The sequence below is a fragment of the Oncorhynchus tshawytscha genome, linkage group LG19 (assembly GCF_018296145.1).
Source record: "Oncorhynchus tshawytscha isolate Ot180627B linkage group LG19, Otsh_v2.0, whole genome shotgun sequence".
NCBI classification, from domain to species: Eukaryota; Metazoa; Chordata; class Actinopteri; order Salmoniformes; family Salmonidae; genus Oncorhynchus; species Oncorhynchus tshawytscha.
Window position 1 is genome coordinate 50,792,542 of NC_056447.1, and position 144,179 is coordinate 50,936,720.

At 44.4% G+C, this 144,179-nt stretch overlaps 4 protein-coding genes, 2 long non-coding RNA genes, 1 other non-coding gene and 1 pseudogene across 18 annotated transcripts in view; 5 read left to right on the plus strand and 3 right to left on the minus strand.

The window, feature by feature from the left end:
- The window catches only part of LOC112219047 (FYVE, RhoGEF and PH domain-containing protein 6-like), a 31,263-nt gene extending 11,143 nt beyond the window's left edge, over positions 1-20,120 (plus strand). The window contains exons 8-21 of one of the 3 annotated variants that reach the window (XR_006079401.1): positions 1,958-2,008; positions 2,232-2,290; positions 2,386-2,457; positions 2,944-3,012; positions 7,235-7,318; positions 7,553-7,632; positions 9,939-10,041; positions 10,248-10,394; positions 10,712-10,814; positions 11,132-11,226; positions 11,443-11,571; positions 12,587-12,744; positions 13,609-13,703; positions 18,527-20,120. Coding sequence is in view for 1 of the 3 variants with exons in the window: in XM_042301832.1 (XP_042157766.1) it covers positions 1,958-2,008; positions 2,232-2,290; positions 2,386-2,457; positions 2,944-3,012; positions 7,235-7,318; positions 7,553-7,632; positions 9,939-10,041; positions 10,248-10,394; positions 10,712-10,814; positions 11,132-11,226; positions 11,443-11,571; positions 12,587-12,744; positions 13,609-13,645 (1,187 nt within the window). In the remaining 2 variants the exon portion in view is untranslated. Of the gene's footprint in view, positions 1-1,957; positions 2,009-2,231; positions 2,291-2,385; positions 2,458-2,943; positions 3,013-7,234; positions 7,319-7,552; positions 7,633-9,938; positions 10,042-10,247; positions 10,395-10,711; positions 10,815-11,131; positions 11,227-11,442; positions 11,572-12,586; positions 12,745-13,608; positions 14,817-15,333; positions 15,563-18,526 lie in introns of those variants that run through there. The other 2 variants (XR_006079402.1, XM_042301832.1) reach the window with 2 other exon arrangements.
- A 4,571-nt stretch (positions 20,121-24,691) lies between these two features.
- LOC112219048 (nuclear receptor subfamily 2 group C member 1-A-like) lies at positions 24,692-51,396 on the plus strand. 6 transcript variants are annotated; one of them, XM_042301833.1, is made up of 14 exons: positions 24,692-24,848; positions 26,172-26,297; positions 27,443-27,679; positions 30,854-30,932; positions 31,029-31,208; positions 31,551-31,719; positions 34,775-34,871; positions 38,005-38,198; positions 39,075-39,228; positions 45,146-45,267; positions 45,764-45,921; positions 46,168-46,305; positions 48,508-48,613; positions 50,163-51,396. In XM_042301833.1, exons 2-14 carry the CDS (start codon positions 26,229-26,231, stop codon positions 50,332-50,334), a joined length of 1,875 nt encoding a protein of 624 aa, XP_042157767.1. In that variant the 5' UTR covers positions 24,692-24,848; positions 26,172-26,228; the 3' UTR covers positions 50,335-51,396. The 6 variants fall into 6 exon arrangements, with proteins under 6 accessions (XP_042157767.1, XP_042157771.1, XP_042157772.1 ...); XM_042301837.1 differs by having other exon boundaries at positions 45,764-45,915; XM_042301838.1 differs by having other exon boundaries at positions 31,551-31,698.
- On the plus strand, positions 46,666-46,799 carry LOC112219282. Its single transcript, XR_002948736.1, has one exon. It is a non-coding gene; the product is annotated as a small nucleolar RNA SNORA70 (small nucleolar RNA).
- Positions 51,397-56,760: 5,364 nt separating the features above from the next.
- Positions 56,761-99,619, plus strand: LOC112218929 (transmembrane and coiled-coil domain protein 3). Its single transcript, XM_042301839.1, has 8 exons — positions 56,761-57,029; positions 93,199-93,399; positions 93,554-93,643; positions 93,852-93,904; positions 94,367-94,612; positions 95,066-95,515; positions 97,467-97,602; positions 99,110-99,619. The coding sequence occupies exons 1-8, from the start codon at positions 56,883-56,885 to the stop codon at positions 99,410-99,412; spliced, it is 1,626 nt and encodes a 541-aa protein (XP_042157773.1). The 5' UTR covers positions 56,761-56,882; the 3' UTR covers positions 99,413-99,619.
- A 3,058-nt stretch (positions 99,620-102,677) lies between these two features.
- On the plus strand, positions 102,678-103,805 carry LOC121840094. Its single transcript, XR_006079403.1, has 2 exons — positions 102,678-103,123; positions 103,156-103,805. It is a non-coding gene; the product is annotated as an uncharacterized LOC121840094 (long non-coding RNA).
- Positions 103,806-103,965: 160 nt separating this feature from the next.
- LOC121840095 lies at positions 103,966-106,819 on the minus strand. Of its 4 annotated transcripts, none has more exons than XR_006079407.1 (3): positions 105,309-106,819; positions 104,569-105,134; positions 103,966-104,360 (listed from the first exon to the last, which is right to left on the minus strand). It is a non-coding gene; the product is annotated as an uncharacterized LOC121840095 (long non-coding RNA). The 4 variants fall into 4 exon arrangements; XR_006079406.1 differs by having other exon boundaries at positions 104,569-105,221; XR_006079405.1 differs by having other exon boundaries at positions 104,569-105,250.
- Positions 106,820-110,894: 4,075 nt separating this feature from the next.
- On the minus strand, positions 110,895-111,072 carry LOC112219248 (annotated as a pseudogene).
- Positions 111,031-116,861, minus strand: LOC112218930. 2 transcript variants are annotated; one of them, XM_024380173.2, is made up of 2 exons: positions 114,624-115,103; positions 111,031-112,057 (listed from the first exon to the last, which is right to left on the minus strand). In XM_024380173.2, exons 1-2 carry the CDS (start codon positions 114,927-114,929, stop codon positions 111,515-111,517), a joined length of 849 nt encoding a protein of 282 aa, XP_024235941.2. In that variant the 5' UTR covers positions 114,930-115,103; the 3' UTR covers positions 111,031-111,514. The 2 variants fall into 2 exon arrangements, with proteins under 2 accessions (XP_024235941.2, XP_024235942.2); XM_024380174.2 differs by lacking the exon at positions 114,624-115,103 and adding an exon at positions 116,492-116,861 and having other exon boundaries at positions 111,032-112,057.
- Between the last annotated feature and the right edge of the window lie 27,318 nt (positions 116,862-144,179).

A 144,179-nucleotide genomic window follows, 5' to 3' on the forward strand; every position in this document is an offset into this window, starting at 1 on the left:
TAAAACTAAAAAGCATTGTATTTCGGACAAATCATTCACTAAACCGTTAAACCTCAACTAAATCTTGTAATGAATAATGTGAAAATTGAGCAAGTTGAGGTGACTAATCTGCTTTGAGTAACACTAGATTGTAAACTGTCATGGCGAAAACATGTTGATGTAACAGTAGCTAAGATGGGGAGAAGTCTGTCCATAATAAAGCGCTGCTCTGCCTTAACAACACTATCAACAAAGGCAGGTCCTACAGGCCCTAGTTTTGTTGCACCTAAACTACTGTCCAGTCCCCAATATAGAGGGACTTAGGAACATTTATAATTGGCTCAGAACAGGGCAGCAAGGCTGGCCCTTCAATGTACACAGAGAGTTAACATTAATAATATGAATGTAAATCTCTCATGGCTCAAAGTGGAGGAGAGATTGACTTCATCACTACTTGTTTTTGTAAGAAGTGTTGACATGCTGAATGCACCGAAATGTCCGTTTTTAAACGACTTGCGTACAGCTTGGACACTTATGCATACCCCACGAGACATGCCACCAGAGGTCTCTTCACAGTCCCCAAGTCCAGAACAGACTATGGGAGGCGCACTGTACTACATAGAGCCATGACTACATGGAACTCTATTCTACAGTACTACATAGAGCCATGACTACATGGAACTCTATTCCACAGTACTACATAGAGCCATGACTACATGGAACTCTATTCCACAGTACTACATAGAGCCATGACTACATGGAACTCTATTCATACTACATAGAGCCAACTACATGGAACTTCCACAGTACTACATAGAGCCATGACTACATGGAACTCTATTCCACAGTACTACATAGAGCCATGACTACATGGAACTCTATTCCACAGTACTACATAGAGCCATGACTACATGGAACTCTATTCCACAGTACTACATGGAACTCTATTCCACAGTACTACATAGAGCCATGACTACATGGAACTCTATTCCACAGTACTACATAGAGCCATGACTACATGGAACTCTATTCCACAGTACTACATAGAGCCATGACTACATGGAACTCTATTCCACAGTACTACATAGAGCCATGACTACATGGAACTCTATTCCACAGTACTACATAGAGCCATGACTACATGGAACTTTATTCCACAGTACTACATAGAGCCATGACTACATGGAACTCTATTCCACATCAGGTAACTGATGCCATCAGTACAATCAGATTTTAAAAACAGATAAAAATACACGTTATGGAACAACGGGGGACTGTGAAGAGACACACACACACACAGGTACAGACACGCATACACATAATAAGACACACACACACATACATATTGATTTTGTGTTGTAGATGTGGTGGAGTAGTGGCCTGAGGGAACACACTTAATATGTTGTAAAAGGTGTTATGAAATCGAATGTCATGTAATATTTTAAATTGTATATAACTGCCTTAGTGGTGCTGGACCCCAGGAAGAGTAGCTGCTGGGATCCTTAATAAATACAAATTATTTGAGGGAACTGTGCGAATTTGTGAAGTAAAGCTAAATGGTGTCACGTCGCCCTCTACTGGTCAGAGACGTTCAAAACATGTCGAGAATTTTCCAGCTACTCCTCAAGCCACTCGTACTCGGATTTTGAAGCGCGGTCCAAATCTGATTCGATGACATAACGAGCTTTAACGTGCCAGAGGGCTTAGCATCGCACGAGACTAATGTGAAAAAATGCCTTTCACCACGTCACTCTTGTATAATTCCATTTCACAAAGCACCTTTTTTGGTTGTTGTATATCAGGATTTTCACAGTCCCAATTACATTACAGGAATTTCCTATACAATTCAAGGCACTTGTCCTGCGTAGTAACAAAGGCACCTGTATTGACCTAATTGAACTGCCGATTGGCCGTTCCTAGTGTAGCATCATTGGATAGCGTATGTTTTTATGTTCTCTAAAGTGGTGTGTCATTTCAGACTACCTGAAGAACCTGTCTCCAGACTCGGCAGATTACAAAGACACACAAGGTAAAGCAAAACACTTGGTATCATGGTCAAGGATGTCCTCTGCATAAAATCATTCTGAGACTCATTCCCCTCACAAGCACAGGGTCTCCACATTTACTGTAGAACAGGACAAACGTAGTAGCTGTAATAAGACGCAAGTGAACCAGGAAGTCTGGGGGGTTAAATGTGTTTATATTAGTATATAATAGTAGCCTAATCCCTGTATCTCCATATCCACCCACAGCTGCTCTGGGCATCGTGAAGGAGGTGGCCAACCATGCCAATGACATCATGAAACAGGGGGTGAGATGGAAGAACATCGTTTTAATTCACTGCCTTTATGACCGTACCTGTGGTGGAATATTCACTTTTATTTATTTATCCCTCTTTTCTCTCAGGATAACTTCCAGAAGCTGATTCAGGTTCAGTGCCGTCTGAACGGACACCATGAGATCGTCCTGCCTGGGAGGGTGGGTATCAGCAGGGACCTCCCTGGCTCACTGATAGGAATTTGGGTTTTTCATTGATTATGGATTGGCTTCTAAAGAGTTAAATCACTGGTGTCTGGTGTGTTAGTGAAAGAGTTAAATCACTGGTGTCTGATGTATGGTGTGTTAGTGAAAGAGTTAAATCACTGGTGTCTGATGTGTGGTGTGTTAGTGAAAGAGTTAAATCACCGGTGTCTGATGTGTGGTGTGTTAGTGAAAGAGTTAAATCACTGGTGTCTGATGTGTGGTGTGTTAGTGAAAGAGTTAAATCACTGGTGTCTGATGTGTGGTGTGTTAGTGAAAGAGTTAAATCACTGGTGTCTGATGTGTGGTGTGTTAGTGAAAGTGTTAAATCACTGGTGTCTGATGTGTGGTGTGTTAGTGAAAGAGTTAAATCACTGGTGTCTGATGTGTGGTGTGTTAGTGAAAGAGTTAAATCACTGGTGTCTGATGTATGGTGTGTTCCAGGTGTTCCTGAAAGAGGGTGTTCTGATGAAGCTCTCCAGGAAGGTCATGCAGCCCAGGATGTTCTTTCTGGTGAGTAGGGGGAAAAAATGAGCCTTTCTTAATTTGACTCGTTCTGATAGTGGCTTCTGATTCATCCCTACTGAACACTACCCAGCTGTGTGTCCTTCCTTTCTCCCACCACATGTATCGGATCATGGGATCTGATCATAGCCCCCCCCCACCACATGTATCGGATCATGAGATCTGATCATAGCCCCCCCCCACCACATGTATCGGATCATGGGATCTGATCATAGCCCCCCCCCTTCCCACCACATGTATCGGATCATGAGATCTGATCATAGCCCCCCTCCCACCACATGTATCGGATCATGAGATCTGATCATAGCCATGGGAAATACCCCCCCCACACACACACACACAAAAACGACTCCTGTATGAGCGGACTAAAATAGTCGTCAGCAGTGTGGGAAGAAAAGATTCTCTTCGCACCTCCACCCCATCTTCCCTCGGCCATAAGTCTGATACCAACAGGCTCAGAGACAGTTTCTTTCTACAAGCCATCAGACTACTGAACACTTGAACTGCACTGACCACCTGCTCTGACTCTCCACACCTTAGCACGCATGCACTCACTAACACACACACCACACTACACCACACACACACTGAGTATACCAAACATTAGGAACACCTCCCCTTTTGCCATCAGAACAGCCTCAATTCACCAGGACACGCACTCTACAAGGTGTTGAAAGCGTTCCACAGGAATGCTGGCCCATGTTGACCCCAATGCTTCCTACAGTTGTTTCAAGTTGGCTGGATGTTCATTGGGTGGTGGACCATTCTTGATACACACAGGAAACTGTTGTGTGACAAAGCCAGCGGTTTTGCAGTTCTTAACACAAACCGGTGGGCCTGGCATCTCCTACCGGGGGCCTGGCATCTCCTATCTCCTACCGGTGGGACCGGCATCTCCTACCGGTGGGACCGGCATCTCCTGGGACCGGTGGGACCGGCATCTCCTACCATACTGTACCCCATTCAAAGGCACCTCACTTTTGTCTTGCCCGTTCCCCCTTTGAATGGCACACATACACAATCCATGTCTCAAGACTTACAAATCCTTCTTTAACTCGTTTCCTCCCCATCTACACTGATTTGAAGTTGGTTTTTACAAGTGACATCAATAAGGGATCATAGCTTTCACCTGGATTCACCTGGTCAGTCTACAGTACCGTTGGAAAGTATTCAGACCCCTTGACATTTTCCACATTTTGTTACATTACAGCCTTATTCTAAAATTGATTAAATAGATTTTTTTCAGCAATCTACACACAATACCCCATAATGACATCACAATATCCCATAATGATATCACAATACCACATAGGCAGGGTAGCTTAGTGGTTAGAGTGTTGAACTAGTAACCGGAAGGTTGCAAGTTCAAACTGAAATACAAATCTGTCGTTCTGCCCCTGAACAGGCAGTTAACCCACTGTTCCTAGGCTGTCATTGAAAATAAGAATTTGTTCTTAACTGACCCGAGCTGACAAGGTACAAATCTGTCGTTCTGCCCCTGAACAGGCAGTTAACCCACTGTTCCTAGGCTGTCATTGAAAATAAGAATTTGTTCTTAACTGACTTGCCTGGTTAAATAAAGGTTAAAAAAATAATAATAATAATGACAAAGCGAAAACAGGTTTTTAGAAATGTGTGCGAATTTATATTTGCAAATTTATATAAGTATTGAGACCCTTTGCTATGAGACTCGAAATTGAGCTCAGGTGCATCCTGTTTCCATGGATCATCCTTGATGTTTTTACAACTTGATTGGAATCCACCTGTGGTAATTTCAATTGAGTGGACATGATTTGGAAAGGCACACACCTGTCTATATAACATCCCATAGTTGACAGTGCATGTCAGAGCAAAAACCAAGCCATGAGGTCGAAGGAATTGTCCGTAGAGCTCCGAGACAGGATTGTGTCGAGGCACAGATCTGGGAAAGGGTACCAAAAAATGTCTTCAGCATTGAAGGTCCCCAAGAACACAGTGGCCTCCATCATTCTTAAATGGAAGAAGTTTGGAACCACCAAGACACATCAGAGCTGGCTGACCGGCCAAACTGAGCAATCGGGGGAGATGGGCCTTGGTCAGTGACCAAGAAGCCGATGGTCACTCTGACAGAGCTCTTCAGTGCTAAGCTGAAAGGAGCCTTGTACAGAGAGATCCTTGATGAAAGCCTGCCCCAGAGTGCTCAGGACCTCACACTGGGGCGACAGTTCACCTTCCAACAGGACAACGACCCTAAGCACACAGCCAAGACAACGCAGGAGTGGCTTCAGGACAAGTCTCTGAATGTCCTTGAGTGGCCCAGCCAGAGCCCAGATTTGAACCCGATCTAACATCTCTGGAGAGACCTGAAAATAGCTGTGCAGCGACGCTCCCCATCCAACCTGACAGAGCTTGAGAGGATCTGCAGAGAAGAATGGGAGAAACTCCCCAAATACAGGTGTGCCAAGCTTGTAGTGTCATACCCAAGAAGACTTCGAGTCTGTAATCGCTGCCAAAGGTGCTTCAACAAAGTACTGAGTAAAGGGTCTGAATACTTATGCAAATGTGATATTTCAGTTTTTATTTTATTTTAATAAATTAGCAAAAACGTATTGATGAGGAACATAAAGGCTGTAAAAAACACTCGGTGAAATTCAAGCTACACATCACAACTGCTGCTTCCAGACTCTTATTATTGTTATTATTATTGCTAAATACTACACAATTTAAACACTACCCCCCCCACCCCCCTAGGGCAATACCCCCTTCTCCAAAGGACCGTAAATATTGGACTATAAACTGTGCTTTCCTGTTTTATAATTATGCAAAAATATATATATTTTACTGAGACATTTAATTTACATTCTTATATTTTATTGGTTCTTATTGTTGTTGCATTGTTGAGAAAGAACCTGCATGTGAGCATGGAAGCCTAGGGCATGTAAGGAACCTGCATGTGAGCATGGAAGCCTAGGGCATGTATGGGACCTGCATGTGAGCATGGAAGCCTAGGGCATGTAAGGGACCTGCATGTGAGCATGGAAGCCTAGGGCATGTAAGGAACCTGCATGTGAGCATGGAAGCCTAGGGCATGTATGGGACCTGCATGTGAGCATGGAAGCCTAGGGCATGTAAGGAACCTGCATGTGAGCATGGAAGCCTAGGGCATGTAAGGGACCTGCATGTGAGCACGGAAGCCTAGGGCATGTAAGGAACCTGCATGTGAGCATGGAAGCCTAGGGCATGTAAGGGACCTGCATGTGAGCACGGAAGCCTAGGGCATGTATGGGACCTGCATGTGAGCACGGAAGCCTAGGGCATGTAAGGAACCTGCATGTGAGCACGGAAGCCTAGGGCATGTAAGGGACCTGCATGTGAGCACGGAAGCCTAGGGCATGTATGGGACCTGCATGTGAGCACGGAAGCCTAGGGCATGTAAGGAACCTGCATGTGAGCATGGAAGCCTAGGGCATGTAAGGAACCTGCATGTGAGCACGGGAAGCCTAGGGCATGTATGGGACCTGCATGTGAGCATGGAAGCCTAGGGCATGTAAGGAACCTGCATGTGAGCATGGAAGCCTAGGGCATGTAAGGAACCTGCATGTGAGCATGGAAGCCTAGGGCATGTAAGGAACCTGCATGTGAGCATGGAAGCCTAGGGCATGTAAGGAACCTGCATGTGAGCATGGAAGCCTAGGGCATGTAAGGAACCTGCATGTGAGCATGGAAGCCTAGGGCATGTAAGGAACCTGCATGTGAGCATGGAAGCCTAGGGCATGTAAGGAACCTGCATGTGAGCATGGAAGCCTAGGGCATGTAAGGGACCTGCATGTGAGCATGGAAGCCTAGGGCATGTAAGGGACCTGCATGTGAGCATGGAAGCCTAGGGCATGTAAGGAACCTGCATGTGAGCATGGAAGCCTAGGGCATGTAAGGGACCTGCATGTGAGCATGGAAGCCTAGGGCATGTAAGGGACCTGCATGTAAGGGACCTGCATGTGAGCATGGAAGCCTAGGGCATGTAAGGGACCTGCATGTGAGCATGGAAGCCTAGGGCATGTAAGGAACCTGCATGTGAGCATGGAAGCCTAGGGCATGTAAGGGACCTGCATGGTGGACGCCGTATACCATGTTTATCCTGACCAGACGACTAATAAAACTTTAAACTCTTGAGTGTTGGTGTCTCGATGAGCGATTCCAGTGAATACATGTGTGTTGTTTTTTTTTTTACCAGTTCAACGACACGTTGCTGTACACCACACCAGTTCAATCTGGCCAGTTCAAACTCAACAACATGCTGTCTCTGACTGGGATGAAGGTGAGAGCTCATCAACTGTGTCTGAAATTGCACCCTATTCCCTATATAGTGCACTAATTCTGGCCAGAGGCACCCTATTCCCTATATAGTGAACTAATTCTGGCCAGAGCCATATAAAGCAGTATAGATACATTTCAGATGAGTTTATAGTTTTAAATGTTCCACAAAAAAACTATGTTATTTCTCTGATAAGAGAGCTTGTAATAGTTATGTTAAAAATGAATGTAATTGCAGGTCAGCAAGCCCAGCCAAGAGGCCTTTCAGAATGAGCTGACCATTGAGAGTGTGGAACGCTCCTTCATACTCTCTGGCAGGTGAGAACCGGTCACAATATAGAGCAAGTTGTAATGCTTCATATTTAAGCAATCAGGCCTGAGGGAGCGTGGTTTATACCACGGCTAAGGGCTGTTCTTAAGCACGACGCAACGCGGAGTGCCTGGACACAGCCCTTAGGCGTGGTATATTGGCCATATATCACAAAACCCCCGAGGTGCCTTATTGCTATTATAAACTGGTTATCAACGTAATTAGAGCAGTAAAAATAAATGTTTTGTCATACACTCCCTGTCAGCCAATCAGAATTCAGGGCTCGAGCCACCCAGGTTATAATACTGATTATAAGCATGTATGAAGCTATATAATCTCTTATAAAAGGGATTATTGAACATGGCTGGTGGCATTTAGTCAGGATCGGTATGAGATTATTATAAGACATTATAACAGGGTTCATACATTCTTATGACTAGGGCACATGACCCTTTAGTCTCTAAGCTTTGATGCTGCTGGTCATTAGTCGTCTACCAAACTTGCTAACTGCCTGATACTCAGCACTCTATTGTCCTCCTAATCACAATGACATCAATGCAAATGTTTTCGAAAATCTAATTAAACACTTCATGAGTGCCCATGAGCTCATGTTGCGCAACATTTCTATAGGCTATGCAATTGCGTGAGAAAACAGAGTGATGGCCTCTATTAAAAAGAGGAGGATCCCATCAGCTTTCTATAGGGTAGGTCTACTACATTTATTTCTCAGCTTTCCTAATATTTACCGCCATGCTTATATTTACAACAGGAGTATAGCCTACCTGGCTGGCATGAAAATAAACCACGGGAAAAGCATCCTCCATTCGTTATTTAAGTGCAGAGATGACAGGTATTTTTTCCTGCTGCCCCTGTTTCAATACAGGTGCATGATAATGGTCCATTCTAATTCAAAACAAATGTCACACATATATTATTTTGTATATTTGAAGACAAGATTAAATTAAGAATAGTCTGATGGGTGACAACATTAGCCTATCACGTGTGAATGATATATTATCAGTTGTGAATGATGCCCATCATAAGAAACAATACCTTCAAAATACAGTCGTACACCTCAGGTAGCCCATATTTTAACAAGGTTTGTAATCACAACTAAAGTGGCCAAATAACTTCTTAAAATTAAGCACATTAATCCGCTTTACAAGGGGTGTAGAGCCTAACTTGTATTTATAAGCAGTGGGTGAGTTTCAAGTTTAGGGAAAATAATTTTCACCATAAAAATGCACCTTTTATAATAAAAGCATTACATGCATAATTGCATTTGCGGTCACTTTTGATAACGATGTTTTCCCCGCTAAACTTATAGCACAACCATGTGCGCATTGCTGCCCGTATAATGTGAAATAATAGCCTAATAGTTTATCAACATGTTATTCTAAACGTTCTAATCTGTTGAGTCAGCCACATTGCATAAAACAGACCCGATCACGTGACGGAGAGCGGTGTGAGTGAGAGACGTTTCAGATTGCGCAGCACACACGGGGAGAAGGGCACATTATTAAGTACTTGTCAAATTGTGAATGATAGACTATTGGCGTGTGTAAACTAAGCAGAGCTCATGATTTCCAAGCGACTTTTTTCCAAATCATCAGTCTCATCACGCAGCCTTACAACGTATTAAAAATCAAAACATATAGCCCAACGTTTGTAGAGCAACTAAACTAACCGCTCAACACAGAATAGCATCATGTGCGCACTCCCTCATCGTTTGGAGAAAATATGCTTTCTATTTTATTCAGCTTTATTCAGTTGTATTCTTCATACTATAAAATATTATAAATTATAAGCAAGTCTTGTCTGCTAAATGAACTAGTGTAGCCCACAGCCATTTGGCATAGCCACATCGGGACCTAACATTAGGACAACCCAGAGTATGCTATTATTTTTTTGCTGAAATAGACTACATTTTCTTCATATCATGCTTCTTTAGACTTGCCTAAAATAATGGATTTATTGTGAAGGTGTAGGCTATATTACATGGATTTATTAGCCTATAATCCTTTAAAAAAGGTATATGTGCGGAAGCCAGGAGTTGCTAAATGTGTTTATGTTAATTAAAGGTAAATTACCGTGACACCGAGAGTTATTTGCTTGACAATCACTGGCTGACGAAATTTCGTGACCACCACAGCCCTAATTACAACAATTTATTTTAAATAATTGTAACTACATAATAATACCTTAAACCTGCTGGCCTAGTAAAGTGTTACCCATCTATTTAAACTTGCATTAAACAATAATTTCATGTCGAGTTCAGCAGTAGTCTGACACTTCCTGTCTTCTTCTACTGTAGTTCTGCAGTTGAGAGAGATGATTGGCTGGAGGCCATCTCCACAGCGATCAATGACTACACCAGGAAGAAGATTTCCTTCATCTCCAGCAAGACTCTGGAGGAGGTAGTGATGACATAATTATAGCACGTTATAAAGGGATCGTACATGGCAAGCGTTACAATGCATTATAACTGCGTCATAGTGCATTATACCTGCAGGTTTGAATAAGATATTACATAGGGTTGAGATGGGGAGAAGACAGAGTTCTATTTCTCATAAATTGGGCAATAAAGTCTATTCTGTTCTATACTATTCTATTCTTTGTGCAGACTGGGTCTGAGGACAGTGGCAGTGGGGCCCCTTTGGGTTCTAAGGCCCCTATCTGGATCCCAGACCCAAGGGCCACCATGTGTATGGTCTGTACCTGTGAGTTCACCCTCACCTGGAGACGACACCACTGCCGAGCCTGTGGAAAGGTGATGGGTACAATTTAAATAGAGCATTAAACACATTTGAATTAAAACATTATTATACTGTATCGCTATGGATGAGGGGCATCTTCCACTGGGACCACAGAACGTACAGTATGCCTCAGTGGGTTTAAGAATCTCACACACAATCATTTAAGAAAACCTGTTTGAACCTTCCAACCTTTTGGTTTATGTTTCTGGGTATGCAGTAGATATGTCATTGCAAATATCGGACACTCTAGAATGCCCTTCAAGCCAATCAGAAACGAGTATTCAACAATCCCATCGTGGTATAGTAATTCATGTTTGTATACCATCTATAGGTGGTGTGCCAGTCCTGCTCCTCCAACAAACACTGTCTGGAGTATCTGAAGAACCAGCTGGCCAGAGTGTGTGATCAGTGCTTTATTGTACTACAGCAGAGAAGTAAGATATGTGTGTGTGTGTGTGTGTCTGTGTGTTAAAGAACCAGCTGGCCATAGTGTGCGATCATAGCCAGCAGAGGCGTAAGGCCTGTCTCCATGTAACACACTGGTACACAGTAGAGGGCCCACTGCCCTAGCCTCTATCTTGTTGTGTTCACGCCATATGAGATGAGGCTACCACTGGCCAGTCTGACAGTGATTAGCTTCTTTGTTCACTTTGGATCACCGTGATCATCTGTTAATTGTCAGGGCTCCCACCACAGTATACTATGACAATAAATCCGATCAATTATCAATTATCCGATCCCCTGTTTCCAGGTGAAAAGGACCTGTCTGCAACTCTCTCCCCTGGTGGAAAATCCTCCTTTGCTTTCGCCAGGAAAACGAAGAAGATCCCTGCTGCTCTCAAGGAGGTGACTCGTCTACCCACTCTAAAGTCTAAAGTTCAATCAGAGTCGTTCGTTAGGGACATCGTAGGAAAACGTTTCATCATGGAAAATGAGCATTTCACATTCAGATATCTCCCCGGTTCAGACTGTTTTCATTTAATTCGGTGCCCATTTGAACACGACCGATGTGTTACTGATGATTAGTCAGTGACGTTATCCAATGATCTTTGCTGTTTTCAGGTGACAGCGAACACAGACAACTCGTCTATGAGTGGTTACCTGCAGAGGTCAAAGGGCAATAAGAAGCAGGGGAAGAGGCTTTGGTTCGTCATCAAGAACAAAGTTCTGTATACGTACGCTGCCAGTGAGGTAGGTGCTGCCGTAGAATGTATTGTAAATACATCTGATCAAGATGTTGTGACAAAGACTTTCTCCATGTTTTCTATACCTGTTACTCACATAACACTCATGCCTCTGCTATTCTATATTTTGAGACAGTATTTCAGTTCTGTTCTGCTATAGGTTTTTAAAAAAATATGAAAAAGACAACTGTGTGAGTTTAATTCGCCAAAATCCAACTTCCGTCTCTCTCTCTCTCTCTCTCTCCTGTCTGTCTCTCTCTCTCTCCTGTCTCTCTCTCTCTCCTGTCTCTCTCTTTCTCTCCTGTCTCTCTCTTTCTCTCCTGTCTCTCTCTCTCTTCTCTCTCCTGTCTCTCTCTTTCTCTCCTGTCTCTCTCTGTCTCTCTCTCTCTCTCCTGTCTCTCTCTCTCTCTCTCTGTCTCTCTCTCTTCTCTCTCTCTCTGTCTCTCTCTCTCTCTCTCTCTCTCTCTCTCTCTGTCTCTCTCTCTCTCTCTCTCTCTCTCTCTCTCTCTCTCTCTCTCTCTCTCTCTCTCTCTCTCTCTCTGTCTCTCTCTCTCTCTCTGTCTCTCTCTCTCTCTCCTGTCTCTCTCTCTCTCCTGTCTCTCTCTCCTCTCTCTCTCTCTCTCTCTCTCTCTCTCTCCTGTCTCTCTCTCTCTCTGTCTCTCTCTCTCTCTCTCCTGTCTCTCTCTCTCTCTGCCTCTCTCTCTCCTGTCTCTCTCTCTCTGCCTCTCTCTCTCTCTCTCTCTCTCCTGTCTCTCTCTCTCTCCTGTCTCTCTCTCTGTCTCTCTCTCTGTCTCTCTCTCTCCTGTCTCTCTCTCTCTCTCTCTCTCCTGTCTCTCTCTCTCTGTCTCTCTCTCTCTCTCTCTCTCTGTCTCTCTCTCTCTCTCTCTCTCTCCTCCTCTCTCTCTCTCTCTCTCTCCTGTCTCTCTCTCTCCTCTCTCTCTGTCTCTCTCTCTCTCTCTCTCTCTCTCTCTCTCTCTCTCTCTCCTGTCTCTCTCTCTCTCTCGCTCTCCTGTCTATCATAGGACGTGGCAGCGTTAGAGAGCCAGCCATTGCTGGGCTTCATGTTGAAAGAGGAGGAAGAAGGGGCAGAACCGCCAGTTCAGAAGCAACAGTTCAAGCTCTATCACAAAAACACGCTGCATTACATTTTCAAGGCAGACGACAGCCAAACTGCCCAAAGGTAGAGTCCAGAAGGATTTGAACGCCAATCATATGACGCTGATTCATTGAATATATTAGACTTTTTATTTATTTTTTGTGACGCCTCCAAATACAATTGAAGAAAATCATCAAGGAAAAAGCTTATTTCCATTGTGGTCCTTTTGAAGAGTGAAGGGAGGGGGGGGGACGCAACAAGGTTATTGATTCCAGAGTTATGGATTTAAGGGCTGGGGAGATGAGCTATAAGGGGTAGTACTTCACTTTACCTCTAAGAGTTATTTATTTACCCCTTATTGTACCAGGTAAGTTGACTGAGAACACATTCTCATTTACAGCAACGACCTGGGGAATAGTTACAGGGGAGAGAGTTTACCTGAACCTAATATTGCAGCTTCTCTATAGGATACATATTGGTTCCCGCTTGAAGACATACAGATACTTCCCAGCCGAAACAGTCCGCTAGAGTTTGTGCATATATTATGATGACATTTTGTGACGTTTTTGGACTTCGGTGAGGTGTTTTTTTTGGCTGTTCGGGCATTCTTCAATAATGTATTTGTCCTTGAATAAGAGACGAGTCGTTTTCCTGCATATTTTTTAATTGAAAAATACTGCACCAAACATTTTAGTTAGATGTAAAATTGCGCAAAAATGTCAATTAATGACAGATATATTAAGTTATCTTCGATAAATTCTGATTATTTTTGAGGAAGTGTAACTGGCTACGACATCTCAAAATAGACAAACAGTACTATTGCGCCCCCCCCCTCCCCTTGTTTTTCAAGCGAAGGTCTTTTAAGAACTGAAGCATGCTGATACCATACTATCAACTGTGATACACATACGTGATAGCCTACTAACTGTGTTATTTTGTCTTTGACAGGTGGATAGATGCGTTCAAGGAAGCTATGGTGCTCTAACCATCATTCTCTGTACCTGCAGTCGATGAACTGCACCTAAAGCAGTGACGTTACGAAGGTGTGGCCGTGTCACTGTATGATGATGTGAATATTGTAATTGTATTGTAATACAATTAATTATGTCTCTACTGAAAACCAATAAGAGCACAGTGGAGGCATTAATTGCTGATGCAAGCATAATACCTATATCCCCAAATGACGGATTTCTAAGCAAAAATGAAATACACATTTTTATTGTTGATATGAAGCAGATTTTTGGGTAGGATTATGGCTCATAGAACACAGGTGGGTCGTTCCATCATTTAGGTGCCTTTTTGAGCAGTCTAACGGGGTGAAACAAAACATTTGATTTCACCTCATTTTAACATTTTATCATGAAGAGCACATGTTCAACTTCATTAAAAAAAAAAAAAAAAACATTTTCCATCTCGAGGTTGAATAAAAAAATATACTATAGTATAAGTGCAAAATAAAGTAACAGGGTTGGCGATTTCATCTTTAAACAGTCATAAATCCCCTTGTGACAGGAGGAATGGAAGTTTGTTGTGTGCCACAGGGATGAGCAATGGAAAGTAAACTTCAGATTTTTGTTTTATTTTGTTACAACATTTCTGTCCATCTATGTGTAACAGGGTTGACATGTTATGTTCGACCCATTCACTTTTCCACTTAAAACCCCCAGAAAATGGCCAAGATTAGTAGAACCAGTTTACCTGCTTATACACTATAGTTTGAATATTAGATATTTATTTTGCAGAACATTTTTTTATTTTTTTTAAGGAATAGTTTCACCATATTAAAATGAGAGTTCAGCTCACATAACAGGGTTGACAAAATGAGGGACAGATGTAAATTAATCACTAATCACATTCAAATAAATACATTTTCAGAAATTACTTTGTCAAAGTAACAAAATAACTAGAGCTTGACAATGATGGTGAAATCTTGGATAAATTTGGGATTAAAGTATGTTAAAATCTTCATAGTTGGTCCACGGAGGGATGTCAAAATTCTGCATTTTTGCACTTTAGCAAGTGTTTTATTCAATTATGCATGTGCTATTAAAGGGCACTTCAATTTTTATTTAACTAAGCAAGGCACTTAAGAACAAATTCTTATTTACAATGACGGCCTACCCCGGCCAAACCCTAGCCGGGACAATGCTGGGCCAATTGTGTGCCGCCCTATGGGACTCCCAATCACTTCTGGTTGTGCTACAGCTTGGAATCGAACCAGGATCTGTCGTGACGCCTCTAGCACTGAGATGCAGTGCCTTAGACCGCTGCGCCACTTGGGAGCCCAAATTAACATAACAGGCTTTTAAAATGCAATATTTGGCCGCAATTTCTACTTAAAATGTCAGAGACGCAAAAGGCACTTATTTCGTGGAACAACCCAGGTGCTAAAGTCATACACGGTTGAAGACCATATTTGGCCTTATTTTACCAATTCAAATGCCGTCAGCCCTGGAGGCTTGCACATAAGAGCTTGTAGAGTTTTGTTACCGACGTGTCATTGTCTCATTACTGGTGACATCTGCATTTTTTAGTATTTACCGTTAAGGTTGATTGAATATCTTATTTTAATGCATTATGCAGAACAGTCAAATAAATGTGTGGTTTTATCACAGGACTTGTTCTATGGAATGTTGTTGATTCATAAGACCTCTTTTCATCACGCCATTGCAGTTATGTCATCAAGGGGGGACACACACTCACACAACGTGAGCATAATTCACACCATTACAGCTTTATCTCAGACACTGCATTGCCACTGCACATGGGACACTGCATTGCCACTGCACATGGGACACTGCATTGCCACTGCACATGGGACACTGCATTGCCACTGCACATGGGACACTGCATTGCCACTGCACATGGGACACTGCATTGACTAGTACAGACGTCTGTTTATTTACGGGACACTGCATTGCCACTGCACATGGGACACTGCATTGCCACTGCACATGGGACACTGCATTGCCATGTCTGTTTATTTACACCTGAAAAACATTCATGCATTTGGACACTGAACATGGGCCACTGCACATGGGACACTGCATTGAGTAGTACAGACATGTCTGTTTATTTACGGCACCTGAAAAACATTCATGCATTTGTGTGTGTGGGGTGGGGGAGGGGGGAATTCACTGAACACATGGGCCACTGCATTGCCACTGCACATGGGACACTGCATTGAGTAGTACAGACATGTCTGTTTATTTACGGCACCTGAAAAACATTCATGCATTTGTGTGTGTGGGGTGGGGGAGGGGGGAATTCACTCATGAACACATGGGCCACTGCATTGCCACTGCACATGGGACACTGCATTGAGTAGTACAGACATGTCGTCTGTTTATTTACGGCACCTGAAAAACATTCATGCATTTGTGTGTGTGGGGTGGGGGAGGGGGGAAATTCACTCATGAACACATGGGCCACTGCATTGCCACTGCACATGGGACACTGCATTGAGTAGTACAGACATGTCTGTTTATTTACTGCACCTGAAAAACATTCATGCATTTGTGTGTGTGGGGTGGGGGGGAGGGGGGAATTCACTCATGAACACATGGGCCACTGCATTGCCACTGCACATGGGACACTGCATTGAGTAGTACAGACATGTCTGTTTATTTACGGCACCTGAAAAACATTCATGCATTTGTGTGTGTGGGGTGGGGGAGGGGGAAATTCACTCATGAACACATGGGCCACTGCATTGCCACTGCACATGGGACACTGCATTGAGTAGTACAGACATGTCTGTTTATTTACGGCACCTGAAAAACATTCATGCATTTGTGTGTGGGGGGGGGAGGGGGAAATTCACTCATGAACACATGGGCCACTGCATTGCCACTGCACATGGGACACTGCATTGAGTAGTACAGACATGTCTGTTTATTTACGGCACCTGAAAAACATTAATGCATTTGTGTGTGTGGGGCGGGGGGAGGGGGGAAATTCACTCATGAACACATGGGCCTATGCACTTGTTCTGTGGGAATGAATAAATCAAATCCCAACAGTTTACCTCTCAATATTCCTTTTATTAGGCACTAGAGCACTCAATCCTAGTTATTAAACTCTAAAATGTTGCTATCATGGATACTGATTTTAAATAGAATATTAAATAAATCAGGTTTACATGTATTTTATATTTACTGGTCTGATTACCCTTTTCTGCACTATGTGCCTATTTTAATAAACACTTGTCTCATCTCTTATGCCATCAACAGTAGGCTAACGGGACAGAATTGTGGGCCTGGGACAGAATTCCTGTCTTGTTTTTTCTGACGGTGCAAACTAGGCTATTGGTTTAAAGAAAATCTCAGAGATCTCAAATTGTGGGAAGGATACTGTAGTTTGGTGGCCTAAGTGATTAGTATCAAGTTCTGAATAATCTCTCTGATTACCTGTTACTTTGAACAGTTCTCCTCCTCTCACCTTTTTCCTTCGTTTGTGGACTTCAGTGCACAACACAACAGCTGTCGGTGACCAGGCGAAAAAACTTTTCCAAGCTAAAACTTCATACCATAACTGCTAACCGCTACACACAGGCTACATCGTTGTCACCATAGTTAGCTAACATCATTGTCAACATAGCTACTAAAAACGAATGCGTTAGTAAACCCGCTACAATCATGCAGTACAGTGTACAGCAAGCAGTTTAGCCGTTAAACCGGAGGGCCCCGGTGGCAATAAATTAATACAACTAAAAGCTTACCTTGACTTGGAAGAGTTCCTGTGTTGGATAGCCTTAGCCAGCTAGCTATCATATAATCCCTCTCTGTTGGATAGCCTTAGCCAGCTAGCTATCATATAATCCCTCTCTGTTGGATAGCCTTAGCCAGCTAGCTATCATATAATCCCTCTCTGTTGGATAGCCTTAGCCAGCTAGCTATCATATAATCCCTCTCTGTTGGATAGCCTTAGCCAGCTAGCTATCATATAATCCCTCTCTGTTGGATAGCCTTAGCCAGCTAGCTATCATATAATCCCTATCTGTTGGATAGCCTTAGCCAGCTAGCTATCATATAATCCCTCTCTGTTGGATAGCCTTAGCCAGCTAGCTATCATATAATCCCTCTCTGTTGGATAGCCTTAGCCAGCTAGCTATCATATAATCCCTCTGTTGGATAGCCTTAGCCAGCTAGCTATCATATAATCCCTCTCTGTTGGATAGCCTTAGCCAGCTAGCTATCATATAATCCCTCTCTGTTGGATAGCCTTAGCCAGCTAGCTATCATATAATCCCTCTCTGTTGGATAGCCTTAGCCAGCTAGCTATCATATAATCCCTCTCTGTTGGATAGCCTTAGCCAGCTAGCTATCATATAATCCCTCTCTGTTGGATAGCCTTAGCCAGCTAGCTATCATATAATCCCTCTCTGTTGGATAGCCTTAGCCAGCTAGCTATCATATAATCCCTCTCTGTTTGAGTAGGCTAAACTAGCTAGCTGCATTCACTAGTTTAGTAAGTGAAAGTGAAAAATACAACAAAATATAGCTAGCTAGCTAGCTCTCTCACTCTCGCTTGCGTCTCCTTTATTTTTTAAGAAATTAATTTGAGTCAACTACTCACTACATTTTATGCACTGCGGTGCTAGCTAGCTGTAGTTCATGCTTTCAGTACTAGATTAATTCTCTGATCCTGTGATTGGGTGAACAACATGTCAGTTCATACTGCAAGAGTTCTGATAGGTTAGAGGACGTCCTTTGGAAGTCATCATAATTACTGTGTAAGTCTATTGAAGGGGGTGAGAAGAAGAACTATAGGTCTTTACCACGTTTTGGACCCGTTCCTAAATGGACCTGGGGCTTTCCCAACTGGACCCTTCGTGGATATATACCTTCTTTTTTTTTTTACATAGAGACCCGTTCTAAATGGACCCGAGGACAACTAGATCCCTTCTCAACGGACCCGAGGACAACTAGATCCCTTCTGAACAGACCCGAGGACAACTAGATCCCTTCTGAACGGAACCGAGGACAACCTAGATCCCTTCTGAACGGACCCGTGGACAGCTAGACCCATTCCGTATAGATCTGGTCAGATCCAGACCCGATCAGAGTGAGGGCTAACTGAGGCTGCAATGCAATGCATGTGCTTTGTCATACTACAGTTACAAATAACAACTCCATTCAGAATATTAAGTAGCAGCCTGTCTACCTGTTGGCTCTTGGTCATTGTAGCCTATCCTTATAGCCTATCCTGCCTACCTGTTGGCTCTTGGTCGTTGTAGCCTATCCTTCTCCAACTTTTAATTAAGTCAATTTAATTCCATCTTCCATCGATTAGATATCCTAACTTTTAACACACAGAGGCTCTATGACTGCAACCTAATACCGCTTTGATGACTTATGATTGGCCAACGACAAGCTATTGGCCAACGACAAGCTATTGGCCAACGACAAGCTATTGGCCAACCACAAGCTATTTGCCAACAACAAGCTATTGGCCAACAACTTGCTGGATCCACAGGCTTCACGCTTGTGAAAAGCAGCAGCATAAATTATAAAATGTCTCTCTCTACTTCAGCAGTTGCATTCTGGTCTGTACGGGCCAGTTACATTTTCACATACCCAAGACAATTCTATCAGATCCGACCAAGACCTGTGACACGCATTTAGAATTCTGGATCTGGACTCACTCGGGTCCCGGATCGGGTCTCGGGTTTTCGGGTACAGGTGGATCCATGAAGACCTCTAGTGAGAACCACGAGCCTCCTAGGTTTTTATATTGAAGGCAATATACCCAGAGGACGGAAACAAGATGTCCTCCGGCTACACCATGGTGCTACCCCAGAGAGTGCTGTTGAGGCTATTGTAGACCATTGCACAACAGTGTGTTGTAATCAATTATTTGCTGACATTAATATATTTAGTATAGTTTTATGATTTTTTTTAAATGTTTCACTATTTCAATTTTTATGAAATTCACTTAGGATGGTCCTCCTCTGAGGAGCCTCCACTGAACGAAATATCAAATCTGATGTGAATTTGACAACAGCTGGATCCCTTCTAGCCATGGCCATGGGGTAGGGACATCCCAAGGATTCCTTCTAGCCCAATGATTCGTGATAATGTAACAGCTGTCCAGCGAAGACAATAAGACTGGTCTCGGCACCAGTGTAACATCTGTGATCTTACTTCGTAAATCTCTTGCCTTGTGTTTTTAAAGAAAGGACTGTCCAGCCAGCGAGGCCAGTTGATTGGTGTTTATTCTGACGATAGACACAAGGAAGCACATTACATGTGCAGGACAACAGTATAACGATGGCTGTAGATTTGTGATTCGTCACTTTCTTTATTTGCATCTTTCCGTTAGGGATGCCCTACTCTGTGAAGTATGTGTGCAAAAGGTAAAGTTTACAAAACGCAGTCTTGCTCCAGGGACGTTGAGACTGGTGTTTTGCAGGTACTCTTTAATGAAGCTGCCAGTTGAGGACTTGTGAGGCGTCTGTTTCTCAAACTAGACACTCTAATGTACTTATCCTCTTGCTCAGTTGTGCACCGTGGCCTCTTTCTATTCTGGTTAGAGCTAGTTTGTGCTTTTATGTGAATGGAGTAGTACACAGCATTGTATGGGATCTTCAGTTTCTTGGCAATTTCTTGCATGGAATAGCCTTCATTTCTCAGAACAAGAATAGACTGACGAGTTTCAGAAGAAAGGTCTTTGTTTCTGGTCGTTTTGAGCCTGTAATCGAACCCACAAATGCTGATGCTCCAGATACTCAACTAGTTTAAAGAAGGCCAGTTTTAATTGCTTTTTTAATCAGAACAACAGTTTTCAGCTGTGCTAACAATTGCAAAAGGGTTTTCTAGCTAACACAACGTGCCAATGGAACACAAGAGTGATGGTTGCTGATAATGGGCCTCTGTACACATATGTAGATATTCCATAAAAAATCTGGCGTTTCCAACTACAATAGTCATTTACAACATTGACAATGTCTACACTGTTTCTGATCAATTTTATGTTATTCTAATGGACAAATGTGCTTTTAAATTATATTTTTAAAAAATTTAAAAAACATTTCTAAGTGACCTCACTTTTGAACGGTAGTGTATATGTACAGTGCCAGTCAAATTTGGACACACCTACACATTCAAGGGTTTCTTTATATTTATTATTTTCTATAGAATAATAGTGAAGACATCAAAACAAACTATGAAATTACACATGGAATCATGTAGTAACCAAAAAAAAAGTGTTAAAGAAATCAAAATATATTTTTTGATTTTTCAAAGTAGATGCTCTTTGCCTTGATGACAGCTATGCACAGTCTTCGCATTCCTCTCAACCAGCTTCATAAAGAATGCTTTTCCAATAGTCTTGAAGAAGTTCCCACGTATGCTGAGCACTTCTTGGCTGCTTTTTCTTCACTCTGCGGTCCAACTCATCCCAAACCCTTTCAATTGTGTGATTGTGGAGGCCAGGTCATCTGATGCAGCACTCCATCACTCTCCTTGGTCAAATCGCCCATACAAAGCCTGGAAGTGTGTTGGGTCATTGTCCTGTTGAAAAACAAATAATAGTCGCACTAAGTGCAAACCAGATGGGATGGCGTATCGCTGCAGAATGCTATGGTAGCCATGCTGGTTAAGTCCGCCTTGAATTCTAAATAAATCACAGTGTCACCATCACTCCCCCATGCTTCACGGTGGGAACGACACATGCAGAGATCATCCGTTCATCTACTCTGTGTCTCACAAAGACACGGCGGTTGGAACCAAAAATCTCATATTTGGACTCCACCGGTCTAATGTACATTGCTTGTCTTTCTTGACCCCAAGCAAGTCTCTTCTTATTGGTGTCCTTTAGTAGTGGTTTCTTTGCAGCAAATCGACCATGAAGGCCTGATTCACGCAGTCTCCCCTGAACAGTTCATGTTGAGATGTGTGTTACTTGAACTCTGAAGCATTTATTTGGGCTGCAATTTCTGAGGCTGGTACCTCTAATTGGATAAGTTCCCAATGCAGCAGAGGTAACTCTGGGTCTTCCTTTCCTGTGGTATTCCTCATGAGAGACAGTTTCATCATCGCGCTTGATGGTTTTTGCGACTGAACTTGAAGACAAGTTATTTAAATGTTCTGTATTCACTGACCTTCATGTCTTAAGGTAATGACGGACTGTTGTTTCTCTGTGCTTATTTGAGCTGTTCTTGCCATAATATGGACTTCTTATTTTACCAAATAAGGCTATCTTCTGTATACCACCCCTAACTTTTACAACACAACTGATTGGCTCAAAAGCATTAATAAGGAAAGAAATTCCACAAATTAACTTTTAATAAAGGAACACCTGTTAATTGAAATGCATTCCAGGTGACTACCTCATGAAACTGGTTGAGAAGAATGCCAAGCTATCCAAAGCAAAGGGTGGCTACTTTGAAGAATCTAAAATATATTTTGATTTGTTTAACACTTTTTTGGTTACTACATGATTCCATGTGTTATTTGATAGTTTTGATGTCTTCACAATTATTCTACAATGTAGAAAATAGTTAAAAAAAAAAAAAATCTGGAATGAGTAGGTGTCCAAACTTTTGACTGGTACTGTATATACAGTGCATTGGGAAAGTATTCAGACCCCTTCCCTTTTTAACATTTTAGAATAAGGCTGTAATGTATTACATTTTAAAAGGTCATCAATCTACACACATTACCCCATAATGCCGTGATTGGGAGTCCCATAGGGCGGCGCACAATTGGCCCAGCGTCATCCGGGTTAGGTCGTCATTGTATATTAGAATTTGTTCTTAACTGATTCGCCTAGTCAATTAAAGGTTTAATAAATAAAGCGAAAATATGTTTTTAGAAATGTTTGTAAATTTATTTTAAAAAATAAACAAACTCAGCAAAAAAATAAACATCCCTTTTTCAGGACCCTGTCTTTCAAAGATAATTTGTAAAAATCCAAATAACTTCACAGATCTTCATTGTAAAGGGTTTAAACACTGTTTCCCATGCTTGTTCAATGAACCATAAACAATTAATGAACATGCACCTGTGGAACGGTCGTTTAGACTAACAGCTGACAGACGGTAGGCAATTAAGGTCACAGTTATGAAAACTTAAGACACTAAAGAGGCCTTTCTACTGACTCTGAAAAACACCAAAAGAAAGATGCCCAGGGTCCCTGCTCATCTGCGTGAACGTGCCTTAGGCATGCTGCAAGGAGGCATGAGGACTGCAGATGTGGCCAGGGCAATAAATTACAATGTCCATACTGTGAGACGCCTAAGACAGCGCTACAGGGAGACAGGGCGGACAGCTGATCATTTTCGCAGTGGCAGACCACGTGTAACACCTGCACAGGATCGGTACATCTGAACATCACACCTGAGGGACAGGTACAGGATGGCAACAACAACTGCCCGAGTTACACTAGGAACGCACAATCCCTCCATCAGTGCTCAGACTGTCCACAATAGGCTGAGAGAGGCTGGACTGTGGGCTTGTAGGCCTGTTGTAAGGCAGGTCCTCACCAGACATCACCGGCAACAACGTTGCCTATAGGCACAAACCCACTGTTGCTGGACCAGACAGGACTGGCAAAAAGTGCTCTTCATGGACAAGTCGCGGTTTTTTCCCTCCAGGGGTGATGGTCAGATTCGCGTTCATCATCGAAGGAATGAAGGAATGATCGAAGGAATGAGCGTTACACTGAGGCCTGTACTCTGGAGTGGGATTGAGGTGGAGGGTCCATCATGGTCTGGGGCGGTGTGTCACAGCATCATAGGACTGAGCGTGTCATTGCAGGCAATCTCAACGCTGTGCGTTACAGGGAAGACATCTTCCTCCCTCATGTGTTACCCTTCCTGCAGGCTCATCCTGACATGACCCTCCACCATGTCAATGCCACCAGCCATACTGCACGTTCTGTGCGTGATTTCCTGCAAGACAGGAATGTCAGTGTTCTGCCATGGCCAGCGAAGAGCCCGGATCTCAATCCCATAGAGCACGTCTGGGACCTGTTGGATCGGAGGGCTAGGGCCATTCCCCCCAGAAATGTCTGGGAACTTGCAGGTGCCTTTGTGGAAGAGTGGGGTAACATCTCACAGCAAGAACTGGTCAATCTGGTGCAGTCCATGAGGAGGAGATGCACTGCAGTACTTAATGCAGCTGGTGGCCACACCAGATACTGACTGTTACTTTTGATTTTGAACCCCCCTTTGTTCAGGGACACATTATTCTATTTCTGTTCGTCACATGTCTGTGTGACTTGTTCAGTTTATATCTTATTTGTTGAATCTTATTTACACATGTTAAGTTTGCTGAAAATAAATGCAGTTGACAGTGAGAGGATGTTTCTTTTTTGGCTGAGTTTATTATTACAATCCCATAACAAGACTAGAGTTGTGTTTCCTTACTTGCCTCCTCTGAGAACTTTGTAATTTTTTAAATAGCCATGCAGTAGTCGGTCTCTGAACAACTGTTTTTCCATCTATTTTCCTTAAATTGGATACAGAACCTCACGCCGTTCCGCAATTTCCTCCTGGAACTGGTCATTCATGCCAATGTTCCCTTTTACACAGGCTTTTAACCATTATTTTATCTTTAAAGAAAGTAAATTTGATAACAATTTGGCGTTCATACCTTAGTTGTAGTGGGGAAAGTAACATCAGTTCTAAAAATATATATATTTAGGGAAAATGTTACTTGCTTATGTTTGTTTAGCTTACATAACACAATTTAGAACTATGCATTAAGGGAAACGGAAATACCTAGTCAGTTGTGTAACTGAATGCATTCAACTGAAATGTGTCTTCCGCATTTAACCCCTCTGAATCAGAGAGGAGCGGGGCGGGGGGGGGGGGCTGCCTTAATCGACATCCATGTCTAAAGGGGTTTGTAATAGAAAATGAATGCGTCAAAACGAATGTAGACGTCAATAAATGCATTTTCTATAGCTCCCAAAATATTTTACAATTGAGGAGTACCAAGATGCCTTCGATACAGCGCCCCCTGTCAGTCATCCATGGTATAAACACATCATTGGATAGCACGGACCTTCCGTCTAGCCATGCCGGTGTGTCCAAGCTACTGCGCGTGAGCACCACAACGTGTTTTGAGAAAAAAAAAAAGGTCACGAACTCTGACCCTCCCTGAAGCAGCAGCAGACAGAAACAAAAGCATTAAATTGATTATACATCGACACACAATACGAGAGAAACCACACAATAACAGGTAAGACAACTGGATTGTGCGCGTAAAAGCTCATATCAAAAACGACACGTTGGTCAGCTCCGTCATGTAACACAAGGAGGAAGAATACATTTCCAAGCCAGCAGCCATTAGCTAACGGTTCCGGACCAAGACAGTGCACCAAAACCGGCAAGTAAGGATATAAAATCAAAACCACACGGAAAAAGTCGGTGTTATGACACTAAACATAATTAAAATCTGACCTTAAATCAAACTAATCGCTATTCGTGTGCCAGGTATTGGCTAAAACGTGTTGGCTGGGGTAGCGAGTGTTCAGTGTGAATCCTCAGATGCTAAGTAACGTTAGCTATATTCAGACTAGCGCGAATAAGGCGTCCCGATTTTACAAAAACTAATGTTTCTAAGTATGAACACAAACCAGCTAGCTAAATGTTGAATTGTAACGGACTAACAATAACGCTAAATCGTTGCAAATGTGTGCGATCTGAGCCTTGGTTTGCCAAACGCGATAGTCCCGCCGTTCGCTGCGTTGTCCTTATGGGGCCTTGAACCCTATAGCGTTCTTTAACCCTTCAATGTTGACCTTTCACCGACAGGAAAAGAAATACCTTTTATCTTCCGCATCGATTTTAAATATCTACTAGACCGGAGCTTATTTGTTGTGCTTACACCCATGGCTTTTTATGGTTAACGAGCTACATTTTTGTGTGATATTTATCAAACTTGGCGTAGAAGGCCAACAAATGCAGAAGCTGGCTAACGTTAGCTTAGCACGCTAGGCCGTGCGACATTACACTTCACGGTGTGCGACACAGTTAACTAACGTTAGCCAGCTAACGTGTCAATAGTATACCAAGTTGCTCAAATAACCCTGCATCTCCCAAAAGTTAACTAGCTACTCAACATTTACTTTAACTCAAACCCTCTTTGCTCACGTAAGAAGCCATGCACTTCCTAGGTAGCTTCCCGGATTTGACTCTTTCTAGCTAAGTTAGCTAGATAGCTAGCTGAAGTTAGGACATGGGCACCTCAACATGTTTCACCGTCACATTTTAAAGTCACGTGCACAAAGTACAGTGAGATGTACAAATGTTGCTAGAACTGGCCCATGTTCAAACACATGTAAGGATCCCCGTATGAGTCCCACTCATTGTATGCATATACATACTGTTTCCTGATGTTGTCTTCCTTATGCAATGCACAACAAAAAGCTTTCAATGCAGATTTTATCACCCTTGACTCTACTGAAACCTTGCTCTGATCACAACATATTTATTTTTGATTATGAATACATACCCTTAAGTAACTACTAACTGTGTGAAACATTCCTTCCCTCTACTGCAGTTTGATGTGCCTCATGGGGCTTTGATGTGAGCAGCAGAAGGAAACAGAATCGGCGTCATGGACGGACACACTCAGAGGATTCAGCTGGTCTCAGCTGACGGTGGCATGATGGGACATCGTATCCAGGTAATATAATGGACCAGGACCCTGAGACATGGCTGTAGACTCCTATGGCTTGACATCTATGTGTCAGGTCATCTCTTCTCCCCAGGTCAAGGCTTTTATGAGTCAACATATGCATGGCTAGTAGCTTCGTATGACTTCAAGGTTAGCAAGTAGCAGAACTAATAGCTTCAGGGTTGGAATCCATTGGAAAGGTATGGGACACTATAAACAGAATACTGTTTATCATCAGCATTCAACAACCCTTAATGGAGCATATTAGCTTCAGGCAGTATCCTAACCAGGGGTTGGAACCGGTTTAGGGAACAGATCGGAAAACAGAAAACTAATGCACATTTTCAAGGAACAGAAACGGAACCTGGAACAAAAGTGATCCATACTGTTCTGGAAAAGAACCGTAATTTAAAAAATAACGGGAACTGGTTAATAACGTTCTTTTACGTTAGAGGCATTTTTCTAATCCAATGTAAAAACGCAACAAAGCACCTATGCAAAGCCCTCACTTTGTCACTCAAAAATGTATTCGAGTATCTGTCTGCAAGCTGAAAATCTTTGCCGGTGTGTGTGTGTTTAGGCTACCTGCCCCTCCCCCATCCGAAGCATAGGCTACTGTACTGACATTGCTAACGTGATTCATAAGATGGGGAGAGAATTTAGCTACAGAAAAATGTATTAACTTAGCATTGACAAATTTAAGGATACTGTAGCCCATGTTGTCACGTTTCACGTTGGTTTTATTAACTACAAAAAGGTAAAACTTGTTTTTAATTCTGGTGCCGCTCTTCACCCACAAGTTAACACGATGCCCAGTGTTTCAAGCCTCCTCAACCCTCTCTTGCTCTTTCCCCACCCACAAAATGTCAGTCACATCTTGCGCCATAGTTTACACTTGTCTGTCCATCGCGCATGTAAACAACTAGCGTGCCTGCTCTATCTGTACTGATTGAAGTAATTGATTTTGGTTTCAAACTGGTTCAGAACTTTATTTTGCTGGTCAGAACAGTGGAACGGACCCCAAAAATAGTGGTTCTGTTCAGAATGAAACAATAAAAAAAATAAACGGAACATATTAGCTTCAGATCCAAACCAACCTTGTTGGTTTCTGTAATTCTCATTCGACTTGACTTTCTCCTCCCCTTCCCCTCCAGATCGTGACGGACCAGTCGACGGGCCAGAAGATCCAGATCGTGACGGCGTTGGAGCAGGGTTCTGGTGGCAAGCAGCAGTTTATCCTGGCTAATGCAGACTACTCTACGCCAGGCAAGGTAATCTTAGCCAAGCAAGAGGCCTCGTCCCCGGGAAAGGTGATCCTGGCGGCCCAAGACGGTTCAGGGGTCAACCAGCTGCTGTTTGCCTCACCTGACCTGTCCGGCCAGCAGATCCAGGTAGAGGCCTTGACCTGCACCACCAATGATGATCTAGTCAGCAAACGTCAAAGTCCCTTGTACTTGATTTATCAATTAATGTCACTGACTAGTTTGGAACGCACCTGGTTGTTTAAGTCATAGCCCGTTACACTCGTACCCGTAAACGGGTTGAAAATGTCAGATTTGGGCACTGATAAGCGCCTATATTGGAACGTAGTGACTGTACAGTAAATGACGTCAGACCTCTGGCTCTGTGCTTCACAGCTCTATATGGGTTTTGATTGACCGCCATTCTGAACTTGAGCACCGTGCGACAAGAAGTTGCCCACATCCGTCCTGCTAATTGGACTTCTTTTGCACCTTTTTCTTGTTGTCTGAGTGAGGGGGAAATGCTGTAAATTTAGAGGACTCTGTGTATGTTGAAAGATGAGACAAGGATTATAATAAATACCGCTTTGCTGTCATCCAAGCAAGCCAAACACCCGTAAGCCCAAATGTGCACTTTACATTTCCATGTCATAAAACTCATGTCATACACAGTGTCAACGTTTATGATCACTATGTTTGATGTACAGTTAGTTACAAGATGACATGGTGTCATAGAGCTCCACAGTGGAGATGTCATAATACCCATAAAGCCTAGTGGTCAAACAGGGGAAATGGTTCCATTTGTTTTTCCACCATTCATTTTTCCCATAGGGAGTTTAGGAAACACTTAAAATAAGGGCTGTGTTTAGTGTGGGCTTACCCTGGCGTGATGTTTTGATAACCATGTAAATCTCTCAGACAAGGTTACTTTTATCAATATATTTAGCTCTAATATACTCTCAGATTTGAAAATGCTAATTAGCATCAATGTTGACAACATGCAAGACTATAAATCCCTGCAGGCTCCTGCATGTCATCTCGAGCAGACACCTTTGCTAACAGGTATTGTGTCAATTTAAAACGTGCACAGAACAGTTCACAGAATTGTCAATTTAAAGAAATGTAGCCAATTATTCATAACTAAATTTAGCTAACATTAGATAGTTAATCCAGAGATTCTTAACCTTTCCTCGATTCGGCAGTCTCCTCCAGATCATCATGGTATTTGTAGTTCTTTATGATAGCCACATTAGCAGATAATTAGCATTTAGTTTTTGCGTGGAAAATACAGGTGACTACAGGTGACCTTGTCCTAGAGAGGTTAACAGTTATCAAAACGTCACGCCAGGGTAAGCCTACACCAAACACAGCCCTTATTTATAGGGTTTCTAAAATCTCCTATGGGAAAAATGAATAATGGAACAATTTCCTTATATTTGACCCCTAGGTTTTATGGGTATTATGACTCATACTGTGGTACTCGATACCCTGTGGTGTTCTTGAACGGAATGAGCCTATGTTTGTTTATTGTGAAGAACATTTTCCGTGGAACACGGACCTGAATGCTCGCATGACACCTTTCTATGGGCACCCAAATGATATTTCTTTGAATTGCCCATTCAAAGCCTAACACTGTAAGATTGGATTTTATAATTTAGCTAGTCATGTTGCCAATAGAACAAGCTTTCAAATGATGCCCACCTGACTCAGATTGGGATTTATAATGGGCTGTTTTTGGATTGCGTTAACAACAACAGTAATTGTGTGATGGTGGGGATGCAGGGTTGTGTTCCAACCTAAACAACTACAAGTGTGCTTTCTCTAGTTCCTCAACGGCACAGCTAGGAGAGCTTAAAAAAAAACACCTTATGGTTGAAGACTCTTCTTTATATCATAAAAGTTCATTGAAATTATGTAGGGACTGTGCACACTTTCAAGGGGTGTGTGTGTGTGGCCACTTGAAGACACCAGTTTCTCCTCTGACTCAAACCCGTGTCATTCTACACCACATTTTCCAGGAATATTCTTATCACATTGAATATATAGATTATTTTCACATTTCGTTATCAACAAATGTGGCGAAAAATACAGTAAATGTAAAATGCACAAAACCAACTTGTGTAATGTTTGGATTCAGTCTTGTCAGGTGAACTTGACTAATTTTCCCAATAATCTCAACTCTTCACTTTCAATTACTACTTTTCTTATTTCTTCTGTAAGAAAAACATTTAAATGTAATGCTAGAAGTTAAATGATACTCTTAACATTAATAGAATGGAAGAATCAAATACTTAATAATCTGGCTACAGACATTTACATTTTTGTCATTTACCAGACGCTCTTATCCAGAGCGACATACAGTAGTGAGTGCATACACTTTCATATTTGTTTGTGCTGGTCCCCCGTGGGAATTGAACCAACAACCCTGGGGTTGCAAGTGCCAAAACGGCTTCAAATTGGCTCGTTCATACCTCCCCTCCTCTCCCCCTTGTAACTATTCCCCGGGTCGTTGCTGTAAACGAGAGAATGTGTTCTCAGTCAACTTACCTGGTAAAATAAATTTAAAGCAACAACACGATTTGAAGTCGTTTGGGGCAAAGTCCTACAAGCTATTAGAAACCACATTGGATGTGGATACAGTAGGAGCATGTTGGTCTGAGGAAGTGTGATGTCATTAATGTTTGTGGAAATGTATGTAAATGTTTAAGTTGTCTTTTGTTTTGTCTATGTATGTTTTTATTGTAAAAAGAAAAGGAACTGAAGTAAAATAGATATGTGTGGTGAAGAAACATTTCATTGTAGCCCTATCCGTATAGGCCCCTACCCATGTGTAGAGAAATGGTTAATTGGACACAACTTGACAGGGAATAATAAAACCATCAGACACTAGTTCCTCCATGGAATGAGTTTGACACCCCTGGTCTAGTCTTACTTTGTACATACTTAGACTATTGCTGTTAGTCACAAACGGCTGGTTTCCCTAGGGCAGATTGTAGCTTTAATCTGGCCGTTTTGGTAATACAACTGATGGATGGGGTCACGCCTCTCTAATCCAAATTAGCCATGACTAAACTGGCAGGCCATTTAGGACTAAACTGGCAGGCTACTGGCAGGCCATTTAGGACTAAACTGGCAGGCTACTGGCAGGCCATTTAGGACTAAACTGGCAGGCCACTGGCAGGCCATTTAGGACTAAACTGGCAGGCCATTTAGTCCAGGACTAGGCTTAATCTGTGTCAGGGAAACAGGCCCTAAAAGTGCCGTTAACATCCGATATGAATGCCTGTTTTTGCTTTTTTGTTTTTGTGTGTGTTGTATTTCCAGTTTGTGACAGAAGGGTCAGACCAGGCACTTGCCAAGCCTGTGGTGGAGTACTGTGTGGTGTGTGGAGACAGGGCCTCAGGTAGGAAGGAAATACAGTTGAACTTGTACACGCACGCACACATACAACCCTCTCTTCTCCTTGTGTGACTGACTCTGTTCTCTCCTCTTTACCCAGGCCGTCACTACGGGGCAGTGAGCTGTGAGGGCTGTAAGGGTTTCTTCAAGCGCAGCATCAGGAAGAACCTGGTGTATACATGCCGGGGGTCTGGAGAGTGTGTCATCAACAAGCACCATAGGAACCGCTGCCAGTACTGCAGACTGCAGCGCTGCATGTTCCTGGGCATGAAACAGGACTGTGAGTTACCTGCCTCAATCACTTACTGACGTTCACATACTGAAATATCATGTCGATCAAACATGGAAATCAAGGAGTCGTGTCCTCTCTGTTTGTGTCAACATCTGCAGTGTTCCACAACACCCTGAGTTGCTTTATTAGACAACATGTTTGAGAGGGATCGGTTTGAGAAAGGTTGAGGTGCAGAATCGCTAATATTGATGCCATTATTTGGGATGTTTTTTTTGTAAATCAGTAATTCTGCCCAGTCTAACTGTAATGTAGTCAATCTGTGAATCAGCATGCACATTAGCTAGCATGGTGGATCAACCCCCCTCCCCTCCCCTTTCTCTGTCTGTGTAGCTGTCCAGTGTGAGAGGAAGCCGGTGGAAGTCTCCAGAGAGAAGTCTATCAACTGTGCTGCGTCTACAGAGAAGATCTACATCAGGAAGAACCTGTGTAGTCCCCTGGCTGCTACGCCCACCTTCGTCACTGACAAGGAGACCGCCAGGTACTACAAGGAGACAGCCAGGTACTACAGCTGGCTTAAAGGGCCCCATTCACACTGAGCGATGACTGGGCCAACGACTAGCATCACTACTCTGGACAGTTCATAGAATATGTGGACAACTACAAATACCTAGGTGTCTGGTTAGACTGTAAACTCTCCTTCCAGACTCACGTTAAGCATCTCCAATCCAAAATGAAATCTAGAATCGGATTCCTATTTCGCAACAAAGCCTCCTTCACTCGTGCTGCCAAACATGCCCTTGTAAAACTGACTATCCTATCGATCCTTGACTTTGGCGATGTCATTTACAAAATAGCCTCCAACACTTTACTCAGCAAATTGTATGCAGTCTATCACAGTGCAATCCGTTTTGTCACCAAAGCCCCATATACTACCCACATCTGCGACCTGTATGCTCTCGTTGGCTGGCCCTCGTTACATATTCGTCGCCAAACCCACTGGCTCCAGGTCATCTATAAGTCTTTGCTAGGTAAAGCCCCGCCTTATCTCAGCTCCACTGGTCACCATAGCAACACCCAACCGTAGCACGCGCTCCAGAAGGTATATTTCTCTGGTCATTCCAAAAGCCAACACCTCCTTTGGCTGCCTTTCCTTCCAGTTCTCTGCTGCCAATGACTGGAACAAATTGCAAAAATCACTGAAGCTGGAGACTTATATTTCCCTCATCAACTTTAAACATCAGCTATCTGAGCAGCTAACCGATCGATGTAGCTGTACGCATCCCATCTGTAAATAGCCCACCCAACTACCTCATCCCCATATTGTTATATATATATTTTTCTCTTTTGCACTCCAGTAATCTCTACTTGCACATCATCATCTGCACATCTATCACTCCAGTGTTAAGGCTAAGTTTAAATTATTTCGCCACTATGGCCTATTTATTGCCTTCCCTCCCTAATCTTACTACATTTGCACACACTGTACATATACAGTCAATAACGCAATAGAAAAATATGTTTGTTTATCCCATCTGTGTTGTTTCTGTCGCACTGCTTTGCTTTATCTTGGCCAGGTCACAGTTGTAAATCAGAACTTTTTCTCATCTGGTCTACCTGGTTAAATAAAGGTGAAATTAATTTTAAAAACTCAAATGTATTTAAATTAGGAAGTTGGGTTGAAGTGGCTGAATATAGGCGCATGAGGGTCGTACCAAACACGGCCTCAAAACGCATATAGGGCATACTCCTCCGTTAGCTCTGTGTGGGATGCACATATGTACATAAAGATATATGAATGAGTATTGGTACAGAACGGCATAGGCAAGATGCAATAGATGGTATCGAGTACAGTATATACATATGAGATGAGTAATGTAGGGTATGTAAACATTATATTAAGTAGCATTGTTTAAAGTTGCTAGTGATATATTTTCCATCAATTCCCATTATTAAAGTGGCTGGAGTTGAGTCAGTGTGTTGGCAGCAGCCACTCAATATTAGTGGTGGCTGTTTGGATCAATTTTGAAAAACTGGGCCCAGGTCATCAGGAGGTATCAGCCAATTTTAGCTCGTGAGCCAACATTCCATTACTGTAGGTGGCAGTAAATTGCCAACCTTGGCTTTATACATGTTCTGACAAGACACTCCAGGTGGCAGTAATGCACGCTTTTTTTTATTTATTTACCAACTCTTAGAAGTAGTAGTAGAAGAAGAACATTGAGTACTTCAAAATGGAGATGGCATAAATGTTCTCACAGGAGCCAAAATGGGACACATACAAAGAAGAGGCCTCTTTCATTCTCTGTGTCAGGCAGGGCCTAAAACATTTATATATATTTTTTACAACAGCCACTGAGGCAGGTAGATTAAACAATCTACCAACCACTGATTTTTTTTTACCATTCAAAATATTTGTTTTGCCATAATTACACACAAAAAATGGATGAGCATGCTTAGTGATGTTTCTAAAACAAGGAATGTATTTCTAGTAAGACGTAATATTGTTAGATTGTATTTAATATTCTGTGACCTAAGTATTTTTAACAAAAATATTAGACACAAATGTCTACCTGCTCCTTTAACGTTACCTTGGTAACAAGGCCACTTGAGTCATCATGTGTGCCTGTGAGAATGTCGCTAGTAGAGGCCAACGATGTCTCTTTTTGCTAGCAGTGGGAGCATACTCAAACAGAAAATCAACCAAGCTTGTGAACAAAACAATGTAATTAGCCAAGGAACACGAGGACCAAGTCTCACTTTAGAAGTTGTTCGAGTAAATTAGACCAACTTTTATGCCTTGTGCCCATTGTGTCTAAAAAAAATAAAATAAAAATCTTTCAGTGCTCACTGCCCCCACAAAGGCAGTGTTGCTGCACGAGGTGGGATAGCTCTAATGTTAGGATTCAGATTTCTTTGTGCATTACCAAAATGTCAGAAATACTTTGAAAACAGCTATCTGCAGCATTTATTTAGCTATAAATCACAACTGTCACTGCCCATACTTGACTATTTTTATTAAAGCCTTGCACTGTAGAGCCCAGAGTGTTGCCACGCCAACGTGGCTGGCGAATTAGACGTTCTTTACTGCCAATGCCAAAATCTACCCGCGTTTTGGCAGGTGGCGGGTGTTAATTTTAGGCTCTGATGCTATGGTTATTTGTCCCCTGTCCCCCCCCCCCAAGTTTTCTGAGCCAAAAAAAAAACATTTGAAATGATTATGGTTTAAATATTATATCTGTTTGGGCTTCTTGCGGTCATTTTGCAGTGTATATATTATTAGTCATTACTTTCCGGCCCCCTGAAAATCCGCTCAAGAAAGGCTCGACCCGTGGCTGACCCCTGCTCCAGCAGTGGCAATTGGCATAATAGGTCTCTCCTCCACTTCATCTGATTGGACAATACTTGACAGGTGAAAACAATATGGTGGTAGTAGCTCACCAGTTAGACTGGGGTTCACTTGATGGTTTTCATTCGGATCATTGCAGATGAAGACCAGGAGATGTGGAGAGCGTAAACAGAATGAGGACCACCTATTTTCACCAACCAACTGTGCAGCCATTTGAGATCTCTGTGATTGGAAAGTAGAATTGAAGTGTGTTGTTTTGTGTTTGCAGGTCAGCCAGTTTGCTAGAGTCAAGCATGCTCCTGAACATCCAGCAGCCTTTTCCCAAGCTAGAGAACACCATCCTGGTCCCCACATCCCCTGAATCGGTGAGTGACTGGATCACACAACAGATGGCTCGCTTTCATTTGGTAATTGCTAAGGCAGTTTTCCCAACCTTGGTCTTCCAGGACCCCCAACAGTGCACATTCTTACAAGCACACATGATAATCCTCAAACCCTCAATGAGTTAAATTAGGTGTGCTTGTCCAAGGCTACAACACTGGGCTGGGGGTACTGGAGGACCAGGGCTGGGAAACACTGTTGGGGTACTGAAGGACCAGGGTTGGGGGTACTGGAGGACCAGGGTTGGGAAACACTGTTGGGGTACTGGAGGACCAGGGCTGGGAAACACTGTTGGGGTACTGGAGGACCAGGGTTCGGTGTACTGGAGGACCAGGGTTGGGAAACACTGTTGGGGTACTGGAGGACCAGGGTTGGGGAACACTGTTGGGCGTACTGGAGGACCACGGTTGTAGGAGCAGGGCTGGGGGTACTGGAGGAGCAGGGTTGGGGAAACACTGTTGGGGGTACTGGAGGACCACGGTTGTAGGAGCAGGGCTGGGGGTACTGGAGGACCAGGGTTGGGGAACACCGTTGGGGGTACTGGAGGACCAGGGTTGGGGGAGGACCAGGGTTGGGGGTACCGGAGGACCAGGGTTGGGGAACACTGTTGGGGTACTGGAGGACCAGGGTTGGGGAACACTGTTGGGCGTACTGGAGGACCACGGTTGTAGGAGCAGGGCTGGGGGTACTGGAGGAGCAGGGTTGGGGAACACTGTTGGGGGTACTGGAGGACCACGGTTGTAGGAGCAGGGCTGGGGGTACTGGAGGACCAGGGTTGGGGAACACCGTTGGGGGTACTGGAGGACCAGGGTTGGGGGTACTGGAGGACCAGGGTTGGGGAACACTGTTGGGGTACTGGAGGACCAGGGTTGGGGAACACTGTTGGGCGTACTGGAGGACCACGGTTGTAGGAGCAGGGCTGGGGGTACTGGAGGAGCAGGGTTGGGGAACACTGTTGGGCGTACTGGAGGACCACGGTTGTAGGAGCAGGGCTGGGGGTACTGGAGGAGCAGGGTTGGGGAACACTGTTGGGGGTACTGGAGGACCAGGGCTGGAGGTACTGGAGGATCCGGGTTGGGGAACACTGTGCTAAGGGTTGGTATATTATCAAGAACATGTTCTTTAAAATCTGATCCAAAACATTTGCAAATAACAAAGTTGCCATTGTCAATAAAAAACACATAATTAATGTTCTTTAATAGATAGCTTTGTGTATATTGTTCATTGGCATCTGCATTATTTGCAACATTTTCAAACCCGATTCAACAGAGAATATTTCATTCTGTTGCTAATATGTCATTCTGACCTGGCTCCCTCAAGAACCTCCTACACACTCTCTAATACAAAATGTGTGATCGACAATCTCATGTGTGCCCCTCTGTAGAATGACCTGGCTTGTCTGGATGACATTTACAACATCTAGCAATTCAATCTTAAAATCATGAAGCTGAAATGGATAAAGTAGCATATATACAGTTTACATTTAGGTTGGAGTCATTAAAACTTGTTTTTCAACCACTCCACAAATTTCTTGTTAACAAACTATAGTTTTGGCAAGTTGCTTAGGACATCTACTTTGTGCATGACACAAGTCATTTTTCCAACATGTTTTTTACAGACAGATTATTTCACTTATAATTCACTGTATCACAATTCCAGTGGGTCAGAGGTTTACATACACTAAGTTGACTGTGCCTTTAAACACCTTGGAATATGCCAGAAAATGTCATGGCTTTAGAAGCTTCTGATAGACTAATTGACATAATTTGAGTCAATTGGAGGTGTACCTGTGGATATATTTCAAGGCCAACCTTCAAACTCAGTGCCTCTTTGCTTGACATCATGGGAAAATCAAAAGATATCAGCCAAGACCTCAGAAAAAAAATTGTAGACCTCCACAAGTCTGGTTCATCCTTGGGAGCAATTTCCAAATGCCTGAATGTACTACGTTCATCTGTACAAACAACAGTACGCAAGTGTAAACACCATGGGACCACACAGCCATTATACCGCTCAGGAAAGGAGACGCGTTCTGTCTCCTAGAGATGAACGTACTTTGGTGCGAAAAGTGCAAATCAATCCCAGAACAACAGCAAAGGACCTTGTGAAGATGCTGGAGGAAACAGGTACAAAAGTATCTATATCCACAGGAAAACGAGTCCTATATCGACATAACCTGAAAGGCCTCTCAGCAAGGAAGAAGCCACTGCTCCAAAACCGCCATTAAAAAAAAGCCACTGCTCCAAAACCGCCAATTTTTGGAGAAATGTAAACCTGACAAAAATAGAACTGTTTGGCCATAATGACCATCGTTATGTTTGGAGGAAAAAGGGGGAGGCTTGCAAGCTGAAGAACACCATCCCAACCGTGAAGCACGGGGGTGGCAGCATCATGTTGTGGGGGTGCTTTGCTGCAGGAGGGACTGGTGCACTTCACAAAATAGATGGCATCATGAGGAAAGGACAATTATGTGCATATATTGAAGCAACATCTCAAGACATCAGTCAGGAAGTTAAAGCTTAGTCACAAATGGACAATGACCCCAAGCAATACTTCCAAAGTTGCGGCAAAATGGCTTAAGGACAACAAAGTCAAGGTATTGGAGTGGCCATCACAGAGCCCTGACCTCCATCCTATAGAAAATTTGTTGGCAGAACTGAAAAGTGTGTGCGAGCAAGGAGGCCTACAAACCTGACTCAGTTACACCAGCTCTGTCAGGAGGAATGGTCCAAAATTCACCGAACTTATTGTGGGAAGCTTGTGGAAGTTTACCCAAAATGTTTAACCCAAGTTAAATAATTTAAAGGCAATACACTCAATTAGTATTTGGTTGCATGTAAACTTCTGACCCACTGGGAATGTGATGAAAGAAATAAAAGCTGAAATAAACCATTCTCTACTATTATTCTGACATTTCACATTCTTAAAATAAAGTGGTGATCCTAACTGACCTAAGACAGGGAATATTTACTCTGATTAAATGTCAGGAATTGTGAAAAACTGAGTTTTTAAATGTATTTGTCTAAGGTGTATGTAAACTTCTGACTTCAAGGAGATTAATAGACATTTGTTTGATTATTAATAATGGAGCTGATTGTCCCTGGTGCCCCTCCTTAGAATGACCCGTGTCAGGACGACCTGAGCACGCTGGCCAATGTGGTGACGTCACTGGCCCACTTGAACAAGGCCCGGGAGATGAACGATGTCACCGACAGCAATGATCTGATGGGCGCGGAAGACACCCTTAGCAATGGAGACAGCTCCATGACGGATCTCCAAGGAGACGAACAGACTGCCTGTGACATCACCCGGTGAGGAGAGGTTTCATACAGAGTTTCAAGCCAGGGGGAGGGCATTTTCTTGCTCCCCACGTTACAGCAAATCCCATAGTGTTTGAAAATCGCTGTTTGTAAAATGTTTTAACACATGGGCTAGATCTTTTTAACTTTAATATAAATTTTCCGTTTTCACATCGACATTGGTACTGTGCTGGAAATAATGAACATAAGGTTGAAAAGTGGTGGAATTGCCCTTTAAGGTTCCTAGTTTGACTTGCCGGAGGGGGGGTGCACATGCTTAGTTAGGTTGTGCAAGGCTCACTGGTTTCAGGTTTGCCATCAGTATAACCTGACTGTCAAGCTTGTGTTCTTAGGTAATGTGTTTCACTTTTTTTCTTCTTCACTTTTTTATTTTATTTTATTCATTTGACCTTTATTTAACCAGGCAAATCAGTTAAGAACAAATTCTTATTTTCAATGATCGCCTAGGAACAGTGGGTTAACTGCCTGTTCAGGGGCAGAATGACAGATTTGTACCTTGTCAGCTCGGGGGTTTGAACTTGCAACCTTTCGGTTACTAGTCCAACGCTCTAACCACTAGGCTACCCTGCCACCCAGATTGTTGAATCTCAGGTTTACAAAGGAACCACATACTGATCAGATCTGTTCTTTTTATCTATTCATCTTTCCTTAATCCCTTTCCTTAATCCCTCTCTCCTCACCTCCTTCTCAAAATGTATTGAAGAAGGTATGAGGGGAGCGAACGGTTGAGATGTAGCCGAGGAGATGATGGGGGTTTTGGACCAATCAAGTTCCAGGAAAAGACTAGACCGTGGAGCCCCCTTAGGAATTATTAAGGGTCCTAAATTGTGAACTGACCTGTCCATTTTGTCTCCCTCACCACCCCAGAGCGTTTGACACTCTGGCCAAGGCCCTGAACCCTGGGGACGGCTCAGCAGGAGACTCTCTGGAAGCCACCATGCAGCTGATGTCAGGAGACCAGTCTGGCCCCGTGGTGGAGCTGGAGGGGCCTCTACTCTCAGACAGCCACGTCCCCTTCAAGGTGAGGGTCTGGGGCCAATGCCCGTAACACCCAGGGTCCATCCCAAATGGCACCCTATTCCCTATATAGTGCACTACTTTTGACCGGAGTCCAATGGGTCTGGGTTAAAAATAGTGCACTGTATAGGGAATAGGGTGAAATTTGGGACACTACACTACTCAGCGGGACAGGAGCTTATCATAACACCTGATTTGAAAGTTCATTCAAATCAAATCAACGTTTATTTGTCACGTGCGCCGAATACAACAGGTGTAGGTAGACCTTAGAGTGAAATGCTTACTTACAGGCTCTAACCAACAGTGCAGAAAAGGTATTAGGTGAACAATAGGTAAGTAAAGAAATAAAACAACAGTAAAAAGACAGTAGAGGGGCTATATACAGCAGAGGGGCTATATACAGCAGAGGGGCTATATACAGGCACCGGTTAGTCAGGCTGATTGAGGTAGTATGTACATGTAGATATGGTTAAAGTGACTATGCATATATGATGAACAGAGAGTAGCAGTAGCGTAAAAGAGGGGTTGACGGATGGTGGGTGGGACATAATGCAGATAGCCTGGTTAGCCAATGTGCGGGAGCAGTGGTTGGTCGGCCCAATTGAGGTATTATGTACATAAATGTATAGTTAAAGTGACTAAGCATACAAGATAAACAGAGAGTATCAGCAGCGTAAAAGAAGGGTTGGGGGTTGGAGGGGGGCACACAATGCAAATAGTCCGGGTAGCCATGTGATTACCTGTTCAGGAGTCTTATGGATTGGGGGTAAAAACTGTTGAGAAGCCTTTTTGTCCTAGACTTGGCACTCCGGTACCGCTTGCCATGCGTTAGTAGAGAGAACAGTCTATGACTAGGGTGGCGGGGGTCTTTGACCATTTTTAGGGCCTTCCTCTGACACTGCCTGGTGTAGAGGTCCTGGATGGCAGGCAGCTTAGCCCCAGTGATGTACTGGACCATACACACTACCCTCTGTAGTGCCTTGCAGTCGGAGGCCGAGCGATTTAAAGTTATCTTGAAGAAAGGTAGATGTAGTCTCAGTGTGTCTTTTTAAAAAGAGTGATTCAAGAATCATGAGGGCCTAAACCAGGATTAATAAAGTGTACTTAATTAATCAATCAACTTTCAGACTTGTCTCTAATGTCTAGGCCCATTCTTTCTCCCTCATGTCATGCAGTCTCTCTCTCTAATGTCTAGGCCCATTCTTTCTCTCTCATGTCATGCAGTCTCTCTCTCTAATGTCTAGGCCCATTCTTTCTCTCTAATGTCTAGGCCCATTCTTTCTCTCTAATGTCTAGGCCCATTCTCTCTCTCTAATGTCTAGGCCCATTCTTTCTCTCTAATGTCTAGGCCCATTCTCTCTCTCTAATGTCTAGGCCCATTCTCTCTCTCTAATGTCTAGGCCCATTCTCTCTCTCTAATGTCTAGGCCCATTCTCTCTCTCTAATGTCTAGGCCCATTCTTTCTCTAATGTCTAGGCCCATTCTCTCTCTCTAATGTCTAGGCCCATTCTTTCTCTCTAATGTCTAGGCCCATTCTCTTCTCTCTAGGCCCATTCTTTCTCTCTAATGTCTAGGCCCATTCTCTCTCTCTAATGTCTAGGCCCAGTCTCTCTCTCTAATGTCTAGGCCCATTCTTTCTCTCTAATGTCTAGGCCCATTCTCTCTCTCTAATGTCTAGGCCCATTCTCTCTCTAATGTCTAGGCCCAGTCTCTCTCTCTAATGTCTAGGCCCATTCTTCCTCTCTAATGTCTAGGCCCATTCTCTCTCTCTAATGTCTAGGCCCATTCTTTCTCTCTAATGTCTAGGCCCATTCTCTCTCTCTAATGTCTAGGCCCATTCTCTCTCTCTAATGTCTAGGCCCATTCTCTCTCTAATGTCTAGGCCCATTCTCTCTCTAATGTCTAGGCCCATTCTCTCTCTCTAATGTCTAGGCCCATTCTCTCTCTCTCTAATGTCTAGGCCCATTCTCTCTCTCTAATGTCTAGGCCCATTCTCTCTCTAATGTCTAGGCCCATTCTCTCTCTCTAATGTCTAGGCCCATTCTCTCTCTCTAATGTCTAGGCCCATTCTCTCTCTCTAATGTCTAGGCCCATTCTTTCTCTCTAATGTCTAGGCCCATTCTCTCTCTCTAATGTCTAGGCCCATTCTCTCTCTCTAATGTCTAGGCCCATTCTCTCTCTCTCAATGTCTAGGCCCATTCTTTCTCTCTAATGTCTAGGCCCATTCTCTTCCCATTCTTTCTCTCTAATGTCTAGGCCCATTCTTTCTCTCATGTCTAGGCCCAGTCTCTCTCTCTAATGTCTAGGCCCATTCTTTCTCTCTAATGTCTAGGCCCATTCTTTCTCTCTAATGTCTAGGCCCATTCTCTCTCTAATGTCTAGGCCCAGTCTCTCTCTCTAATGTCTAGGCCCATTCTTTCTTCTAATGTCTAGGCCCATTCTCTCTCTCTCTAATGTCTAGGCCCATTCTCTCTCTAATGTCTAGGCCCATTCTCTCTAATGTCTAGGCCCATTCTTTCTCTCTCTAATGTCTAGGCCCATTCTCTCTCTCTAATGTCTAGGCCCATTCTCTCTCTCTAATGTCTAGGCCCATTCTCTCTCTAATGTCTAGGCCCATTCTCTCTCTCTAATGTCTAGGCCCATTCTCTCTCTCTAATGTCTAGGCCCATTCTCTCTCTCTAATGTCTAGGCCCATTCTCTCTCTCTAATGTCTAGGCCCATTCTCTCTCTCTAATGTCTAGGCCCATTCTCTCTCTCTAATGTCTAGGCCCATTCTCTCTCTCTAATGTCTAGGCCCATTCTCTCTCTCTAATGTCTAGGCCCATTCTTTCTCTCTAATGTCTAGGCCCATTCTTTCTCTCTAATGTCTAGGCCCATTCTTTCTCTCTAATGTCTAGGCCCTAATGTCTAGGCCCATTCTCTCTCTCTAATGTCTAGGCCCATTCTCTCTCTCTAATGTCTAGGCCCATTCTCTCTCTAATGTCTAGGCCCATTCTCTCTCTCTAATGTCTAGGCCCATTCTCTCTCTCTAATGTCTAGGCCCATTCTTTCTCTAATGTCTAGGCCCATTCTTTCTCTCTAATGTCTAGGCCCATTCTTTCTCTCTAATGTCTAGGCCCAGTCTCTCTCTCTAATGTCTAGGCCCATTCTTTCTCTCTAATGTCTAGGCCCATTCTCTCTCTCTAATGTCTAGGCCCATTCTCTCTCTCTAATGTCTAGGCCCATTCTCTCTCTCTAATGTCTAGGCCCATTCTCTCTCTCTAATGTCTAGGCCCATTCTCTCTCTCTAATGTCTAGGCCCATTCTCTCTCTCTAATGTCTAGGCCCATTCTTTCTCTCTAATGTCTAGGCCCATTCTCTCTCTCTAATGTCTAGGCCCAGTCTCTCTCTCTAATGTCTAGGCCCAGTCTCTCTCTCTAATGTCTAGGCCCATTCTCTCTCTCTAATGTCTAGGCCCATTCTTTCTCTAATGTCTAGGCCCATTCTCTCTCTCTAATGTCTAGGCCCATTCTCTCTCTCTAATGTCTAGGCCCATTCTCTCTCTCTAATGTCTAGGCCCATTCTCTCTCTCTAATGTCTAGGCCCAGTCTCTCTCTCTAATGTCTAGGCCCATTCTTTCTCTCTAATGTCTAGGCCCAGTCTCTCTCTCTAATGTCTAGGCCCATTCTCTCTCTCTAATGTCTAGGCCCATTCTCTCTCTCTAATGTCTAGGCCCATTCTCTCTCTCTAATGTCTAGGCCCATTCTCTCTCTCTAATGTCTAGGCCCATTCTTTCTCTCTAATGTCTAGGCCCATTCTCTCTCTCTAATGTCTAGGCCCATTCTTTCTCTCTAATGTCTAGGCCCATTCTCTCTCTCTAATGTCTAGGCCCATTCTTTCTCTCTAATGTCTAGGCCCATTCTCTCTCTCTAATGTCTAGGCCCATTCTCTCTCTCTAATGTCTAGGCCCATTCTTTCTCTCTAATGTCTAGGCCCAGTCTCTCTCTCTAATGTCTAGGCCCAGTCTCTCTCTCTAATGTCTAGGCCCAGTCTCTCTCTCTAATGTCTAGGCCCATTCTTTCTCTCTAATGTCTAGGCCCATTCTCTCTCTCTAATGTCTAGGCCCAGTCTCTCTCTCTAATGTCTAGGCCCATTCTCTCTCTCTAATGTCTAGGCCCATTCTTTCTCTCTAATGTCTAGGCCCATTCTTTCTCCCTCATGTCATGCAGTCTCTCTCTCTAATGTCTAGGCCCATTCTTTCTCTCTAATGTCTAGGCCCATTCTCTCTCTCTAATGTCTAGGCCCATTCTTTCTCTCTAATGTCTAGGCCCATTCTTTCTCTCTAATGTCTAGGCCCATTCTTTCTCTCTAATGTCTAGGCCCATTCTTTCTCTCTAATGTCTAGGCCCATTCTTTCTCTCTAATGTCTAGGCCCATTCTTTCTCTCTAATGTCTAGGCCCATTCTTCTCTCTAATGTCTAGGCCCATTCTTTCTCTCTAATGTCTAGGCCCATTCTTTCTCTCTCTAATGTCTAGGCCCATTCTTTCTCTCTAATGTCTAGGCCCATTCTTTCTCTCTCTAATGTCTAGGCCCATTCTTTCTCTCTAATGTCTAGGCCCATTCTTTCTCTCTAATGTCTAGGCCCATTCTTTCTCTCTAATGTCTAGGCCCATTCTTTCTCTCTAATGCTACCTCTTGTTTAACATGTTTAGAATGGTTGGAGTGATTGGCTGAGATGTTTAGAATGGTTGGAGTGATTGGCTGAGATGTTTAGAATGGTTGGAGTGATAGGCTGAGATGTTTAGAATGGTTGGAGTGATAGGCTGAGATGTTTAGAATGGTTGGAGTGATTGGCTGAGATGTTTAGAATGGTTGGAGTGATAGGCTGAGATGTTTAGAATGGTTGGAGTGATAGGCTGAGATGTTTAGAATGGTTGGAGTGATTGGCTGAGATGTTTAGAATGGTTGGAGGAGTGATAGGCTGAGATGTTTAGAATGGTTGGAGTGATTGGCTGAGATGTTTAGAATGGTTGGAGTGATTGGCTGAGATGTTTAGAATGGTTGGAGTGATTGGCTGAGATGTTTAGAATGGTTGGAGTGATAGGCTGAGATGTTTAGAATGGTTGGAGTGATTGGCTGAGATGTTTAGAATGGTTGGAGTGATAGGCTGAGATGTTTAGAATGGTTGGAGTGATAGGCTGAGATGTTTAGAATGGTTGGAGTGATAGGCTGAGATGTTTAGAATGGTTGGAGTGATAGGCTGAGATGTTTAGAATGGTTGGAGTGATTGGTTGAGTGATTGGCTGAGATGTTTAGAATGGTTGGAGTGATTGGCTGAGATGTTTAGAATGGTTGGAGTGATAGGCTGAGATGTTTAGAATGGTTGGAGTTAGGCTGAGATGTTTAGAATGGTTGGAGTGATAGGCTGAGATGTTTAGAATGAGATGTTTAGAATGGTTGGAGTGATAGGCTGAGATGTTTAGAATGGTTGATGATTTAGATGTTTAGAATGGTTGGAGTGATAGGCTGAGATGTTTAGAATGGTTGGAGTGATTGGCTGAGATGTTTAGAATGGTTGGAGTGATAGGCTGAGATGTTTAGAATGGTTGGAGTGATAGGCTGAGATGTTTAGAATGGTTGGAGTGATAGGCTGAGATGTTTAGAATGGTTGGCGTGATAGGCTGAGATGTTTAGAATGGTTGGCGTGATAGGCTGAGATGTTTAGAATGGTTGGAGGAGTGATAGGCTGAGATGTTTAGAATGGTTGGAGTGATTGGCTGAGATGTTTAGAATGGTTGGAGTGATTGGCTGAGATGTTTAGAATGGTTGGAGTGATTGGCTGAGATGTTTAGAATGGTTGGAGTGATAGGCTGAGATGTTTAGAAACTGTTCAAGTCTCCTATCTATTTATCTCTCTCTCTTTGTCTGTCTCTCTCTCTAGCTGATGATGCCGTTGCCCATGCCGGAGTACCTTAATGTGAACTACATCTGTGAGTCAGCCTCGCGGCTCCTCTTCTTGTCCATGCACTGGGCACGCTCCATACCTGCCTTCCAAGCCTTGGGGTGAGTACCTAGCTACATGCGTACTGCTGTGATTCTATTAGTCTACATTCATCTATCTAATGTAGTTGTAAATATATATATATCTGTTTATCACTAAGTCTTTTCCTGCCTACTGACCAAAGCCAGTGAACCAAAATGCAGATAAATTGTATAATGTGTTATCCTCCATGATTTAAAAACAAAAATAGTGTGTCCACTGGTATTGTATCTGTTAAATTATCAAATACAATGCTAAATCATCAAGTAAAAATATACATCATCATATTATATATACTTAAGAAATAAGGCCCGAGGAGGTGTGATATATTGACCGATTATCACACACCCCAGAGGTGCCTAATTGCTATTATAAACTATTATGTTATGTAATAACAGCAGTAAAACTAAATGTTTTGATATACCATTGCTTTCAGCCAATCAGAATTCAGGGCTTAAACCACCCCAGTTTTATACATTTTTACTGATGTAATAAATCCTCTTAATTTCTATCTCCCAGTGGTCAGGATAATGACATTAACCTGATGAAGGCCTGTTGGAACGAGCTGTTTGCTCTGGGCCTGGCTCAATGCTCAAATGTCATGAACGTCTCCACTATCCTGGCTGCCATCATCAACCACCTTCAGACCAGCCTACAAGATGGTACAGGAGGTGATGGTGAAAATTAATACAATTATTTATTCATCATCAATATTTACAATAATTGCCAGCAAAGATGCTTTTAGGTTTTTCGGTGGGATTGGGATGAAGGGGAGGGAAGGTTGTAAAACTCCATTTTCTATGTATTTCTGTTGGCTGATGATTTTATTATTGCTGAATAAAAGATTGATTCTCTTTTTATTTAAGTGTCTACAAAGCAGCATGTATTATCATGTTTCATTGACTTGCCCCCCCCCCCTACAGAGAAGCTGTCCCCAGAGAGAGTGAAGCTGGTGATGGAACACATCTGGAGAATGCAGGAGTTCTGTAACAGCATGGCCAAGCTATCCCCTGACGTTTATGAATACGCCTACCTGAAAGCCATCATCCTCTTCAGCCCTGGTGAGTAGGGGGAAGAGGGGAGAAGGGACGAAGAGAGGAGCTTTAGAGGTTAACTATGGGATGTTGTCATGAAAGAACGACGCATGATGCAACTCACAGCTGCGAAAAAAAGTGATATCGTTGGCCACGTCCCAGAACATTTCCAAAGAAGGAAGGAAAAAAACCAACCGCGCACAAAATCATCACACAACGCCCACCCGGCCAAGTGTTTAACACGTCACTAACTGCATCAATAGGATACAGTGTGACTGCTTTAAAGATTGGTCTGGAACACAGCCATTGGTTTAAACATGCAGACAGTGACTCTTATGACGGATTGTTCTGTGGATAAAAAAAAAACTGTGTGTGTGTGTATCCCTGTGGCATATTAAGCTGCCCAGTCTCGCTGCCGGTGCGGTTCTGCTGTGCCATGGCTGCAGACAGTGACTCTGTGGTTGTGTATGTGGCCAGCTGGGAGGTGCTGGCTGCTTTTTAAGGGACCCGCTGAGATGACACGCTGACTGGCTAGATTTCTATCACACTCTGAGAAAGATGAGTCAAGATGACCACGACTGTTGGGCGGCTTCGTCTTACCCTGGTGTCTGATGGGAAAACAAAAGAGAAGGTGCCTCTGTACATTCACACCTTCTTAGTGTAGCTGGGTGCTGCCAGTCAGCAAGGAGGGAGAGTGGGAAGACAAGAAAACAACAGGCGAGACATTTTTTTTTTTTTTTATGATTTTTTTTTTTTTTTTTTTTTTACAGTTCTGTAACTACCTCAAAGACCTAGTTGTCTTCAGTACTGGTTGTGGGATTGGAGTAGTTTCATTATGTAAATGATGAGGGGAAAAGTGCTGATGAAAGAGAAAAGGAAGGATATGTGATGGGGAATTAATTGTCAGGGGGAAAAGTGCTGTAATTGGTTTAAACGTGTGCACCATATGCGTTAGCATGGCGACTTGTTCTCTGTTACACACCACTTCCTAGTGTAGCTAGGTGATGCCCTTTCAGACAACAGTGCCCAGATTCTCAGCAAATTATTTACACAAAGTCAAGTAACTCAGGTCTCTCTGTGGGTTAACTATTTAAACAAAGTCTAGTAACTCAGGTCTCTCTGTGGGTTAACTATTTAAACAAAGTCTAGTAACTCAGGTCTCTCTGTGGGTTAACTATTTAAACAAAGTCTAGTAACTCAGGTCTCTCTGTGGGTTAACTATTTAAACAAAGTCTAGTAACTCAGGTCTCTCTGTGGGTTAACTATTTAAACAAAGTCTAGTAACTCAGGTCTCCCTGTGGGTTAACTGTGGGTTAACTATTTAAACAAAGTCTAGTAACTCAGGTCTCCTGTGGGTTAACTATTTAAACAAAGTCTAGTAACTCAGGTCTCCTGTGGGTTAACTATTTAAACAAAGTCTAGTAACTCAGGTCTCTCTGTGGGTTAACTATTTAAACAAAGTCTAGTAACTCAGGTCTAACTATTTAAACAAAGTCTAGTAACTCAGGTCTCCTCTGTGGGTTAACTATTTAAACAAAGTCTAGTAACTCAGGTCTCTCTGTGGGTTAACTATTTAAACAAAGTCTAGTAACTCAGGTCTCTCTGTGGGTTAACTATTTAAACAAAGTCTAGTAACTCAGGTCTCCCTGTGGGTTAACTATGTACATAAAGGGAGAGTTATTATCAATACTGGAGAGTTGCACCCTTTCCTTTTGTTGAATCTAATTGTTCTGTGTGTCTTTGCCAAGAAGTGTTTGATATGAAAACGCCTACTGCAAAATATAATAGACGACTATAGTGGAAGAGGATGGCGACTATAATCCGGGGGGTGCAACTACCCTCCCCCACACACACACATTCTGAAATTAAATTTTGTCCCACCCCCCCGGTTTTATTATTGGTATGTGATACAAAATGAGGCGACGGTGTGCCGAGCGGTTGGGTAGGTTGTTTTGGAGTTTATCCGACTGAATAAAAAATTAAATAATTATGTCCCCATCCCCCCGAATTCTAAAAACAGAAGTTGCGCCCCGGACTATAATGAAGGACAACTATAAAACGATAAAGGCGGTGAAATGGATACATGCACACTGTCAGGGACAGTTGTTTGGTAACTGTGGTGACTGACTCTGCGTTTCTCTTTGCTGTAGACCACATTTCCTTCTATTTAACGTGTGTGTGTGTGTGTGTGTGTGTGTGTGTGTGTGTGTGTGTGTGTGTGTGTCATAGACCACCCAGGTATAGACAACACCCTACAGATTGAGCGTTTCCAGGAGAAAGCCTACATGGAGTTACAGGATTATGTAACTCGGACCTACCCTGAAGACTCGTATCGGTCAGTAACATCTCATTACGCATCACTATATAACATCTCATTACGCATCACTACATCAGAATATAACATCTCATTACACATCTCAATATAACATCTCATTACACATCACTACAGCAGAATATAACATCTCATTACACATCTCAATATAACATCTCATTACACATCTCAATATAACATCTCATTACGCATCACTACATCTCAATATAACATCTCATTACGCATCTCAATATAACATCTCATTACACATCACTACATCTCAATATAACATCTCATTACGCATCACTACATCAGAATATAACATCTCATTACGCATCACTACATCTCAATATAACATCTCATTACGCATCACTACATCTCAATATAACATCTCATTACACATCTCAATATAACATCTCATTACGCATCACTACATCTCAATATAGCATCACTACATCTCAATATAACATCTCATTACACATCTCAATATAACATCTCATTACGCATCACTACATCTCAATATAACATCTCATTACACATTACAATATAACATCTCATTACGCATCACTACATCTCAATATAACATCTCATTACATTACAATATAACATCTCAATATATAACATCTCATTACGCATCACTACATCTCAATATAACATCTCATTATTCAATATAACATCTCATTACGCATCACTACATCTCAATATAACATCTCATTACGCATTACAATATAACATCACATTACGCATCACTACATCAGAATATAACATCTCATTAGGCATTACAATATAACATCTCATTACGCATCTCAATATAACATCTCATTACGCATCACTACATCTCAATATAACATCTCATTACGCATCACTACATCTCAATATAACATCTCATTACGCATCACTACATCTCAATATAACATCTCATTACATCTCAATATAACATCTCATTACGCATCACTACATCAGAATATAACATCTCATTACACATCTCAATATAACATCTCATTACGCATCACTACATCTCAATATAACATCTCATTACGCATCACTACATCTCAATATAACATCTCATTACGCATCACTACATCAGAATATAACATCTCATTACACATCTCAATATAACATCTCATTACGCATCACTACATCTCAATATAACATCTCATTACACATCTCAATATAACATCTCATTACACATCTCAATATAACATCTCATTACGCATCACTACATCTCAATATAACATCTCATTACGCATCACTACATCTCAATATAACATCTCATTAGGCATTACAATATAACATCTCATTACGCATCACTATGTCTCACTGTATATCACTGGCAAAGCATTGTGCTCTCTCTCTGTGTCTCTCTCTCTGTGTCTCTCTCTCTGTGTCTCTCTCTCTGTGTCTCTCTCTCTGTGTCTCTCTCTCTGTGTCTCTCTCTCTGTGTCTCTCTCTCTGTGTCTCTCTCTCTGTGTCTCTCCTCTATTAAATTGTCAAATTCGAATGCTTTATTGGCATGGAATGTATGGATATATTGTCCATTTAATAACGTCCCTCCCTCCCTCTTTCCCCTCAGGTTATCCAAGCTGTTGCTTCGTCTCCCTGCCCTGCGGCTTATGAGTTCAGTGGTGACCGAGGAGCTCTTCTTCACTGGCCTCATCGGCAACGTTCAGATAGACAGCATCATCCCTTACATCCTCAAGATGGAGACCACCGACTACAACAGCCAGGTGGCCACTGGCGTCTGACCTGACCCCACGCCGACCCTGGTTTAACACGGCAACCACCGACGTCACCATGGTAACAGCATCCCCATGTTCACCTTGGTAACATCACCTGCAGGCCATCGGCCATGGAAACGTTAACATTCTTAAGGGGGGAAACTGCACTGCAGTGTCGTGTTCTGTAGGGCACACCATTAGCAAAACGTTTTGCGGTGGACAATGAAAAGGAACATTTTATTTTATTGGACAAGTTCAGGTAGTACCTGCCTGTTTTTTTTTTTTCCCTGTTTTTGACCATTTTCTTTTCCGTTTGGTGCCAACTGAACAGGAACCAGTTTGGTTGCATTTTGACCAGCTTCCCTCAACAGAATCTAAAGGTTTTCTCAATGGAATCTGATGATTTACTTCCTCAATGCTGAAACAATCCTCCTCTTTGTCCCCCCTGAATAGCTCAGAAGACTATTTAGTACACACAGATCGAGGTTATAGCTGGCTTGCTTAGCATTGTCCATTCACAAAATGAACTTTGAATCCAGTCATGCATCGTAGGGCTTTTTTTATTCATGTGTACAGCATTTATTTTATTCTTCTTCCTCCTTTCATTTTGTGTTTTGTCTTTTGATGAGTGAACGGACAGAGGAGCCGTTTGCTTTTTTTTCCCCTTTCAACAGCTCCCTCGTTTGCATTCAACTTGTGCTTTTTTTATTTTTTTGTAAAAATTTGAATTGCGGTTGTCATGATGATGATGATGTCGATGATGATGATATTTGGTCAGTGTATTAAGGTTATAACCGTTTTTTTTTTTAGATGTTATAGTTTGTTTGCCAGTCCGAAGGAACAGGCTTGCATCATGAGTCGTCTCTTCTTGAACGTGGAACATATGGAATATGCAACATGTGGAACTCATAGAATCATGTGTGTGTGTGTGTGTGTGTGTGTGTATATATATAAATATGTATATAGAAAGAAATGAAGAAAAAGCTACCATGGGCAATAGCTTATTACAAGAATTCCAGCTTTTGGACATGTACATGTAGTTACTAAAACAGTTGTGAAGTCATTTGAAAATAAAATTGAAACTTTCAATGGTCAATCACATTTATTTTACAATAAATTTGAAAAAAAAAAATCACCTTTTCAATTAGGTGTTTCCTTTTATGATTACTGCATTAGCTTTTCACATCGAAGGGGAATCGTGTTATGGCGTCGCTTGAGCGACAGAAGATACTTTTGTGTACGTACTGTGTGGCCACTCCTTCAGATTAGTGGATTCGGCTATTTCAGCCACACCCGTTGCTGACAGGTGTATAAAATCGAGCACAAAGCCATGCAATCTCCAAAGACAATTTTTTTTTGCAGTAGTGTGGCCTTATTGAAGAGCTTAGTGACTTTCAATGAGGTGCCATCATAGGCTGCCACCTTTCCAACAAGTCAGTTTGTCAAATTTCTTCCCTACTAGAGTGGACCCGGTCAACTGTAAGTGCTGTTATTGTGAAGTGGAAACGTCTAGGAGCAACAACGATTCAGCTGCGGAGTGGTAGGCCACACAAGCTCACAGAACGGAACTGCCGAGTGCTGAAGTGTGTAACGTGTAAAAATGGTCTGTCCTCAGATTGCAACACTCATTACTGAATTCCAAACTGCCTCTGGAAGCAACGTCAGCACAATAACTTTGTCGGGAGCTTCGTGAAATGGGTTTCTATGACCAAGCAGCCGTACACAAGTATAAGATCACCATGTGCAATGCCAAGCATCGGTTGGAGTGGTGTAAAGCTCGCCGCCATTAGACACTGGAGCAGTTGAAACGCATTCTCTGGAGTTGTGAATCATGTTTCACCATCTGGCAGTCTGATGGACGAATCTGTGTTTGGCAGATGCCAGGAAAACGCTACCTGTCCGAATGCATAGTGCAAACTAAAGTTTGGTGGAGGAGGAATAATCTTGGGCAATTCTTCTTGGTTTGGGCTTGGCCACTTAGTTTCAGTGAAAGGAAATATTAACACTACAGCATACAATGACGTTCTAGACGATTCTGTGCTTCCAACTTTGTGGCAACAGTTTGGGGAAGGGCCTTTCCTGTTTCAGCATGACAATGCCTCTGTGCACAAAGCGAGGTCCAACCATAAATGGTTTGTCAAGATCGGTGTGGAAGAATTTGACTGGCCTGCACAGAGCCCTGACCACAACCCCGTTGAACACCTTTGGGATGAATTGGAACGCCGACTGCGAGCCAAGACTAATCGGCCAACATCAGTGCTTGACCTCACTAATGCTCTTATGGCTGAATGGAAGCAATGTTCCAACATCTAATGGAAAGCCTTTCCAGAAGAGTGGAGGCTGTTATAGCAGCAAAAGGGGGGACCAACTCCATATTAATGCCCATGATTTTGGAATGAGATGTTTGACGAGCAGGTGTCCACATACCTTTGGTCATGTAGTGTACGATGGTGGTTCAACTGGTCTGTACGGGTAGGTTAGGCTACATTCAGGGTAAACTAGGAGGGAGAGAGAATTCCAGAGTTCAATGACTTTACATATGGGTCCCAGATACTGATCAAAGTCTTGGATTCAAAATCAAACGATTCTACATTTGAAGTGCTTTATTGTCCAGGACCATGCTTAATCTGAGTCTGGGAAACCTGACTTTAAGATTTATTGATTGTGAACCCCCCCCCCCTCCAAGCTTTTATTCGTATTCAAAAAGTTTGATAAATAATTTATGGAATGCCTGTGTTGCAATTCCATGGTAAAATAATGATGATGACATTTGGGGTGTGTTCGTAAATTCAAACTCCAAGCTTTTATTCGTATTCAAAACTGGAGGAGTCGGGCTGATCGGAGCGTTCTGACCTCACAACCGCAGTCAAGCACCCAAGCTAACTGGCTAACGTTGGCTAGCTTTCTAGCTACACCCAGACACATAATGAGAGAACACCTCACTCTGACCATTTTACTCTCCCTAGCAGAGCTGGTTGGGCTGTTTTCATGTTATCCAGAGCGTTGGTGATTAACTGCTGCTGCCAACAATTTAATGACGCTTTTTTTGCCGACATTTACCTCCAATTCACCCCATCTACAGATCAATATCAGGGCAATTCCATGGCAACAGATTTTTCACTTTAAAATGTATGTCAAACAAAAAACAATTGCAAAGTTACACAAACCATACAACTCAATGCACAAGGATGAATTTGAACCTTTTCCACACAAAAAAATGGTGCAAAATCACATTTACTTGAAGAACAGTGCAGAATGACGGTTTGCTCTGTTTTTGACGTCATTCTGTTACCAAACGTTGCATCTGCACTATTCTTCAAGTACAGGGCATTCGGGAAGTATTCAGACCACTTCACTTTTTCCACATTTCGTTACGTTACATCCTTATTATAAAATGTATTCAATAATTTTTTTACCTCATCAATCTACACACATTCACCCCATAATGACAAAGCAAAAACAGGTTTTCAGAAATGTTTGTAAAAGTATTACAAATAAAAACACACCTTATTTACATAAGTATTCAGAACCTTTGAGACACCTTTTGGTTATTAATCCAATGCTCTAACCACAAGGCTATCCTGCCGTCATTGTGGGTGTTGTGTGTAGATTGATGAGTATTTTACATTATTTTTTAAATCCATTTTAGAATAAGTCTGTAACGTAACAAAATGTAGGAAAAGTGGTCAGAATACTTTCCGAATGAACTGTAAATGTGTTTTTATGCACATTTTCTGTGGATATACTTCAAATGAATCCTTATGCATAGAGTTGGTTTGTTCAACTTTGCAATCATTGATTTTTGTCTGACGTACATTTTAAAGTGACAAATCTGAGTCTGCATCACTCTGTTACCATGGAATTTCACTGATATTGATCTGTAGATGAGGTGAACTGGAGGTAAACACAGCTAAATGGTTACATCAAGTGTCCCATCAGCCTGTCCAACCCATACCCCCACTTGTATTCTGAGAGGCTATAAGCTATAAAGCTAAGAGATCTGTTTATAAGCAGCTTTATATAGGCTATGTATAGCAGCTAAAAGAGTCTATAGCGCAAAGGCTATAAACATTTAAATTGTAATAGAATTTGAAAGAAGTGATATTGCTTAATTTCATAGTTTTAGTAGGTGATAGACGACATGGGAATTTCAATTGATCATACTGCTGGACTGCCGATGTTTATTTAAATTGGGAAGATCACCAATCTGCATCAATGTTCTCTCTGTGAGGATCAGAAAAGGGACAATTATTTACCCACAATGCAGTCTTCCAGAGTCCCCGATGCTATTTCTGGTAGATTGGGTCTTCTTGGTGCATCATTTCTATTTAAAAGGTTTTGCAGTGGTGGCCACGATTTAAAAAAAAAAAAATATATATATATATATATATATATATATATATATATATATATATATATATATATAAATAGGGGAAACACTATTATTATAGCTCATCTGTTATCCACCACAGATTATTTCCATATCTGTACCTTGAATCTTTTCAATAATGCAAAACGTATATATCTCAAGGTATCTGATGGCTTCTTCTGGTGTTTATTATCCGTCTAATGTCTAAAGGTGGAAGAAGCGTCAGTGAAAGGGAGGGCATAGACTTACAGTTAGTCGTATTTGTCAATCAATATTTTATGAGAGGGGTAGCAGGGACACACAGACACACACACACAACCCCTTATACACCCCTGTGTGTGTGTGTGTGTGTGTGTGTGTGTGTGTGTGTGTGTGTGTGTGTGTGTGTGTGTGTGTCACTATGACCCTGTCTACGCACACTGACTGTAGCCCTAATCCCTGCTTTGCTGGAGCCACCTGGTGAACGTGTCCTACTAATGAAACTCATTGGTAAGCACATTAAAACTTGATGACCTAGTGAATACGTTGCTGGCTTGTGTTTGTCAGGTAGCCAGGGATCCAATATCCTCATATCTGATTGTACCAAGTCTGCAAGGCTCCTGAGTGGCGCAGCGGTCTAAGGCCCTGCATCTCAGTGCAAGAGGTGTCACTAGGATCAGGTCCTCCCCTGTTCATATAATCAAAACTGACCCTATATCAGCACTCTGACTCTTTATGAGTATGGGCCCTGATCTAGGATCAGGTCCTCCCCTGGTAGTGCTCTATGTTTGGGGTGGCAGGGTAGCCTAGTGGTTAGATCATTGGTCTAGTAACCAGAAGGTTGCAAATTCAACCCCCTGCGCTGACAAGGGTCAAATCTGTTGTTCTACCCCTGAACAGGCAGTTAACCCACTGTTCCTAGGCTGTCATTGAAAATAAGAATTTGTTCTTAACTGACTTGCCCAGTTAAATTTTTAAAAAATATATAGGGACCAGAGCCCTGGTAGTGCACTTTTATATTTATTTTATTTGACCTTTATTCCCTATATAGTGCACTACTTTTGACCAGAGCCCTGATAGTGCACTATATAGGGAATAGGGACCAGAGCCCTAGTACTGCACTATATAGGGAATAGGGACCAGAGCCCTGGTACTGCACTATATAGGGAATATGGTGTCATTTCAGGCACAACCCAAGCCTCACCAACAAATCAAGAGAGGAAGGATTACAGCAACAACACGCCTGTGTGGATTACAGATAAGGTATTCTATTCAGGTAGAAAGAATTCCAACACCTTTAAAAGCTCATTTATATTTTCACAGTTTCACAGTTGGAGAACCACCAAGTTGGGCGGATGAAACTTGTCGTAAACACTAAGCAATCTACATACGTTAATGAAAAAGGCTTGTGGAACTCGGCCAAGACTAGAATGGTTGGCCTGTTCCCAATCCCATGGCCTCTGCTCCTGGTAGGGTGGATCTATTTGCGCAAAGAGTAAACACTCAAGGCACTGTCCTTTGTCCTTTTTGTTTCTAGTCCTTAATTGCTTTGAGGGCTAGCTTTGTTTGGTTTGATACTGGCTCCAGGGGGAATGGGTTAGATAAGGCGTGTGTGTGTGTGTGTGTGTGTGTGTGTGTGTGTGTGTGTGTGTGTGTGTGTGTGTGTGTGTGTGTGTGTGTGTGTGTGTGTGTGTGTGTGTGTGTGTGTGTGTGTGTGAGAGAGAGAGAGAGAGAGAAGAGACTACTGTGGCAGCCTACATTTGTCCTTTCAGATTTTATTATGGTGACATCAGTTTCTGTTGTTTAACACATTTGGAATGGTTGGAGTATTGATAGGATTGTGATAGGCTGAGACGTTTGACAAACTGCTCAAGTCACTGTCTTCTGTGTACGGTGGAATGATAGCAGGAAAATGTTATAAGGACATTAATGACGCCCAAACCGATATTTAATTTCTGAATTTTTGGGGCAAGGGTTTGGTTAAGGTTAGGGTTAAGGTAAAGGTCAGTTGTAGGTTTTGGTTGATCAGTTTAAGCGTCGGTTGTGTCCTTAACCTCACCCACGGTAGAACGATAGGGTTAACCTTCTCCTCCTGCTCAGCAGACCTTCAACTGGGCGGAGTCTGAGTGCACATTGTTTAGTGTTTTCGGCTTGGGAAGGAGAGAGAGAGAATGGTCATATCAGTCTGTGTGAAGGGTCGGTCGACAAGGATCGTGTCAGACTACAAATGATGAAACATCGTGAACGGAACACTACACCGACTCAAATTCCTAAACCCAACCGCGAGACCGAATCGATGATTATGGCCACCGCTGACTCAGCAGTGAGAAGTTTATCAGAAGTCGAAAAATACCTTAACAGCCGGAACGAAATGGTAATAACGACTTTTTTTCTCCATTATTTATTCTACTCCACATAGCCTACGCTGCTCAAACGTTGGAGGCATGGTACTGTATCGTCAACGTAATGCAGCGAAAGCATCAATATGCGAACACCTGCTGTGTCCCAGTTTTCGTTCAAATCTGATCAAATCTGATTTTACTCACTGGGTCATTCATTTCTTACGTAGGCTTTTGCGCGCATGAATTGGTCTGCTATCCTAGCGTATTGAGGCTCTCCAGTATGTAGGCTACATTGTGTACCATTGCTTGTGTTCATTACATTTTAGGGTAACTTGGAGGTGTTTACCTCATTTTCATTTAGCCTTCTATTATTTTCAGCCCTGTTCATATTTTTAACATATATATATATATATATATATATATATATATATATATATATATATATATATATTTAAACACAATCATACCATTCAGAATTGCCAAATACATGTTTGGTTAATATTTGAGAAAATAATAAAATTGTATTTAACTATGATTTTATTTTTTAACAGTAAAAAAAACACACAAAAAACACATAGTAGAATGGTTTTGGTTCAATGCAATGTGCCCTTCTCCTGTTGTCCAAAGCAATGTTCTGTTCTCTCTTCTCTGTTCCGTGTTCTGTTCTTCTGTTCTGATCTCTTACAATGGTTACTGCTCCAAATGACAGCTGGATGGACATGTTATGAGTCAGATAAATGTTTTAACAGCTGGATGGACATGTTATGAGTCAGATAAATGTTTTAACAGCTGGATGGACATGTTATGAGTCAGATAAATGTTTTAACAGCTGGATGGACATGTTATGAGTCAGATAAATGTTTTAACAGCTGGATGGACATGTTATGAGTCAGATAAATGGATGGACATTTAAGTCAGCTGTTTTAACAGCTGGATGGACATGTTATGAGTCAGATAAATGTTTTAACAGCTGGATACATGTTATTCAGATAAATGTTTTAACAGCTGGATGGACATGTTATGAGTCAGATAAATGTTTTAACAGCTGGATGGACATGTTATGAGTCAGATAAATGTTTTAACAGCTGGATAGTTTTTAGCTCATTCCATGTTATTACAATGTTACAGCTGTACTAGGATGATCAAATCCCCAGGGTCTTATTGAAAAACATGGACTTGTGCACAGTATGTAAATGACTTGAGCACTTTGGTAAATGTATTGATAGTTTACACCTTATTCGCAGTAGAGGATTAAACAACCTTATGTTTCAAGATCCATTTAAATGGTTGTAAATATCAGAGTGGCACAATTAAGGAAGTCATTGTTGAACACTGATCCTAATACTAGGCCATCATGCAAATCTAAAACAAAACCAGTCTTCTCTTATAGGCCACACACACACACACACACACACACACACACACACACACACACACACACACACACACACACACTGTTTCTTCGTGCCTGGAGCACGGTGTGTCTCGTGATTGTTTATGGAGACATTACAAACCAGAAAATCACTCAACTGTTAAAGCGAGAGCAAGTTATTTCTCTTTCTGCTGTAGCGATCGTGCCTTCAGGGCAAATTACATTTCATGGATTAACTGATTTGTATGACTGTTGACGGATTGTTGGCGGACTGTTGACGGATTGTTGGCAGACTGTTGACGGACTGTTGACGGACTGTTGACTGACTGTTGACGGACTGTTGACGGATTGTTGGCGGACTGTTGACGGATTGTTGGCAGACTGTTGACGGACTGTTGACGGACTGTTGACTGACTGGTTATTTCCAGGCTGTTTATCATGTTTGAACCTGAGTGATGTCTTGACCTGGTTGTTAAAAGGTGTCAAGTCCAAGTTCCCTTTATTACATCACTCACTGTCTCACCTCTCCTTCACGATATGAGTAATAAATTAACATCTGTTGAAATGTATCACCGCAATTATAGCTACACAGATCCCACTTCAAGTCAAATGTTATTAGTCACGTGCTGAATACAACAGGTGTAGTTGACCTTATTGTGAAATGCTGAATACAACAGGTGTAGTAGACCTTATTGTGAAATGCTGAATACAACAGGTGTAGTAGACCTTACATTGAAATGCTGAATACAACAGGTGTAGTAGACCTTACATTGAAATGCTGAATACAACAGGTGTAGTAGACCTTACAGTGAAATGCTGAATACAACAGGTGTAGTTGACCTTACAGTGAAATGCTGAATACAACAGGTGTAGTTGACCTTATCCTCATCAGAATGCACTCCCAGGAATCCCAGTTCGATTTAATTTGTTCCATAAAGTCCATCAATTATGTCCAAATAGCTTCTTTTGTTAGGGAGTTTGGTAAACAAATCCAAACGCGCGTTCAGGTCCAGCCGAACATCGGACGAAAAGTTCAAAAAGTTATATTACAGGGTGTAGAAACTTGTCAAACTAAGTATAGAATCAATCTTTAGGATGTTTTTATCATAAATGTTCAATAATGTTCCAACCGGAGAATTCCATTGTCTGTAGAAAAGCAATGGAACGAGAGCTACCTCTCATGTGAAATGCGCGTGACTGAGAACGAGGCTGCTGCCAGACCCCTTAGTCAAACAGCTCTCATCATTCACTGTAGAAGCCTGAAACAATGTTCTAAAGACGGTTGACATCTAGTGGAAGCCATAGGAAGTGCAAAATGACACATATCCCACTGTGTATTCGATAGGGGCTGAGTTCAAAAACTACAAACCTAAGATTTCCCACTTCCTGTTTGGATTATTTTCTCAGGTTTCTGTCTGCCATATGAGTTCTGTTATACTCACAGACATCATTCAAACAGTTTTAGAAACTTCAGAGTGTTTTCTATCCAATACTAATATTAATATGCATATATTAGTATCTGGGACTGAGTAGGAGGCAGGTTACTCTGGGCACGCTATTCATCCAAAAGTGAAAATGCTGCCCCCTATCCCAAAGAAGTTAAGAAGCCTGTTGGACCTAGACTTGGCGCTCTGGTACCTCTTGCCCGTGAGGTAGCAGAGAGAAACGTTTATGACTGGTGACGGGAGTCTTTGAAAACAAATTGGGCCTTCCTCTGACACCGCCTAGTATATAGGTCCTGGATTGCAGGAAGCTTGGCCCTAGTGATGTACTGGGCCGTACGCACTACCCTCTGTAGTGGCTTACAGTCGAATGCTGAGAATTTGCCATACCAGGCGGTGATGCAACCAGTCAGGATGTAGAACCAGTCAGCTGTAGAACTTTTTGAGGATCTGGGGACCCATGACAAATCTTTTCAGTCACCTGAGGGGGAAAATATTTTGTTGTGCCCTCTTCATGACTGTCTTGGTGTGTTTGGACCATGATAGTTTGTTGGGGATGTGGACACCAAGGAACTTGAAACTCTTGACCCGCTCCACTACAGTCCCGTTGATGTGAATGGGGTGTGTTTGGCCCTCCTTTTCCTGTATTCCACGATTAGCTCCTTTGTCTTGCTCATGTTGAGTGAGAGGTTGTTGTCCTGGCACCACACTGCCACACTGCCTCCTCCCTATAGGCTGTCTCATCATTGTCGGTGATCAGGCCTACCACTGTTGTGTCGTCAGCAAACTTAATGATGGTGTTGGAGTTTTTCTTGGCCACGCTGTGGTGGGTGAACAGGGAGTACAGGAGGGGACTAAGCACGCACCCTTGAGGGGCCCCTGTGTTGAGGATCAGTGTGGCAGATGTGTTGTTACCTACCCATACCATCTGGGTGCGGCCCGTCAGGAAGTCCAGGATCCAGTGGCAGAGGGAGGTGTTTAGTCCCAGGATCCTTAGCTTAGTGATGAGCTTTGTGGGCACTATGGTGTTGAACACTGACCTGTAGTCAATGAACAGCATTCTCACATAGGTGTTCCTTTTGTCCAGTGTGGGAAAGGGCGGTGTGGAGTGCGATTGAGATTGCGTCATCTGTGGATCTGTCTAACACCAATGTCCTTAATGCATTGCACTGGGCTGCAATCCAACTGACATACTTTATAGGCAAATGTATCTGCATTGATATACATGTTTTTATTCCTTAGCCTACCAAGGTTAATATAGTTTTGTGATTTAATATTTTCAGACATGATTTACAATTTGTTGTTTAGTTTAAGTTTGATGAAAAAAACAACATTTCTATTTATTTTGTATATTGCTTAGTTTCAGTTTTAGTGTTAATGACAGAAAGTAGCATATGCTACTTAGAGGGAGAGAGGGCGGAGCGGGAGGGAGGAGGAGGAGGGAGAGAGGAGGAGGGAGGAAGGGAGGGATGAGCCATTTATGTGTTTTTAGGATGTCACTTCTCGCCACTGGGGGGTCAGTAAGACATAAGGAGATAGACTTAAATCTCTGTATCTGTGTCATTATGGTGTCTATGAGAGCATGGGCAGCGCCATTGAGGCGGCCATCGCCGTCTTAAATACTAAATTTTCTTCTTCACAAGTAAAATGAATTGGCTGATCCCTCCTGATGACCAGGCTGTCACGACTCCAACCGGGTCATCACGTCATGCCAACCGGGACATCAAGTCATGCCAACTGGGACATCAAGTCATGCCGACTGGCTCATCAAGTCATGCCAACTGGCTCATCAAGTCATGCCAACCAGGACATCAAGTCATGCCAACCGGGACATCAAGTCATGCCAACCGGGACATCAAGTCATGCCAGCCGGGACACCAAGTCATGCCAACTGGCTCATCAAGTCATGCCAGCCGGGACACCAAGTCATGCCAACTGGCTCATCAAGTCATGCCAACTGCCTCATCAAGTCATGCCAGCCGGGACACCAAGTCATGCCAACTGGCTCATCATGTCATGCCAACCAGGACATCAAGTCATGCCAACCGGAACATCAAGTCATGCCAACCGGGACATCAAGTCATGCCAGCCGGGACACCAAGTCATGCCAACTGGCTCATCAAGTCATGCCAGCCGGGACACCAAGTCATGCCAACTGGCTCATCAAGTCATGCCAACTGCCTCATCAAGTCATGCCAGCCGGGACACCAAGTCATGCCAACTGGGACATCAGGAGGGATTAGCCAATGAAGTTGGAAGTCCCACCCAGTTAACTAAATCAAAATAGTGAAAGTCCTCAATGACACTACACATGCTAACACAGACTAAAGTCCTCAATGACACTACACATGCTAACACAGACTTTTGGCCGCTAGAGCACTCCATACAACTCCATGGTCAGGACATAGGTTTGGTTAGGTTTAAATAAGAAAACTATCATAATGTGACTTGGATTCAAAGTACTCTTTGTTTTTACTTTAGTAGAAGATGTAAGAATAATCAAGTACCTTTATCTGACAGAGGAAACAACAAATTAAGTTATGTTATGTTTTTGTAATATTAAACATGTATCACTGACTAACCCCTTCAAATAGGGTTTATGAAAACACCTGCAACAACGGCAAAAAACAATACAACACTTCTTCACAAATTTATCATGTCACAGCCAGCTTGTGTTTGTGTGTGTGTGTGGGGGGGGTTTCCATTCAACCAAACACGATTTTCTGGTTTATCTTCAAGAAGACTCTGTGTTCCAGAGAGGTGGATGTTCTGTTTCTCAAGTCTGATGACAGGCTGAATATTCTCTCCACAAATGCTTGGGATGCAGGGACAGAAACCAGATCCACTGCCACAGAGAACAGATTAGAATAAACAACCATTCTTACCTGCCAGAACTGGAGAGGTGACATAGTAAACATTTCCCCTTTGACCTTTTCCAGGTATTTAGCTCACACAGGTCACTTAATGCCCTGCCAGGTTGACCTTTCAAATGGACAGTGACCTCAGACGCAATCAAATCAAATTGTATTGGTCACATACACATGGTTAGCAGATGTTATTGCGAGTGTAGCGAAATTCTTGTGCTCCTAGTTCCCGACAGTGCAGCAATATCTAACATGGTAATCTAACAATTCCACAACAACAACCTAATACACATAAATCTAAGTAAAGGAATGGAATAAGAATATATATACTACCATTAAAAAGTTTGGGGTCACTTAGATATTTCCTTGTTTTTGAAAGAAAAGCATTTTTTTTGTCCATTAAAATGACATAAAATTGATCAGAAATACAGTGTAGACATTGTTAATGTTGTAAATGACTATTGTAGCTGGAAACGGCTGATTTCTTATGAAATATCTACATAGGCGTTGTCGTGTCTTTGGCTATGGCGGATTAAATGATATGACATGCTATTCTATAAAATCCTTTCTCTGTAATTAATATTACCTGATTGAGCTAATCATGTAAATGTAATTAACTAGACAGTCGGGCACCACAAAATAATATTTATAGAGCTGTTATCTTCTGAATAAACTCTTAAAGACCTGGTAATCTTTTACATCAATAGCAGTCAATATTTAATCGTCACCTTGTTTAGTCTCATCTGAAAGTTGTAAATTCTTGGTTATCTTCACGAACCCTGGCTAACAAGTTGAATCAGCAATGCAAAATAGAGTTTAATTATTTATTTACTAAATAACTAACTAATCACACAGAATTACATATACAAAGAATGAATCATACCTTGATTACAAATTATATCATGAAGGAAAACGTCCCTAGCGGGCGGAACAGATATGACAGCTGGTTAAACAAAGAAAAGGGGGCTGGGTTTGAGTGAAAGAGTGGGAAGACATGAAGAACAAATGGAGAAGCGATGTCTCTATCGTAAATACAGTATCTTATGCATTCTAAATTACCGCCCATTTGGAAAAGGAAAATGCAATAAATATTTACTCTGAGCTGCGCTTCGGTAGGTTGGTGGTAGATGGAAGGCCGTGTTGCCCAACCGAGTCCTTTGTCCTTTGAAGAATGTCTCTGGTGGTCAATTGGATACGTTGTAGTAACGTTGTTGTGTGGTAGACAGGTACTCTGTCTGTTCTTTCCTAGCCCACGTTTGCAGCTGCTGTTGCTAACTCAACGGCTACAAGGTATCACTTCTGTAGTGAATAAGAGTTCAAAGTTCATACCATTCGCAACCAAAGCTCACGCTGAGGTTGGCTTATTTCTGTAGTTGACATGTTAGTCCTTTTAACGCAGAGGCTGCAGACCTCACGTACTTGGAACAGGAGGTTACATTTTCGTCAAGGCTTTATATAGTGGAGCGAGAACGGTGTGTTTGAAAAGTTTTATAACCCATGTCTCTTCACAGGGGCGGGCCACTGATTGAGCAGAGCCCTAACCTTATGAAAACCCAAATCTCTCATTTGGAAGCTAAAATTACATTTCATCTCTTCACCAATAATTTTATATTCAAACATTTAAATTGAACAACAATTCCATGTGAATCCGATAACTACAATGTGCAGACTTTCCACTGTAGAGTTTATGTCATCCTATCATTGCTGAGAATGTCTCAGATGACAACCGAACTGACATCATATTCATTAAGTACCACCGCATATGTTCAATTGGTCGGATTACCAGAAGATAGTTCATTTCCCCCCACCTTCTGATGTTCCCAGAATCTCTATGTTAACCAAAGGATTTTCAAATGTCACATCAGTAGGGTAGAGAGAGGAAAAAGGGGGGAGAGGTATTTATGACTGTCATAAACCTACCCCCAGGCCAACGTCATGACAGTGTACAGAGGCCATTATCAGCAACCATCACTCCTGTGTTCCAATGGCACGTTGTGTTAGCTAATCCAATTTATAATTTAAAAGGCTAATTGATCATTAGAAAACCCTTTTGCAATTATGTTAGCACAGCTGAAAGCTTGTTCTGATTAAAGAAGCAATTAAACTGGCCTTCTTTAGACTAGTTGAGTATCTGGAGAATCAGCATTTGTGGGTTCCATTACAGGCTCAAAATGGCCAGAAACAAAGACCTTTCTTCTGAAACTCGTCAGTCTATTCTTCTTCTGAAATGAAGGCTATTCCATACGAGAAATTGCCAAGAAACCGAAGATCTCGTACAACGCTGTGTACTACTCCCTTCACAGAACCGTGAAAACTGGTTCTAACCAGAATAGAAAGAGGAGTGGGAGGCCCCGGTGCACAACTGAGCAAGAGGACGTTCTCTAGATTTTCCTCAAAGTTTAGAATGAAGAAAAACTCAAACTAAACATAATTTATTATGTTTTTTTTTTGTATTTTTGCACCCAAAGATAATAGTTTCAGGATTGTTTTAGTTTTTAACTTTTTAATTAAATTTTTCAATTTCAGTTCACTAAATAGTTTTTCCAATTGATATATTTTTTGTTTCAGTTTTTGTTTACTATAATAACCTTGTAGCCTACTTATCTTTCCTGTTCTTGCCAGTCAGACAACCTTTAATCAGGATGCAATACTTCTGAACATTATGAGGCCTATAACTCAAACTGTGTACCTTGATAATACCCCACTGACTAAGAGCTCAACACATTAAGACGTCATAACTCAACTAGCGGTTATACTTAATGACACCGATTAAAGTTTCACATTCGTAAGTTGTCTGACTGGTTCTCACTTCTTCTTCGTTACCTCCTTACTTCTTTACCGCCTTACTTCTTTACCCTGCGTTTATGCTTAACTTACTTCTTTCTGCCGATAATGAATTACCTGTACTTAATCTATGCTAAGTTAGGTTTTCACAAGCCTTTATAACTATACCTACTCCTATACTATACTACTACAGCTTCAACATTCACAAGCTGTCGGACTGGTGCTTACTTATTTCTTTAAGTTCCTCACACTTCATTCATGTTTACTCCAGCCACCCAAGCCATAGACTGTTCTCTCTGCTCCCGCGCATCAAGCAGTACCAGTGCATCAAGTCTGACACCAACAGGCTCCTGAACAGCGTCTATCCCCAAGCCATAAGACTGCTAAATAGCTATAAAAAAAAAATGGCTACCCGCTCTATCTGAGTTCAGCCTTGAATGGTATTTATATTTTAGGAATTTGATTTATTCTGTCTTCATGTACACTCACAGGAGTCTACACACACACACACACACACAAACAAACACACACACACAAACAAACAAACACACACACACACACACACACACACACACGATAACATGATGACATACGCACTAGACACACACGGACACATGGATTTTGTGTTGTAGATATATGGTAGTGGAGTGTGGGCCTGAGGGCACACACTTAGTGTGTTGGGAATTCTATAATGAATGTATTGTGATGTTTTTAAAATGGTATAACTGCCTTAATTCTGCCAGACACCAGGAAGAGTAGCTGCTGCCTCGGCAGGACTTACCCCTATACATATCTACCTCCATCACTCCAGTATCCCTGCACATTGTAAATATGGTATTGGAGCAAACCTTGTGTAGTGGAAAAACCACTCAGGAGGCAGTCCGACGAGGAACAGGATGACCTGTGTCTTCTTCAGGTCATATAAGACAACAAATCTGATTTCTATTTTCTATTTGTCTTGTGTTTTTGTTCTACCTTGTTATTTTCAGTACTACATTGATATTGATTACAGCATTGTTGGGTTTAGAGATTGCAAGAAAGGCATTTCACTATACTTGTGCGCACTACAGTCCCTGGTTCGAATCCAGGCTGCATCACCTCTGGCCGTGATTGGGAGTCCCGTAGCTCGGCGCACAATTGGCCCAGTGTCGTCCGGGTTTGGCCGGGGGTAGGTCGTCATTGTAAATAAACATTTGTTCTTAACTTACTTGGCTAGTTAAATAAAGGTTAAATTAAAAAATGAAACAATTTAAATTAGAGGTCGACCGATTAATCGGAATGGCCGATTAATTAGGGCCGATTTCAAGTTTTCATAATAATCGGTAATCGGCATTTTTGGACATCGATTATGGCCAATTACATTGCACTCCAAGAGGAGACTGCGTGGCAGGCTGACCACCTGTTATGCGAGTGCAGCAAGGAGCCAAGGTAAGGTGCTAGCTAGCATTAAACGTATCTTATAAAAAACAATCAATCTTAACATAATCACTAGTTAACTACACATGGTTGATGATTTTACTAGTTTATCTTTAGCTTGTCCTGCGTTTCATATAATCGATGCGGTGCCTGTTAATTTATCATTGTATCATAGCCTACTTTGCCAAACGTGTGATTTAACAAGTGCATTTGTGAAAAAAGCACTGTCGTTGCACCAATGTGTACCTAACCATAAACATCAATGCCTTTCTTAAAATCAATACACAAGTATACATTTTTAAACCTGCATATTTAGTTAATATTGCCTGCTAATAGGAATTTATTTTAACTAGGGAAATTGTGTCACTTCTCTTGTGTTCTGTGCAAGCAGAGTCAGGGTATATGCAGCAGTTTGGGCCGCCTGGCTCGTTGCGAACTGTGTGAAGACCATTTATTCCTAACAAAGACCGTAATTATTTTGCCAGAATTGTACATAATTAAGACATAACATTGAAGGTTGTGCAATGTAAACAGCAATATTTAGACTGATACCACCCGTTAGATAAAATACGGAACGGTCCATATTTCACTGAAAGAATAAACGTTTTGTTTTCGAAATCATAGTTTCCGGATTTGACCATATTAATGACCTAAGGCTCGTATTTCTGTGTATTATTATATTATAATTAAGTCTATGATTTGATAGAGCAGTCTAACTGAGCGGTGGTAAGCAGCAGCAGGCTCGTAAGCATTTATTCAAACAGCACTTTACTGCGTGTGCCAGCAGCACTTCGCTGTGCTTCAAGCATTGCGCTGTTTATGACTTCAAGCCAATCAACTCCCGAGATTAGGCTGGCAATACTAAAGTACATATTAGAACATCCAATAGTCAAAGTTATATGAAATACAAATGGAATAGAGAGAAATAGTCCTATAATTCCTATAATAACTACAACCTAAAACGTCTTACCTCATGTTAAAAGGAACCACCAGCTTTCATATGTTCTGAGCAAGGAACTTAAATGTTAGCTTTTTTACATGGCACATATTGCACTTTTACTTTCTTCTCCAACACTTTGTTTTTGCATTATGTAAACCAAATTGAACATTTATTTATTTGAGACTAAATTGATTTTATTGATGTATTATATCCAATTAAAATAAGTGTTCATTCAGTGTTATTGTAATTGTCATTATTACAAATATATATATATATATATATATATATATATATATATATAAAATTGACCGATTTAATCGGTATAGGCTTTTTTTTTGGGGTCCTCCAATAATCGGTATCGGCTTTGAAAAATCATAATCGGTCGACCTCTAATTTAAACATGAAACTTGCTTTCCTCCTTTCCTTTCTTCTTTCTTTCCTTCCTTCTTTCTGTAGAAAACGACTGTACTTTTCCTTGAAATCGCCAACTTCAACTAGATGCAGGGATCGGGGGGCCCAGCGCTGATACAAGCGCTCCTTCAGCTCGTGCTGTAAACTGCAGTACTTCTTATTGAACATTTCCACATTTCCTCCTTACAGCTGTGGCTCTGAGGTCTATTAGTACATCGCTTTCTCAGAAGATTGATGGACTGTCCCTACTTGAACTCAGCCTTTTTTTGCTCACCATATTTTTTTGAGCTGTTTGACAAAGTGTCCATGTTTCCATAACTTGATAATGCCACAGCTTCCTTTAGAACTGTGGCTCTTGTTTTTAACTGATTTGGCCCTACAGTACATTGGCACCATTGACAAAAGATGAACAAAAATGACTGTATATTTAGATGCCAAACAGCTCTATTTTCATGACCAAAACACCAGTTTCAATCCAAGAGCCACTGCTGTTTAGCATACCCCAGGCATTTACATTTGTTGAATGACATGAAAATAGAGCTATTTGGCCAAGCACACCAGTGGTGGGTTCGGTGTTAAAATGAGAATGTATGAGCAGAAAATAACCCCATACCTACTGTAAAATATGGTGGATCTTTGATGTTATTGGGCTATTTTGCTTCTACTGGTCCTGGGGCCTGTGTTTATGGTATCTTTACCCACTACCAGGTTATTTTTGCTCCAAAACCTGTTTGCCAGGATGTTTATACTTGGCCATAAGTAGATCTTCCAGCAAGGCACTAACTCCAAGCACACATCAAAATCCACTAAATCTACATTTTTGTAATGGCCAATCTCAGTCTCCGTACTTGAAACCCATTGAAAACCTGTGGTTTGAATTGAAGAGGGCAGTCCATAAGTACAGACAAAGGATATCAATGATGTAGAAATATTCTGTACTGAGGAATGGTCTACAATCCCTCCCAATGGGTTCTCCAACTCATAAAATGTTGAGAAAAATGCTCAGTGCCGTTATCCTCGCAAGGTGAGGTATTGGAAAAACAGGCGTGCCAATAATTTTGACCCCAATCCTTTTCGAGAGAAAAAAAATGCTTGTAAACAAAAAATGTCTCTGAACAATTGTATTAGTAGTAGTATTTTTTTTGCATACAATATACGTAGCTCAGTGTTTGAATTATATTTTATACTGTAATTTTTGCTCATCTTTATCAAGGGTGTCAATCATTTCAGACTGTACACATGGCTGGAGGTCTACAGTAGGTTTGGTCGATATGATACATATGGCTGGAGGTCTATAGTAGGTCTAGTCTATATGATACACATGGCTGGAGGTCTACAGTAGGTCTGGTCTATATGATACACATGGCTGGAGGTCTACAGTAGGTCTGGTCTATATGATACACATGGCTGGAGGTCTACAGTAGGTCTGGTCTATAAGATACACATGGCTGGAGGTCTAAGTCTAGTCTATATGATACACATGGCTGGAGGTCCTAAGTCTAGTCTATATGATACACATGGCTGGAGGTCTAAGTCTAGTCTATATGATACACATGGCTGGAGGTCTAAGTCTAGTCAATATGATACACATGGCTGCAGGTCTATAGTAGATCTGGTCTATATGATACACATGGCTGGAGGTCTACAGTAGGTCTGGTCTATATGATACACATGGCTGGAGGTCTACAGTAGGTCTGGTCTATATGATACACATAGCTGGAGGTCTACAGTAGGTCTGGTCTATATGAAACACATGGCTGGAGGTCTACAGTAGGTCTGGTCTATATGATACTCATGGCTGGAGGTCTACAGTAGGTCTGGTCTATATGATACTCATGGCTGGAGGTCTACAGTAGGTCTGGTCTATATGATACACATGGCTGGAGGTCTAAGTCTGGTCTATATGATACACATGGCTGGAGGTCTACAGTAGGTCTGGTCTATATGATACACATGGCTGGAGGTCTACAGTAGGTCTGGTCTATATGATACACATGGCTGGAGGTCTACAGTAGGTCTGGTCTATATGATACACATGGCTGGAGGTCTACAGTAGGTCTGGTCTATATGATACACATGGCTGGAGGTCTACAGTAGGTCTGGTCTATATGATACACATGGCTGGAGGTCTACAGTAGGTCTGGTCTATATGATACACATGGCTGGAGGTCTACAGTAGGTCTGGTCTATATGATACACATGGCTGGAGGTCTACAGTAGGTCTGGTCTATATGATACACATGGCTGGAGGTCTAAGTCTAGTCTATATGATACACATGGCTGGAGGTCTACAGTAGGTCTGGTCTATATGATACACATGGCTGGAGGTCTAAGTCTAGTCTATATGATACACATGGCTGGAGGTCCTAAGTCTAGTCTATATGATACACATGGCTGGAGGTCTAAGTCTAGTCAATATGATACACATGGCTGCAGGTCTATAGTAGATCTGGTCTATATGATACACATGGCTGGAGGTCTACAGTAGGTCTGGTCTATATGATACACATGGCTGGAGGTCTAAGTCTGGTCTATATGATACACATGGCTGGAGGTCTACAGTAGGTCTGGTCTATATGATACACATGGCTGGAGGTCTAAGTCTGGTCTATATGATACACATGGCTGGAGGTCTAAGTCTGGTCTATATGATACACATGGCTGGAGGTCTACAGTAGGTCTGGTCTATATGATACACATGGCTGGAGGTCTACAGTAGGTCTGGTCTATATGATACACATGGCTGGAGGTCTACAGTAGGTCTGGTCTATATGATACACATGGCTGGAGGTCTACAGTAGGTCTGGTCTATATGATACACATGTGATACACATGGCTGGAGGTCTACAGTAGGTCTGGTCTATATGATACACATGGCTGGAGGTCTACAGTAGGTCTGGTCTACATGATACACATGGCTGGAGGTCTACAGTAGGTCTGGTCTATATGATACACATGGCTGGAGGTCTACAGTAGGTCTGGTCTATATGATACACATGGCTGGAGGTCTACAGTAGGTCTGGTCTATATGATACACATGGCTGGAGGTCTACAGTAGGTCTGGTCTATATGATACACATGGCTGGAGGTCTACAGTAGGTCTGGTCTATATGATACACATGGCTGGAGGTCTACAGTAGGTCTGGTCTATATGATACACATGGCTGGAGGTCTACAGTAGGTCTGGTCTATATGATACACATGGCTGGAGGTCTACAGTAGGTCTGGTCTATATGATACACATGGCTGGAGGTCTACAGTAGGTCTGGTCTATATGATACACATGGCTGGAGGTCTACAGTAGGTCTGGTCTATATGATACACATGGCTGGAGGTCTAAGTCTGGTCTATATGATACACATGGCTGGAGGTCTAAGTCTGGTCTATATGATACACATGGCTGGAGGTCTACAGTAGGTCTGGTCTATATGATACACATGGCTGGAGGTCTAAGTCTGGTCTATATGATACACATGGCTGGAGGTCTACAGTAGGTCTGGTCTATATGATACACATGGCTGGAGGTCTACAGTAGGTCTGGTCTATATGATACACATGGCTGGAGGTCTACAGTAGGTCTGGTCTATATGATACACATGGCTGGAGGTCTACAGTAGGTCTGGTCTATATGATACACATGGCTGGAGGTCTACAGTAGGTCTGGTCTATATGATACACATGGCTGGAGGTCTACAGTAGGTCTGGTCTATATGATACACATGGCTGGAGGTCTACAGTAGGTCTGGTCTATATGATACACATGGCTGGAGGTCTAAGTCTAGATGTTGCCTCTTGATTTTCTGGTCTCAATGCAGCATTCATCCCTTTTTTTCTCCTTTTTTGTTGTTTAAGGTAGAGTCGATTTCCACTGACTGTTTTCCTGTTTTTACTATGTAGGCCCTATATGTAGGCCCTATATGTAGGCCCTATATGTAGGCCCTATATGTAGGCCCTATATGTAGGCCCTATATGTAGGCCCTATATGTAGGCCCTATATGTAGGCCAGCAAGTTTGGAAAATGAGGATGCTGTCGACATGGAGGAGACATATTAAAGTTGAGTTCACCCCCTTTAAGAAGTATTTTCCACTTCATTCAGTCTAATAGAGATAGCAGTATTTAACCAGGTCTAAAAGAGATTCCACTCTGTGCTCTGTGAGTCCACAGGGGAGAGCAGGGATTCTGGCAGGGCTTCTGGCAGGGCTATGTGTTGAAAGGTCAACCTACATATGCATTGTTAATATGCTATTGATTCGTTCCTGAATGAACCAGGTTGTCTGTCTGTGTGTTAGGTCTAGTCCACGTCCCATGTGTGTTAGGTCTAGTCCACGTCCCATGTGTGTTAGGTCTAGTCCACGTCCCATGTGTGTTAGGTCTAGTCCACGTCCCATGTGTGTTAGGTCTAGTCCACGTCCCATGTGTATTAGGTCTAGTCCACGTCCCATGTGTGTTAGGTCTAGTCCACGTCCCATGTGTGTTAGGTCTAGTCCACGTCCCATGTGTGTTAGGTCTAGTCCACATCCCATGTGTATTAGGTCTAGTCCATGTCCCATGTGTGTTAGGTCTAGTCCATGTCCCATGTGTGTTTTAAGTCTAGTCCAGGTCCCATGTTCCTAACATATTGCTCAGTATATGTCTGCTGCAGAGAGACAAGAGAGCCATAAAAGTAAGGGAAGTAAAAGTGCTGAAATCATGTTGGCTAACTATTTTTTTAAAGAAGATGGAGGACAAGTTATAGGATGACAAATACCAGTTTTGGTGCAGGTACAGCCGATTAGCGCGAGCTAACACTACCTAGCAAATCGATCAAAATATCAATATAATATTGTCCAAAATGGTATTGATATGTAACTGTATCTATTTTTCCCCCATCGCTAGTTAGCAGGATGTCTCTAGCAGCAGGGCAGAGGAGTGTGTCTGTCTCTCTCTCTCTCCTTCCCCCTCCACTGAGCCCTCGTTCCACTGAGGCTAGCTAGAGGGATATCTCTAGCAGCAGGGCAGAGTGGTGTGTCTGTCTCTCTCTCCTTCCCCCTCTCCCTAGTTCCACTGAGGCTAGCTAGAGGGATGTCTCTAGTAGCAGGGCAGAGTGGTGTGTCTGTCTCTCTCTCTCTCTTCCCCCCTCCACTCCCTCGTTGCACTGAGGCTAGCTAGAGGGATGTCTCTAGCAGCAGGGCAGAGTGGTGTGTCTGTCTCTCTCTCCTTCCCCCTCCACTGAGCCCTCGTTCCACTGAGGCTAGCTAGAGGGATATCTCTAGCAGCAGGGCAGAGTGGTGTGTCTGTCTCTCTCTCCTTCCCCCTCTCCCTAGTTCCACTGAGGCTAGCTAGAGGGATGTCTCTAGCAGCAGGACAGAGTGGTGTGTCTGTCTCTCTCTCCTTCCCCCTCTCCCTCGTTGCACTGAGGCTAGCTAGAGGGATGTCTCTAGCAGCGGGGCAGAGTGGTGTGTCTGTCTCTCTCTCCTTCCCCCTCCACTGAGCCCTCGTTCCACTGAGGCTAGCTAGAGGGATGTCTCTAGCAGCAGGGCAGAGTGGTGTGTCTGTCTCTCTCTCCTTCCCCCTCTCCTTCGTTGCACTGAGGCTAGCTAGAGGGATGTCTCTAGCAGCGTGGCAGAGTGGTGTGTCTGTCTCTCTCTCCTTCCCCCTCTCCCTCGTTCCACTGAGGCTAGCTAGAGGGATGTCTCTAGCAGCGTGGCAGAGTGGTGTGTCTGTCTCCATGAGGATCAGTTTTGACCAGCTGCCTGGAAGGAATACCAATAAAGCACCACAGGATCCTTCTTCTCTCTCATAGTGTGTGTTCTTCTTCTCTGCAGTGGTGTGAAATGAAGGGCTGTTTTGTTCTCAAGGAGAGAAAGAGAGAGAGAGAGAGAGAGAGAGAGAGAGAGAGAGGGAGAGAGAGAGAGAGGGAGAGAGAGAGAGAGAGAGAGAGAGAGAGAGAGGGGGAGAGAGAGAGGGGGTAGAGGGAGAGAGAGAGAGGAGAGAGAGAGGGGTAGAGAGAGAGAGGGGGGTAGAGAGAGGGGGTAGAGAGAGAGGGGGGAGAGAGAGAGAGGGGGGGGAGAGAGAGAGAGAGAGGAGAGAGAGGAGAGAGAGAGAGAGGGGGAGAGAGAGGGGAGAGAGGGGGGGGGGTAGAGGGGGAGAGAGAGAGAGGACCCTGTCCTACCTTTACCCACTTGCAATGAATCAAAAAATTATGTGTTTGCATTAAGGTTGTTATGATCGAACAGATAAGGTGGCCTGTGCCTATTGTGTGGACTAGCAGAATATACATCCTTGTAACAACAAAGGGCCGTAGCTTCCTGTTTGCTTAAAAAAAATTCTGTGTGTGTATGTCACTAAAACATTCCCTGTGGAGGCGCAGTGGGTTCAGTGTGGATCTGACTTAATCCTTCCCCCTCTAGCTACCTAAAGTGGGTTCAGTGTGGATCTGACTTAATCCTTCCCCCTCTAGCTACCTAAAGTGGGTTCAGTGTGGATCTGACTTAATCCTTCCCCCTCTAGCTACCTAAAGTGGGTTCAGTGTGGATCTGACTTAATCCTTCCCCCTCTAGCTACCTAAAGTGGGTTCAGTGTGGATCTGACTTAATCCTTCCTCCTCTAGCTACCTAAAGTGGGTTCAGTGTGGATCTGACTTAATCCTTCCCCCTCTAGCTACCTAACCACACACAGCTCAATAAGTTAAAATGTCCGTCCCTTATTTATCAGTTTAACTTAATCCTTCCTCCTCTAGCTACCTAACCACACACAGCTCAATAAGTTAAAATGTCCGTCCCTTATTTATCAGTTTGACTTAATCCTTCCCCCTCTAGCTACCTAACCACACACAGCTCAATAAGTTAAAATGTCTGTCCCTTATTTATCAGTTTAACTTAATCCTTCCCCCTCTAGCTACCTAACCACACACAGCTCAATAAGTTAAAATGTCCATCCCTTATTTATCAGTTTAACTTAATCCTTCCTCCTCTAGCTACCTAACCACACACAGCTCAATAAGTTAAAATGTCCGTCCCTTATTTATCAGTTTGACTTAATCCTTCCTCCTCTAGCTACCTAACCACACACAGCTCAATAAGTTAAACATGCCCGTCCCTTATTTATCAGTTTAACTTAATCCTTCCTCCTCTAGCTACCTAACCACACACAGCTCAATAAGTTAAAATGTCCGTCCCTTATTTATCAGTTTAACAATCCTTCCTCCTCTAGCTACCTAACCACACACAGCTCAATAAGTTAAAATGTCCATCCCTTATTTATCAGTTTAAAATCCTTCCCCCTCTAGCTACCTAACCACACACAGCTCAATTTAAAATGTTCCCTTATTTATCAGTTTAACCAATCCTTCCCCTCTAGCTACCTAACCACACACAGCTCAATAAGTTAAAATGTCCATCCCTTATTTATCAGTTTGACTTAATCCTTCCCCCTCTAGCTACCTAACCAACACAGCTCAATAAGTTAAAATGTCTGTCCCTTATTTATCAGTTTAACTTAATCCTTCCCCCTCTAGCTACCTAACCACACACAGCTTAATAAGTTAAAATGTCCATCCCTTATTTATCAGTTTAACAATCCTTCCCCCTCTAGCTACCTAACCACAACAGCTTAATAAGTTAAAATGTCCATCCCTTATTTATCAGTTTAACAATCCTTCCTCCTCTAGCTACCTAACCACACACAGCTCAATAAGTTAAAATGTCCATCCCTTATTTATCAGTTTGACTTAATCCTTCCCCCTCTAGCTACCTAACCACAACAGCTCAATAAGTTAAAATGTCCATCCCTTATTTATCAGTTTGACTTAATCCTTCCCCCTCTAGCTACCTAACCACACACAGCTCAATAAGTTAAAATGTCTGTCCCTTATTTATCAGTTTAACTTAATCCTTCCCCCTCTAGCTACCTAACCACACACAGCTCAATAAGTTAAACATGCCCGTCCCTTATTTATCAGTTTAACTTAATCCTTCCCCCTCTAGCTACCTAACCACACACAGCTCAATAAGTTAAACATGCCCGTCCCTTATTTATCAGTTTAACTTAATCCTTCCCCTCTAGCTACCTAACCACACACAGCTCAATAAGTTAAAATGTCCGTCCCTTATTTATCAGTTTGACTTAATCCTTCCCCCTCTAGCTACCTAACCACACACAGCTCAATAAGTTAAAATGTCTGTCCCTTATTTATCAGTTTAACTTAATCCTTCCCCCTCTAGCTACCTAACCACACACAGCTCAATAAGTTAAACATGCCCGTCCCTTATTTATCAGTTTAACACTCTTTAGTATATGGCTTATTCACATTATTTACGACATAACTCCTAGTTATTTACCAACGAAGGACCACTTTGGAATGAATTTTTAAAAATGTTTTAATTTCACCTTTATTTAACCAGGTAGTCTAGTTGAGAACAAGTTCTCATTTGCAACTGCGACCTGGCCAAGATAAAGCGTAGCAATTCGACTCATACAACAACACAGAGTTACACATAAACAAAACATACAGTCAATAATACAGTAGAACAAAAGAAAACAAAAAGTCTATATCTATATACAGAGAGTGCAAATGAGGTAAGATAAGGAAATAAATAGAAATTCAGTGCTTAATTCTGGGAATACAGTGCTTAACTCTGGGAATCCAGTGCTTAACTCTGGGAATACAGTGCTTAACTCTGGGAATACAGTGCTTAACTCTGGGAATACAGTGCTTAACTCTGGGAATACAGTGCTTAACTCTGGGAATACAGTGTTTAACTCTGGGAATACAGTGCTTAACTCTGGGAATACAGTGCTTAACTCTGGGAATACAGTGCTTAACTCTGGGAATACAGTGTTTACCTCTGGGAATACAGTGCTTAACTCTGGGAATACAGTGCTTAACTCTGGGAATACAGTGCTTACCTCTGGGAATACAGTGCTTAACTCTGGGAATCCAGTGCTTAACTCTGGGAATACAGTGCTTAACTGGGAATCCAGTGCTTAACTCTGGGAATACAGTGCTTAACTCTGGGAATCCAGTGCTTAACTCTGGGAATCCAGTGCTTAACTCTGGGAATACAGTGCTTAACTCTGGGAATACAGTGTGCGTCTAACTGTATATGTTTTTAACCCAAATAAATGCAATTCAACGAGCAAAGTTTGCCATTAGCAGGATGTCTCTAGCAGCAGGGCAGAGGAGTGTGTCTGTCTCTCTCTCTCTCCTTCCCCCTCTCCCTCGTTCCAGGGCAGAGGAGTGTGTCTCTCTCTCTCTCTCTCTCCTTCCCACTCTCCCTCGTTCCAGGGCAGAGGAGTGTGTCTCTCTCTCTCTCTCTCCTTCCCCCTCTCCCTCGTTCCAGGGCAGAGGAGTGTGTCTTTCAACGAGCAAAGTTTGCCAAGTGTTCTACCCTCTTGTCAAGGAGTCGCTAGAGACTCAAAACCACAAGAGAGTAGAACATATTTCAAACTTTGCTTGCTGACTGATTCCAGTTTTGGAGCTTCCATTGTCATAATCTAGAATCGGCGTGCTTAACTCCATAGTTCAGGCATAAGAACTGGAAGTGTTAGGCAGATTGTAATATAGATACCCATCCAAGTCTATGGCCGATTATAACAGCCCTTCTCAATGCCCCCATTGTAGTGTACAATATAAGGTAATATATCAAATTGGATTATAACAGCAGTAACAGCAGTATAACTGGCCCTTCTCAATGCCCCCACAATGTTAGGTAATATATCAAATTGGATTATAACAACAGTAACAGCAGTATAACTGGCCCTTCTCAATGCCCCCACAATGTTAGGTAATATATCAAATTGGATTATAACAGCAGTAACAGCAGTATAACTGGCCCTTCTCAATGCCCCCACAATGTTAGGTAATATATCAAATTGGATTATAACTCAGATCACTGATCCAAGGGATTCGCAGCGCAAGGTATTAGAACAATATCTTCTATTAGTACAGAGTGCTCTATTGGCCCTGACCATGGCCAAACAACAAGTTGTCTGGCAGGGGATGTGAGTTGTTGGTTGGTTCTACATCAGGGGTGTCAAACATATGGCTTAAGTAAAAAATGACGGTTGTTGATAATGGGCCCCTGTACACCTATGTACAGTGCCGTGCGAAAGTATTCGGCCCCCTTGAACTTTGCGACCTTTTGCCACATTTCAGGCTTCAAACATAAAGATATAAAACTGTATTTTTTTGTGAAGAATCAACAACAAGTGGGACACAATCATGAAGTGGAACGACATTTATTGGATATTTCAAACTTTTTTAACAAATCAAAAACTGAAAAATTAGTCCTCAGGCCGGGGGCACCTGACCATATGAACCCCACTCCACTCCACACCACCCTCCTCTCCCTCTGGCCTCTGCCTCCCAAGAGTATAGGCCCCTCAAACTCAACTCTGGACCTCAAAGCCAGTTTCACTGCATTTCTTCATTGTTCCCATCTAATCAGGGACTGCTTTAGACCTGGGACACCAGGTGTGCAGTTAATTATCAGGTAGAACAGAAAAGCAGCAGGCTCCGGACCTTGTTGGGTAAGAGTTGACTAACCCTGTTATCGGCTATATGCCCGCACTGAAAATTAGGGCGTCCCCACGGCAACTTGAAAGTACAGCCGGTGCACTTTCTTATGAGCTTTGATTCAGTTAGAAGAGCCTCTCATCCAGGGAAAAGTACAGATTGTAAAACAGAAAGTAGGAACGTGAGATGAACAGCAGCATAATTTCTAGCGCGACAAGGAACAAGTGCTCAGTAAATGTCAATGTACTGAACCTATTATTCCTTCCGACCCAGTCATGTCGGGCTTTGCCTCAGCTGCAGGCTATACCATTAGTGTCGAGCCAAGCGTCGTCAATATAGCAGTCATCCGAGTACCAAACCTCTCCCTTCAATTCATCTATGTTTGTTTCTATGTTCCATATCATAGCACCTTTCAGTACTTTAACCCCATTAGCAGCTTTAATATAAACCTAAAATAGCCAAAACGATTTGTTTTTCGAACCAAAGGCATGAAATCAAAGAACTGTTGCCACAAGCATTTTCCAGTAGTGCCAGAGTCAGACTATCATGCAATGCGTTCTGGGTAACTCTGAGGCTGACACAGACAAGTGTTTGTGTTGCTCTGAACTCAAATGCACCTCTTGTAATCGGACCAGACTGATACACACATACACACACACACACACACACACACACACACACACACACACACACACACACACACTGAGTGGACCATTTTGAGTTTCCGAAGGATTTAAAATACAGTGTTCTGTTGGAGTAGGCGCCATCTTAGATATTACAATAAGATTAAACTCATCCCTCCCAGGGCCCATATGTCAGGATTCAGGACACTCACAGGATTCAGGACACTCACAGGGACACTGAATGACTGATTCAGCACAGAGGATCCATATGCATTAGGTGGTCCGTTGGACCGCAGTCCAAATCCCGGGCCAGAGGCTGGACAATGGGTTGTTCTCTGCAGAGAAAGAGGTTTCTGTTTTAGCGAGGCTTGACACACAGTGAGAGGTTGGAGAAAGCGAGGGAGAGGGAGATGTTGAGAGAGCGAGGCTGGAGAGAGAGACGGGCATAGTTGTGGTTGTCTGTTCTGCCTCTTGATCTTCAGTATTTCTACATATTATACAGTAGCTACATGCTACGATAGGCAGATATATAGGAGCTATATGCTACGATATAATGACAGATACAGTAGCTACATGCTACGATAGAACAGATTCAGTAGCTACATGCTACGATAGAATAACAGATTCAGTAGCTACATGCTACGATAGAATGACAGATTCAGTAGCTACATGCTACGATAGAATGACAGATTCAGTAGCTACATGCTACGATAGAATGACAAATTCAGTAGCTACATGCTACGATAGAATGACAGATTCAGTAGCTACATGCTACGATAGAATGACAGATTCAGTAGCTACATGCTACGATAGAATGACAGATTCAGTAGCTACATGCTACGATAGAATGACAGATTCAGTAGCTACATGCTACGATAGAATGACAGATTCAGTAGCTACATGCTACGATAGAATGACAGATTCAGTAGCTACATGCTACGATAGACAGATACAGTAGCTACAGAGAGACACGCCCCCCTCAGAGAGAGAGGCAGAGCTTAATGTGAGCTCTCACGTTTTTTAATGTTTGAATTTTTTTTTTTACAAAAGGATAGATTTGGAGTTAGATAAACTTGGATTTTTCGGCGGGTACATATGCAGGATGCTACCCTCAACTGCATGGCCTTCACTCTAGATCAGAACTCCAAAAATACAACCTAATTTTGACCTAAATTAACCGGAGAGATTACTGCCTCTCTCCCCCTGTCTGGTACCGGTACCTCCACCACACTCACCCCTCTCTGTTCACTCTCTGTCCTGGTCTCTCTCCCCCTGTCTGGTACAGGTACCTCCACCACACTCACCCCTCTCTCCCTGTCTGGTACAGGTACCTCCACCACACTCACCCCTCTCTCCCTGTCTGATACAGGTACCTCCAGCACACTCACCCCTCTCTCCCTGGCCTGTCTCCCCCTGTCTGGTACAGGTACCTCCACCACACTCACCCCTCTCTCCCTGGCCTGTCTCCCACTGTCTGATACAGGTACCTTCACCACAGTCACCCCTCTCTCCCTGTCTGGTACAGGTACCTCCACCAGACTCACCCCTCTCTCCCTGTCTGGTACAGGTACCTCCACCACACTCACCCCTCTCTCCCTGGCCTGTCTGGTACAGGTACCTCCACCAGACTCACCCTTCTCTCCCTGTCTGGTACAGGTACCTCCACCACACTCACCCCTCTCTCCCTGGACTGTCTCCCCCTGTCTGGTACAGGTACCTCCACCAGACTCACCCCTCTCCCCTGTCTGGTACAGGTACCTCCACCACACTCACCCCTCTCTCCCTGGCCTGTCTGGTACAGGTACCTCCACCAGACTCACCCCTTCTCTCCCTGTCTGGTACAGGTACCTCCACCACACTCACCCCTCTCTCCCTGGCCTGTCTCCCCCTGTCTGGTACAGGTACCTCCACCAGACTCACCCTTCTCTCCCTGTCTGGTACAGGTACCTCCACCACACTCACCCCTCTCTCCCTGGCCTGTCTGGTACAGGTACCTCCACCACACTCACCCCTCTCTCCCTGGCCTGTCTGGTACAGGTACCTCCACCACACTCACCCCTCTCTCCCTGGCCTGTCTGGTACAGGTACCTCCACCACACTCACCCCTCTCTCCCTGGCCTGTCTGGTACAGGTACCTCCACCACACTCACCCCTCTCTCCCTGGCCTGTCTGGTACAGGTACCTCCACCACACTCACCCCTCTCTCCCTGGCCTGTCTGGTACAGGTACCTCCACCACACTCACCCCTCTCTCCCTGGCCTGTCTGGTACAGGTACCTCCACCACACTCACCCCTCTCTCCCTGGCCTGTCTGGTACAGGTACCTCCACCAGACTCACCCTTCTCTCCCTGTCTGGTACAGGTACCTCCACCACATTCACCCCTCTCTCCCTGGCCTGTCTGGTACAGGTACCTCCACCAGACTCACCCTTCTCTCCCTGTCTGGTACAGGTACCTCCACCACACTCACCCCTCTCTCCCTGGCCTGTCTCCCCCTGTCTGGTACAGGTACCTCCACCACACTCACCCTTCTCTCCCTGTCTGGTACAGGTACCTCCACCAGACTCACCCTCTCTCCCTGTCTGGTACAGGTACCTCCACCACACTCACCCTTCTCTCCCTGTCTGGTACAGGTACCTCCACCAGACTCACCCTTCTCTCCCTGTCTGGTACAGGTACCTCCACCACACTCACCCCTCTCTCCCTGTCTGGTACAGGTACCTCCACCACACTCACCCTTCTCTCCCTGTCTGGTACAGGTACCTCCACCACACTCACCCTTCTCTCCCTGTCTGGTACAGGTACCTCCACCACACTCACCCTTCTCTCCCTGTCTGGTACAGGTACCTCCACCACACTCACCCCTCTCTCCCTGGCTGTCTCCCCTGTCTGGTACAGGTACCTCCACCAGACTCACCCCTCTCTCCCTGTCTGGTACAGGTACCTCCACCACACTCACCCCTCTCTCCCTGGCCTGTCTGGTACAGGTACCTCCACCAGACTCACCCTTCTCTCCCTGTCTGGTACAGGTACCTCCACCACACTCACCCCTCTCTCCCTGGCCTGTCTCCCCCTGTCTGGTACAGGTACCTCCACCAGACTCACCCTTCTCTCCCTGTCTGGTACAGGTACCTCCACCACACTCACCCCTCTCTCCCTGGCCTGTCTGGTACAGGTACCTCCACCACACTCACCCCTCTCTCCCTGGCCTGTCTGGTACAGGTACCTCCACCACACTCACCCCTCTCTCCCTGGCCTGTCTGGTACAGGTACCTCCACCACACTCACCCCTCTCTCCCTGGCCTGTCTGGTACAGGTACCTCCACCACACTCACCCCTCTCTCCCTGGCCTGTCTGGTACAGGTACCTCCACCACACTCACCCCTCTCTCCCTGGCCTGTCTGGTACAGGTACCTCCACCACACTCACCCTCTCTCCCTGGCCTGTCTGGTACAGGTACCTCCACCAGACTCACCCTTCTCTCCCTGTCTGGTACAGGTACCTCCACCACATTCACCCTCTCTCCCTGGCCTGTCTGGTACAGGTACCTCCACCAGACTCACCCTTCTCTCCCTGTCTGGTACAGGTACCTCCACCACACTCACCCCTCTCTCCCTGGCCTGTCTCCCCCTGTCTGGTACAGGTACCTCCACCAGACTCACCCTTCTCTCCCTGTCTGGTACAGGTACCTCCACCAGACTCACCCCTCTCTCCCTGTCTGGTACAGGTACCTCCACCACACTCACCCTTCTCTCCCTGTCTGGTACAGGTACCTCCACCACACTCACCCTTCTCTCCCTGTCTGGTACAGGTACCTCCACCACACTCACCCCTCTCTCCCTGGCCTGTCTCCCCCTGTCTGGTACAGGTACCTCCACCAGACTCACCCTTCTCTCCCTGTCTGGTACAGGTACCTCCACCACACTCACCCTTCTCTCCCTGTCTGGTACAGGTACCTCCAGCACACTCACCCTTCTCTCCCTGTCTGGTACAGGTACCTCCAGCACACTCACCCTTCTCTCCCTGTCTGGTACAGGTACCTCCAGCACACACACACTGTAGGGGCGAGTGACTCTGAACTGACAATGGCTTGCCTCAAGTCGTTATATATTTTATTGTTTTATTGTGCATTTTGCTATTTGCCTCGTGACTCCTTCATACATTGTTGACTATAAACGTTCTTTACCCAACCATGGGACAGACTGTTTGTTCCCACACTCGGGACTCTGACTCCCTATTGGTTACACAGACTTTTGGCCTCCCATCCTATTCTAACCACCTCTCGCCGGCTTTGTATTCATGTTACCTGATGAAATTGCTGTACAATATCATCTTGTTGCCATCTGGTGCACATTCAGATGTCATAAATCAGCACTGCAGAGCTCTCCCTGTCCTCTGCCTTGATTGTATTACTGCTGATGATATCTGGAAATGTGCATGTACACCCTGGCCCATCTACTGTTGCTAGCCCCAATTCTGACTTGTGCTCTGATATCTGCTTCACTGATTTCTGCTCTCGTAAAAGCCAGGGTTTTCTGCACGTTAACACTAGAAGCTTATTACCTAAAATGGATCAATTGAAAGTGTGGATTCACAACTCCAATCCAGATGTGTTGATCGTTACTGAGACGTGGTTAAGAGAGAGTGTTTTGAATATTGATGTTAACCTTTCTGGTTAAAACCTTTTTTGGCAAGACAGATCTTCCAAAGGTGGGGGAGAGGCAATCTTTACCAATGATCACCAGTGCTCAGTTGTCCCCACTAAGTCTGGCTCCAAACAATTTGATTTGCTGGGTTTAAGCATTACATTTTCAAATAGCTCTTTGTTGACTGTTGCTGGGTGCTATCGTCCTCTGTCAGCACCGGCCTGTACCCTACCTGCCCTAAGCTCTCTCCTGGCCCTTTACACGCTAAGTCTGAACTTGTCCTGCTTGGTGACCTAAACTGGGACATGCTTAAACAACCTGACCAAGTCCTAAAGCAACGGGACTCCCTAACTCTTTCTCAGATTATCACCAATTCCACAAGGTATGACTCCAAACACCCAGAAAAGGCAACTCTCATCGATGTCATCCTCACAAATAATCCTGATAGGTATCAGTCTGGTGTTTTCTGTAATGACCTTAGTGATCACTGTTTTACAGTGTTTGTAAAACAGTGACGGCAGGTAGGCTAGTGGTTAGAGCATTGGGCCAGTAACCAAAAGGTTGCAAGATCGAATCCCCAAGCTGACAAGGTAAAAATCTGTCATTCTGCCCCTGAACAAGGCAGTTAACCCACTGTTTCTAGGCTTTGTAAATACAAATTTGTTCTTTAACTGACTTGCCTAGTTAAATAAAACAAATGGCTGCTCAGTGAAACAACTTGTCCTGATTTGTTATAGACGCCTGCTCAAAAACTTTAATGAGCAAGCCTTCTTTCATGACCTGGCCTCTGTAAAATGGTTTAGAATCAGCTTGATCCCCTCTGTCGAAGACGCTCGGACCTTCTTTTTTAAATATTTTCTATGGTATTGTTAACAAACACGCCCCCATAAAGAAAATGAGAATTAAAAACAGGTTCAGCGCCTGGCTCTACTGTGATCTTGCAGAGTTGCTCCACCTCAAGAATTGCATTTGGTGAAAGGCTCGGCACACGCATACTCAGGCTGACTGGCTATCGTTCAGGCAAATGAGAAATAAGTGTACTCAGGCTATCCGGAAGGCCAAAGTTAGTTACTTTAAGGAGCAGTTCTCTCTCTGTGGGTCTAAACCCAAGAAGTTCTGGAAAACGGTTCAAGACCTGGAGAATAAACCCTCCTTCTCACAGCTGCCCATGTCCCTTAATGTTGATGATGTGGTTGTTACTGACAAGAAGCACATGGCTGAACTCTTTAATCACCACTTCATTATGTCAGGATTCCTATTTGACTCAGCCACGCCTCCTTGCCCGTCCAACATTTCCTCATCTCCCACCCCTTCTAATGTGACTATCCCTGATGCTCCTCCCTCTTTCCGCTGCCCTGCTACAAAGTTTCTCCCTGCAGGCAGTCACTGAGTCAGAGGTGCAAAAGGAGCTCCTTAAATTTGACCCCAAAAAAACATCTGGGTCAGATGGTTTAGACCCTTTCTTCTTTAAGGTTGCTGCCCCTTTTATCGCCAAGCCTATCTCCAAACTTTTTAACCTGTCTCTCCTTTCTGAGGAGGTTCCCATTGCTTGCAAGGCAGCCACAGTTCGTCCTTTATTTAAAGGGGAGATCAAGCTGATCCTAACTGTTATAGCCTATTTCTATTTTGCCCTGTTTATCTAAAGTGTTGGAAAAACTTGGCTTTCTGTCTATAGTATTCTCTCGGGTATGCAATCTAGTTTCCGCTCAGGTTATGGATGTGTCACTGCAACCTTAAAGGTCCTCAATGATTTAGAGCTTGATGTAGTCACCTCATACTGTCCTTCTCTCAACACATATCAAAGCTGCAGGCTAAATATAAATCTAGACTTGGTTTCCTCTATCATAATCGCTCCTTTTTCACCACAGCTGCCAAACGAACCCTGATTCAGATGACCATCCTACCAATGCTAGATTATGGAGACATCATTTATAGATCGGCAGATAAGGGTGCTCTCAAGTGGCTAGATGTTCTTTACCATCAGATTTTCCACCAATGCTCCTTATAGGACACATCACTGCACTTTATACTCCTCTGTAAACTGGTCATCTCTGTATACCCATCGCAAGACCCACTGGTTGATGCTTATTTATTAAACCCTCTTAGGCCTCACTCCCCCCCTATCTGAGATATGTACTGCAGCCATAATCCTCCACATACAACACCCGTTCTGCCAGTCACATTCTGTTAAAGGTCCCCAAAGAACACACATCCCTGGGTCGCTCCTCTTTTCAGTTTGCTGCAGCTAGCGATTGGAACGAGCTGCAACAAACACTCAAACGGGACAGTTTTATCTCAATCTCTTCATTCAAAGACTCAATCATGGACACTTACTGACAGTTGTGGCTGCTTTGTGTGATGTATTGTTGTCTATACCTTCTTGCCCTTTGTGCTGTTGTCTGTGTCCAATAATGTTTGTACCATGTTGTGTTGCTACCATGTTGTTGTCATGTTGTGTTGCTAACATGCTGTGTTGTCATGTGTTGCTGCCTTGCTATGTTGTTGTCTTAGGTATCTCTTTATGTAGTGTTGTGTTGTCTCTCTTGTTGTGATTATGTGTGTTTTGTCCTATATTTAGATTGTATGTATTTTCTAGTTTCTATCTCTCTTCCCCGTAGGAGCCCTTTTGGTAGGCTGTCATTATAAATAAGAATTTGTTCTTAACTGACTTGCCTAGTTAAATAAAGGTTCAAATAAAAAATAAAAAGCTCCATGTTACGATAGAATGACAGATACAGTAGCTACATGCTACGATAGGAGCTACATGCTACAGATACGGTAGCTGCATGCTACGATAGAATGACAGATACAGTAGCTACATGCTACGATAGAATGACAGATTCAGTAGCTACATGCTACGATAGAATGACAGATACAGTAGCTGCATGCTACGATATAATGACAGATACAGTAGCTACATGCTACGATATAATGACAGATACAGTAGCTGCATGCTACGATATAATGACAGATACAGTAGCTACATGCTACGATATAATGACAGATACAGTAGCTACATGCTATAGAATGACAGATACAGTAGCTACATGCTATACAGTAGCTGCATGCTATATAATGACAGATACAGTAGCTACATGCTACGATATAATGACAGATACAGTAGCTACATGCTACGATATAATGACAGATACAGTAGCTACATGCTACGATAGAATGACAGATACAGTAGCTACATGCTACGATAGAATGACAGGTACAGTAGCTGCATGCTACGATATAATGACAGATACAGTAGCTGCATGCTACGATATAATGACAGATACAGTAGCTACATGCTACGATAGAATGACAGATACAGTAGCTACATGCTACGATATAATGACAGATACAGTAGCTACATGCTACGATATAATGACAGATACAGTAGCTACATGCTACGATATAATGACAGATACAGTAGCTACATGCTACGATAGAATGACAGATACAGTAGCTGCATGCTACGATATAATGACAGATACAGTAGCTACATGCTACGATATAATGACAGATACAGTAGCTGCATGCTACGATATAATGACAGATACAGTAGCTGCATGCTACGATAGAATGACAGATACAGTAGCTTCATGCTACAATAGAATGACAGGTACAGTAGCTATATGCTACGATAGACAGATACAGTAGCTTCCTGCTACGATAGACACATACAGTAGCTACATGCTACGGTAGAATGACAGATCGGGTAGCTACATGCTACTATAATAGCTTCATGCTACAGATTCAGTAGCTACATGCTACGATAGAATGACAGATACAGTAGCTACAGATTCAGTAGCTACATGCTACGATAGAATGACAGATACAGTAGCTACATGCTACGATAGACAGAAAAATAGTAGCTACAAAACATTAGGAACACCTTCCTAATATTGAGTTGCTCCCCCTTTTGTCCTCGGAACAGCCTCAATTTTTCAGGGCATAGAACTCTACAAGTTGTCAAGCGTTCCACAGGGATGCTGGCCCATGTTGACTCCAATGCTTCCCAAGTTGTGTCAAGTTGGCTGGATGTCCTTTGGGTGGTGAACGGTGACATCAATAAGGATTCACCTGGTCAGTCTGTCATGGAAGCGTAGCTGTTCCTACTGTTTTGTACACTCAAGTGTATTTGGACAATGAAGCTAAAATGATAAGTGTCTCTATACTCCAGCATTTTTGGCTTTGAGATCAAATGTTTCATATGAGGCGACAGTACAGAATGCCACCTTTTATTCATGGGTATTTTCATACATATCTATTTTACCGCTTAGAAATTAAAGTACTATATGTACAGCACATTATCAAAAGTATGTGGACGCCTGCTCATCCAACATCTCATTCCAACATCATGGGCATTAATATGGAGTTGGTCCCCCTTTTGCTGCTATAACAGCCTCCACTCTTCTGGGAAGGCTTTCCACTCGATGTTAGAACATTGCTGCGGGGGACTTGCTTCCATTTAGCCACAAGAGCATTAGTGAAGTCGGGCACTGATGTTGGGTGATTAGGCCTGGCTCGCAGTCGGCGTTCCAATTCATCCCAAAGATGTTTGATGGGGTTGAGGTCAGGGCTCTATAAAGGCCTGTCAAGTTCTTTCACACTGATCTCGACAAACCATTTCTGTATGGACCTTGCTTTGTGCACGGCGGCGTTGTCATGCTGAAACAGGAAATTGCCTTCCTCAAACTGTTGCCACAAATTTGGAAGCACAGAATTGTCTAGAATGTCATTATGTGCTGTAGCGTTAAGATTTCCCTTCACTAGAGCTAAGGGGTCTAGCCAGAGACATGAAAAACAGCCCCAGACCATTATTGCTCCTCCACCAAACTTTACAGTTGGCGCTTTGTATTGGGGCAGGTAGTGTTCATCTGGCATCCGTCAAACCCAGATTTGTCCGTTGGACTGCCAGATGGTAAAGCGTGATTCATAATTCCAGAGAATGTGTTTCCACTGTTCCAGTGTCTAATGGCGGCGAGCTTTACGCCACTCCAGCCGATGCTTGGCATTGGGCTAGGTGATCTTAGGCTTGTGTGCGGCTGCTTGGCCATGGAAACCAATTTCACGAAGCTCCCGACGAACAGTTTGTGTGCTGACTTTGCTTCCAGAGGCAGTGAGTGTTGCAACCGAGGACAGACCATTTTAACGCACTAAGCACTTCAGCACTCGGCAGTCCCCATTCTGTGAGCTTGTGTGGCCTACCACTTTGCGGCTGAGTCGTTGTTGCTCCCAGACATTTCCACTTCACAATAACAGCACTTACAGTTGACCAAGAAAGCTCTAGCAGGGCAGAAATTTGACGGACTGACTTGTTGGGAAGGTGGCATCCTATGACGGTGCATCGTTGAAAGTCACTGAGCTCTTCAGTAAGGCCATTCTACTGCCAATGTTTTCCTATGGAGATTGCATGGCGGTGTGCTCGATTTAATACACATGTCAGCAACGGTTGTGGCTGAAATAGCTGAATCCACTAGTTTGAAGGGATGTCCACATACTTTTGTATATATAGTGTATCTATTTCCCCATGTGTATTTGGACAAATAGTTTATCAAAGTCGTCTAAAGTTGATTTTTTTTTTCTCACACATTTCTTGCATGTAATGACTACATCAAGTTTGTGACTCTACAAACTCATTGGATGCATTTGCAGTTTGTTTCGGTTGTGTTTTGGGTTGTGTTTTGGGTTATATTTTGGGTTATGTTTTGGGTTGTGTTTTGGGTTGTGTTTTGGGTTATGTTTTGGGTTGTGTTTTGGGTTGTGTTTTGGGTTATGTTTTGGGTTATGTTTTGGGTTGTGTTTTGGGTTGTGTTTTGGGTTATATTTTGGGTTGTGTTTTGGGTTGTGTTTTGGGTTGTGTTTTGGGTTGTGTTTTGGGTTGTGTTTTGGGTTATGTTTTGGGTTGTGTTTTGGGTTATGTTTTGCCCGATAGTAACTGATGAAACTGGTGAATGATGACTTGAGTCATTTTTATATTAGTATGCCTTTGTTGTGGCCTTGTAAAACACATCTAACCCTTGTGTGGCAGTATAAATGTTCTATGAACACAAATTTCAGAGTTCCAGCAATTTGGTGTTACTAAATATAGGCTACCAAGAGCTTGATACAGTTTTATAAAATACCAAAATACGGGTACTGACAGTGACAGGAATGAAAAGAAGAAGCGTTGAGCTGAATGTGTCTATCTGAATGTGACTGTTTGTGTGCTTGTGTGTGTGTGTGTGTGGTTTTGTGTGTGTGTGTGTGTGTGTCAAAACTACTTACCCAGTCTGTTTCTGTAATCCGTACCTTCTCAATGTTTCACCTGACAGACAGTCATGAGGCAGGCGGGTAAAGCTGTCATGTAACTTATAATGTTAAGCAGTAGTGAAAGACTGGTGAGTCTGGTTGGGCCACCACACACCCACACAAACACACACACACACACACACCCAAAACCACGCGTTTAGTGATTGTTAGCCTAAGTGCTGGTCTGAGAACCAGCCAACTGTGTGACAGTTCATTGATCAAGGATAAGGCTGTGTTGTTGTTCTGTCTGTCCTTACCTCACATTGTGTCGTCCCAAATGACACCTTATTCCCTTCGTAGTGCTCTTCTTCCTTTGGGTCCTGGCGAAAGAAGTTGCATTATAAAGGGCACAGAGTGCCATTTGTACATTGATCGAGGGGTTAAGTTACAACATTTCTCCTACAGTCATATTTTTTATGATTTCTGTGTTGCAAAAGGTCAGGCTAACAGTACGTGCTGCTGTGAACCTCCATTGATGAAGATTTAGCAGCTTGTTGGTGGTGTGTTTTTGTCTTTACTCGTAATTAGAACGTACTGTGGTTTCTATAGTTTCGGCATTTTCCACCTCGCATGATAGTCAATGTTATAACATAGTTGAAACCCTTTCAAGAAGTGTTAAAGCTTTGTTTTTCTTCTCGTAATTGTGAAGTTTAATATTAACACATTGTGTAAATATTCTCACTCAACGGTTTGCAAAGATGGTCCCCTTCATCTTGATTAGCTCTGTAGCAGGCTGTACTTTAGTGAAGGCCACGTGAACAGCACACTGCAACAGAAACCCTAATCCCAACCAATATTAATTGAGCGATTTCTTAAATGTTTGTTTCTAGTCAGTTGTGGTGTAGATTCTATTTCTAACTTGCCAGTGTCAGTCAACATGGTATGTAAATATCAGATTAGTACCACTGTTTCACTTCCCTAAAATAACAACTGGATCGGCATGTTAAGAGTGTGTTGATACCATAGGAAAATGGTGCATTACAGTAAAAACTAATGAAAAACACTTACAATCACCCCCCCCCCCCTACTAGTACTAGTATGTGTTGATGCCATAGGAACTTGAAAAGGATGAGTTGACTTTATGCCATAGAGAAATATAACAATGAGTTGATGTCATAGGAATATAAGTAAATTGTGTTGTTGTCATAGGAAAATAAGTACATTGTGTTGTTGTCGTAGGAATATAAGTACATTGTGTTGTTGTCATAGGAATATAAGTACATTGTGTTGTTGTCGTAGGAATATAAGTACATTGTGTTGTTGTCATAGGAATATAAGTACATTGTGTTGTTGTCATAGGAATATAAGTACATTGTGTTGTTGTCATTGGAAAATGGTGCATTATAGTAAAACCAATGACTAGCTACTTTCTAGTAGAGGTTTTCTGAGTGTGGTGCATTCATGAGAAACATGTCGATGTCATAGGAGAGTGGTGCATCAGCACAATAAAACCCATGGCTTACTGTCTAGTACAGTAGGGGGATTTTCTGAGTGTGTCGCTGGGTGTGTGTGTGTGTGTGTGTGTTGCTCTGTCATTATCTTTGACCTAGATGTACGGGCTCCATTTCTCAATCATTACTCATAATATGGCCATCATCCTGTCACCTGGACGCTACAGCGTAAACAAATTAGGAGCTGGGTCCCAAAAATATAACAGACGTGACTAATAAGGGATTTACACACACACACACACACACACACACACACAGAGAACACACGCAGAGAACACACACACACAGAGAACACACACACACACACACAGAGAACACACACACACACAGAGAGATCACACACACACACAGAGAGCACACTCACAGAAAAGTAGGTATTTGGAACACATATTTGGAATAGCCTTTGTGTCAATCTAGATATGGGTAAGCTTTCCAGTGGAGTTTGGAGTATGTTTCGTCAGTCAGGGGATTGAATGTGACATTGTATTATTGTCTAGATGTTGGCCAGCTGTCCTCCACAGCTCTCTGTGGCTTAGTTGGTATCATGAGTCAGACAGTTTCTCATTCCCAGTAAATATACTTTTGGTTTTGAAATCCATTTCTCTGAGTGTCTGATTGACTTTCGGTACTGTAGTTCAAGCAGGTTTAAGCAGGTTCATAAATGATATATAAACTAATGATTACCAGTTTATAAATGACTTACAAACCCTTTATGAGTCCTTTATTAAGTATGGTAGCCTAGTGATTAGAGTGTTGGGCCAGAAAGGTTGCTGGATCGAGTCCCCGAGCTGACAAGGTAAAAATGTGTCGTTCTGCCCCTGAGCAAGGCAGTTAACCCACTGTTCCCCGGGCGCCGTGGATGTCGATTTAAGGCCCGCACCTCTCTGATTCAGACGGGTTGGGTTAAATATGGAAGACACATTTCCAGTGGTTGTGTTCCTTCCTGTGTCTGTCTGACTGATGGTTCTGTGGTTGTGTTCCTTCCTGTGTCTGTCTGACTGAAGGTTCTGTGGTTGTGTTCCTTCCTGTGTCTGTCTGACTGAAGGTTCTGTGGTTGTGTTCCTTCCTGTGTCTGTCTGACTGATGGTTCTGTGGTTGTGTTCCTTCCAGTGTCTGTCTGACTGATGGTTCTGTGGTTGTGTTCCTTCCTGTGTCTGTCTGACTGATGGTTCTGTGGTTGTGTTCCTTCCAGTGTCTGTCTGACTGATGGTTCTGTGGTTGTGTTCCTTCCTGTGTCTGTTTGACTGATGGTTCTGTGGTTGTGTTCCTTCGTGTGTCTGTCTGACTGATGGTTCTGTGGTTGTGTTCCTTCCTGTGTCTGTCTGACTGATGGTTCTGTGGTTGTGTTCCTTCCTGTGTCTGTCTGACTGAAGGTTCTGTGGTTGTGTTCCTTCCTGTGTCTGTCTGACTGAAGGTTCTGTGGTTGTGTTCCTTCCTGTGTCTGTCTGACTGAAGGTTCTGTGGTTGTGTTCCAGGCTGAAAGGAGCAGTGGCGAAGGGAACAGCCTGAACATTCCGGAGTCAATGTGTCGAGGCAGCTCAGAGAACAACCTAGATCTAGATCTGAGCGGCATCCCAGACTCCCAACGCTACCTAGACTCCTCCCACCGCAGCTTAGACTCCTCCTACCGCTCCCTGCCCCCCGGACTCAACAGCCTGCAGCAGAAGATCCTCCGGGTAAATGAGGAAGTCCTCGGTGAATCACACTTGGACTGAACTATTATTTTTCATTGACTGTCTTGTCTTGATCATCTTGATATTTCTTAATGTATGCACAAAGCCATAGCAGAATGTCCTTATGGGGATAATACATTTCCTTCTGTTATTTTAGGTGACTGAAGAGTTGAAGATTGAGCAGGAGGCTCGTGACGACAATGTGGCTGAGTACCTGAAATTGGTGAACAGTGCCGACAAGCAGCAGGTGTATAACTCAACTTTTTCTTACTCCGACTAACACTTTTAATTTCTTGCTAGCGCTGATTTTGATGAATATAGTGGCTGAAGAAGAAGTCCTGAAGAAAGTTTAATTTTGCAATGATTGCGATAAGCGTTTGTTAAACCTACCTGTGATGAAAGCACTGATAGCAAGTCACTCTGGATAGTCTAATTATTTCAATGTGAAAATGCAGGTGGGACGCATCAAGCAGGTGTTTGAGAAGAAGAACCAGAAGTCAGCCCACAGGTACTGTTTTATATTACCTCTCGTGTGACTTTGGGCAAAATGCACATTAAATCCAATTATAAACTGGACCGTTCAAGCCCTGAATGCTGATTGGCTGACAGCTGTGGTATATCAGACCGTATACCACGGGTATGACAAAACATTTATTTTTACGGTCCTAATTATGTTGGTAACCAGTTTATAATAGCAACAAGACACCTCGGGGGTTTGTGATATATGACCAATATACCACAGCTAAGCCGTTGGCTGTGGTATATTGCCAATATACCACACCTCCTCGGGTCTTATTGCTTAAATAACTATATGTCAGAAGCATGTTGAATACCTACAGTGGTCTTTCCGAAACAAGCACACCAATACACTGTAAACATTGAAAACATTCCCCGGATTCTTGATACCTCTTTTGAACCAAACCCAACCGTGTGTTTGATACAGTCTTTTGTGACTTGTGTTGTGACACAGCATCGCCAACATGCAGAAGAAGCTGGAGCAGTATCATAAGAAGATGAAGGACAGCAGTGAGAAGGACGCCAGCTCCAAACACCACAGCAGTCCCAAGGAGACCTCCAAGGACAGGCTGAGTCTCACCAACGTGAGCAGTGGTAGTGGCCGACACCCCACGGACAAGATCAAGACTGTAGGGCCTGGCGTCTCACTCTCACCGCCATTCTTCTTCAGCAAGCCCCGGGACTTTGCCAACCTCCTCAGGTACTGATGCTGTGCTGCTCCAACCGTGTGTGTGTGTGTGTGTGTGTGTGTGTGTGTGTGTGTGTGTGTGTGTGTGTGTGTGTGTGTGTGTGTGTGTGTGTGTGTGTGTAGGGATACAGATTTATCAGGCCACCATTCGTTGACCTGTGTGTGTGTGTGTGTGTGTGTGTGTGGGATACAGATTTATCAGGCCACCATTCGTTGACCTGTGTGTGTGTGTGTGTGTGGGATACAGATTTATCAGGCCACCATTCGTTGACCTGTGTGTGTGTGTGTGTGTGTGTGTGTGTGTGTGTGTGTGTGTGTGAGAGCTAACAAAGCCCCCGGGATTGATTCTGGGTCTCAGACAGAAGAGACAGCTTGTCTCAGTGGATATAGAATCACCATGACATCATACATTGACCTCTGTGTTTCTATGACGATAGATAATTAAAAGTTCATCTTCTCCTCCAGGAACAAGTTTGGCAGTGCCGACAACATCGCCCACCTCAAGACCTCCCTGGACACGCCCAATTCCTTCCGCTGTGAAGGCACTGGGCGGGCCCTGAGCGGCAGTGCCACCATCGGGGATGGGAAGACCGCGACCCCCGCCGCCACAACGACCCCCAAGTACACCAGCGACGACGAGTGTTCCTCTGGCACGTCCCTGTCTGCGGACAGCAACGGGAACACCTTGGCTCATGGGGTTGGCCTGGGTCTAGAAGGGGGTTCGGGGGCTGCAGTGACTCCTGGACAGAGCCTGGAGGTTGGGGACGGCCAGGGGAGGCTTGACATGACCATGGAGGAGGTGAGAGAGATCAGGGAGACCCAGGGGCAGCTGGAGGAGGACATGGAGACACTCAGGACCCAGTTCAAGAAAGACTACGGTTTCATCACCCAGACGCTACAGGAGGAAAGATACAGGTGGGGTTACTATAGCAGCAATTGGATCCCATTACAGAGTGTTGTAGGAATGTTGTAGGAATGTTGTAGGAATGTTGTAAGAATGCTGTAGGAATGTTATAGGAATACTGTAAGAATGTTGTAGGAATGTTGTAGGAATGTTGTAAGAATGCTATAAGAATGTTGTAGGAATGTTGTAGGAATGTTACTGGAGGTGAGCTACAGGTTCAGAACACACAGCATTGGGAACCTCCATTTAACCTCTTGATTCTAGCCATCCCGGATCCGGGATCGTGAATCCAGCCTCAAGCTCATTACCATAACGCAATGTTAACTATTCATGAAAATCGCAAATGAAATGAAATTAATATGCTAGCTCTCAAGCTTAGCCTTTTGTTAACAACACTGTCATCTCAGATTTTCAAAATATGCTTCTCAATCATAGCAAAACAAGCATTTGTGTAACAGCTAGCGTAGCTAGCGTAGCATTTAGCGTTAGCAACAGCAGGCAACATTTTCACAAACACCAGAAAAGCATTCAAATAAAATCATTTACCTTTGAAGAACTTCAGATGTTTTCAATGAGGAGACTCTCAGTTAGATAGCAAATGTTCAGTTTTTCCAAAAATATTATTTGTTTAGGACAAATCGCTCTGTTTTGTTCTTCACGTTTAGCTACGAAAAAAACCTGTATCCAGGAGTGTAATTATCCCCGCAGCTCATTAGCATAACACAACGTTAACTATTCATGACAATCGCAAATGAAATGAAATTAATATGCTAGCTCTCAAGCTTAGCCTTTTGTTAACAACACTGTCATCTCAGATTTTCAAAATATGCTTCTCAACCATAGCAAAACAAGAATTTGTGTAACAGCTAGCGTAGCTAGCGTAGCATTTAGCGTTAGCATCAGCAGGCAACATTTTCACAAAAACCAGAAAAGCATTCAAATAAATAATTTACCTTTGAAGAACTTCGGATGTTTTCAATGAGGAGACCCTCAGTTAGATAGCAAATGCTCAGTTTTTCCTGAAAGATTATTTGTTTAGGAGAAATCGCTCCGTTTGGTGCGTCACGTTTGGCTACCAAAAAAAACAGAAAATTCAGTCATCAAAACTCCAAACTTTTTTCCAAATTAACTCCATAATATCGACTGAAACATGGTAAACGTTGTTTAGAATCAATCCTCAAGGTGTTTTTCACATATCTCTTCATGATATATCGTTCGTGGAAGCCTCCTCTCCTCTCAATCACTGGATGACTGCGTGCAGCTTGTAGATTACGCACCAATTTAGACAAAGGACACCGGGCGGACCCCTGGTAAATGTAGTCTCTTATGGCCAATCTTCCAATGATATGCCTACAAATACGTCACAATGCTGCAGACACCTTGGAGAAACGACAGAAAGGGCAGGCTCAGTCCTGGCGCATTCACAGCCATATAAGGAGACAATGGAAAACAGAGCCTCAAAAATTCTGCTCATTTCCTGTTTGAAGTTTCATCTTGGTTTCGCCTGAAGCATGAGTTCTGTGGCACTCACAGATAATATCTTTGCAGTTTTGGAAACGTCAGAGTGTTTTCCTTCCAAAGCTTTCAATTATATGCATAGTCGAGCATCTTTTCGTGACAAAATATTGCTCTTAAAACAGGCACGTTTTTTTATCCATAAATTAAAAGAGCGCCCCCTATATCCAAGAAGTTAAACACAGTAGTATCAGCTACAACAGCAGGAACAACATGGCTGGGGTGCTCAGTACCTTGCGTGGTACTTGTATAGTACACAGATGATGTCCTCTATATGCCAAGCTGGGAAAACAGATGTTTATTTGGCTGTTTTGTTCTGCTTGTCCAAAGCAGTTCTTGTTGCTATGTACCTAAATTGCCGGTGAATGACCAATCGCCATTGTGTATACATTTGTATTTCCTGTTAGGTATGAGTGAATAACCCATTCTTCTTCTATTTTCTGATAGGTATGAGCGGTTGGAGGACCAGCTGAATGACCTGACAGAGCTCCACCAGGCGGAAACAGCCGACCTGAAACAGGAGCTGGCAAGCATCGAGGAGAGAGTAGCCTACCAGGCCTACGAGAGAGCCAGGGATATACAGGTACTATAGGAGGAGAGGAGAGGAGAGGAGAGGAGAGGAGAGGAGAGGAGAGGAGAGGAGAGAGGGAGAGGAGAGGAGAGGAGAGGAGAGGAGAGGAGAGGAGAGGAGGAGAGGAGAGGAGAGGAGAGGAGAGGAGAGAGAGCCAGGGATATACAGGTACTATAGGAGGAGAGGGAGGAGAGGGGAGGTGGAGAGGAGAGGAGAGAGTAGTCTACCGGGCCTCCTAGACGGAGATGGATAATCAGGGACATCTCTTTTCATTCATCAAATGCAGGGTGCACAGTGCACTGTATGGCTGCGAGAATGATTTTAGAGTGGACGGAAGTGGGCAGGCAGCCAAACTTTACTGGGGCCCTTGGAAGTGATTGTTTGACAGTCAGATAAAAACATCATGACAGGTTGTGGTTCAAATAGGGATTCTATGATTAGACCGCTCAACATGTTACGCCTAGGAGGTCCTGTAGCTGGAAGAAATGTACTTTCACCCTGGATAATAGCTACATACAATCCTTTACCAAGGTCTGGTAATAAACGATAGATAGCATCCTGTCCTGGTGGTGAACTTGTAACGTCAAGCTGCCTCCCACTACAGAAACAGCTCCTGCATTATGGGCCATTGTTATGGGCCATTGTTATGGGCCATTGTTATGGGTTGTTGTTATGGGTCGTTGTTATGGGCCATTGTTATGGGTTGTTGTTATGGGCCATTGTTATGGGTCGTTGTTATGGGCCATTGTTATGGGCCATTGTTATGGGTCGTTGTTATGGGCCATTGTTATGGGTTGTTGTTATGGGCCATTGTTATGGGTCGTTGTTATGGGCCATTGTTATGGGCCATTGTTATGGGTCGTTGTTATGGGTCGTTGTTATGGGCCATTGTTATGGGTTGTTGTTATGGGTCGTTGTTATGGGCCATTGTTATGGGTCATTGTTATGGGCCATTGTTATGGGCTTTTTTGGCCGAGGCAAGTTACTACTTAACTACCAATGTGCCCTTGAGCAAGGCTAAACTGTGGCAGAGGCTCTGCACTACAGTTCACTCTGTGCTTACATAAATGTGTCATGAGTGTGTCTGGGAGGGTTGGGAGAAAAATAATTTGCTTTCCAAGATGAACAATAAAGTACTAATCTATCCTAGGAGAAGGAGGACTAGACATATTAAACTCCTTTAATATGAAATCAATCCCATTGCTCCTCTGTTTAAACCCAAGGTTATGTTTGCTAGACAGGCTTTATTGACCACTGTTCTCTCTCACTCCCTCCCTCCCCCCGCCCCTTCTCTCTCCCTCCCTCCCTTCTCCCTTCTCCCTTCCCCCCACCCTCCTTCTCCCTCTCCTTCTTCTTCCCTCGCCCCCACCCTCCTTCTCCCTCCCTCCCTTCCCCCTCCTTCTCCCTCCCTCCCTTCCCCCTCCTTCTCCCTCCCTCCCCCTTCTCTCTCCCTCCCTCCCTCCCCCCCCGCCCCTTCTCTCTCCCTCCCTCCCTCCCTCCCTCCCTCCGACCTCTATAGGAAGCTCTAGAGTCGTGTCAGACGCGGGTCTCTAAACTAGAGCTCCAGCAGCAGCAACAACAAACTGTACAGCTCGAGTCCAGTGACGCCAGGGTGCTTCTGGGTAAGAGCATCAACATCATGCTCGCCCTCGTCACCGTGATCCTCGTGTGCGTCTCCACGGCCGCCAAGTTCGCCGCACCCCTCCTGAGGAGCCGACGCCACGTGATGGGCACCTTCCTGGGCATGTGTCTGCTGGCGCTATTCTGGAGGAATTGGGAGAATTTTCAGCGTGCTATGGAGAGTGTCCTGGTGTCAGCCTAATGCTGTCCACAACCACACACAGCAACAAATGATCTCCGGGCGGATCTCAGAGCGCAGAACATCAAAATAGTATATTTATAAGTGATTAGAACCTACAGTGGTGAGGTTCTACAGTATAGCGTTGGTCCTGGTGCTGCCTGGTGGGGGAGAATGGATCTGTGAAAACATGGTCACAGACTGGTTAATCTCACCAGCCAGAATAACACTGAATATCAAGTCAAAGTGAGGTGCAAGAACAGACATCATAACAACAGACGGCTGAGAATGTTGTAATCCTTGATTAATACTGGTTCTCCCAATGTTAAGTCATATCACGAGAGTCTACTTCCTGTTCACTCCTAAGATTTCCATTGGTCAGAAGAGGATGATGCAGTCCACAACGTCACACTGCAACAAATGATCTCCGGACTCAGTCAGAACTCCATCAGAATGGTGCATTTGTAAGTGATGAAGATCAGAAGAGGTGGGATCGAGCCTGATGGTTTCAGACAGAGGACTTGGGTTTAACCATGGTTTCTAACTTACTGTTCATTATACAATAGGATCTCAATCTCCCTTGTCTCTGATGGGATTGGTGGATTGCTCACGGAACATAATCATCAAGTCTGCACAGTTCTGTTGCCTCACTGTCGTCTCATGGTCGGAGAGGTTCATCGGTCTTCATGGACACACACACACACGCACGCACACACACATGCGCACACACACACACACACACACACACACACACACACACACACACACACACACACACACACACACACACACACATCTTGTTTTATTGTTTTTAATGGTTGTGTCCCATAAGGCACCCTATTCCCTTTATAGTGCACTACTTTAGACCAGAGCCCTATGGGGCCTGTAGTGCACTACTTTAGACCAGAGCCCTATGGGGCCTGTAGTGCACTACTTTAGACCAGAGCCCTATGGGGCCTGTAGTGCACTACTTTAGACCAGAGCCCTATGGGGCCTGTAGTGCACTACTTTAGACCAGAGCCCTATGGGGCCTGTAGTGCACTATATAGCGAGGATGCCATTTGGGATGTACGCTGTGGACTCTGTTTCATGTCTTACAGACAGACTTTCCTCATTTCTTCCTTATTGCCTGCAGTCACACGTTTGTCATCTTTTAAAACTGACTTGGTTCGTTTACTTCTTTTATTGGATACATTTTAAAAGTGCAATATGTTGTTTGATACACGTTTTTTTTAATGACTTTGTTGTTGTTTTTATTTAGAAAATAATTTATAGAGAAGTGAGGAGGTGCTGTCTGGGGGTGGGGGTGGGGGGGGGTGGGGTGGGGGTGGGGGCACATATATGGTTGCCTGATGAATCTTTACCCACTAAGGCCACTGAGGTTTTGTGATAAGACTTCTGCCTGAGACAAAATCAATCCGATGGGGTTATCAGTTTGTATTCCCACCAGGTTATCGCTCGATAAACATCAAGACAATATAAAGACATGTGAACGGTGTCACTTCTTCAGTCTCTTACAAAACTCAAATATCTCACGGGATTTTATTTATGAGCTTTTACGGAATTCCAATAGTAATAAATCATTTGAATAGCTGAGAAGAGTGGACAGTCTACAACACTGTGATATCAGGGTTATTTTACCATCTTGTGGTAGTTGGGTCGTTCCACCGATTCAGTGACTTCTGAGAAGTGTCTCATTTGGTAAAAAAAAAAAAAATGTAAACTCTGATTTCAACAAATGTTTACATTCTGTCATAAAGAGCATATGTTCAACTTAATAAAAAAAAAACATGTTTTACCATCTCAAGACTTTACATTTTTTGGGGTTTTACTATATTAAGTACCAGATGAAGTAACAGGGTTGATGATTTCTTCTTAAATCAGCCAATCATCTCCTTGTGCCCCCCTAGCCCCAACAGGTTTTAAATCAGCCAATCATCTCCTTGTGCCCCTCTAGCCCCAACAGGTTTTAAATCAGCCATACATCTCCTTGTGCCCCCTAGCCCCAACAGGTTTTAAATCAGCCAATCATCTCCTTGTGCCCCCTTAGCCCCAACAGGTTTTAAATCAGCCATACATCTCCTTGTGCCCCCTAGCCCCAACAGGTTTTAAATCAGCCAATCATCTCCTTGTGCCCCCTTAGCCCCAACAGGTTTTAAATCAGCCATACATCTCCTTGTGCCCCCTAGCCCCAACAGGTTTTAAATCAGCCATACATCTCCTTGTGCCCCCTAGCCCCAACAGGTTTTAAATCAGCCATACATCTCCTTGTGCCCCCTAGCCCCAACAGGTTTTAAATCAGCCAATCATCTCCTTGTACCCCCTAGCCCCAACAGGTTTTAAATCAGCCATACATCTCCTTGTGTGGTTAGCCCCAACAGGTTTTAATTCAGCCATACATCTCCTTGTAGTGGTTAGAGAGGCAGGCGGCCTAGTGGTTAGAGCGGCAGGCGGCCTAGTGGTTAGAGCGGCAGGCGGCCTAGTGGTTAGAGCGACAGGCGGCCTAGTGGTTAGAGCGACAGGCGGCCTAGTGGTTAGAGCGACAGGCGGCCTAGTGGTTAGAGCGACAGGCGGCCTAGTGGTTAGAGCGACAGGCGGCCTAGTGGTTAGAGAGGCAGGCGGCCTAGTGGTTAGAGAGGCAGGCGGCCTAGTGGTTAGAGCGACAGGCGGCCTAGTGGTTAGAGAGGCAGGCGGCCTAGTGGTTAGAGCGACAGGCGGCCTAGTGGTTAGAGAGGCAGGCGGCCTAGTGGTTAGAGCGACAGGCGGCCTAGTGGTTAGAGCGACAGGCGGCCTAGTGGGTTAGAGAGGCAGGCGGCCTAGTGGTTAGAGAGGCAGGCGGCCTAGTGGTTAGAGAGGCAGGCGGCCTAGTGGTTAGAGAGGCAGGCGGCCTAGTGGTTAGAGCGACAGGCGGCCTATTGGTTAGAGAGGCAGGCGGCCTAGTGGTTAGAGAGGCAGGCGGCCTAGTGGTTAGAGAGGCAGGCGGCCTAGTGGTTAGAGAGGCAGGCGGCCTAGTGGTTAGAGAGACAGGCGGCCTAGTGGTTAGAGAGGCAGGCGGCCTAGTGGTTAGAGAGGCAGGCGGCCTAGTGGTTAGAGAGGCAGGCGGCCTAGTGGTTAGAGCGACAGGCGGCCTAGTGGTTAGAGTGACAGGCGGCCTAGTGGTTAGAGCGACAGGCGGCCTAGTGGTTAGAGCGACAGGCGGCCTAGTGGTTAGAGCGACAGGCGGCCTAGTGGTTAGAGAGGCAGGCGGCCTAGTGGTTAGAGAGGCAGGCGGCCTAGTGGTTAGAGCGACAGGCGGCCTAGTGGTTAGAGCGACAGGCGGTCTAGTGGTTAGAGAGGCAGGCGGCCTAGTGGTTAGAGTGTTGTGGCAGTAACCGAAAGCTTGCTGGATCAAATCCCAGAGCTGACAAGGGAAAAAGTTGTTTTTCTGCCCCTGAGAAAGGCAGTTAACTCATTGTTCCCCGGACGACGTGGGTGTTGAGTACAGCAGCCCCCCGTACCTCTGATTCAGAGGGTTTGGGTTCAATACGGGAGACACATTTCAGTTGAATACATTCAGTTGGACAACTAACTATTCCTTAAAATGAGGGACAGACCTAAAGGAATCACTAATCACAATAAATAATCATCTTCAGAAATGACTGCCAAAGGAACAAAATAACTGGGACTTTCAACTGGACGCAAAAGACACTGATTTTGTGGAACGGCCCAGCTCCTCTATTACAGAGGACACTACAGGTGTACTCCACAGTGGACAGAGGACACTACAGGTGTACTCCACAGTGGACAGAGGACACTACAGGTGTACTCCACAGTGGACAGAGGACACTACAGGTGTACTCCACAGTGGACAGAGGACACTACAGGTGTACTCCACAGTGGACAGAGGACACTACAGGTGTACTCCACAGTGGACAGAGGACACTACAGGTGTACTCCACAGTGGACAGAGGACACTACAGGTGTACTCCACAGTGGACAGAGGACACTACAGGTGTACTCCACAGTGGACAGAGGACACTACAGGTGTACTCCACAGAGGACACTACAGGTGTACTCCACAGTGGACAGAGGACACTACAGGTGTACTCCACAGTGGACAGAGGACACTACAGGTGTACTCCACAGTGGACAGAGGACACTACAGGTGTACTCCACAGTGGACAGAGGACACTACAGGTGTACTCCACAGTGGACAGAGGACACTATACAGGTGCACTTCAAGATGAGCCTTGAAAGGTGTGTGATTCTGAGTCTGAGGAGAGGAGAGACTGGTGTGAGGACTAGTATCTAACTGGTATCTGTGTGAGGAGAGGAGAGACTGGTGTGAGGACTAGTATCTAACTGGTATCTGTGTGAGGAGAGGAGAGACTGGTGTGAGGACTGGTATCTAACTGGTACCTGTGTGAGGACTGGTATCTAACTGGTATCTGTGTGAGGAGAGGAGAGACTGGTGTGAGGACTAGTATCTAACTGGTATCTGTGTGAGGACTGGTATCTAACTGGTACCTGTGTGAGGACTGGTATCTAACTGGTATCTGTGTGAGGAGAGGAGAGACTGGTGTGAGGACTAGTATCTAACTGGTATCTGTGTGAGGAGAGGAGAGACTGGTGTGAGGACTGGTATCTAACTGGTACCTGTGTGAGGACTGGTATCTAACTGGTATCTGTGTGAGGAGAGGAGAGACTGGTGTGAGGACTAGTATCTAACTGGTATCTGTGTGAGGACTGGTATCTAACTGGTATCTGTGTGAGGAGAGGAGAGACTGGTGTGAGGACTAGTATCTAACTGGTATCTGTGTGAGGAGAGGAGAGACTGGTGTGAGGACTGGTATCTAACTGGTATCTGTGTGAGGAGAGGAGAGACTGGTGTGAGGACTGGTATCTAACTGGTACCTGTGTGAGGACTGGTATCTAACTGGTATCTGTGTGAGGAGAGGAGAGACTGGTGTGAGGACTAGTATCTAACTGGTATCTGTGTGGGGACTGGTATCTAACTGGTATCTGTGTGAGGAGAGGAGAGACTGGTGTGAGGACTAGTATCTAACTGGTATCTGTGTGAGGAGAGGAGAGACTGGTGTGAGGACTGGTATCTAACTGGTATCTGTGTGAGGAGAGGAGAGACTGGTGTGAGGACTGGTATCTAACTGGTACCTGTGTGAGGACTGGTATCTAACTGGTACCTGTGTGAGGAGAGGAGAGACTGGTGTGAGGACTAGTATCTAACTGGTATCTGTGTGAGGAGAGGAGAGACTGGTGTGAGGACTGGTATCTAACTGGTACCTGTGTGAGGACTGGTATCTAACTGGTATCTGTGTGAGGAGAGGAGAGACTGGTGTGAGGACTAGTATCTAACTGGTATCTGTGTGAGGAGAGGAGAGACTGGTGTGAGGACTAGTATCTAACTGGTATCTGTGTGAGGAGAGGAGAGACTGGTGTGAGGACTGGTATCTAACTGGTATCTGTGTGAGAACTAGTATCTAACTGGTATCTGTGTGAGGAGGGGAGAGACTGGTGTGAGGACTAGTATCTAACTGGTACCTATGTGAGGACTGGTATCTAACTGGTAACTGTGTGAGGACTAGTATCTAACTGGTATCTGTGTGAGGACTGGTATCTAACTGGTAACTGTGTGAGGACTAGTATCTAACTGGTATCTGTGTGAGGAATAGTATCTAACTGGTATCTGTGTGAGGACTGGTATCTGTGAGAGGAGAGACTGGTGTGAGGACTAGTATCTAACTGGTATCTGTGTGAGGACTGGTATCTAACTGGTATCTGTGTGAGGACTGGTATCTAACTGGTATCTGTGTGAGGACTAGTATCTAACTGGTATCTGTGTGAGGACTGGTATCTAACTGGTATCTGTGTGAGGACTGGTATCTAACTGGTACCTGTGTGAGGACTGGTATCTAACTGGTACCTGTGTGAGGAGAGGAGAGACTGGTGTGAGGACTAGTATCTAACTGGTATCTGTGTGAGGAGAGGAGAGACTGGTGTGAGGACTGGTATCTAACTGGTACCTGTGTGAGGACTGGTATCTAACTGGTATCTGTGTGAGGAGAGGAGAGACTGGTGTGAGGACTAGTATCTAACTGGTATCTGTGTGAGGAGAGGAGAGACTGGTGTGAGGACTAGTATCTAACTGGTATCTGTGTGAGGAGAGGAGAGACTGGTGTGAGGACTGGTATCTAACTGGTATCTGTGTGAGAACTAGTATCTAACTGGTATCTGTGTGAGGAGGGGAGAGACTGGTGTGAGGACTAGTATCTAACTGGTACCTATGTGAGGAGAGGAGAGACTGGTGTGAGGACTAGTATCTAACTGGTATCTGTGTGAGGACTGGTATCTAACTGGTAACTGTGTGAGGACTAGTATCTAACTGGTATCTGTGTGAGGAATAGTATCTAACTGGTATCTGTGTGAGGACTGGTATCTGTGAGAGGAGAGACTGGTGTGAGGACTAGTATCTAACTGGTATCTGTGTGAGGACTGGTATCTAACTGGTACCTGTGTGAGGACTAGTATCTAACTGGTATCTGTGTGAGGAGAGGAGAGACTGGTGTGAGGACTAGTATCTAACTGGTATCTGTGTGAGGACTGGTATCTAACTGGTATCTGTGTGAGGACTGGTATCTAACTGGTACCTGTGTGAGGACTAGTATCTAACTGGTATCTGTGTGAGGAGAGGAGAGACTGGTGTGAGGACTAGTATCTAACTGGTATCTGTGTGAGGAGAGGAGAGACTGGTGTGAGGACTAGTATCTAACTGGTATCTGTGTGAGGAGAGGAGAGACTGGTGTGAGGACTAGTATCTAACTGGTATCTGTGTGAGGACTGGTATCTAACTGGTACCTGTGTGAGGACTAGTATCTAACTGGTATCTGTGTGAGGAGAGGAGAGACTGGTGTGAGGACTAGTATCTAACTGGTATCTGTGTGAGGAGAGGAGAGACTGGTGTGAGGACTAGTATCTAACTGGTATCTGTGTGAGGAGAGGAGAGACTGGTGTGAGGACTAGTATCTAACTGGTATCTGTGTGAGGACTGGTATCTAACTGGTACCTGTGTGAGGACTAGTATCTAACTGGTATCTGTGTGAGGAGAGGAGAGACTGGTGTGAGGACTAGTATCTAACTGGTATCTGTGTGAGGAGAGGAGAGACTGGTGTGAGGACTGGTATCTGTGAGAGGAGAGACTGGTGTGAGGACTTTCCATTTCAAATACGGACCATATCTTATATTTGTTTGTTTTAATAACCTTTCACCTCTAGTTTGTTGGTTTGTTTGTGTTGTTGTTCATCTGCTGCTGACTATTTACAATATGGGATTCTGGTACTGTTTCATTTTACAACCCGGTTTACAATATTCAGGTCACTCCAGAAGCGGAATTTTGCAACCCTTAGATGGTACTTGATTGGTTCAATGAATCTCAACGAAACCGAAGTGTTATATGCAATTATCACGTAATTACCGTTTTAATTTGTAAGTAACTACACTTCCTGCTAAACAGTGGGTTGTAAAAATGAAGCATTACTGAGATTCTTTGTTTCTCCGTTTTGATACACCTGGAAATGTACATGCAATGATTATGAATTTGATTTGACTTGTTGTTTTGTTCTCATGTATTACGTGCCTTTCTGTATGTGACAATTCTGTTTAAATTAAACAAACATTTTTAATCTAACAAACCCGCTCCATGATTTTTTTTCTTTATTTAACTAGGCATGTCAATTAAGAACAAATTCTTATTTACAATGACGCCTTACCGGGGAACAGTGGGTTAATTGCCTTGTTCAGGGGCAGAATGACAGATTTGTTTTACCTTGTCAGCTCGGGGATTCGATCCAGCTTCGGTTACTGGCCCAACGCTAGGCTACCTGCCCCAGGTGTTTGAATGAGTGTGGACATGTTGTGGTTGACGGTTTGATTTGCTTGGGAAAATGTTGTGAATACTACCTTAGTGGTGTGGAGGACAATAATGGTCAAAATAATGAATGAATTGATTAAATGAAATTAAATGAAGTAATTGGTAGTTTATTCATGTCTGACTTTTTGCATGAATTAATATGATCTACCCCACAAGGTGGAGTAAGTGCTTCATCATAGATCATGAAGCATAGTTACTTTGGTGGTGCAACAGCGGCCTCTACTGGTCATAATCTATAATTCATGACATGATTGTTAAATTCTCTCCCATCTAAAATGGGGAGAAAACAGATGACCCCTGCCCTAACTGACAGTGCAACAAACACACACACACACACACACACACACACACACACACACACACACACACACACACACACACACACACACACACACACACACACACACACACACACACACACACACACACACACACACACACACACACACACACACAACACACAAAACTTACTGTCCATTATACAGTAGGATCTCAATCTCCCTTGTCTCTGATGGGATTGGTGGATTGGTCACGGAACATAATCATCAAGTCTGCACAGTTCTGTTGCCTCACTGTCATCTCATGGTCGGAGAGGTTCATCGGTCTTCATGGACACACACACACACACACACACACACTAATGACTGTATACAGTAAACAATTCATATACTGAGCTATATTATATGGAAATTATATTATTTTATACTAGTACATTTGCACATTTAAAATATTTTGTTTAACAAGTAATACTATTTTTTCCTCAAAAAGGTAGGTCTCAAATTATTGACACCCCTAAATATTTGTATAAATAAAGTGTAGTATTTGGTCCCATATTTCTAGCACGCAATGACTACATCAACCTTCTGACTCAACACACCTGTTGGATGCATTTGTTTTTTGTTTTGTTTGTGTTTTAGATTAATTAGTGCCCAATATAAATTAATGTTAAATAATGTATTGTGTCATTTTGGAGTCACTTTTTTTATATTGTTAATGAGAATAGAATATGTTTCTAAACACTTCTACATTAATGTAGATACTACCATGATTACAGATAGTCCTGAATGAACTCCTGCAGCTCTGTCACACACTGGGTCTGTACATAGTCAATGGTAGGCTTTGAGGGGACTCCTATGGTAGGTACAAGTATAGCTCATCTCTTGGCAGTAGTGCTGTAGACTACTTTATCACTGACCTCAACCTAGAGTCTCTCAGAGCGTTCACAAACAGCCCACTAACACCCCTGTCAGATCACAGCAAAATCACAGTCTACTTGAACAGAGCAATACTAAATCATGAGGCATCAAAGCCAAAAGAGATGAACAATATTAAGAAATGCTATAGATGGAAGGAGAGTAGTGTGGAAATCTACCAAAAAACTATTGGGCAACAACAAATTCAATCCCTTCTAGACAATTTCCTGGACAAAATGTTTAATAGTAATAGTAATAGTGTAGGTGTAAACCTGGCAGTAGAAAACCCAAACAGTATATTTGACCTCTCACCTTCCCTATCAAATCTAAAAATGTCAAACAGAAAACCGAAGAAAATGAACAATGACAAATGGTTTGATGAAGAATGCAAAAGCCTAAGAAAGAAATTGAGAAACCTGTCCAACCAAAAACAGAGACCCCAAAAACCTGAGTCCACGCCATCGCCATGGTGAATCCCTAAAACAATACAGAAATACACTACGGAAAAAGAAGGAACAGCACGTCAGAAATCAGCTCAATGTAATTGAAGAATCCATAGACTCGAACCACTTCTGGGAAAATGTTTAAACACTAAACAAACAACACAAAGAATTATCCATCCAAAATGGAGATGTATGAGAAACCACTTCTCCAATCTTTTTGGCTCTATAACAAAGAACAAACAGCAAAAACATATACATGATCAAATACAAATCTTAGAATCAACTATTAAAGACGACCAGAACCCACTGGATTCTCCAATGACCTTGAATGAGCTACAGGACAAAATAAAAACCCTCCAACCCAAAAAGGCCTGTGGTGTTGATGGTATCCTTAATGAAATTATCAAATATATAGACCACAAATTCCAATTGACTATACTAAAACTCTTTAACATCATCCTTAGCTCTGGCATCTTCCCCAATATTTGGAACCACGGACTGATTCACCCCAATCCACAAAAGTGGAGACAAATTTGACCCCAATAACTACCGTGGGATATGTGTCAACAGCAACCTTGGGAAAATCCTCTGCATTGTCATTAACAACATACTTGTACATTTCCTCAGTGAAAAGTATGTACTGAGCAAATGTAAAATTGGCTTTTTACCAAATTATCGTACGACAGACCACATATTCACCCTGCACACCCTAATTAACAAACAAACCAAAACAAAGGCAAAGACTTCATGCTTTGTTGATTTCAAAAAACCTTCAACTCAATTTGGTGTGAGGGTCTGCTATTCTAAATACAACCCATATTTATGTTTATTTATTTTCCCTTTTGTACTTTAACCATTTGCATATCGTTACAACACTGTATATATATATATATATAATATGACATTTGTACTGTCTTTATTATTTTGGAACTTCTATGAGTGTAATGTTTACTGTTAATTTTTATTGTTTATTTCACTTTTGTATAGTCTCTACTTCACTTGCTTTGGCCATGTTAACACATGTTTCCCATGCCAATAAAGGCCCTTGAATTGAATTGAGAGGGAGAGAGAGACATAGAGAGGGAGAGAGAAACAGCTGAGCGAGAGAGAGACAGCAGAGTGAGAGAGAGCACAGAGAGAGGGAGAGAGAAACAGCTGAGAGAGAGAGAGAGAGAGCACAGAGAGAGGGAGAGAGAAACAGCTGAGAGAGAGAGAGACAGCAGAGTGAGAGAGAGCACAGAGAGAGGGAGAGAGAAACAGCTGAGAGAGAGAGAGAGAGAGCACAGAGAGAGGGAGAGAGAAACAGCTGAGAGAGAGAGAGAGAGCACAGAGAGAGATTTAACTAGGCAAGTCAGTTAAGAATAAATTATTATTTACAATGACGGCCTCCCAAAAGGCAAAAGGCCTCCTGCGGGGACAGGAACTGGGATAAATAAAAATATAGGACAAAACACACCTGACAACACTACTACATAAAGAGAGACCTAAGACAACAACATAGCATGGCAGAGACACCTGACAACACAACATGAGAAAACATCAGATAACGTTACCTGTATGAGTGACAGTCCATGTTTACCAGTACATGACTTAAGCACATTTCATAGTTTATACTGTATATTGTTATTGTGTATATATTTCCAATCATAACTATTTTTTTAACGACTTTATTTAGCTATTCGTGTATATTATTGTTTAGGAGAGCTTGCAAGTAAGCATTTCACTGTAGTTTACACCCTGTATCCTGTGCATGCGACAAATTAACTTTGATTTTGATGAAACTCACCATTCATATCAGCTGTCGTGGTCAATAGAATAGTTGACTGACTTGACCACCACGATCTAGTCATCATTGGCGTTCAGATGAACTACCTTAAATGTAATTATCCATCACGGTCCTGATAAATGAACACTAGAGAAATATGTTAGTTTTTCTTTACAACGGCAGGGGGTGCACCGTTCCTGGAGGTACTGCAATACCAGGTCGATGCATGGAGTGGACGGAGCAAGCCCCTATTCCATCTCCCTATTCCAAAAATCTATTTAATATATGGTCCCCAGATAGGGGACGTATCAGATATTAAACTGATAAGAACAGATTTTTTTTTCTTTTGGAAAAGTTTTATTGGCACAATTCCTTTAAAAACAGCTCATACATTTTCTACATCATTTATACACATAAAAACGGCAACAAAGCATAAAACACAGCATTTGAAAGTTACATTTAAATTTGTTAAAAAGTACATGTTGTTAAAATCAATGAAAACAACCATTAATAAAAGTACTTTCCTTGTAAAAACATCACATCTGTAAAAGCCATTTAAAATGTGTACTAATGATCTAACAAAGGTAAAACATTTTTAAGACATGAAAAACATGTTAAAAAGCCACTTTGTTAAAAGGCTGTCTTCAGTCCCTTGTACAGGAGCGGGGTGAGTCGTTATCAAGCTCACCTCCTCCTGCTCTTCTGAATAGATCATCGTCCCGTCCTTCGGGGCCCAGAGGAGATCCCTCCCCTAGGCGCATCGCCCTAAGCGCGGCGCTGTCAGGCCGTGGCCGCCGGGACCTAGGGTGTTGTGGAGGACCCTTCGCCTGGGGTCGAGGCCCCCTTCCTTTCGTACCACCCCAGGGCTTCCGTGGCTACCATGGCCACTGCCTGGGGGGTGGTCTCTACATTTTTCGCTACCAGCAGGTTACGGGAGGACCACAGTGCTTCCTTCAGGCACGTGAGGGTGGGCCAGAGCTTGGTGAAGGTCTTCGATGGAAAGGGCCTTCGGCCCACCCCATACAGCACGAGCTGAGGTGTTAGGTCTGCTGGCAGACACGAGGTGATCAGGGGGCCTGCTTCCTTCCACAGGTCCCTGGCGGCTCTGCACTCCCAGAGCATGTGCCTCACCGACTCTTCTTGGCCGCAGCCTGGTCGGGGGCACGCGGATGTCCTCGCCATGCCCCGTGAGTGCATAACGGCCCTGACCGGGAGGATCTCGTGGGCGACCATCCAGGACAGGTCACGATGCAGATTCAGGAGAGCAGGATGGGCCACGATGTGCCAAACCATTGTGGGCTCACCTATAGCGAGCCCGCGCACTGGACATACTGGTTCCCGATCCTGCACAAGAGAGAGAAGAGAGCGGTGTTTTGTTAAGACCGTGACTGTTTCTTTTTCCAGTTTAAAATGTCTTAAAAACTTCTGGAGCTGGACGTAGGGCGGGGGTAGCAGGAAAGAGACTGGGGCTCGCAGGTCGACTGGGATCAGCCTCAGAGTCCTGAGGTAAGATCCCAGCCAGAACTGTGCGAGGGCCTGAGTCTTGTTGTTGACCGGGGAGGTGGCAAGAGTCAGATGTAACGCTGTGTAGCGGCTGCCCAGGAACAAGTAGAGGTCAGGCAAGCCTTTCCCCCCCTTGGACCTGGGCCTCTTGACCACCTCCCTCCTCAGCCTCTCCCACTTGCCTCCCCACAGGAAGTAAAAAAGCATTCGCTCCAGATCTAAAATACTCCTTCGAGGGGGGATAAAAACAGAACTGATTCATAAAAGCACGGGTAAAATCACAGCTTTAATGATTAAAACCTTGCCCTCAAAAGTCAGCTGTCGTAGTCCCCAAAAACCCAGTCTCTGTCTTACAGTCCCCAGGATTCCACTCCAGTTACCGCTCCCTCCTCCCCCCCGGTCAAACTTTACCCCCAGTACCCTTATGTCCGTCAGTTTAACTGTCAGAGGTAGTCTGGTCAAGTCTGGGTCTGCCCATGGTCCGAAGAATTGGGCCTCTGTCTTGTCTCTGTTCAGTCTCGCCCCAGAGGCTCGTCCGTACCAGTCAGTCCTGTCCAGAGTCCTGTCGACAGATAAGAGGTCGGTACATAAAATGTTGACGTCGTCCATGTAAAAGACGCACTTGGCGGTCATCCCCCCACTCCCCGGGATACCCACCCCACTGATCCCTTGGTCCCTTCTCAAGACCTGTGCCAGTGGTTCAATACAGGCCACGAACAGAAGAGGAGATAATGGACAGCCCTGATGGACGCCGCAGTGTACTCCCACTGCTTTTGACAGATGCCCATTTACAAGGATTTTGCTGGTGATGTCCCCGTACAGCAGTCCCACCCAAGCTAAGAACCTGTCCGGGAAACCCATTTTTTGTAGTACCTTAAAGAGGTACTGGTGCGAGACCCGATCAAAGGCTTTTTCAAAATCTAAATTTAGGACTACAAGCCGCATGTTTCTGTCTCTTGCATAACAGATGGCGTCTCGGATCAGTATCAGGCTGTCCGTGATCTTCCTTCCGGGCACGGCACAGGTTTGGTCCGGGTGGATCACCTCCCCTAAACAGACGACATTCTGAGTGTTAAAACCTTGGTAAAAAGTTTACAATCAAAGTTTAAAAGGGTTATCGGTCTCCAGTTCTTCAGGTCCGTCCTGTCGTTTTTCTTATATAAAAGAGTCACGATCCCCACTCTAAAACTGTCAGGTAGTCTGTCAAGATGTTCAAAGTCGGTAAAAACAGTCAGAAGTTCGTCGGCTAAAACATCCCAAAAGGTCAAATAAAACTCCAAAGGGAGGCCGTCCTCCCCCGGTGATTTACCCCTCTTAAAATGTTTCAGTCCTTGTTCGATTTCTGTCCTCGTCAGGTCTTTTGTCAGGTCGTCTGTATTGGGTAGGGTCTTGTCGATGTTAAAAGGTCCCCCATTGTTTCTTCACACACATCTTTTACCCCAAACAGTTCCCCATAAAAATCCTCGACTACTTATTTTATTCCTTCTGTATCTGTTTTTAAAACCCCATCTTTATTTTTTAAACGAGTCATTAACTTACCCTTACTAACTATTTTCTTAAAAAAGAACCTTGTGCACTTCTCCCCCTCTTCTAATTCCCTTTCCTTGCTTCTTAAAATAACCCCCTTGCTTCTCTGTTCTGCTAAAAGTACCATTTCCTTTTTTACTTCTTTAATTTCTTGGTTAAAATCAAGGCCCTGTTGGCATAGGTTAAAATACCTTTCCAGTCGCTTTTGCAGTCCCACCATGCGTCTCTCTTTTGCTCTGCTTTTTTCCTTTCCTATCTCTCTAAAGAAGGTCCTCGTCCTTCCCTTCACCATTTCCCACCACTGTGCTCGTGTGTCAAAGAAGTCCTGTAGCGTCTGCCACTGGCTGAACTGCTCTCTGTACTGACTAACTACTCTATCATCTTCTAAAAGGGAGCAGTTCAATTTCCAGGGCCCTCTTCCCACAGTCACCCCCGAAGTTAGTGAAAGGGTGCACGTCAGCATTACGTGATCTGAGAAGAAAGCAGGGGTTATTCTAGCATCAGTTGGGGGACAGTCCCGGGTAAACAGATAATCAATGCGAGAGGCTCTGGTGCCATCACCACTGGTCCAGGTGAAGCCCTCCTCTCTTGGATGCAGGGTTTTAAAACAGTCAGTCAGTTTAAAATCCCTGCACAGCCCTTGCAATAAAACACTTGACCTGTCTACCTTAAAATCCCCTCCTGCCCCTCTCCTGTCTGCTCTACTTAAAACACAGTTAAAATCCCCACCCACCACTAGAGGATCCCTCCCTAGCATGTGGGACTGCAGGTCTTCTAAAAGTGTGCACCGGTCATGTTTGTCGTTAAAACCATACACATTTAGCACGTTAAAATCCCTCCACATAAAAGTACAATTGGCTAAAAGAGCACGCCCACCTACCACCACCGTGCTCCCCTTCACCACCACCTGTGGGGTCTTGATTAAAATGGCAACACCATCGTTCTTGTTAAAATTGGAGCCACTCCAAATGGAGGGCCCGTGCTGCCACTTATCCTCCCATTTCCTGTAAGAGGATAAAAAGTGTAGACCACACTCCTGTAGTAAAAACACATCAGAGTTAAACCTTTCTAAAAAGGATAAAACCGACTGTGCTCTTGTTGCTGTTCTTACACTCCTCACATTTATCGTGGTGATTTTAAAAGCCATAAAAGGGGTGAGTAAAAACAGTGCTAAAAGAAAAGGCATTGAACAGTTAAAAGGGGGTTAGTTCTCAGGGACTTTCTCTCTCCCCCTCCGGGGTAAAGGGGGTTAGTTCTCAGGGACTTTCTCTCTCCCCCTCCGGGGTAAAGGGGGTTAGTTCTCAGGGACTTTCTCTCTCCCCCTCCGGGGTAAAGGGGGTTAGTTCTCAGGGACTTTCTCTCTCCCCTCCGGGGTAAAGGGGTTAGTTCTCAGGGACTTTCTCTCTCTCCCTCCGGGACTTTCTCTCTCTCCCTCCGGGGTAAAGGGGTTAGTTCTCAGGGACTTTCTCTCTCTCCCTCCGGGGGTAAAGGGGTTAGTTCTCAGGGACTTTCTCTCTCTCCCTCCGGGGTAAAGGGGGTTAGTTCTCAGGGACTTTCTCTCTCTCCCTCCGGGGTAAAGGGGGTTAGTTCTCAGGGACTTTCTCTCTCTCCCTCCGGGGTAAAGGGGGTTAGTTCTCAGGGACTTTCTCTCGCTCCCTCCGGGGTAAAGGGGGTTGGAAGGGAGAGGAGGTTAAAATAGGACTTAAAAAGGAGACTTGATTGGGGGAGTTGGAGGGGAAGGTTCTGGGTTCTTCCTCCCCCTGGGAGCTCTCCCACTCCACCTTTCCCTTTTTCTCCTCACCCTGTTCGGGGTCAGAGAGCTCCTCAACATTTCTTTTACATGGGGGGAGGTGTTCCTCCAGAATCTCCCCCTCCTCCCCCGTACCTTCTGACACCGTCTCCATGGTGCTTTCCGACACCGACCCTATAATGTCTGACCCACTTGGGGAGCTTTCGCTGAACATCTCTCCGGAGCCGTCTTTCTCTGTCTTTCTCGGCACTTTCTCCTTCAGGGGTCACATTAGTCTGGGGCAGGGGGATTGGGGTGGGGAGGGTTTTGTCCTCTCCTCCCACTTCTTCCACCACTACACCTTCCGCGCCCTCAGCTACAGCCACCACCACCACCGGCTCCACAACTGTCTCCTCCACCACCACTACCGGCTCCACTACTGCCTCCTCCTCCACCACCACCGGCTCCTCCACTACCACCTCGGCAACTGCCGTTCCAGCCCTCTGGCGCCCGGTCCGCGGCCGCCCACTCCCTCCTTCCAGCCTTGGCCCTATTGGCCCAGGAGGAGGGGCAGTCGCGGATGAGGTGGGACCGCTCGCCACAGAGGTTGCACGACCTTCCGTTCGTGCACTCCTCGTAGCGGTGGCCCACCTCCCGGCACTTCATGCAGACGACCTTCTGACAGGCGTCTGCAAGGTGGCCATGTTCACCACACTTACGGCACAGCTTGGGCTGGTCCTGGTAGTGAACATGGCCCCTGTTTTCTCCGAGGACTATGGTGGATGGGAAGGAAAATACACAACAATGCAATGCCTGCCACGCCTAAAGGGCCAGGAGGATAGCGTTCCAACAAGCCAGAAAGCCCCTCCGGCTAGCAGGCAACACAAAACAGTAGGAATAATTAAAGGGGGGGTAGGATACAAAGGGGGGGAGGAGAGGTACAAAACAGGACAAACAAGGGGAAAACTGACATTTAAATCAAATAAGAAAGAAAAAGAACCAGAGGGCCTTTAACTCACCCTACAGGTGCTGGTGCACCTACAGTCAACCACCAGAACCACCACCTAACCCAGGACAAGAAACAATAGTAAACAATTCAACAAATAATGATTTTCAAAAAAAAAAAAATAGCACAACTACCGGGCGCACGCCGGCCTGCAATCGCTTCTCTGATCAAGCGCAGCACTGTCAAGGACACTGCACCCGACCTTAGTCAAAAGGCGGAGAAGCGATGCCACAATGCTTTCGGGAGGAAGGTGCCGTTCTCGGACACGTCAAATTCGTTAATGGTTATACCAAAATGAACTCTGTAAACTTTCCACCAAATATCAAAGATAATACTTTTTTAAAAACGGTGACGTAAACCGGAAGTTGATCAACGTCGGGAATAATCACTTTTGACTGTTACAAAGTAACACATTGGGAGGTTCGTCAGTCACGGCGTCATCCACCCTCCAATCGGACACGAGAGAAAGCCTTGTTGAATTAAAACCAGATTAACAGCTAAATTGGAATACTAATACATGAAATACTGGTGGGGGAAACAATTTGGAGATAATTATATTGACAATAACATTTGATTTTTTTCGAATATCTCTGGTGTCAGTACTGCCACAAGGGAACGGAAGTAATTGTCCACTTGGTGGCGCCAGAGTTTCACCGACCGTCGCCTTGTCCAAGCTGCACAACAAGCGTCTAAGGCACTGCATCTCAGTGCTACATGCGTCACTACAGACACCCTGGCTCGAATCAAGGCTGTATCACAACCGGCCGTGATTGGGAGTCCCATAAGGCGTTGCACAATTGGCCCTGCGTTGTCCGGGTTTGGCCGGTGTAGGCCGTCATTGTAAATAAGAATTTGTTCTTAAGTTCTTAACTGACTTGCCTGGTTAAATAAAGTTAGAAAATTATAAATAAAAATAAAAACATTCTAAAGCGCATACATCAGCCCTACAGGTTAAGCCCTACAGGTTTAGCTCTACAGGTTTAGCCCTACAGGCTTAGCTCTACAGGTTTAGCCCTACAAGTTAAGCCCTACAGGTTTAGCTCTACAGGTTTAGCCCTACAGGTTAAACCCTACAGGTTTAGCCCTACAGGTTTAGCCCTACAGGTTTAGCTCTACAGGTTTAGCCCTACAGGTTTAGCCCTACAGGTTAAGCTCTACAGGTTTAGCCCTACAGGTTTAGCCCTACAGGTTTAGCCCTACAGGTTTAGCCCTACAGGTTAAGCCCTACAGGTTTAGCCCTACAGGTTTAGCCCTACAGGTTAAGCCCTAGAGGTTTAGCCTACAGGTTTAGCCCTACAGGTTTAGCCCTACAGGTTTAGCCCTACAGGTTTAGCTCTACAGGTTTAGCCCTACAGGTTAAGCCCTACAGGTTTAGCCCTACAGGTTTAGCCCTACAGGTTTAGCTCTACAGGTTTAGCCCTACAGGTTTAGCTCTACAGGTTTAGCCCTACAGGTTAAGCCCTACAGGTTTAGCCCTACAGGTTTAGCTCTACAGGTTTAGCCCTACAGGTTTAGCCCTACAGGTTTAGCCCTACAGGTTTAGCTCTACAGGTTTAGCCCTACAGGTTTAGCCCTACAGGTGAAGCCCTACAGGTTTAGCCCTACTTTAGCTCTAGGTTTAGCTCTACAGGTTTAGCCCTACAGGTTTAGCCCCACAGGTTAAGCCCTACAGGTTAAGCCCTACGGGTTAAGCCCTACGGGTTTAGCCCTACGGGTTTAGGCCTACGGGTTTAGCCCTACAGGTTTAGCCCTACAGGTTTAGCCCTACAGGTTAAGCCCTACAGGTTTAGCCCTACAGGTTTAGCCCTACAGGTTTAGCTCTACAGGTTTAGCCCTACAGGTTTAGCCCTACAGGTTAAGCCCTACAGGTTTAGCCCTACAGGTTTAGCCCTACAGGTTTAGCTCTACAAAATGCATTCAGAATAATGGCACAGCTATTTATATCCTATTTCACTGTGGAAAAATCTAATATATGGTCCCCAGAACAGATTTATTTTATTTAAGATTTTTTTTTCTTAAAATACCTCATACTTTTACATAATCATTTGTACACCATTAAAATGGTGTAAAATGCATAAAACTGCATTGAAACATTATGATATGTTAAAATAAGTACTTTTGAGAGAGAGAGACACAGAGAGAGAGAGACATAGTGAGATATAGAGAGAGAGAGAACAAGCGAGAGAGGGAGAGAGAGAGACATAGAGAGAGAGAGACATAGTTAGACTTCCGGCGCTGACAGAGATGGCCGCCTCGCTTCGCGTTCCTAGGAAACTATGCAGTTTTTTGTTTTTTTTACGTGTTATTTCTTACACTAGTACCCCAGGTCATCTTAGGTTTCATTACATACAGTCGAGAAGAACTACTGAATATAAGATCAGCGTCAACTCACCATCAGTACGACCAAGAATATGTTTTTCGCGATGCGGATCCTGTGTTCTGCCTTACAACCAGTGCAACGGAGTGGATTACATGCAGCGACCCAAAAAAACGACTCAGGAAAAGAGGGAAACGAAGCGGTCTTCTGGTCAGACTCCGGAGACGGGCACACCGTGCACCACTCCCTAGCATTCTTCTTGCCAATGTCCAGTCTCTTGACAACAAGGTTGATGAAATCCGAGCAAGGGTAGCATTCCAGAGGGACATCAGAGACTGTAACGTTCTCTGCTTCACGGAAACATGGCTCACTGGAGAGACGCTATCCGAGGCGGTGCAGCCAGCGGGTTTCTCCACGCATCGGGCCGACAGAAACAAACATCTTTCTGGTAAGAAGAGGGGCGGGGGCGTATGCCTTATGACTAACGTGACGTGGTGTGATGAAAGAAACATACAGGAACTCAAATCCTTCTGTTCACCTGATTTAGAATTCCTCACAATCAAATGTAGACCGCATTATCTACCAAGAGAATTCTCTTCGATTATAATCACAGCCGTATATATCCCCCAAGCAGACACATCGATGGCTCTGAACGAACTTTATTTAACTCTCTGCAAACTGGAAACGATTTATCCGGAGGCTGCATTCATTGTAGCTGGGGATTTTAACAAGGCTAATCTGAAAACAAGACTCCCTAAATTTTATCAGCATATCGATTGCGCAACCAGGGGTGGAAAGACCCTGGATCATTGTTACTCTAACTTCCGCGACGCATATAAGGCCCTGCCCCGCCCCCCTTTCGGAAAAGCTGACCACGACTCCATTTTGTTGATCCCTGCCTACAGACAGAAACTAAAACAAGAAGCTCCCACGCTGAGGTCTGTCCAACGCTGGTCTGACCAAGCTGACTCCACATTCCAAGACTGCTTCCATCACGTGGACTGGGAGATGTTTCGTATTGCGTCAGACAACAACATTGACGAATACGCTGATTCGGTGTGCGAGTTCATTAGAACATGCGTTGAAGATGTCGCTCCCATAGCAACGATTAAAACATTCCCTAACCAGAAACCGTGGATTGATGGCAGCATTCGTGTGAAACTGAAGGCGCGAACCACTGCTTTTAATCAGGGCAAGGTGTCTGGTAACATGACTGAATACAAACAGTGCAGCTATTCCCTCCGCAAGGCTATCAAAGAAGCTAAGCGCCAGTACAGAGACAAAGTAGAATCTCAATTCAACGGCTCAGACACAAGAGGCATGTGGCAGGGTCTACAGTCAATCACGGACTACAGGAAGAAACCCAGCCCAGTCACGGACCAGGATGTCTTGCTCCCAGGCAGACTAAATAACTTTTTTGCCCGCTTTGAGGACAATACAGTGCCACTGACACGGCCTGCAACGAAAACATGCGGTCTCTCCTTCACTGCAGCCGAAGTGAGTAAGACATTTAAACGTGTTAACCCTCGCAAGGCTGCAGGCCCAGACGGCATCCCCAGCCGCGCCCTCAGAGCATGCACTGACCAGCTGGCCGGTGTGTTTACGGACATATTCAATCAATCCCTATACCAGTCTGCTGTTCCCACATGCTTCAAGAGGGCCATCATTGTTCCTGTTCCCAAGAAAGCTAAGGTAACTGAGCTAAACGACTACCGCCCGTAGCACTCACATCCGTCATCATGAAGTGCTTTGAGAGACTAGTCAAGGACCATATCACCTCCACCCTACCTGACACCCTAGACCCACTCCAATTTGCTTACCACCCAAATAGGTCCACAGACGATGCAATCTCAACCACACTGCACACTGCCCTAACCCATCTGGACAAGAGGAATACCTATGTGAGAATGCTGTTCATCGACTACAGCTCGGCATTCAACACCATAGTACCCTCCAAGCTCGTCATCAAGCTCGAGACCCTGGGTCTCGACCCCGCCCTGTGCAACTGGGTACTGGACTTCCTGACGGGCCCCCCCAGGTGGTGAGGGTAGGCAACAACATCTCCTCCCTGCTGATCCTCAACACTGGGGCCCCACAAGGGTGCGTTCTGAGCCCTCTCCTGTACTCCCTGTTCACCCACGACTGCGTGGCCACGCACGCCTCCAACTCAATCATCAAGTTTGCGGACGACACAACAGTGGTAGGCTTGATTACCAACAACGACGAGACGGCCTACAGGGAGGAGGTGAGGGCCCTCGGACTGTGGTGTCAGGAAAATAACCTCACACTCAACGTCAACAAAACTAAGGAGATGATTGTGGACTTCAGGAAACAGCAGAGGGAACACCCCCCCATCCACATCGATGGAACAGTAGTGGAGAGGGTAGCAAGTTTTAAGTTCCACGGCATACACATCACAGACAAACTGAATTGGTCCACTCACAGAGACAGCAGAGAGAGAAACAGCAGAGAGAGAGACAGCAGAGAGAGAAACAGCAGAGAGAGAAACAGCAGAGAGAGAAACAGCAGAGAGAGAGAAACAGCAGAGAGAGAAACAGCAGAGAGAGAAACAGCAGAGAAACAGCAGAGAGAAACAGCAGAGAGAGAAACAGCAGAGAGAGAGAGACAGCAGAGAGAAACAGCAGAGAAACAGCAGAGAGAGAAACAGCAGAGAGAGAAACAGCAGAGAGAAACAGCAGGGAGAGAAACAGCAGAGAGAGAGAACAGCAGAGAGAGAAACAGCAGAGAGAGAAACAGCAGAGAGAAACAGCAGAGAGAGAACAGCAGAGAGAGACAGAGAGAGAGAAAGCAGCAGAGAGAGAAACAGCAGAGAGAGAAACAGCAGAGAGAGAAACAGCAGAGAGAGAAACAGCAGAGAGAGAGAACAGAGAGAGAAACAGCAGAGAGAAAACAGCAGAGAGAGAAACAGCAGAGAGAGAGAAGAGACAGAGAGAGAAACAGCAGAGAGAGAAACAGCAGAGAGAGAAACAGCAGAGAGAGAAACAGCAGAGAGAGAAACAGCAGAGAGAGAAACAGCAGAGAGAGAAACAGCAGAGAGAGAAACAGCAGAGAGAGAAACAGCAGAGAGAGAAACAGCAGAGAAACAGCAGAGAGAAACAGCAGAGAGAGAAACAGCAGAGAGAGAGAGACACAGCAGAGAGAAACAGAGAGAAACAGCAGAGAGAGAAACAGCAGAGAGAGAAACAGCAGAGAGAGACAGCAGGGAGAGAAACAGCAGAGAGAGAAACAGCAGAGAGAGAAACAGCAGAGAGAGAAACAGCAGAGAGAAACAGCAGAGAGAAACAGCAGAGAGAGAGAGACAGCAGAGAGAGAAACAGCAGAGAGAGAAACAGCAGAGAGAGAAACAGCAGAGAGAGAAACAGCAGAGAGAGAGAGAAACAGCAGAGAGAGAAACAGCAGAGAGAGAACAGCAGAGAGAGAAAGCAGAGAGAGAAACAGCAGAGAGAGAAACAGCAGAGAGAGAAACAGCAGAGAGAGAAACAGCAGAGAGAGAAACAGCAGAGAGAGACAGCAGAGAGAGAAACAGCAGAGAGAGAAACAGCAGAGAGAGAAACAGCAGAGAGAGAAACAGCAGAGAGAAACAGCAGAGAGAAACAGCAGAGAGAGAAACAGAGAGAGAGAGAGACACAGAGAGAAACAGCAGAGAAACAGCAGAGAGAGAAACAGCAGAGAGAGAAACAGCAGAGAGAAACAGCAGGGAGAGAAACAGCAGAGAGAGAGACAGCAGAGAGAGAAACAGCAGAGAGAGAAACAGCAGAGAGAAACAGCAGAGAGAGAGAGACAGCAGAGAGAGAAACAGCAGAGAGAGAAACAGCAGAGAGAGAAACAGCAGAGAGAGAAACAGCAGAGAGAGAAACAGCAGAGAGAGAAACAGCAGAGAGAGAAACAGCAGAGAGAAACAGCAGAGAGAGAAACAGCAGAGAGAGAAACAGCAGAGAGAGAGAGAGAGACAGCAGAGAGAAACAGCAGAGAGAGAAACAGCAGAGAGAGAAACAGCAGAGAGAGAAACAGCAGAGAGAGAAACAGCAGAGAGAGAAACAGCAGAGAGAGAAACAGCAGAGAGAGAAACAGCAGAGAGAGAAACAGCAGAAAGAGAAACAGCAGAGAAACAGAGAGAGAAACAGCAGAGAGAGAAACAGCAGAGAGAGAGAGAGACAGCAGAGAGAAACAGCAGAGAAACAGCAGAGAGAGAAACAGCAGAGAGAGAAACAGCAGAGAGAAACAGCAGGGAGAGAAACAGCAGAGAGAGAGACAGCAGAGAGAGAGAACAGCAGAGAGAGAAACAGCAGAGAGAAACAGCAGAGAGAGAGAGACAGCAGAGAGAGAAACAGCAGAGAGAGAAACAGCAGAGAGAGAAACAGCAGAGAGAGAAACAGCAGAGAGAGAAACAGCAGAGAGAGAAACAGCAGAGAGAGAAACAGCAGAGAGAGAAACAGCAGAGAGAGAAAACAGCAGAGAGAGAAACAGCAGAGAGAGAAACAGCAGAGAGAGAAACAGCAGAGAGAGAAACAGCAGAGAGAGAGAGACAGCAGAGAGAAACAGCAGAGAGAGAAACAGCAGAGAGAGAAACAGCAGAGAGAGAAACAGCAGAGAGAGAAACAGCAGAGAGAGAAACAGCAGAGAGAGAAACAGCAGAGAGAGAAACAGCAGAGAAACAGCAGAGAGAAACAGCAGAGAGAGAAACAGCAGAGAGAGAGAGACAGCAGAGAGAAACAGCAGAGAAACAGCAGAGAGAGAAACAGCAGAGAGAGAAACAGCAGCAGAGAGAAACAGCAGAGAGAGAAACAGCAGAGAGAGAGACAGCAGAGAGAGAAACAGCAGAGAGAGAAACAGCAGAGAGAGAGACAGCAGAGAGAAACAGCAGAGAGAGAAACAGCAGAGAGAGAAACAGCAGAGAGAGAAACAGCAGAGAGAGAGAGACAGCAGAGAGAAACAGCAGAGAGAGAAACAGCAGAGAGAGAAACAGCAGAGAGAGAAACAGCAGAGAGAGAAACAGCAGAGAGAGAAACAGCAGAGAGAGAAACAGCAGAGAGAGAGAGACAGCAGAGAGAAACAGCAGAGAGAGAAACAGCAGAGAGAGAAACAGCAGAGAGAGAAACAGCAGAGAGAGAAACAGCAGAGAGAGAAACAGCAGAGAGAGAAACAGCAGAGAGAGAAACAGAGAGAGAGAAACAGCAGAGAGAGAAACAGCAGAGAAAACAGCAGAGAGAAACAGCAGAGAGAGAAACAGCAGAGAGAGAGAAACAGCAGAGAGAAAACAGCAGAGAAACAGCAGAGAGAGAAACAGCAGAGAGAGAAACAGCAGAGAGAAACAGCAGAGAGAGAAACAGCAGAGAGAGACAGCAGAGAGAGAAACAGCAGAGAGAGAAACAGCAGAGAGAGAAACAGCAGAGAGAGAAACAGCAGAGAGAGACAGCAGAGAGAGAGACAGCAGAGAGAGAAACAGCAGAGAGAGAAACAGCAGAGAGAGAAACAGCAGAGAGAGAAACAGCAGAGAGAGAAACAGCAGAGAGAGAGACAGCAGAGAGAGAAACAGCAGAGAAAGACAGCAGAGAGAGAGACAGCAGAGAGAGAGAGACAGCAGAGAGAGAGAGACAGCAGAGAGAGAGAGACAGCAGAGAGAGAGACAGCAGAGAGAGAGAAACAGCAGAGAGAGAAACAGCAGAGAGAGAAACAGCAGAGAGAGAAACAGCAGAGAGAGAGACAGCAGAGAGAAACAGAGAGAAACAGCAGAGAGAGAGAAACAGCAGAGAGAGAAACAGCAGAGAGAGAACAGCAGAGAGAAACAGCAGAGAAACAGCAGAGAAACAGCAGAGAAACAGCAGAGAAACAGCAGAGAGAAACAGCAGAGAGAGAAACAGCAGAGAGAAACAGCAGAGAAACAGCAGAGAGAGAAACAGCAGAGAGAGAAACAGCAGAGAGAAACAGCAGAGAAACAGCAGAGAAACAGCAGAGAAACAGCAGAGAAACAGCAGAGAGACAGCAGAGAGAAAGAGAGAGAGACAGACAGAGAGAGAGACAGCAGAGAGAGACAGCAGAGAGAGAGACAGCAGAGAGAGAAACAGCAGAGAGAGAAACAGCAGAGAGAGAAACAGCAGAGAGAGAAACAGCAGAGAGAGAAACAGCAGAGAGAGAGACAGCAGAGAGAGAAACAGCAGAGAGAGAAACAGCAGAAAGAGAAACAGCAGAGAGAGAGAAACAGCAGAGAGAGAAACAGCAGAGAGAGAAACAGCAGAGAGAGAAACAGCAGAGAGAGAGAGACAGCAGAGAGAGACAGCAGAGAGAGAAACAGCAGAGAGAGAGACAGCAGAGAGAGAGACAGCAGAGAGAGAAACAGCAGAGAGAGAAACAGCAGAGAGAGAAACAGCAGAGAGAGAAACAGCAGAGAGAGAGACAGCAGAGAGAGAAACAGCAGAGAGAGAGACAGCAGAGAGAGAAACAGCAGAGAGAGAGACAGCAGAGAGAGAAACAGCAGAGAGAGAAAGCAGAGAGAGAGACAGCAGAGAGAGACAGCAGAGAGAGAGACAGCAGAGAGAGAAACAGCAGAGAGAGAAACAGCAGAGAGAAACAGCAGAGAGAGAGACAGCAGAGAGAGAAACAGCAGAGAGAGAGAGACAGCAGAGAGAGAGACAGCAGAGAGAGAAACAGCAGAGAAACAGCAGAGAAACAGCAGAGAAACAGCAGAGAAACAGCAGAGAAACAGCAGAGAGACAGCAGAGAGAGAAACAGCAGAGAGACAGCAGAGAGAGAGACAGCAGAGAGAGACAGCAGAGAGAGAGACAGCAGAGAGAGAAACAGCAGAGAGAGAAACAGCAGAGAGAGACAGCAGAGAGAGAGACAGCAGAGAGAGAAACAGCAGAGAGAGAAACAGCAGAGAAGAGAAACAGCAGAAAGAGAGAAACAGCAGAGAGAGAAACAGCAGAGAGAGAAACAGCAGAGAGAGAAACAGCAGAGAGAGAAACAGCAGAGAGAGAGACAGCAGAGAGAGAGACAGCAGAGAGAGAACAGCAGAGAGAGAAACAGCAGAGAGAGAAACAGCAGAGAGAGAAACAGCAGAGAGAGAGACAGAGAGAGAAACAGCAGAGAGAAACAGCAGAGAGAGAAACAGAGAACCAGCAGAGAGAGAGAGAGACAGCAGAGAGACAGCAGAGAGAGAGACAGCAGAGAGAGAGAGACAGCAGAGAGAGAGAGACAGCAGAGAGAGAGAACCAGCAGAGAGAGAGAGACAGCAGAGAGAGAGACAGCAGAGAGAGAGACAGCAGAGAGAGAGAGACAGCAGAGAGAGAGAGAAGAGAGAGAGAGACAGTAGAGAGAGAGACAGCAGAGAGAGAGACAGCAGAGAGAGAGACAGCAGAGAGAGAGAGACAGCAGAGAGAGAGACAGCAGAGAGAGAGACAGCAGAGAGAGAAACAGCAGAGAGAAGAGACAGAGAGAGAGAGAGAGACAGCAGAGAGAGAGACAGTAGAGAGAGAGACAGCAGAGAGAGAGAGAGACAGCAGAGAGAGAGACAGCAGAGAGAGAGAGACAGCAGAGAGAGAGACAGCAGAGAGAGAGACAGCAGAGAGAGAAACAGCAGAGAGAGAAACAGCAGAGAGAGAAACAGCAGAGAGAGAAACAGCAGAGAGAGAACAGCAGAGAGAGAAACAGCAGAGAGAGAAACAGCAGAGAGAGAAACAGCAGAGAGAGAGACAGCAGAGAGAGAAACAGCAGAGAGAGAAACAGCAGAGAGAGAGACAGCAGAGAGAAACAGCAGAGAAACAGCAGAGAGAAACAGCAGAGAGAGAAACAGCAGAGAGAAAACAGCAGAGAGAGAACAGCAGAGAGAAAAACAGCAGAGAGAGACAGCAGCAGAGAGAAACAGCAGAGAGAGAAACAGCAGAGAGAGAAACAGCAGAGAGAGAGACAGCAGAGAGAGAGAAACAGCAGAGAGAGAGACAGCAGAGAGAGAGACAGCAGAGAGAGAGACAGCAGAGAGAGAGACAGCAGAGAGAGAAACAGCAGAGAGAGAGAAACAGCAGAGAGAGAAACAGCAGAGAGAGAGACAGCAGAGAGAGAAACAGCAGAGAGAGAAACAGCAGAGAGAAAAACAGCAGAGAGAGAAACAGCAGAGAGAGAAACAGCAGAGAGAGAGACAGCAGAGAGAGACAGCAGAGAGAGAACAGCAGAGAGAGAAACAGCAGAGAGAAACAGCAGAGAGAGACAGCAGAGAGAGAGACAGCAGAGAGAGAAACAGCAGAGAGAGAAACAGCAGAGAGAGAGACAGCAGAGAGAGAAACAGCAGAGAGAGAACAGCAGAGAGAGAAACAGCAGAGAGAGAAACAGCAGAGAGAGAAACAGCAGAGAGAGAGACAGCAGAAAGAGAAACAGCAGAGAGAGAAACAGCAGAGAGAGAAACAGCAGAGAGAGAAACAGCAGAGAGAGAAACAGCAGAGAGAGAGACAGCAGAGAGAGAAACAGCAGAGAGAGAAACAGCAGAGAGAGAAACAGCAGAGAGAAAAACAGCAGAGAGAGAAACAGCAGAGAGAGAAACAGCAGAGAGAGAAACAGCAGAGAGAGAAACAGCAGAGAGAGAAACAGCAGAGAGAGAAACAGCAGAGAGAGACAGCAGAGAGAGAAACAGCAGAGAGAGAAACAGCAGAGAGAGAACAGCAGAGAGAGAAACAGCAGAGAGAGAAACAGCAGAGAGAGAGACAGCAAAGAGAGAAACAGCAGAGAGAGAACAGCAGAGAGAGAGACAGCAGAGAGAGAAACAGCAGAGAGAGAAACAGCAGAGAGAGAAACAGCAGAGAGAGAAACAGCAGAGAGAGAGACAGCAGAGAGAGAAACAGCAGAGAGAGAAACAGCAGAGAGAGAGAAACAGCAGAGAGAGAGACAGCAGAGAGAGAGACAGCAGAGAGAGAGACAGCAGAGAGAGCAACAGCAGAGAGAGAGACAGCAGAAAGCGAGACAGCAGAAAGAGAGACAGCAGAGAGAGAAACAGCAGAGAGAGAAACAGCAGAGAGAGAGACAGCAGAGAGAGACAGCAGACTTCACTTTATATATTATCTACCTCACTTGCTTCTGCAATGTCAACACATGTTTCCCATGCCAATAAAGCCCTTGAATTGAATTGAATTGAGAGAGAGAGAGCGAGACATAGAGAGAGAGAGATACACACAGAGAGAGAGAGAGAGAGAGAGAGAGAGAGAGAGAGAGAGAGAGAGAGAGAGAGAGATACACAGAGAGAGAGACAGAGAAAGAGAGAGAGAGAGAGAACACAGAGAGAGAGAGAGATACACAGAGAGAGAGAGAGATACTCAGGGAAAGAGCTGTCTTTTTACGTAATCTCATCGATGTCTCACTCTCTGCTGTTTCTCTTTCTATTCACTGCTTCCAAGTGGCTCTTAGAGCTGTGTGTGTGTGTGTGTGTGTGTGTGTGTGTGTGTGTGTGTGTGTGTGTGTGTGTGTGTGTGTGTGAGATGCCTATTTATTGGGCTCTGCTCTACAATGTGCTAGTAATTATCCTGGGACTTCATCAATTATCTGCAGACACAAAGTATGCATGTACAGGGTAGTGCTCTACCTTAAACCAGGCCTAATAGGACCAGGGAAATGGGACGGGGAAGAGGACAGCAGGACAGGGGGATGGGATGGGGAAGAGGACAGCAGGCTAGAGGGATGGGATGGGGAAGAGGACAGCAGGCTAGGGGGATGGGACGGGGAAGAGGACAGCAGGACAGGGGGATGGGACGGGGAAGAGGACAGCAGGCTAGGGGGATGGGACGGGGAAGAGGACAGCAGGACAGGGGGATGGGATGGGGAAGAGGACAGCAGGACAGGGGGATGGGATGGGGAAGAGGACAGCAGACCAGGGGGATGGGACGGGGAAGAGGACAGCAGGACAGGGGGATTGGACGGGGAAGAGGACAGCAGGACAGGGGGATGGGACGGGGAAGAGGACAGCAGGCTAGTGGGATGGGACGGGGAAGAGGACAGCAGGCTAGGGGATGGGACGGGGAAGAGGACAGCAGACCAGGGGATGGGACGGGGAAGAGGACAGCAGACCAGGGGGATGGGACGGTGAAGAGGACAGCAGGCTAGGGGGATGGGACGGGAGGAGGACAGCAGGACAGGGGGATGGGACGGTGAAGAGGACAGCAGGACAGGGGATTGAAGAGGACAGCAGGGGGGAAGAGGACAGCAGCGCATGGGGATGGGACGGTGAAGAGGACAGCAGGCTAGGGGGATGGGACGGGGAGGAGTACAGCAGGCTAGGGGGATGGGACGGGGAAGAGCACAGCAGGCTAGGGGGATGGGACGGGGAAGAGGAAGAGGACAGCAGACCAGGGGGATGGGACGGGGAAGAGGACAGCAGGACAGGGGAATGGGACGGGGAAGAGGACAGCAGACCAGGGGATGGGACGGGGAAGAGGACAGCAGACCAGGGTATTGGGACGGGGAAGAGGACAGCAGGCTAGGGGGATGGGATGGGGAAGAGGACAGCAGAGCATGGGGATGGGACAATGAAAAGGACAGCAGGCTAGGGGGATGGGATGGGGAAGAGGACAGCAGGACAGGGGGATGGGACGGGGAAGAGGACAGCAGTCCAGGGGGATGGGACGGGGAAGAGGACAGCAGGCTAGGGGGATTGGACAGGGAAGAGGACAGTAGAGCATGGGGATGGGACGATGAAGAGGACAGCAGGCTAGGGGGATGGGACAGGGAAGAGGAAAGCAGGCTAGGGGGATGGGACGGGGAAGAGGACAGCAGACTAGGGGGATGGGATGGGAAGAGGACAGCAGGCTAGGGGGATGGGACGGGGAAGAGGACAGCAGACTAGGGGATGGGATGGGAAGAGGACAGCAGGACAGGGGAGATGGGACGGGGAAGAGGACAGCAGTCCAGGGGATGGGATGGGAAGAGGACAGCAGGCTAGGGGGATTGGACAGGGAAGAGGACAGCAGAGCATGGGGATGGGATGGTGAAGAGGACAGCAGGGCTAGGGGATGGGATGGGGAAGAGGACAGCAGGCTAGGGGGATGGGACGGGGAAGAGGACAGCAGACCAGGGGATGGGATGGTGAAGAAGACAGCAGGCTAGGGGGATGGGACGGGGAAGAGGACAGCAGGCTAGGGGGATGGGACGGGGAAGAGGACAGCAGACCAGGGGGATGGGACGGTGAAGAAGACAGCAGACCAGGGGGATGGGACGGGGAAGAGGACAGCAGGCTAGGGAGATGGGACGGGGAAGAGGACAGCAGACCAGGGGGATGGGATGGGGAAGAGGACAGGAGAGCATGGGGATGGGATGGGGAAGGACAGGACAGCAGGGCTAGGGGGATGGGACGGGGAAGAGGACAGCAGGCTAGGGGGATGGGACGGGGAAGAGGACAGCAGGCTAGGGGGATGGGACGGGGAGGAAGATTACAGGGGGATGGGACAGCATTACAGGGGATGGGACGGGGTGTGTGTGTTCTCATCTATGTGTGTTTATTTCCAAGATGAGAAAGTCCTGCAGAAACTTTCAGGCCATTATTTACACTCTTCTGGCAGTAAATGACTCTTACCATTTCCTGTTGCTGCTGTCATGGCAACAGCACATTTCTATCTTCACCTCACACTCCATAGAACTATAAATAACAGAATGTAGATCCTGGGTCTGTTCACTAGGGATACAACGTATCAACGCACTTTGAAACACAAAAGTTTTACATTTCACAATTTCCCAAGGATCATGGGTTATCTTCCTCAACCAAACACATATGATTCCTAATTCTGCTTTCTGTCCAAGTATTTGATCAGTTACGTAAGCCAGCCAAGCACTTTAAAATGCCCTAATTCAAAGGCACCTCAGATTCGCTTCTTTTGTTGCTTAGCAACAGTCCAGTGCCACTGCCATGCTCGAAGTTAAAACGCAGCAAATGCAGCTGTTTCCAAGCAGTAGATTGTATCCTATGTTGGGTGAATGTGAATCACTGAATAATTGAACACAGATGTTGGATTACATGTATTATTATCAAAACTGCAGTACCTCAGTCTATTATCAATAGCAGGGTTATAGTACCTCAGTCTATTAGAAATAGCAGGGTTATAGTACCTCAGTCTATTATCAATAGCAGTGTTATAGTACCTCAGTCTATTATCAATAGCAGTGCTATAGTACCTCAGTCTATTATCAATAGCAGGGTTATAGTACCTCAGTCTATTATCAATAGCAGGGTTATAGTACCTCATTCTATTATCAATAGCAGGGTTATAGTACCTCAGTCTATTATCAATAGCAGGGTTATAGTACTTCAGTCTATTATCAATAGCAGTGTTATAGTACCTCAGTCTATTATAAATAGCAGGGTTATAGTACCTCAGTCTATTATCAATAGCAGTGTTATAGTACCTCAGTCTATTATCAAATGCAGGGTTATAGTACCGCAGTCTATTATCAATAGCAGTGTTATAGTACCGCAGTCTATTACCAATAGCAGGGTTATAGTACCTCAGTCTATTATCAATAGCAGTGTTATAGTACCTCAGTCTATTATCAATAGCAGTGTTATAGTGCCTCAGTCTATTATCAACAGCAGGGTTATAGTACCTCAGTTTATTATCAATAGCAGGGTTATAGTACCTCAGTCTATTATCAATAGCAGGGTTATAGTACCTCAGTCTATTATCAATAGCAGTGCTATAGTACCTCAGTCTATTATCAATAGCAGAGTTATAGTACCTCATTCTATTATCAATAGCAGGGTTATAGTACCTCAGTCTATTATCAATAGCAGGGTTATAGTACCTCAGTCTATTATCAATAGCAGGGTTATAGTACCTCAGTCTATTATCAATAGCAGGGTTATAGTACCTCAGTCTATTATCAATAGCAGTGTTATAGTACCTCAGTCTATTATCAATAGCAGGGTTATAGTACCTCAGTCTATTATCAATAGCAGTGTTATAGTACCTCAGTCTATTATCAATAGCAGGGTTATAGTACCTCAGTCTATTATCAATAGCAGGGTTATAGTACCTCAGTCTATTATCAATAGCAGGTTTATAGTACCTCAGTCTATTATCAATAGAAGTGTTATAGTACCTCAGTCTATTATCAATAGCAGGGTTATAGTACCTCAGTCTATTATCAATAGCAGGGTTATAGTACCTCAGTCTATTATCAATAGCAGGGTTATAGTACCTCAGTCTATTATCAATAGCAGTGTTATAGTACCTAAGTCTATTATCAATAGCAGTGTTATACTACCTCAGTCTATTATCAATAGTAGGGTTATAGTACCTCAGTCTATTATCAATAGCAGTGTTATAGTGTCACGGTTCATGAATCCACTGCCTCCCTCTCTCTCTTTCTCTCTCTCTCTCTCTCTCTCTCTCTCTCTCTCTCTCTCTCTCTCTCCCGTGTTTGTGTGGGCGTGGTTCCCAATCTCGGCCTGATTGTCTGTGCCAGCTGGAATCACTTATCTTCCCTTTATATGTTCTGTAACCAGTGTTTCTTGTTGTCAGATCGTTGTTACTTCTCTGAGGTTGTGTCGTGTGTCCGTGCTCATCTCTCACCGCCCTTGTGTGGATTATCTGCTGTGCTTCCTCCTACCCATCCGGACACACTCCCTGGATTTCTCAGCACGCTATCATCGGAAGATGCGCCCTAGTCCCTGGGTCGGATTCCGTCTGAGTACAGTCTGTCTGTCCTGTTGCTGCTGTAAACTGTATTCATTAAACCATCGTTGCTTGCATCTTGCATCCGCCTCTGTATTGTCACAGAACGATCTGACCAGACCATGGATGCAGCGAGTTCAACGAGTCTGACCGAATTCATTTCCCGCAGTATCACGAGAATGGATCAACAAGAGGAGAACATCTCCAGCACAGGTCGGGCAGTACAAGCCCTTGCGACGCAGGTATCCCAGCTGACCCAACAATTACAACATCTGAGGGGTCTCGATGCGCCACCTACACCGGCAGTTCAACCCGCCCCGCCAGAGCCGGATTCCCAGCTAGAGCCACGGCTACCGACACCAGAGGGTTATTCAGGTGATCCTGACTATTGCAGAGCTTTTCTTACGAGATGTTCCATGCAATTCTCGTTGCAGCCACGGACCTTCAACCGTGAACAGTCTAAGGTAGCATTCGTACTCACACTGCTATCAGGCAAAGCGGCTCTTTGGGGAACGGCGGTGTGGGCGAACCAGGACCCATGCTGCACCTCTTTCCAGACACTCTCCGAGGAGATGAGAAGGGTCTTCGATCGGGCCGTGGCGGGTAGGGAGGCGGCCAGACTACTCGCTGACCTTCGCCAAGGAGACCGTTCAGTATCGGAATACTCCATCCAATTCCGCACTCTGGCCGCAGAGTGTCAGTGGAACGAGGAGGCGCAGTGGGACATGTTCCTGCATGGGCTGGAGGACCGGATCCAGAAGGAGATTTATGTTCTGGACCTTCCCAGGAATTTAAATGGACTAGTGGAACTAGCCTTGAGGGTCGACGCTCGTCTGAGTCGTATTGGCCGCCGAGCATGCCCTAACAGACCGTATAACGACACGGAGGGCTGGCATGCCAGCGGCGGGAACACGGCCAGTTCAGCCTCCGCTCACGAACCCATGCAGCTGGGGAGAGGCGGAGATCCCAAGGACTCTGTCTCTACTGTGGTAGAGCGGGCCACTTTATCCACTCCTGCCCGGTAAAAGATCAGGCCCGGTAGTAAGCATGAGGCTACTATCGGGTGGTGTCACCACAGAAAAGACCTCATCATCTACTCTCCTCCCGGTAAGACTAAGATGGGCCACCCACACGCACGACACCCAAGCCTTACTGGACTCAGGAGCAGAGGGTAATTTCATGGACTTCAAGCTCGCTCACAAACTCCAGATTCCTATCACCTCACTCTCGCACAAGATATCCGTCAACGCTCTCAATGGTCAAGAACTCCCCAACATTTCTCACACCACTGAACCTATCACACTCATCACTTCTGGCAATCACACTGAGACACTATCATTTCTACTCATGGACTCACCCCTTGCACCATTAGTTCTCGGCCACCCTTGGCTCACCCAACACAACCCCAGAGTTGACTGGGGTCATAACTCTATATCCATGTGGAGTAACAAGTGCCTTGAGTCCTGTTTGGTGTCTGCTTGTTCGTCTGTGTCTGATTCTGTGTTTCTAGAGGAGGCAGTGGATTTGTCTAACGTGCCCGTTGAATACCTCGACCTGAAGGAGGTGTTCAGTAAGTCCCGTGCTGCTTCTCTTCCTCCGCATCGTCCCTATGACTGTGCAATAGAATTATTGCCAGGTGAGTCTCCGCCTAAAGGCAAGTTATATTCACTCTCTGTTCCTGAGAGGGAGGCTATGGAGAGATACATCTCTGATTCTCTGGCATCTGGATTCATTCGTCCTTCCTCTTCTCCAGCGGGGGCGGGGTTCTTCTTTGTGGGGAAGAAGGACGGTTCTCTGCGTCCTTGCATTGATTACCGTGGGTTGAATAACATCACAGTGAAGAATACCTATCCCTTACCGTTGATGTCCTCAGCCTTTGAAAGGTTACAGGGAGCATCCGTGTTCACTAAGTTGGATTTACGGAATGCATATCATTTGGTTCGCATAAGGGGGGGGGACGAATGGAAGACTGCGTTTAACACCCCCAGAGGGCACTTAGAATATTTGGTCATGCCTTTTGGGCTATCCAACTCCCCAGTGGTTTTCCAGGCACTCGTCAATGACGTGCTGAGAGATATGATTGATCAGTTCATATATGTTTACCTGGATGACATACTGATTTTTTCTTCTTCTCTCCAGGAACACGTTCAGCATGTCAGACGAGTGCTTCAGAGGTTGTTGGAGAATGGACTTTTTGTCAAGGCGGAGAAATGCATTTTTCATGCACAATCCGTTCCATTCCTAGGTTACATCGTCTCGACTGAAGGTATTCGCATGGATCCTGACAAGGTTAAGGCTGTGGTGGATTGGCCAAGCCCAGATTCCCGTAAGGCCCTACAGAGGTTTCTGGGATTCGCCAATTTCTACCGGCGTTTCGTTCGCAACTTTAGCCAGATAGTCGCTCCTCTTACCGCCTTAACCTCCCCCAGAGTGACGTTCAGGTGGTCCGATACAGCCGAGGCTGCATTCGCCAAACTCAAGAGCCGCTTTGTTTCGGCTCCCATCCTCATAGCTCCCGATCCCTCGCGTCAGTTCGTGGTGGAGGTGGACGCTTCAGAGGTGGGGGTAGGTGCGGTACTTTCCCAACGTTCCTCTTCTGACGACAAGATGCACCCTTGCGCGTTCCTTTCCCATCGGTTATCACCTGCGGAACGCAACTACGACATTGGCAACAGAGAGTTGTTGGCAGTGAAGTTAGCACTGGAGGAGTGGCGCCATTGGTTAGAGGGTTCGGGGTACCTTTTATAGTTTGGACCGATCACAAAAATTTAGAATATATCAGAACCGCCAAGCGACTCAACTCCAGGCAGGCGCGGTGGGCACTCTTTTTCGGACGTTTTGACTTCTCTCTCTCGTATCGCCCGGGTTCCAAGAATGTCAAACCCGATTCCCTTTCTCGCATTTTTGACCATTCCGAACGCCCATCCACTCCCGAGTGCATCCTACCCGGGACCCTAGTGGTCTCCACACTCACATGGGAGGTTGAATCGAGGGTCAAAACGGCCTTAGAAGGGGTAACGCCTCCGCCCGGTTGCCCGCCTAATCGGTTGTTTGTGCCGGAGGGGTGTCGGTCCGATGTTATTCGGTGGGGGCATTGCTCCAACGTAGCGTGTCATCCAGGAGTCAGCCGCACTAGCTTTTTGGTTAAGCAACGCTTTTGGTGGCCACTGATGGCTCGTGACATTCACAGTTTTGTCTTGGCTTGCTCGGTTTGTGCCACTGGGAAGACTTCTAATCGACCCCCAGATGGGTTACTCCAACCGCTGTCGGTCCCTTCGAGACCCTGGTCCCACATCGCGCTAGATTTTGTTACCGCCCTCCCGCCCTCCCAGGGCAAGACGGTTGTTTTGACCGTGGTGGACCGGTTCTCGAAGGCGGCTCATTTTATTCCCTTGCCTAAATTACCATCTGCCAAGGAGACAGCGGTAACTGTCGTGGATCACGTCTTTCGCTTACATGGCCTGCCGATGGACGTAGTTTCTGACAGGGGGCCCCAATTTGTGTCCAAGTTTTGGCAAGAGTTTTGTAGGTTACTGGGAGCGTGTGTCAGCCTGTCTTCAGGGTTTCATCCCCAGAGCAACGGTCAAACGGAGAGGGCCAACCAAGATTTGGAGAGAGTGTTGCGATGTTTGGTTTCTAAGAATCCCTCTTCCTGGAGTCAACAACTCTCTATGGTTGAGTACGCTCACAATTCGTTGCCAGTGGCAGCCACGGGTCTCTCTCCGTTTGAGTGTAGTTTAGGTTACCAGCCACCTATCTTTCCCAGTACGGAGTCCGAGGTCACTGTTCCCTCCGCTCACGCTTTCATCCAGAGGTGCCGTCACGCATGGAGCAGAGCCCGTGAGACTCTTCTCCGGGTGGGGGCGCGCACCAAGGCTAAGGCCGATCGCCACCGGTCGAAGCCTCCGGTATACGTCGTTGGCCAAAGAGTGTGGCTTTCTACTAAGAACATTCCACTCCGATCCGTTTCGAACAAGCTTGCCCCCAAATTTATCGGCCCGTTCAAAGTCACCAGGATCATTAGTCCGGTGGCGGTCCGGCTCAAGCTTCCTCCGGCGTATAGGAGAATTCATCCTACCTTTCATGTGTCTAAAATAAAACCTGTGTTTCAGGCACGCATTAACCCGCCGGTCCCGGTTCCCCCGCCGCCACGACTTGTTGATGGGGAACCCACCTTTTCTGTCAATCGTATTTTGGACTCTAGAAGGAGGGGACGCGGATTCCAGTACCTGGTGGACTGGGAGGGTTACGGCCCGGAGGAGAGAAGTTGGGTACCTGCTAGGGACATTCTGGATCACTCCCTTATCGATGATTTCAATCGACAGGTAAATTCGCCTGGGAACGCCAAGAGGCATTCCTAGGGGGGTATTGTCACGGTTCATGAATCCACTGCCTCCCTCTCTCTCTTCTCTCTCTCTCTCTCTTCTCTCTCTCTCTCTCTCTCTCTCTCTCTCTCTCTCTCCCGTGTTTGTGTGGGCGTGGTTCCCAATCTCGGCCTGATTGTCTGTGCCAGCTGGAATCACTTATCTTCCCTTTATATGTTCTGTAACCAGTGTTTCTTGTTGTCAGATCGTTGTTACTTCTCTGAGGTTGTGTCGTGTGTCCGTGCTCATCTCTCACCGCCCTTGTGTGGATTATCTGCTGTGCTTCCTCCTACCCATCCGGACACACTCCCCTGGATTTCTCAGCACGCTATCATCGGAAGATGCGCCCTAGTCCCTGGGTCGGATTCCGTCTAAGTACAGTCTGTCTGTCCTGTTGCTGCTGTAAACTGTATTCATTAAACCATCGTTGCTTGCATCTTGCATCCGCCTCTGTATTGTCATTATAGTACCTCAGTCTATTATCAATAGCAGGGTTATAGTACCTCAGTCTATTTTCTTATTTTTATTTTATTTAACTTTTATTTAACCAGGTAGGCTAGTTGAGAACAAGTTCTCATTTACAACTGCAACCTGGCCAAAATAAAGCAACGCAGTGCGACACAAACAAAGTTACACATGGAATAAACAAACATAAAGTCAATAATACAATGGAGAAAGTCTATATACATTGTGTGCAAATGAGGTAGGATAAGGGGGGTGAGGCAATGAATAGGCCATAGTGGCAAAATTATTACAGTATGGCAAATTAAACACTGGTGTGATAGATGTGCAGAAGATGAGTCTGCAAGTAGTGGTACTGGGGTGCAAAATAAATAAAATAAATAACAATATGGTGATGAGGTAGTTGGATGGGCTATTTACAGATGGGCTATGTACAGGTGCAGTGATCTGTGAGCTGCTCTGACAGCTGGTGCTTAAAGCTAGTGAGGGAGATATGAGTCTCCAGCAGTTCATTCCAGGCATTGGCAGCAGAGAACTGGAAGGAAAGGCGGCCAAAGTAGGAATTGGCTTTGGGGGTGACCAGTGAAATATACCTGCTGGATGGAGCGCGTGCTGCGGGTGGGTGCTGTTATGGTGACCAGTGAGCTGAGACAAGGCGGGGCTTTACCTAGCAATGACTTATAGATGACCTGCAGCCAGTGGGTTTGGCGACGGACATGAAGCGAGGGCCAGCCAACGAGAGCATACAGGTTGCAGTGGTGGGTAGTGTATGGGACTTTGGTGACAAAACGGATGGCACTGTGATAGACTGCATCCAATTTGCTGAGTAGAGTGTTGGAGGCTATTTTGTAAATGACATCGCCAAAGTCAAGGATCGGTAGGATGGTCGTTGTGATTTTGAATTTGTGATTTTGATGGGTGAGTTACAAATGGAAAAACTGGTTGTACTGTATAAGGTAGGTTTAATATAAAATACTATGCCAACTCCTGCGGAATGAGAAACACACTTAACAGTCTCAAAACAAGGAAGCCATGTCTCAACGCAGCTATAACTACACCATTCTTGTCATTTTTAACAGGTCCACGTGGCTGTTGTCAGTTGTGAGCAACACATTTATCACTGTATTCAGTCTGAACCCCAGAATATGCAGGACGAGGACTGCATTACACAGGTGAAAAAAAGGTAGCAAAACCACCACAACACTTTGTGTTACTGAGTCAAGACGTTATCAAATCTGGAGAAGAACATGTGAAGGAAGCAGTACAGGGAACGTAAGGGGGGTTTATATAGGTAAGATGGAGAGTTTCAAAGTGTCCAAAGTTGAGGGACCATGGGGCTTAAAAGGTATAACTAAAGAGATATTTGGCCATGGAATAAACATAAAAGGCTTAAGAAATGTGACCTGTCCCCGAGGGTCCTCACAGTGTCCTACAGGAGCACCATCGAGAGCATACTGTCAGGCTGTATCGCTGGTTCCAATCCTGAGCGCCCTCACAGTGTTCTACAGGAGCACCATCGAGAGCATACTGTCAGGCTGTATCGCTGGTTCCAATCCCCGAGGGCCCTCACAGTGTTCTACAGGAGCACCATCGAGAGCCTACTGTCACGCTGTATCGCTGGTTCCAATCCCCGAGCCGACTAGGTGAAAAACTGTGCCCTTGAGGAAGGCAGTTAAACCTAATCGCTCCTGTAAATCGCTTTGGATAAGAGCGTCTGGTAAATGACTAAAATGTCAAATGTAAGATCATCAAGGACCTCAACCACCCGAGCCACGGCCTGTTCTCCCCGCTTCCATCACTTTGACGAGAGCAGTATAGGAGCATCATGGCAGAAACGGTCAGACTGGCCAATAGCTTCTTCCTCCACACCATCTGATAAATGGCCACCACTCGGCAGTTATCTGCTTTCCCTGCGCCTGTGACATTCTACCCCCACATTGCTGCTCGGGACATTTATCCTGCCCCCATCGCACAATGGGAGCGTGATGTGTGAAATGCTTGATAATGTATGAGATATCAAGAGAGAGGTATATTTTCTGGGTGATTTAAATATGGACTTACTTTCATCAAGCTCAAGAAAAAGCTTCAAACTGAAACCAGTGCCTCAGTCAACCTACCAGGGTAGTTATAAACAGCACAGGAATGAAATCATCAACATGTATTGATCACATCTTTACTAATGCTGCAGAAATGAGCTTGAAAGCAGTATCCAGATCCATTGGATGTAGTGATCACAATAGATTAGCCATATGTAGGAAAACCAAAGTTCCACAGGCTGGGCCTAATATAGTGTATAAGAGGTCAGGCTGGGCCTAATATAGTGTATAAGAGGTCAGGCTGGGCCTAATATAGTGTATAAGAGGTCATACAATATGTTTTGTAATGATTCTTACGTTGTTGATGTAAAGAATATTTGTTGGTCCATGGTGTGCAATGAGGAGCAAACAGATGTTGCACTTGACACATTTATGAAATTGCTTATCCCAGTTACTAATAAGCATGAACCCATTAAGACTGTAAAAACTGTTAAATCCCCATGGATTGATGAGAAATTGAAAAATGGTATGGTTGTGAGGGATGAGGCAAAAGAAATGGCAAATAAGTCTGGCTGCACAACCGATTGGCTAACGTACTGCAACTTGAGAAATCATGTGACTAAACTGAATAAAAAGAATAAGAAACTACACCATGAAACAAAGATAAATGACATAAAGAATGACAGTAAAAAGCTTTGGAGCACCTTCAATGAAATGTTGGGGAAAAAACAAGGTACAAATCTGTCATTCTGCCCCTGAACAGGCAGTTAACCCACTGTTCCTAGGCCGTCATTGAAAATAAGAATTTGTTCTTAACTGACTTGCCTAGTTAAATAAAGGTAAAAAAAAATGAAACCAAATTATGAAAGACAAGAATTGTCATTTTGAATTATGTGAAGTGAGTTAGGAAGAGGTGAAAAAATGATGGTCGTCTATCAACAATGACAAGCCACCGGGGGTCTGACAAATTGGTTGGAAATTTACTGAGGATAGTAGCGGACGATATTGCCACTCCTATTTGCCATATCTTCAATTTAAGCCTACTGGAAAGTGTATGTCCTCAGGCCTGGAGGGAATCAAAAGTCATTCCGCTAGCTAAGAATAGTAAAGCTCCCTTTACTGGGTCAAATAGTTGACCAATCGGCCTGTTACCAACCCTTAGTAAACCTCTGGGGAAAATGGTGTTTGACCAGACAATCCTATTTTACAGTAAACAAATGACAACAGAATTTCAGCACGCTTCTAGGGAAGGACATTCAACAAGCACAGCACAAATGACTGATGATTGGCTGAGAGAAATTGATGATAAAAAGATTGTGGGAGCTGTTTTGTTAGACTTCAGTACGGCTTTTGACATTATCGATCGTAGTCTGCTGGTGGAAAAACGTATGTGTTATGGCTTTACACCCCCTGCTATATTGTGGATAAAGAGTTACCTGTCTAACAGAACACAGAGGGTGTTCTTTAATGGAAGCCTCTCCAACATAATCCAGGTAGAATCAGGAATTCCACAGGGCAGCTGTCTAGGCCCCTTACTTTTTCAATCTTTAAAATTTACATGCCACTGGCTCTGAGTAAAGCCAGTGTGTCTATGTACGCGGATGATTCAACACTATACACGTCAGCTACTACAGCGACTGAAATGACTACAACACTTAACGGAGAGCTGCAGTTAGTTTCAGAATGGGTGGCTAGAAATAGGTTAGTCCTAAATATTTCTAAAATTAAAAAGCATTGTATTTCGGACAAATCATTCACTAAACCGTAAACCTCAACTAAATCTTGTAATAAATCATGTGGAAATTGAGGACGTTGAGGTGACTAATCTGCTTGGAGTAACCCTGAATTGTAAACTGTCATGGTCAAACATAATGATACAACAGTAGCTAAAATGGGGAGAAGTCTGTCCATAATAAAGCGCTGCTCTGCCTTCTTAACAGCCCTATCAACATGACAGGTCCTACAGGCCCTAGTTTTGTCGCACCTGGACTACTGTTCAGTCGTGTGGTCAGGTGCCACAAACAGGGACTGAGGAAAATTTCAATTGGCTCAGAACAGGGCTGCACGGCTGGCCCTTGGATGTACACAGCGAGCAAATATTAATAATATGCATGTCAATCTTGCCTGGCTCAAAGTGGACGAGAGATTGACTCAATCGCTACTTTTATTTATGAGAGGTATTGACATGTTGAAAACACAGCGCTGTCTGTTTAAACGACTAGCACATAGCTCAGACATGCATACCCCACAAGACGTGCCACCAGAGGGCTCTTCACAGTCCACAAGTCCAGAACAGACTATGGGAGGCGAACAGTACTACATAGCAGTAAAATTAGATTTAAACAACAGATAGAAATACACCTTATGGAACAGCGGGGAAGCAACACAAACGTAGACACATGCATCCAAAACACACGATAACATACGATTTTGTGTTGTAGATACAGTGCCTTGCGAAAGTATTCGGCCCCCTTGAACTTTGCGACCTTTTGCCACATTTCAGGCTTCAAACATAAAGATATAAAACTGTATTTTTTTGTGAAGAACCAACAACAAGTGGGACACAATCATGAAGTGGAACGACATTTATTGGATATTTCAAACTTTTTTAACAAATCAAAAACTGAAAAATTGGGCGTGCAAAATTATTCAGCCCCCTTAAGTTAATACTTTGTAGCGCCACCTTTTGCTGCGATTACAGCTGTAAGTCGCTTGGGGTATGTCTCTATCAGTTTAGCACATCGAGAGACTGAAATTTTTTCCCATTCCTCCTTGCAAAACAGCTCGAGCTCAGTGAGGTTGGATGGAGAGCATTTGTGAACAGCAGTTTTCAGTTCTTTCCACAGATTCTCGATTGGATTCAGGTCTGGACTTTGACTTGACCATTCTAACACCTGGATATGTTTATTTTTGAACCATTCCATTGTAGATTTTGCTTTATGTTTTGGATCATTGTCTTGTTGGAAGACAAATCTCCGTCCCAGTCTCAGGTCTTTTGCAGACTCCATCAGGTTTTCTTCCAGAATGGTCCTGTATTTGGCTCCATCCATCTTCCCATCAATTTTAACCATCTTCCCTGTCCCTGCTGAAGAAAAGCAGGCCCAAACCATGATGCTGCCACCACCATGTTTGACAGTGGGGATGGTGTGTTCAGGGTGATGAGATGTGTTGCTTTTACGCCAAACATAACGTTTTGCATTGTTGCCAAAAAGTTCAATTTTGGTTTCATCTGACCAGAGCACCTTCTTCCACATGTTTGGTGTGTCTCCCAGGTGGCTTGTGGCAAACTTTAAACAACACTTTTTATGGATATCTTTAAGAAATGGCTTTCTTCTTGCCACTCTTCCATAAAGGCCAGATTTGTGCAATATGCGACTGATTGTTGTCCTATGGACAGAGTCTCCCACCTCAGCTGTAGATCTCTGCAGTACATCCAGAGTGATCATGGGCCTCTTGGCTGCATCTCTGATCAGTCTTCTCCTTGTATGAGCTGAAAGTTTAGAGGGACGGCCAGGTCTTGGTAGATTTGCAGTGGTCTGATACTCCTTCCATTTCAATATTATCGCTTGCACAGTGCTCCTTGGGATGTTTAAAGCTTGGGAAATCTTTTTGTATCCAAATCCGGCTTTAAACTTCTTCACAACAGTATCTCGGACCTGCCTGGTGTGTTCCTTGTTCTTCATGATGCTCTCTGCGCTTTTAACGGACCTCTGAGACTATCACAGTGCAGGTGCATTTATACGGAGACTTGATTACACACAGGTGGATTGTATTTATCATCATTAGTCATTTAGGTCAACATTGGATCATTCAGAGATCCTCACTGAACTTCTGGAGAGAGTTTGCTGCACTGAAAGTAAAGGGGCTGAATAATTTTGCACGCCCAATTTTTCAGTTTTTGATTTGTTAATAAAGTTTGAAATATCCAATAAATGTCGTTCCACTTCATGATTGTGTCCCACTTGTTGTTGATTCTTCACAAAAAAATACAGTTTTATATCTGTATGTTTGAAGCCTGAAATGTGGCAAAAGGTCGCAAAGTTCAAGGGGACCGAATACTTTCGCAAGGCACTGTATGTGGTAGTGGAGTATGGGCCTGAGGGCACACACTCAGTGTGTTGGGAAATCTGTTATGAATGTATTGTACTGTTTTCACTGTACCCTGCAAGTACATCTGTGCATTTGACGAATACAATTGTCTATCTAATAAACAAAAAACACTATATGTTACGTTTGGTTTGGTATGAATTAATTTGTGGATGTCTGTCATTCATTTCGATATGAATTACAGTCACAGCCGGCTGTGACACCGCCTGGGGTCGGACCCGGGTCTGTAGTGACGCCTCAAGCACTGTGATGCAGTGCCTTTGACGGCCGTGTCACTCGGAAGGCACCAGATCTGTTGTTTTGAATATCAGCCTGATGTCAGATCTGTTGTTTTGAATATCAGCCTGATGTCAGATCTGTTGTTTTGAATATTAGCCTGATGTCAGAGCTGTTGTTTTGAATATCAGCCTGATGTCACATCTGTTGTTTTGAACATCAGCGTGATTTCAGATCTGTTGTTTTGAATATCAGCCTGATGTCACATCTTTTGTTTTGAACATCAGCCTGATGTCAGATCTGCTGTTTTGAATATCAGCCTGATGTCAGATCTGTTGTTTTGAATATCAGCCTGATGTCAGATCTGTTGTTTTGAATATCAGCCTGATGTCAGATCTGCTGTTTTTTTGTGTGTGTTTTTACCCCTTTTTTCGTGGTATCCAATTGGTAGTTACAGTCTTGTCCCATCATTTCAACTCCCATACGGACTTGGAAGAGGTGAAGGTCGAGAGCCATGCCCCCCCCCGAAACATGACCC

Excerpts from the sequence above, each read along its gene's own strand:
- LOC112218929 (XM_042301839.1), top strand. The coding sequence starts at position 56,883 with ATGATGAAACATCGTGAACGGAACACTACACCGACTCAAATTCCTAAA. Across the intron at positions 93,644-93,851 it reads ACAGTGCCGACAAGCAGCAG|GTGGGACGCATCAAGCAGGT; the intron begins GTGTATAACTCA and ends GTGAAAATGCAG. Across the intron at positions 97,603-99,109 it reads AGAGAGCCAGGGATATACAG|GAAGCTCTAGAGTCGTGTCA; the intron begins GTACTATAGGAG and ends CGACCTCTATAG.
- LOC112218930 (XM_024380173.2), bottom strand. The coding sequence starts at position 114,929 with ATGCCTTTTCTTTTAGCACTGTTTTTACTCACCCCTTTTATGGCTTTT. Across the intron at positions 112,058-114,623 it reads TGAAGGGGAGCACGGTGGTG|GATCGGGAACCAGTATGTCC; the intron begins GTAGGTGGGCGT and ends TCTCTTGTGCAG.
- LOC112219048 (XM_042301833.1), top strand. The coding sequence starts at position 26,229 with ATGGACGGACACACTCAGAGGATTCAGCTGGTCTCAGCTGACGGTGGC. Across the intron at positions 31,209-31,550 it reads CCTGGGCATGAAACAGGACT|CTGTCCAGTGTGAGAGGAAG; the intron begins GTGAGTTACCTG and ends CTGTCTGTGTAG. Across the intron at positions 48,614-50,162 it reads TACCCTGAAGACTCGTATCG|GTTATCCAAGCTGTTGCTTC; the intron begins GTCAGTAACATC and ends CTTTCCCCTCAG.